At 50.6% G+C, this 143,306-nt stretch overlaps 1 protein-coding gene and 2 non-coding genes across 3 annotated transcripts; 2 read left to right on the forward strand and 1 right to left on the reverse strand.

Annotated features, from left to right (window-relative positions):
* Positions 1–18,317: 18,317 nt before the first annotated feature.
* Positions 18,318–18,421, forward strand: LOC123933288. The gene has a single exon (XR_006816539.1). It is a non-coding gene; the product is annotated as a U6 spliceosomal RNA (small nuclear RNA).
* A 10,115-nt stretch (positions 18,422–28,536) lies between these two features.
* Positions 28,537–88,978, forward strand: WNT7A (Wnt family member 7A). The gene is made up of 4 exons (XM_045991469.1): positions 28,537–28,818; positions 33,669–33,895; positions 51,384–51,655; positions 86,506–88,978. Exons 1-4 carry the CDS (start codon positions 28,748–28,750, stop codon positions 86,983–86,985), a joined length of 1,050 nt encoding a protein of 349 aa, XP_045847425.1. The 5' UTR covers positions 28,537–28,747; the 3' UTR covers positions 86,986–88,978.
* Positions 88,979–135,626: 46,648 nt separating this feature from the next.
* LOC123933313 lies at positions 135,627–135,817 on the reverse strand. Its single transcript, XR_006816559.1, has one exon. It is a non-coding gene; the product is annotated as a U2 spliceosomal RNA (small nuclear RNA).
* Positions 135,818–143,306: the final 7,489 nt, after the last annotated feature.

Below are 143,306 nucleotides of genomic sequence, written 5' to 3' on the forward strand. Positions count from 1 at the left end.
TGATGGGATGGAGAAGCATCTTTCATGCCAACGATCCTCAAAAGAAAGCTGGATAGCGATTCTCATACCAGGTAAATTAGGTTTTAAACTATAGCCTGTAGTCAGAGATACCAAAGGACACTATATCATTCCTAAAGGGTCTACCCACCAAGAAGATCTAACGACTGTAAATATGTATGCCCCCAATATGGGAGCAGCCAATTACATAAGAAAACCGTTAATCAGGACAAAGAGTCATATTGATATGAAAACATTCATAGCAGGAGATCTTAACAAGCCAGTAACAGTAATAGATCATCCAAGAAGAAAATCAATAAAGAAACAAGAGCATTGAATGACACATTGGACCAGATGGACCTCATAGATGCACACAGGACATTCCACCATATAACAACAGACTACTCATTCTTCTCGAGTGCACCTGGAACCTTCTCCAGAATAGACCACACACTGGGTCACTGATTAGGGCTCAAACGATATCAAAAGACTGAGATTATTCCCTGCATATTCTCAGATTACAATGCTTTGAAAATGGAGCTCAACCACAAGACAAAGTTTGGAAGGAATTGAAACACCTGGAGCTAAAGACCACCTTGCTTAAGAATGTTTGGAGCAACCAGGAAATAAAAGAAGAACTGCAGCAATTCATGGAAAACAAGGAGAATGAAGACACTTTGGTCCAAAACCTATGGGATACAACAAAGGTGGTCCTAAGGGGGAAACACATAGCCATCCAAGCCTCCCTCCAAAGAAATGGAAAAATCCAGAATACACCAGCTGTCTTTACACTGTAAAGAACTGGAGAATCAGCAACAAATTAAGCCAACTCCACACACAAGAGAAGTAATCCAGACTAGAGCAGAGATCAATGAGATAGAAACTAGAGATACAGTAGTACGCATCAATGAAACTAGAAGCTGGTTCTATGAAAGAATCACTAAGATCCATAAACCATAGGCCAAACTAATCCAAAAGAAAAGAGAGAAGGCCCAAATGAGTAAAATTATGAATGAAAAGGGAAGGACCACAACTAACACCAAGTAAATAGAAACAATCATCAGAAATTATTATCAACAGTTTTATGCCAATAAGTTAAGCAACCTAGACGAAATGAATGCATTCCTGGGAACCTATAAACCTCCAGAACTGAATCGGGAAGAAATTGACAACCTGAATAGACCAATATCTAGTAACGGGAGTGAAGCATTTATAAAAGGCCTCCCATAAAAAAAGAGCTCACGACCTGAAGGAATCCCAGGGGAATTCTACCAAAGATTCAAAGAAGAAATAATACCTATTCTCCTGAAGCTGTTTTAAAAACTGAAGCAGAAGGAAAACGTCCAGACTTTGCCTTTATTCATTTATTTATTTTCAGCATAACAGTATTCATTGTTTTTACACCACACCCAGTGCTCCATGCAATACATGCCCTCCCTATGAAGACCGCATTACCCTGATCCCCAAAGTGGGGAAAGATCCCACTAAAAAGAATTTCAGACCAATATCACTGATGAATATGGATGCTAAGATTCTCAACAAGATCCTAGCTAATAGGATCCCACAGCACATCAAAAAGATTATCCACCATGACCAGGTGGGATTCATCCGTGGGCTGCAAGCGTGGTTGAACATTCACACATCAATCAATGTGATAGAGCGAATCAGTAAGCGAAGAGAGAAGAAGCACATGGTCCTCTCAATTGATGCAGAAAAAGCACTTGACAAAACCCAGCATCCATTCCTGATTAAAACGCTTCAAAATATAGGGATAGTGGGAACATTCCTCAACTTCATCAAATCTATCTATGAAAAACGCATAGCAAATATCATCCTCAATGGGAAAAAGCTGACAGCCTTCCCTTTGAGATCAGGAACACAACAAGGATGCCCACTCTCACCACTCTTGTTCAACATAATATTAGAAGTCCTAGCAACAGCAATCAGACAAAAAAGAGAAATAAAAGAAATCAAATGGACAATGAAGAAGTCAAACTCTCTCTCTTCGCAGATGACATGATACTTTACATGGAAAACCCAAAAGACTCCACCCCAAAACTACTAGAACTCAGACAGCAATTCAGTAATGTGGCAGGACACAAAGTCAATGTACAGAAATCAGTTGCTTTCTTATACACTAACAATGAATATACAGAAAGGGAAATTAGAGAATCGATTCCATTTACTATAGCACCAAGAACCATAAGATACCTGGGAATAAACCTTACCAAAGAGGTAAAGGATACATGCTTGAGGAACTACAGAACGCTCATGAAAGGAATGGAAGAAGGCACAAAAAGATGGAAGACCATTCCATGCTTATGGATCAGAAAAATAAATATTCTTAAAATGTCTATACTGCCTAGAGCAATCTATACTTTCATGGACATTCTGATCAAAATTCCAATGACATTTTTCAAAGAGCTGGAGCAAACAATCCTAAAACTTGTATGGAATCAGAAGGGACCCTGAATGGCTAAGGAAATGTTGGAAAAGAAAAACAAAACTGGGAGCATCACATTGCCTGATTTCAAGCTTTACTGCAAAGGTGTGATCACCAAGATAGCATGGTACTGGCATAAAAACAGACACATAGACCCATGGAACACAGTAGACAGCCCAGATTTGGACCCTCAGTGCTATGGTCAAATAATCTTAGACAAAGCAGGAAAAAATATACAGTGGAAAAAAGACAGTCTCTTCAATAAATGGTGCTGGGAAAATTGGACAGCGATGCATAGAAGAATGAACCTCGACCATTCTCTTACACAAAGATAAACTCGAAATGGATAAAAGACCTCAACGGGAGGCAGGAATCCATCAGAATCCTAGAGGAGAACATTGGCAGTAACCTCTTTGACATCGGCCACAGCAACTTCTTTCAAGATATGTCTCCAAAGGCAAAGGAAACAAAAGCGAAAATGAATTTTGGGGACTTCATCAAGATCAAAACCTTCTGCATAGCAAAGGAAACAGTCAACAAAACAAAGAGGCAACCCACGGAACGGGAGAAGATATTTGCAAATGACAGTACAGACAAAATGCTGATATCCAGGATCTCTAAAGAACTCCTCAAGCTCAACACACACGAAACAGATGATCATGTAAAAAAAAAAATGGGCAGAAGACATGAACAGACACTTATCCAATGAAGACATACAAATGGCTAACAGACACATGAAAAAATGTTCATCATCACTAGCCATCAGGGAGATTCAAATCAAAAGCACATTGAGATACCACCTTACACCAGGTAGAGTGGCCAAAATTAACAAGACAGTAAACAATGTGTGTTGGAGAGGATGTGGAGAAAGGGGAACCCTCTTACACTGTTGGTGGGAATGCAAGTTGGTGTAACCACTTTGGAGAACAGTGTGGAGATTCCTTGAGAAATTAAAAATAGAGCTTCCCTATGACCCTGCAATTGCACTACTGGGTATTTGCCCCAAGGATACAGATGTAGTGAAAAGAAGGGCCATGTGTACCCCAATGTTCATAGCAGCAATGGCCACGGTCGCCAAACTCTGGACAGAACCTAGATGCCCTTCAATGGACGAATGGATGAGGAAGATGTGATCTATATACGCTATGGAGTATTATGCCTCCATCAGAAAGGATGAATACCCAACTTTTGTATCAATGTGGATGGGACCAGAAGAGATTATGCTGACTGAAATAAGTCAAGCAGAGAGTCAATTATCATATGGTTTCCCTTTTTTGTGGAGCATTAGAAATAACACGGAGGACATGGGGAGATGGAGAGGAGAAGGGAGTTGGGGGGCATGGGAAGAGGAGACAAAGCATGAGAGACTGTGGACTCTGAGAAACAAACTGAGGGTTTTAGAGGGGAGGTGGGTAGGAGGTTGGGTAAGCCTAGTGGTATTATGGAGGACACCTCTTGCATGGAGCACTGGGTGAGGTGCATAAAAAATGAATTCTGGAACACTAAAAAGAAATTTAAAAAATAATAAAATAAAAATTTTTTAAAAAATAAAATAAATGGGGCGCCTGGGTGGCTCAGTGGGTTAAGCCGCTGCCTTCGGCTCAGGTCATGATCTCAGGGTCCTGGGATCGAGTCCCGCATCGGGCTCTCTGCTCAGCAGGGGGCCTGCTTCCGGCTCTCTCTCTGCCTGCCTCTCTGCCTACTTGTGATCTCTCTCTGTCAAATAAATAAATAAAATCTTTTAAAAAAATAAATAATGAATTCCGGAACACTGAAAAGAAATTTTAAAAAAATAATAAATAATTTTTGCAAAGCAGTTTCCCATTTCTTTTTTATAATGCATTTTTCTTCTTCATGAAATGTCATGGAGGAGGTGATAGAAGTCATGTCCTTCTGACAAAAGAAACAAGGAAAGGAGACCTTGGAGGATAGATAGTGTGAAATGGAAAGCCAGAGATGAGAAGGGGTTCTCCAGTTCTGTACCTGTCCCTCCGAGGCTCTCATCCTATACCCTGAACGTGTTTGGGGAAGACTCAAACCAACAGAGCAGAGATTTAGCCACTGGGCACAGAAGACAAGACAGAAATAACAGACTGAAACTGACCAGGCTGATTGTCTTCTAAAAGAAAAACATCAGCGTTCTCCATTGCAGGACTGAGAACACAGCAGGATATTCAGAAAGTCCAAGATACAATGCAAAATTACCCACCATACAAAGAATGAGACTATGTGAGCGACTTTAAGAGACAGATACATTCAACAGAGGCTATACCCGTGTTCACACGGATGTTTAAAAGGTTAGTATAAAATACATAACATAAAATTTAAATCCTAGCCACGGTTAAGTATGTAATTCAGTGGCATTATTAGCACATTCCCACTGTTGTGTAACCATCCCAGCCGTCCATCTCCATCTTTTCATCTTGTGTAGATGAAACCCTGTCTCCATGAAATGTAAGTACCCGCTGTCCCTCCCCCAGCCCCTGGCAACCACCAGCCTACTTTCTGTCTCTGAGTCTGACGACTCCAGGAACCTCATGTAAGTGGAATCACTCAGTATTTGTCCTTTTGTTACTGGCTCATTTCACTGAGCACCATGACCTCAAGGTTCATTCAAGTTGTAGCCTGTGTCACAGTTTCCTCCTAACCCTCAAAGTCTCCTTCCCCTGTTTCCTCTGGCTAGAACGACATGGTTTCTATTAGTACTTCATGAGAGAAAAGAAATGGGGACCTCACCCTCAACCAAGACCCATCTCCCACGTTTCGGCTTGCTCCATAATTGGCCAGCTTTCATTCACTTTTCGGAGTTCTCAGATGGTTGTCTTTTAGGTTTTTCCCAAAGATTTGAGCTGGAATTAGAAAGAGCAACAGGTGTCACCACAGCAAAACTGTAGCTTTTCCAGAAATTTCGATTTAAAATGTTTTCATTTTATTTTTATAATTTTCAAACGGACAGGACGGTAATGGAAGTTTTCCTTCATATTAGTTTGGACTTCAAATTGTACAAATGTGTGTGATTCAGAATATACATCTCTCATTATTTCTCAAGAACAAGAAGGAAGGAAATAGTCACTCGCTCATAAAATAGTTCTGAGAGTAAGATCAGCGATATATGAATGAAAAAATCTCAACTTTCATAACATTCATAAACCCAACTCCTGTTGAAATTAAGAATTCAGATGTTGTAATGACCAACGGTGTAGATATTGTAATAATCACATATGTCATACAAGCATGAAATTATTGAAGACTTGAATATGAGACTTACACCATGAGCAAAGATCAAAAGTACTTGAAAGAGAAATGAGATTATATATGCATGGGGGTGAGTTTCCCATTTCTTGGCGCTCATGGATTTTTTTCTCCTGAACTGGCCTGGCAGTAGTAATAGAAACCATATCGCTCTGGCCAGTGGGTATAGGAAAAGAGCCGTTGAGGACCAGAGAGTGTGGGAGGGAATTCCAGAGGAGAGAACCAGAAAAGGGATCCTAATTCTGTGTAGGTCTCTGCAGGCTGTCCCAGCCTAATTCCCGAGCACATAGGGCACACATACAAAACGACAGAGCTACTCGATCTAATACACAGAATCTCAACTCGACATATAGGCTGACTGACCCAACCCAAGTCAATTGCCTTCTACAGCAAAGCAACATCTCAAGAGGCATGTACCAGGACGGAGAACACAACAAAACATTCACAATGTGTAAATATAATTCAAAATGACTCAATATACAAAGTATCAGGAAAATGTGACCCCTTCTACAGGACGAACACAACCAACAGATGCCAAACTTCTATCCTATGGATGTTGAAAATATGTTGTTATGCAGCCACTCGGTTTGTGGCCGTCTGTTATGGCATCCCCAGAAATCTCCCAGGGTTTTCTTCTAAAGTGTGATAAAGTGTGACTCACTGAAGAAAGCTTTAACACATTCATTGCACTTAAAAGGATTATGACCTCTGCAGAATTTTGGTGGCTAAGGAGTTTTAACTCCTGGCACTATAGATTCTCACTTTCATTAAAACCAGAGGAGGTCGGGGCGCCTGGGTGGCTCAGTGGGTTAAAGCCTCTGCCTTCAGTTCAGGTCATAATCCCAGGATCCTGGGATCGAGCCCCGCATCCGTCTCTCTGCTTGGCAGAGAGCCTGCTTCCTCCTCTCTCTCTGTCTGCCTCTCTGCCTGCTTGTGATCTCTATCAAATAAATAAATTAAAAATCTTTAAAAAAAACTCAGAGGAAGTCTTTACAGTATGACTGTCTGCTCTCTTCCCTAGTGACAGCCTTGCTACATCTATTACACTTATGGGAATCTCTCCACTATTAATCCCTTGAGATCTTATGAGGTTTGGTATGACTAAAGGTTTTCCCATACTGATTACATTTTAAAAGTTTTACTCCTGCCTGGGTTGTGCTATACAGAATAAGTTCCCACATTCATTATGTTTATAAGAATTTATGCTAGCAGCTTCTCTTGACTTTGTCTATACTACTTTTGAAATGCCTCCAATAATGGTGCGGAATTTTTCTTAGAGGAATAATCTCTGAGCTCAGGTGAAATTGGCTTTTCACTTTTACCACATTCATGTCTTTCCTCCACAGTCAATGCTTTATTGAAAATGAACACAACTGGCTTGAAATACCCTTTTCTGTAAGTTGTATAAATAACTATTCTTTGTGAATATTTTTGTAATCTACTGAGGCGTATTCTTGGTCTAAGGTGTTCTGTTGTATGTCGGATACTATAGTTTCAGGTGTACTCCTTGAGAACTAGAAAGAGCTCAAGTGCAAATAATCCCTTCCCTGCCTGAAAAAGTCCCGGTTGTATGCCAGTTGGTACAAAAGTGGATAATCTGGAAGAGAGAACGTGTGAATTGTTTCAGATACGATCTTACGTATACAGAAAATCCATAAAGCACACATGTAAGCAAGCAGAGGCGAATGAAAGATAGAGTACACAGACTGGAGAGTTACTAAAGACTAATGGTCTTCAGGAGATGTCAGGAGAATGACAGAATAAGGACTTCCAATACCCTGCTTCCTAAAAGCCATGAGGACACTGGCCAAAACAACCCAAACCAACCCTTTCAGACTCTTGAATTTAACTAAAGGCTTAGAGTAAGAGAGCATTTATTCAAGGAAGGTGGCTGAATGTGGGTAAGCCCAGCAGGCTCTGTGCATTGAGATTGCTCTATCCATACCCTCTTCTCTTTGTCTGTGGGTATCTTTGAAAATCAAGAGCCAGTAGTCATGCTGAAAACCTACAGCCAAGCATCCAGGGAGGAGAAAGAATTGGGTTGGAACACTCCATGAGAACTGCCACTATTTCACCGATCTGGAAATTGCAGAGATAACCCCATTTAAATGCCTTCTCTTCATTTTCCTTACTCAGAATTACCCACTGTGAAAAGCCTTGTCAACAGGCCATCTGTCAAAAACTCTCAGCAGCAGCTGGGCTACGTGAGGTGGTCACCACAGGTAGGGTAAAAATCAAGCTAACTAAAACCTTTCAGAAAGTAAAATCTGGAGAACGACTGTCAGGGGTGGTGGGGAGAGCTCTGAATTCCAGGAGTCTAAAAACCGTATGCATAAATGGGTTCTTGTGCACACTCGGGGATTCGGGTGTGCTAGGAAAGATGTGACAAGGCCCTGAGCTCTCACCTGGGGCAGGACCAGGATGCCCTGACCAAGCAGGAAGCCAAGGCTAAGACAAGGTTATTAAGTATCCTGTGGTGTCAAAGTCATGCCCCAATGCACACAATGTCCCTCAGTCCCCAAAGGAGCAATGTTAACATCCTTTTCCTCATTTTCTTTAGCCAGAGAAACATTACCTACAGTTGTGGCCTCTACTGCCTCTGCTCCCATTCTCCCACGGACTCACCCAACTGGCTTCTCTTTGTACCACCTGAAAGCCACCAAGGGCATCAGTAATCTCCACATGCCAAATCTAATCATCCCCTCTGGGTCGGTCTGGTCACTGTCTCAGTGGGTTTTCAGCACAGGGTGGCCTCACCTTTGTTGAAACCATCTCTTCTCTGAAATCCATGTCATTGCATTTACCTGCTTCGCCATCAGCCTGACTGAACACCCCTTCCTCCGTCTCCTCCATGTGCTTCTCTTCTCTCTCTCGCAACGTTAGTGGGCCCAGGACTCAGGGTAAGGTCTCTATGCTTCTGTCTGCACCCTCGGTGCTGTGGTATTAAATATTATCCAATTCCCATGACTTCCCGTCTCCCTCCTACCTGGAGTGCTCTCCCCATGGATATCTAACAACGTGAACACAGAAGTTCCCCAACCCCCATCCCGCTCTGGGGGTGGTGGGGAGGGGGGAACTGTCCCTATTTTTCCTGCCCCAAGTCTCTTTTCCTCTCTGTCCAGTATCAGGCAACATAAACTCTCTGTGTTGCTGTCACGAGCACGCTATGAAGGCACACACAGGAGCTGTACCTCTCCACGTCAGCTTTATTCGGTCACGAAGCGAGGTTAACATAATTATAAAGCAGCTTCAGGATTCCAAACTCAATGACATTTCAGCCCGTGATTAACTTGGCTTCTGAAATGGCACACAAAGCAGACAAGACAAGGCTTGCAACGAACAACACAGAGAGCAAGAAGTTAAGGAGCCAAACGCTGAGTAAGTCTATGGAGGCGCAGTGCAGATAAGAGCTCGTCCAGTCCAGGTCAGCTCTCGGCACTTGCTGCTTCTGATGTTCAGTGAAGGCTCTCAGTTCTGTGTGGAGATCAGTCAGGCAGAGAGCCCTCGGTGGTAGATGCCCTTTTGAAGTGGTCAGACGGAGGGCTCCTCGTTTGAGGCATCTAAGATTTTGCTGCTGAAAAAAATCCTCCTGTTTTGAAGCAATTTAATCAGTCTTGGGCGCCTAGAGGCTTCCTCTGCTGCTGCTTGCTGTCAGGTCTGGGGTGTCATCAGCTGGTGCTGGTCACGGCAATATCTGGTAACTGCAGTCCACTTAGCTGCTCGTTGGCATGGGCCCCCGCGTGACATGAGTGACTCCATCTTGCAGCCGACTGTTGTCCAAGCCAAAAGTTCAGGAATCATCCTGAGATTCTTCTGTATCTCCTGTATCTGTCACGTCTCTGCTATCAGCAAACCCTGCCTCCACTAGAGCCAAAATAATATACACCGCCAATCCAACCACTTTATTCCATCACCTAGTCACACGGCCCGACACAGTACAATATGCACTCTATTGATACGCATCTCTGCGCTGGCGAGAACCGCTAGGTGTTACAAGTCCTCTTCACGCAAGACCCATTTCCCAGTCTCCCTGCAGTGACTTCAGACCAGATGATGGGGTTCGTGCGGCTGGAATATGGAAACAAGTAACACATCCTGCCTCCAGCCTACAATGTCCCCCTCAATCATCCTCTCAGGGCTAGAGGCAGGGGTCAACTTGGCGGTCATAAGTCATTCCAGGCCAGACCCCAAAACACCTTCTTGGGTTGCCATCCAGACTTGCCCGGCAACCACATCACACTATGCAGTATGACAAAGCAACTTTTCCATGGTAAACAACTGAGATTTGGAGCTTTTTGGGAACTGCAGCCAGCATGTGCCCAGACGGACACATATAAACACCCCAGGTAGAGAGTGACCCACTTGGACCAGTAGATATCCTTGTGAGAGTGCTTGAACTGGGTGCAGCAGACAAGGGGAACCTCAGCCTAATTTACAGTGTCTTCGTTTTCACAAGGATAATGAATATATAGATTTTGGGTGTGGGTAACAAATTGAAAAGACAATCCCCACATGCCCCTCCTCTTGCTCCTGGAAAACTCTATCCCCCGAACGTCCTTCCCTCGCTCACCTCCTTGGTTACCTGGGCTCCACGGCCCTGGCTCAGGGCTAGGGCAGCAAAGGAACTCTGAGACACAGTGGGTGAATCGGTGAACAGACATTTCCCTGGACCCTGGGCCTGCTGCAAACCAGGAACCAGGAGATAAACGAGTCAGGTTCCTTGGTCCTAGACAGCTCCCATAGCCTGGCAATTTCTCTTCAGTTGGCCACTCTGTGCCACAGTAACAAGGTCATATGCTGAAGATGGGACTTGTCCAGGATACAAGGGAGCTTACTCTTTGGGTCTGTGTCTTCATCACTGTCCAAAGCTAGCAGAGAGGCAGAACAGAAGAGATCATTGCGTCAGGGCTGAGAGTAGTGTGTGCATGGATCAAGTGGAAATCCCACAAAGGCAGAAGTGATCAAATCAGGAGCACCTAAAGAATATTTGCCCACAGTGGGTCTTCATGGCTGAACAGGAGCTCAATGAGACAGCAAGAGTAAGCAAAGGAGCACGCAAGGAAGCAGGCGCCCCGTGTATAAGGCAGAGAGGGGTGAAATGATCCTTTACTTTCAAGGCACTGATGGCCTCAAGTTGGGTAGCAACACAGGCTGTGCGCAAGGGAAAGGTGCTCTGGGCAGACGCCCCCGTATGAATTTGGATTTCACCCACAGGGCTGCCATAACCATTGTACAGACTGTGTCCTTGGGTGCCTGGCTACAAGCGCAAACAGGGCTGAATTCCAGTTAAGTTCAACCCAAACCGTGCACCCTGGCACAAGTTTGGGTCTACCAAGAGAAAGCAATGCCTTTTTCTCAGCTTCCCAAATGTGCTGTGTAGTCTATCAGCAGCCTTGTTCATCCTGCCCCCAACACCACAGCTCTCAAAGCCTTTGGAAAGGCTTGTAGGATCTTACTGCATTTTCACAACTCCGTGGAATAGGGCTTATGAGCACAGTTTCATAGATGAAGAAATTAGGTTGAGAGGTGGAAAAAGACAAAACTCTCCAAGAAGGGCCACTCAAGTTCCAGGGATCCTACCTGGGCCAAAAGATCCTGGGACAAACCAATGAGACTCTTGGCCATTTGCCCTCTGAAAAACACAGGCTTGATGAATACAACTAAGCTTTCTTATGCACATGATATGACATGACCAGAAATAGAAATATGAACAAAGCAAAGCAAATTTATAGCTCTTGAAATCATTCCAGTATTTCCTTCCACTCTGTTGGACTGTTTTTGATGAAAACCCATCTATAAAAACATAGCATGTTCCCTCATGACCTGGCAGCAGAAACTGGTCAATGCCACACTTCAAGGAAAATCCACTTTGTGGCCCTTCCTAAGATGGGGAGGGGCCTACAATTTCACACATTTGAAATGCTAGACATTCCACTGAGAAACCAGCGCAAGTAATACTATTTGATTTTTATTTAATACTACGTGGGTGAAAAATAAAAGGGATTTCGGAGCGGGAGTGGGTCCTGCTGATTGAATTCTGTTTCCTGGCTTATGAAAAGCAGAGCCTGACAAAGAGAAGGGGATGACCCCCTAACCCTGGCCACGGTCCCTGAAGCAACCAACCCTTCTGTCTCCTTCCATTGCCCTAATTTTACAAATGGGGAAACTGAGGCCACAAAGCATCCTTTGGGCCTGAGGACAACGAAGGTTGTAGGAAGATGCTGCGTGTGAATTCAGACCCTGAACTAGCTTCTGAGTGCAACTGTGTGGCTTGCTGTCCAAGGATGGATGACGGCATTGAAACACTGGCTAGATAAGTTTCATTACTCCCATTCCGGTTTATATCTGGAACTTTCATTAGATACATAAAATTCGTCAAGAGTTGTACTAAAAATACATAAGATGTTTATCAAGCAGGTTGTTAAGGAACTTTCTAAAAGTTCCAAAAACCAAGCCTGTTTACAGGTCGCCAGTACTGGGTGGCTACTAGAGAAAGCTTTGAGTACCGTTTTGGCGCCATCTCGTGTCTAGTACTGAGATCGGCATCAAATACACAGAGCAGAGGTTTGGAGACTTGAACTACTGGGGGAGGGGTGAGGAGCCAGGTGTCCCTGAAAACTTAGGGACGGGAGGGAGATGCAACTGGAGGGGCTGGCCGGAAGCCTTATCTCACAGGCACTGAAGGCAGGGCAGTGAGCACCTCAGTAATGTCATCAGATGTGCGTTTGAGAACAATTCGGCTGTAGGCATATAAGCAGGGGTTTCGAGAAGGCGTCAGGCACTGATGGGGTCAGCACGTGCAAGACTATGCTTGCAGCCTCAATTCTTCCGCCAGATCACAGGAATGAATATCTGCCTTCTACCAGAATATAAGCGGGGATTACTGGCTGTATTGCTCACATCTCTATCCACACTGCCTGGAACCATGCCTGGTACAAGATCGTTTTTATCAAAAAATAAAAGGGGCCATTTGTATGTCTTCATTGGGGAAGTGTCTGTTCATATCTTCTGCCCATTTTTTGTTATGATTATCTGCTTTGTGTGTGTTGAGTTTGAGGAGTTCTTTATAGATCCTGGATATCAACCTTCTGTCTGTACTGTCATTTGCAAATATCTTCTCCCATTCCGTGGGTTGCCTCTTTGTTTTGTTGACTGTTTCCTTTGCTGTGCAGAAGCTTTTGATCTTGATGAAGTCCCAAAAGTTCATTTTCGCTTTTGTTTCCTTTGCTTTTGGAGACATATCTTGAAAGAAGTTGCTGTGGCTGATATCAAAGAGGTTACTGCCTATGTTCTCCTCTAGGATTCTGATGGATTCCTGTCTCATGTTGAGGTCTTTTATCCATTTCAAGTTTATCTTTGTGTACGGTGTAAGAGAATGGTCGAGTTTCATTCTTCTACATATCGCTGTCCAGTTTTCCCAGCACCATTTATTGAAGAGACTGTCTTTTTTCCACTGTATATTTTTTCCTGTTTTGTCGAAGATTATTTGACCATAGAGTTGAGGGTCCATATCTGGGCTCCCTACTCTGTTCCATTGGTCTATGTTTCTGTTTTTATGCCAGTACCATGCTGTCTTGGTGATCATAGCTTTGTAGAACAGTTGAAATCAGGTAACGTGATGCTGCCAGTTTTATTTTTGTTTTTCAACATTTCCTTAGCAATTCAGGGACTCTTCTGATTCTGTACAAAGTTTAGGATTATTTGCTCCAGCTCTTTGAAAAATACCGGTGGAATTTTGATCGGAATGGATCTCTGAAAAACAACATGAGAGTTTTGAAGGGGCGGGGGGTGGGAGGTTGAGGGAACCAGGTGGTGGGTAATAGGGAGGGCATGTATTGCATGGAGCACTGGATGTGGGGCAAAAAACATTGAACACTGTTACCTGAAAAAATTTTTTAAAAAGTGGAAAAAAAAAGATTGTTTTTCTGTGCCCTCATCTTGAGGGTAAACTTATTATGGATAATTCAGTCAATGCATCCATTGGCTAGGAGCTGATTACTGATTGAATTTGATGCTTTCTATTTTTATGATAATTAAAAGCATTCACAAGTTAAAAAAAAGAAAGAAAAATAAATAAATAAATTTTTTAAAATGTTTAAAAAATAATAAAAATTAACAAATAAAAGGGGCATATTTTACAATATAAAGGCGACATGATAATACTGTCAAAATGCGGATCCCCTACCCCATCCATCCCTAAAGCATCTTTTTAGACAATAAGGGACACGCCCCAACTTCTCACCAGCTCTAGGGGCAGACATCATTCTCCTTTAACCTCACAGATGAAACAAGGAGGGTCAGTGAGGTGGCCCCGCTAAGGGACAAGGCGCTCTTCCCATCTGTGACTCTTTTCACTACTCGGGCCCCAGAAATCTCCTTCCTGCCTGTTTCATGAAAATACTTTGGGACCAGGCAAGGCTTAAGGGTGTGTCAGCGGGGTCACACACATCCCTGCTGGACCACCAGATTACAGCATCCCCCGCACGCCAGGGAATTGTTCTCTATACAGCCTGAGGGACCAGTACAGCTCCAGAAAAACACTCCTCCACGTGACCTTGCCCAGGACGAACCCCAACGACAGAGGCAACATTCGGTGCCACTAGAAAACAGGAAAAGCCAGTATCACCCCCTGAGGGGGAGGCCTTAAGAAAGGCTGCACACACCGGGGTCTACTGCTTCCTTCCATTGCCCTAAGTTTATAAATGGGGAAACTGAGGCCACCAAAGGAAGAGAGTCTCTCTGAAAGCTATTTCACAGGCTCAGGAAAACAGAGGGTGCTGCTTTCCCGCTGGTCCTAGAAAGGAGGGGTCCAGCGGTGACGCACGACAGGACTCGAGGAACAGCCTCACCTCTGCACACACCTACCGCCTCCAGTAGCCACAGACACACTCGGCCCCAGTCCTGTCTCCCGGCCGCTTGGCTCCAGTGGAATCCCCGTCGCCCCGCCACTTGGCTCGGCCTGGCCCGGCTGGCTTGGTCCACCAGCTTGGCTTCACTCGGGGCCACTCAGTCCAATTCGACTCCCTCGGCTCTGCTCAACTTGCTCCATCCATAAGGTCGGCTACACTGGGCCTCGCTCGGCCCCCTGTGTCCACAAGCTCGGCTCCACTTGGCCCTGCTCTGACTGGTTCTGCTCACTGAGCCCCATGTGGCCCACGTGCTTGGCCTCTTCCAGCCGGGAGGACAGGGTCTTTTCTCACCTGTGCCCCATCTGGCCCCAGGGCCACGTGCTGGGCACAGCAGGGCTCACACGCTCCTTGTCCCTGTCTTCAGTCACATGTGAAGTGCGCCCCACCTCACCCCGGTACACCTGCCAACTCCTTTCCTACTAGGCATTCTGGGGGACTTGGTCATTCTTGGGGGGTTAGACATTCTTCACATTGACCTGAGCAGGCTTGGAAGGATGAATAGAAAGTTGCCAAAGGAAAAGGAAAAAGGACCTTCCAGGCAGGAGCTGCATGTCCAGGGCACGTCCAGCATAGAGCAGGAATCTTGGGGCAACTCAGCATGCTGCTTGCCACACTGTGCCACGTGGGTTCCTGGTCTTCTTATTCAATGCTCACAAAAACCCTACAAAAATAGGTATTACTAAGTTTTTGTAAAATTTTCTTGTAAAGCTGCAAATTGCTTTTAAGAAGAATTTAGACTATAGAGCAAAAAAGTGCAAAAATGAGGGGTAGCATAGCACACGTACTCTAATACCCCAGACATCCAGGGTTCATATTAGGCCACATCATTCCAGATATCCTTCTAGGCATACAGATTGCAGGAAGCAAGGAGAATAAGGAGGAAGTTTGGGTGGATGGAAGGTAGGGAGGATAGAAGGAAGGAAGGAAAAGAAAGAAGTATAAATTGGGATAACACTCTGCCTGATAATTTTTGTTTATTTCCATCTGGAATATTTATTTTAATAATTATGCAAACATAACTTTAAGTCCTGAATTTTCATTTAACACTGTGTCATGAAAAATTTCCAAGATTGTAAATATGCTTCAGAACACAGCCTTATAAAGGTTGTATAATATTCTGTCAGATTCATGAATTATAAATCATAATTTATTTTACTATTTACCTCCAGCTGGACATTTCATTTATAGCTATTTTTCAGTATTATAAATAACACTGCAGGAAACATCTTTGTATGTACATCTGTGAACCTATCTCTGATCATTTCCTTAGACGTAGCATTATGGACTTAAAGACTTAGCAAAGCAGGGAGGAATCAAGATGGCAGAGGTGTAGCAGACTGAGATGACATGAGGTCGCAGGAGTCCAGTCAGGTAGTTAGCAAACCGTTCCGAACATCTGCAAATCCAACAGGAGATCGAAGAGAAGGGCAGCAATTCTAGAAACAGAAAATCGACCATTTTCTGAAAGGTAGGATTTGGGGAAAATTGATTCCGGGTATTTCCCCTAAAGATACAAATGCAGTGATCTAAAGGGGCACTTGTCCCCAAATGTTTAGAGCAGCAACGTCCACAATAGCCAAACTATGGAAAGAACCTAGATGTCCATCAACACATGAATGGATAAAGAAGATGTGGTATATAGTATTCCATTGTGTATATATACATATATATATGTGTGTGTGTATACATATACGTGTATATATACGTATATATACATACAATGGAATACTATGCGGCCATCAAAGGAAATAAAATCTTGCCCTTTGCAATGACATGGATGGAACTAGAGGGTATGATGCTGAGTGAAATAAGTCAATCAGAGAAAGACAATTATCATATGATCTCCCTGATATGAAGAATTTGAGAGGCAATGTGTGGGGCTTGGGGGTAGGGAAGGAAAAAAATGAAACGAGATGAGATCGGGTGGGACACAAACCATAAGAGATTCTTAATCTCACAAAATAAACTGAGTGTTGCCGGGGGGAGTGGGGTAGGGAGAGGGTGGTGGGGTTATGGACATTGGGGAGGGTATGTGCTATGGTGAGTGCTGTGAAGTGTGTAAACCTGGAGATTCACAGACCTGTACCCCTGGGGATAAAAATACGTTATATGTTAATAAAAAATAAAAAACTAAAAAAATTTAAATTTTGGTAACTTGTAAAAAGAATATAAAGACTATGAATAGTTTTGAGATAATTCTCAGTGTGCTTTCCCTAAGTTAGTATTAATTTATAACCTCACAAATATTGCATGAGTGCCTGTTTTAATACTGAGAATTGAGAATATAGATTATAAATAGTATTTTATTGCGGTTCTATTGCATATTTCTCTATCAATGAGTTTTGTAATTTTTTATGTATTTTTGAAATTAATCTTTTTCAATCCATAACTGTCTATTCATGTTCTTCTTTATTAGAGTAATTAATGATTTTTAGAGCCTTTTATTATGTCTTAAGGATAGTTACCTCTTGTCGAAATTATTTTTACCCAACTAAGTATTTATTTTTATGTTATGTCTTGTGCTTGTTTTTTATGACGGACAGAAATTTGAACTTTAGAATTTTACTTTATTACATCATTTCTTCCTTTGTGATCTCTTTCACTGCCTTTTTCTTAGAAAATTCCTTTTGACCTTCACACCATTTAAAAAGACACGTATGTTTTCATCTAGTATTTGAGAGTTTCATTGTTTACACTAAAATATGAACGAGCCCTTTAGTATGCCGTAAGTTCCTTGCTTATTTGTTCTCCGATTGGTACAGTCCAAAAGTCGTTCCCGAATAAACCATCCATCTCTTTTGCATTTGTTTATGATGCTTCTTCACAATATACCTATTTCTTCTGTGTGCTAAGTTTTAAAAGTAAAATACGGAGCTGATTTATACTTGAATTTAACGAAAGAAAAAGAATTTAATTGAAATAAAAGCAGCTAACTTTACTCATTGTTTTGGTACTGTATCGGATATTGTTTCCTACAAGACCCCCTAAGATTATAAAAAACATTAAGAAACTGGAGGTCCTGTATTTGTTTAAATTACATGTTTCACTCTCAGCTCTGTTTTTCCCTGCTGTGAAGGATGAGAAAAGTTAAGTCCCTCACACTCTCTTCCCTGCCCACACCCAACACTCTGGCACAGGGTTATTGTTTTATAATGCCAAGGTCTGTGATAATCACATTTACTCTGCCACCTCCCTTCCCTTGGATGTTTAGACCTCGTTCTGGGTTTATTTGGAAGCACTGATTACCTCTGGTCCTGTTACTTTGCCTTTTCTCTCTTTGAGCTCCCGGTCTAAATTTATCTCTGTGCAAGACTTTGATTTCTCATAGCAGCACTGGGAAGCTTGTAAGTGTGAAATCAGGCTTGTTCAAAGACACTTTGCCCCTGGCAAATCAGTGCAGGAGTTGAAGATTCTCATCTATACTCACCAGACTCCAGAGACCATGCTCAGGAGAGCAATGGGAGCCATGAGCTTTTAGTGTTGGGGGTGGGGGGACGGAGGACAGTACCCTCTTCTGGAACCTTCTAGGGAGGCCAGAGGAGCCTGGATAAGATTGCGGCTAACTCTGATCTGGCGGGTGAGATTTGGGGCTGGGCAGCCTTTCTGTGGTGCCTCTGAAAGGGCTGAGGAGGGAATTGATGAAACAGGCTGCTGGTCGTCGTGGCTTAGATTTATCTGGAGTCTGACGACTATGGACAGAAAGCAGAAGACTGAGTGTGCTCGCTCTGGGGGCACATATACAAAGATTTGAACGGTACAGAAATTAACATGCCCCCTGTGCAAGGGTGATACACAAATTTGTGAAACATTCCATATTAAAAGGGGGGGAAAAGACAGTAGAACAGTGAGGAAGCCCAAAGGGTCTGTTTCCCTTCTATTAGAAACAAAATTCCTCAACCAGGAATCTAAACAAAAAGAGATCTATTTTCCTTTCACTTGGGGGAAAAAATGAAATGCCAGAGGGGCAGTCTGGCCTACAATGGCAGCTCATTCATGCTACAAACCCCAGAGTCCTTCTTGGTTTCCATTCTGCCCTTCTCAAGATGGCAGCCAGAGGACCACCAAGAAGGAGGACCTCAAGAGACTAAGAACTTGTGACTTCCACCTACATCTCTGGCCACAACAGAGTCCTGGCCACTCCTAACAGCCTCAAATGCTGGGATCTATCATTTTGTGAGTCTGTCAAAAGACAAGAGCTTTGTCTCATGATAATCTCATGTGCTTTTCAAGCTATGGTAGTAACCGCTACACTTACTCATTTACAGATATTTGTAGGAAGTTCCAGATGTGGGTCAGGCACAGCACTCACTGTCGTGGGCACGGTGGGGAAGTGACGAGGGTCTGTTCACATGCGTCACTTGGGGTGCTCACTATGTGCGAAACTTTCATTTCCCGTCTTGTGGACAAGTAAAGAGAGGCTGTGAGAGGTTAATAATCAATTCAAGTGTCCATAATTATGTAACAGAGTCAGAATCTGAACCTACGTTGGTCTCCTCCAAAGATTCGGCTCTTAATAATTTTTCTACACTCGTGCTTTCCATCCCTGGCGCATCCAGTGCTTGGGACCTAGCCCTCAGATTCTGATTTAATTGGTTGAGGGGGAAGCCCAGGTATCAGTAAGCTTGTATTATCTTATTTAATTCCCACAACAACTGGAGATGGAGGTATTTTTCTCTCTATTTAAAATTAGGTAAACTCTGATCCAGAGAGGTAGACTCACTTGTCCAAGGTCACACAGCGAGTCCACAGTGGAGCTGGGATGTGTGTCCACAACTCTACCATCTCCAAAGGGCTGTCCTTGGCTCCAGAAAAAGGTGACTTCCATTAAGTTGTGGGGTACACTAGCCAACCCCTCTGCTCTAGCCAGCCCAGAAGCCTCCCTGGGAATGTGTGTGCCTGAGAGGCAGGGCATCACGTGGAAGCTGGGTGATCATCAGGCCGGGTTGTGCCAGGATGTGGGGCGGAAGCCCAGCCTGCTGAAGGCAGGGGTGTGGCTGGGCCAGGGTGGTGGCCGGACACGGGGATGCACTTTTTCCCCAGCACAACAAGCTGTGGGCTTCCTCCTCCCTCACTGAGCCCTGCCTGATATGTCCGGCCAGAACAGGTCACTAACCAGGGACTGGAGGGCTGGCAGGCAAGCAGGGGCCCAGGGCCAATCCCCAGAGGACGTCACATGGCAGGGGTCACAGGACTGACCCAGGAATGGTGAAGGGAGGGAGATATTTCAAGCTTGGGAGGAAGGGCCCCACCCACGAATGAATCAGCCGGGACAGATTATCCTGAGGAAGACCTTGGGGTGGAATTGTGATAAGCACCATCCTCCCAAGGTGACCAGGAGCCCGCGGTCAGCTGGCCAGTGATCAGCCAGGCCACGTGGGACGGGAGCACTCAGATGTATCTAAGAAGCCCATGATGCATTGTCGAAGTGACTTCTCAGAGACCTTACACATGAGAATGAGCAACTCCACTCTTCAGGATGAGAAAACGAAGTTCTGGAGCTAAGTCGCTCACTCAAGGTCACATGGCTGAGGCGGGGTTTGAAATGGGAGCCTGGCTTTCTCTTGCAGGCCCCCTGGCTTCCCCAAAGCAGGAAGCTGAGACCACAATAGCCCTCCCTCTCCACTCGCTCCCTGTGAGGACCCACAGTTTCACAGACAAAATGACCAGGTTCTACTCGTAACGGCAAGCCTGGCCGCAGGTCTCATGCTTGCTTCTGGATGAGGCGCTAGACTCGTCCAAACTCCTCAAGGTATGAATGGGAACGATGGATCTCAGAGAGGGCAAAGCACTTACCCAGAATTCCAGGCAAGACAGAGGCCGACTCTGTCCGATTCCTGCCTCCCAGCCCACGGGTCTGTGCACTGCACTCGTATTTGGGTCCTCAACAGCCTCTGCTCCAAGGAAGCCAGACATGGCTGGTACCCAGGGAGCTGCTGAGAAGCAGCAAAGCGACTCCCACCGCTGCCAGGAAGTCCTGCTTGATCTGGAGGGGACCTGGGCATCTGTATTTGTAACCAAGTCGTTCTGATAGACTAAGAAGTTTGAGAAACACTGGCATAGATGATCTTTTTTTTTTTTTTTTAAGATTTTATTTATTTATTTGACAGAGAGAGATCACAAGTAGGCAGAGAGGCAGGCAGAGAGAGTGAGAGGGAAGCAGGCTCCCTGCCGAGCAGAGAGGGCATAGATGATCTTAATTTAAGATTCCTTCTGGTCCTGAAGGCTGGGTTCCAGTATATGTCACTACCGCTAACATCACCATTGTCGTCATCAAATACCAACATACGTTGAGTGTGTGATATATACGAGACACGCTTCTAGATGCTTTACATATATGACTGTGTGTAACTCAGAGGTAGCATTATTCTCATCCCCGTTTTACAGAGGAGGAAACGGAGGCTGAGGGAGGTTAATCATTTTCCTAAGATAGCACAAGCCAATGGCTGAGCCAGGACTCAAGGCTGGGTCTGCAGCTCTGGTGACCTCGGCAGCCTTTCCTATGTGACTTTCCCCCAAGCCGGCCATGTTTGGGGGCCCTCTAGTACCTGCTTTGGGGTTCAGTGTTCCCATTTATGGGATGGACAGTGTCCTTGCACCCTTCACACCCTGCCCCAAATTTGCAAACAGCCCTTTGTGTTCGCTGCCCAGCCGGGCAGTTAACAGGACTTTGGCAGCAAGAGGAGTGAGACGCTGCTTTTCCAGCCCCGATGCCCATGTTCCAACTCCTCCCAGTCAGGATGCTTTGGCCCTAGTCATCCTGGCCCTGCTGTGTTGCGCACTGAATCACTGACCTGGAGGAAGCAGAAACTCATGCATAGCAATGGGAGGGCTGGGATGGAGATGAAACCAGGGGAGAGCACCCCCACCTGTTGTTGGCGGGGGTGGGGAGATGCAGGGGCAAAACAGACAGGGAACTGATAGTTAATTTTTATTAAGCACTCACTGTGGGCCAGACAGCTTGTTGCCAGACAAGCACCTGAATCTCAACACCTCAGTTCTGTCTTCTGGAAAATGAGGTGGTGATGAGGAGTCAGTGAGACCCATTCTACGACTCGGTTATCCAACTCTCATCCACTGAGGGCTGATTGTGTCACGGCAGCTGTCGTTCTAGGAAATGCAGCAGCCAGGTGACAAGTATCCGTCCCTCACAGGGCTAACGGCGCAGCCGGGAAAGCAGACTTATAAAAGTAAGTCAGCAAAGAAACACATCATGTAAAGTGGGACCAAGTAGCAATAAATGCTCGGAAGTGAAAGAAAGCCAGGGTAAGGTGTGTGTGGGGTGCCGTGAAGGGACAGGATGGATGGTCAGGGACTGCTTGAATGAAGTAAGGAAGCATTGATAAAACTACCTGGGAGGAGTGTTTCCAGGGAGAAAAGAGATGAAGAGTCCGTCTGGGAGGCTGGTACACAGTAGGTGCTCCAGAAATGCTGAATGCCATCATAGCTCAGAAGGAGGGACCATTTCCCTATTTTGCTAGGTGGGAGGTCTCCACGCTGCTGCTGCTTCCTAGCTGTAGAAGGCTATGGAACGTGCAGTCTCCCTCTTCTCATCCCACTTGCCTCCACCCCAGGACAGAGGGCCCGGAGGTCGACAGCACCAAGCAGGAGGGGGAGGAAGAGCTTCTGTGGAAAGGCTGCACACAACGCCAACCAGCCTGACACATAGTACGAGCTTTCCTGAGTGGAGACTGCGGTGCCAGTCACACAGGGGCTTGACACTGAACAGCCACAAGAGAAGAGAGGCTCCCTCTCTTGTGAAAACCTCCACAGGACTGGGTCACTGCTCTGCTCAGACACAGGGGATATTGGAGGCTTCCCACACCTACAGAATGAAGCCTACAGGCTCTCAATTCCTCTCTCAATTCCTGATCAGCTTTAGCAGCCTTCTTTCCAGCTCCTCCCCGTCTCCTCCCAACTCGTGGCTCTCGACAGGCGGGATATCTGGAGGAGGGGAACTGCGTCTCGAAGTGTGTTTTTTGTCACTCAGTTCTCAGTGGAGAGGTCTCTTCTGGCCACACTGACCGAGGGACCCCGCCAAGCCACTCTCTCTCATGGTCCTTATTAAGACTGCCCTGTGATGGTGAGTGGACCACGGACTGGCCCCTGACCTCTTGGAGATCCCCCTTCAGCCCAGGGAGGCAGACGAGAAGGAGATAGGGCACAAGAAAAGCAGGGTCCCCGCAGTAGCCAGTGCTGTGAAGGGAGTAGCTGGGGGAAGGGAGAGAAGGTGGCTGGAGGTGAGGCTACTTTAGACTGAGTGGCCTGGGAAGGTGTCTCCGAGGGGTGACATTTCAGGGACTTTCTCAAAGCCACACAGGGTCGTGACAAAGTGGAGAGGAGAACCTCATTCTCTTGGCTTCCTTAGAAGAGCTTCTGCTCCATGTCCCGTGGTCCCAGAGCTCCCTCTGCTGAAAAACCCACACTTTTCCAACAGCCTTCCCCAGACACCCATCACCAGGGACCTGGCTCATGGGAATCTCTGCTCCTCCCAGTCACTCCCAGCAGCTCTAAATACTTGAGTTATAGAAACTTTCTCTCTGGCTTGTGTTGCTACTGTTATAAGCACAAATGAAGGAACAAAAGAAGCGAATACACATGGGAAGATTCTATGACCAGAACCCCATGAATCCGACAACGAAGACTGCTTTAACACCGACATCCTGTCCTGATTGGTGGTGGCGCCAAGTGGTGGCTGGGATCCTCCCATTAATTTAACGCTATAGTAGCGTACGCAGCATTGTAAACACCTTACATAGGGCATCTCAAACCTCACAACAACCCTAGGAGGTAGAAACTGTTATAATCCCCAGCTACAGATGAGGGAACTGAAGCAAAGAGAATTTAAGTAACTTTCCCAAGGTCACAGAGATAACAGAACGAAGCCAGAATTTGAACCACCCTAGAGCCTTTATTTACAACAGGGTCTGGTAACCAGCAGAGCTCAGGGCATATCCCTAACAATGCTAACAAAGCCTCTCCTTCTGTATCCAGCAGGGGGAGCCAAAGGCCAGGCTCCTAGGCTCCCCTGCCCCAGGCATGCTTGGCATGATGGCTGCACCTGCTAAAGAGACACCCTTCTCCCTTGATCCAGGCAGAAAGGGACAAATGGTGAGAAAGCCTCTTGCTTAGCATAGCTCTGTTAAAGAAGATCTTTCTGCAGTAGATCCCACTGAGTCATGAAGCCTCTAGTTAGCTGGTTCAGGGTCTTGCAATGAATCAGATACAGCTCCCGCTGGGGGAGCTCTGTCAAGTGATTTTCAGCCCCAAAACCCAACAACTCTTAAAAAACAAAACAAAACGAACAAACAAACAAAACTGACCTGGATTCTGCAGCTATTAAGTGGCAGAATTGGTATTCAGACCCAAGCCTTTTTAACCCCAAGGTCTATGCTCTTTATCAAGCCATAGTGGTCCTCCGTTGATGCTGGCTGTTGGGGATACAGAGAGGCAGGAGAGAGGGTCCTGTCTGCAGGGATCTCAAGTTCTAATGGAAAAGGGAGGCACGTGAGCTCAGATATCCTTCCAGGATCAGCTAAAGGGCCATGGAGCACAAAGGGGGAAAATGCATTATGATGTTCTCTCCTCAAAGGAGGGAGTCATGTCCGCTATGTTTACTGCTGGATCCCATATCCAGCACACTTTAATCTTTAGTGAATGTTTGATGCATGGATGGATGAATGAAAGAGGAAGAGGCCAAGTTCCTTGGAAGAGGCAAGGTTAATCAGGGAAGGCTTTTCAGATGAGTTCCCATTTGGGAGGACCTTGAAGGATAAGAGGCATTGGCCAGGTGAAAATGAGGGGAAAGGCATCCCAGACATATGAAAAGGAATAACAGGATGGAGGAACAGTCTCAAGTTTGTTTGTTTTTTATTAGCACTCACAGTACACACACACAGTTGAAGGCTTATTATATAAAATATCCAGTTATTTTTTAGAATATTAGTGGATATTAGTGGAAATCCACTAATTTTTTGTGATATGGGTACAGGGGATTTGGGGAAAGTGGAGGCTGGAAAGCCAGACCATAAAGATCTCTGGATACTTGAGCTGATGAGTTTGGACCCTTTCCAATCCTTGCTTCCTCTGTGAGGTCTGACCCTGCAAACTCTTTTCTCCTTCTTTAGCTCTTCGAGAAATTTCCAGCCCGCTCTACCTTCTTCCTCCCCACTTGGTCTTTTCAATCGTGCTGAGCTGGGACTCTGTGCTGGCTGTCCCCACTCGGCCTTCTCTACCTCTCCAACATCTCACCCAGGCCTTGCGGAGACCGTCACTCTAGAAAGCCCACACCCGCCTGCCTGAGAGCCTGGCACATTTATCATTGGCCCTTTCAGGGACCACGGACACATCAGCCTCAGACCTGCTTCTCCCGGTATCATCTCTGTGTTGCCCTCACCAGCCACAGTACCTCCAGGACGGAATCTTGTCCTTGGGCATGTCATGCTGTCTATTCTTCTCTCAAACCAGATCTCCCTTCCGTCCACTTTTCTCCTTGCCACCTGGCACCACCCTTGTGTGCACTGGCCTTCCTGCCCCACCTATCTGTCGACAAACCCCTGCCTCTGCGTGTTGCCCCCTTCTCTCAATTCCCCGTAACAGCTGCCATGAGCCTTCTGAAGCATGAATCTGATTGTGTGACACCCTGCTTCCCTTTATGATAAAGCGCAAATTCATTAATATGCCCTGTGCCCCCAGATTCCCTGTTGGGTCTTATCTCTGCAGCCCTCCCTAACCCCATTCCCTCTGAGGCTCCATTCACCAGGCTCCTCAGACTTTCAGGGGCCCTGCTTCCTTGGGCTTTGAAAGCACTGCCTGGTGAACCCCAACTCATTCCTTCTGGATCCCAGATTAGGAACATCTCCTCCAGGAAGGCTTCCATGACCCACCTGTTTGGGAGCCCTCCTTTCTGTGTTCCCACAGCCCTCTGGGCATCACCCTCCTTGATGCCTAATACCTTCTTCACTATCCCAGTGGCCCCCGCCTCTCTTTTCCACTAGACAGGAAGCACAATTGAAGGAGTCAGAGCAGATGCTGAAGTCAGAACTCCATAGGTTCAAATCCCAATTCTGCCATGTGACAGCTGTGGGAGTTTGGGATTTTATTTAATCCCTCCATGATTCGCCTTCTCCATTCTATAAGATGATGATAATTATGCTGATACCAATATTAACAAAAAGAATGGCACCTACCTCAGAGTATTGTTAAAGGATTAAATGAGTCAAGATGCTGATGACAGGGTCTGGCACATAGGAAGTTCCACCTGTGTGACGGATCATCAAATCAGTCCACAGACTAGGTACTCCCGGAGGGCAGACACGGGATTTACTTGACCCACTGTTACATCCCAGCACTTTGCCCCGATGTCCCAGGCGTGAGTGTCCCCCAACATCTGTAACGCAAATGAAACTTTGGTCCAAGAGGAGGACAATGCATACAGGAAAGAGAGGACACATTTGAGTGATGCCTTGAAGTAAAACTGCTCAGAGCTCGTCTCAGAGTGGAAGAGGAGGGGAGGAATACAGGAGCAAGAGCATGGCTAGGACACACTTTGTGACTGGTCCCCCCAGTCCCTTGGCTGCTCCGTTCTCCCTCCCCCACTGTCATTCATTGCTACCTTCATCGGTGGGAAGGATCCCACCAGCCTAGGGGTCACTGTTCATTCCTCTCTTTCCCTCCCCCTTCTCAGTTGGGCCCTTCCAAGTCCTATCAGAGCTGCCTGTGACCCAGGCCCAGCATCCCCCTTCTCCCCACACCTCACTTCCACCTTCGTTGTTACGATTACTAGGTAACAGGCACCATCCCCAAAAATAGTGGCATAAAGCAATCATTTCGTTATATTCACAAGTTATGGGGCTTGGAAATTTACACAGGGCACACTGGGATGACTGCAGAAGTCCCTGTCCACAGTGCCTCAACGGGAGGACTCAAAACAAGGGGATTCCAGGTGTTGGAATCATCTGGAGTTTCCTTCACCCACATGTCTGATGCCTGGGCCGGGATAATCCCAGGGCTGAACTGGGACTGTGGACTGGGCTTCCTCACATCATGGCAGCCTCTGCACTCCTTCCAGGGTAGCTCAGGGCTCCGGCAAGAACGTTCCAGCCAACAAGGCGGAAGCTGCATTGTCTCTTATGACCTAGCCCGAAAGCCTTGCAGCATCGCTCCCACCACACAAAAGCCCACCCGGAATCAAGCAGGGAGAGCACAGAAAGCCCACCTCTCAAGGGGAGGCACGTGGAATAATTGTGTGGCTGTGTTTTAAAACCACCAATGTCTCATGCCAGGACCCATGGGGTAGTCTCCTTTCTGGTCTTCCTGGCTCCACTTTGCCCAGCCTTACTCTTCACCCCCCAGCTGCCTGGAGTCTCCACAGGGAGCTTTTAAACACACACATCAGATGAGTCACCTCTCCCCCTATCCCTCCAATGTCTTCCCGCTGAACTTCCCCTGTGAAATCTAAGCTCCCTGGCATGCTTACACAGCTCTGTGGGATCTGTGAGCCCCCTTCTCCTCCCATCTACCCCACCAGCCTTCTTTCTCGTTCTTGAGAACAGCCCCACATCCCCTCCTGGGGTTCATGTGCACCTCCAAGCTTCTACATGGTTGTCCTTCCTCTTGAAATGCTGGGACCCCAGATCCTGTGTCCTTCAGGTCTCAACTCGAATGCCACCTACTCAGATCTCAGATAAATCCCCGCGAGTCCAATGTGTGTCTCTCTCGTCCCTCTGCCTTATTATCTTCACCTCTCCCTGTGATGTCTGAAATTATGTTTATGTTTACCACTGTCTGTCTCCCTTACTGGCTGCAAGAGAGAAGGTCCTGTGTCCTTTTTTCCTTGTATCCCTGGTGCCCACCATGATGCGTGGCACACACACTTGTGTGATGCGAATGAAGGCATGAACACGGGTTTTCAGGGAAGATTTAGAAAAGCAATTCTAAAGGACAGGCAAGCCCTGCGAGGTGGTGTGTTAATGTGTGGGGGGCTATTTCCAATCTGGCTCTCCTACTTACTAGCTGGTGACTTTGGGGAAACACCTTAGCGTCTCTGAGCCTCAATTTCTTCAGCTGAAACGTGAGCCCAAGGGCTCTGCTAGCTCACTGGACTGGGGTGTACGTCCTAGGAAGGGATCTGCATCTGGTTGGCTAGCAAGCTCGGAGCACCTGGTTTGGGGAGCTAGGTGAAGCTACAACACCCGCGGCGCCCACGAGGTGTCGCCGCGAGCGCGCAATGACCTGCAGCCGCCCCAGGCGCCCTCGGGCTGCTCGGGAGGCCTACGTCTGGGTCCCGTGCGGGGCATCCTGGCCTCAGCCCGATTCCGACGGTCCGCTAGGAGGGGCATTCCAGATGTGGCCGCCCTACCAGGGCACCCACCTGCCGCACCTCCTAGAATAGACAGGGGTGAGGGAGGAATATACTGAGCAGGTTATCCCCACTCCGCGGAAGGGGGCGCCCACCTCGGAAGCTGGGCAAGGAAGCCTGGGGAAAGGGGGAACCCGGGTACCACCTAACACCACCCAGCTCTGAGCGCCCGGCCGGGCGGGGAGGACAACGAGGCAAGCCAGGGCGCGGGGATTCTCGAATGAGCCTTGATCCTCTCAATCCCACAGGGGGCCAGCTGGACGGCAACTTGCGAGTTAGCGAGCCGTGGGGGTCAAGAGAACTCCCACCGCCCCCTGCCCGGCTCCGCGCCCGGGAGCCGGGAGGGGGCGCCGCGGGAGCGCGTGGGGCAAGGCGTGAGCGCGCGCTTAGAGCTGGCGGCCCCGTCCCGCGGTCGCGGGGGTGCGGGGCGGGCGCTCCCCGGAGGCGGGAGGGGGAGAGGGCGGGGGAGGGACGGGGGAAAGGAGGGAGGGAGGGGCGGGGGCGGGCGGCAGCAGCGCCCCCGCACTCCCCGCGCCTCACACACTTGCACCCGCCGCTAGCGCACAGCCCGGCGTCGCCCCGCGCCGCGCTCGCTCCTCCCTCCCTCCTCCGTGGCTCCCGCGCTCCCGGCGAGGTTCAGGCGCCGAGCGAGCGGACGGGTGCACGGACAGACGGCACCTGGGACGCCTCGGCCCGCGCCTCCCGGGCAGGCTATGTTGATAGCCCCGCCGGGGCCGGCCCGCGGGATCAGCACAGCCCGGCCCGCGGCCCCGGCGGCCAGCGGGGACTATGAACCGGAAAGCGCGGCGCTGCCTGGGCCACCTCTTTCTCAGCCTGGGCATGGTCTACCTCCGGATCGGGTAAGGGCCGCTCGCATCCCCTGCATGCGTGTCCCGGCAAAGTTGGCCTGGCCCGGGGAGGGGGTCGGCCGCTGGCCACCGACTTCTTAGGCCCCTCAGAGAGGCTGGGTGGGCGCACAAAGACACCCCCCACCCGCCCGCAGGCGGGCGCCCTAGGGGCGCGCAGAGCTCTGGAGATTGGGCAGAGGTCCGGCCCTCCTGAAGATGTCTGAGTCCGGTACCCCTCAGAACCAGAGACAACCGGTAAGACGGTGCAGCCTGGGGGACTCCGAACTAGCTGCTGCAAAGGCCAGACTCTCCTAGGGTCACTTCTGACCCGGGCTTAGGAACAGCAGGTTCCCCCAGGAACACCGGAGCCAGGAGTCAGGACGACAGCCGCTCCCAAGGAGCTCAGACCCCAGAGCCTGAGAGGACCTCTGTACACAGAGGCGCGGACACAGCCTCTCCTGGAGACAGGGCAGTCCCCGGGTAGCAGGCGGGGCCGGTCCTCGCAACGGGGAACAGGTACCTAGAGGGAGGGACCTTCGCTGGCACAAACACAGACCGCTGCTCAGATCCCTGACACCACCCAATTTCCAAGAACCCTCAATACTCCTAGAGCCCATTCCCAGGCCAAGGGGACAGCGCCTCCCATCTCCAACAACACACACAAAGGTGGGACGAGAGATGGCCCTAGACACCCAGAGAAGCAACCTCCAAGAGCCAGCGCCAGAGAGAGGCGGGCCACCCCGCCCCTTAAAACCGGGCACCGGAGTCCTCTGGCGCGCGGAGCAGCCCTCCCTGCTGCACTCCAGCATTTCCACGGAGGTGGGGCCCGGGGCGGCGCTCTGGCTGAAAAGTGGGAGGAGGTGGCTCGCGACGCGTCTTGGAGCCGCATTTACAGGGCCAGTCACCCTTTGTACTTAGGAGATAATGCGTGTGAAGCACGGAGGGGTAGGAGTGGGGGGCTTTAGGGTTTGATAGAGGTTCTGGCGCTAAAGGGCCACCTTGGCTGGTTTCACAAAACCTGCTTTCCCACCGCCGGGAGTGGGGGTGGGGGGGACCTCCCCACCGCCCGGCTTTGGGGAGGCAGCCGGCTGCGGGGGCTGCAGCGAGAGCGTGTGTGTGTCTGTGTGTGGCAGAGCCTTTGTGTTTTGCAACTATCACTCCTCCCCTTTTCCCACCCCGCGTCTCGATAGCGGGCATTTCGCAAGTTGAACGGCCGCGGCTGCAAGCAGGTGCGCGCAGAGCGGACAAGGCGGCCGCCGGCCGCGACCGCGGACGAGAGGCGACCGCAGGCGGAGAGGCGGCTGCGGGGCTCGCGCGCTGTCTGCCTGCGGGTGTGTTTTAAGTGTTATTGATTCGTCCGCGTCTGGGTGGCTTTTTTCTCCCTGCTTTAATCTTCATCTTGGCCCGCGCCCCGCCGCCCCGCGCGCGTCCAGCATCCAGGAAGCTGGTCGGGCTGATTGGCGCTGGCCGCGTGAGGCTTTATCTTCTTTTTAATTAGAATCGGGGCGGAGGGACCAGGGAAGGGACAGAGAAAGGGAAAACAACAGAAAATAACCTAGCCTGGCTGCCCCGCCCGCGGGACCTCCCGCCGGCTCGGAGAGACCTAGTTGGCCCTGCGGGGGGGCGGGGAGGTGCGCTGCCCTGGAGGGAGGGAGGGAGCTACGAAGGGCGCGGGCCTTCAGCCCCGCAGCCGCCCTTTGGGGCTGGGAGAGATCCAAGTCAGGAAAAGGAATTGCAGGGTGAATTTGGCCCTGGGCCCTGCTGCTCCCTGAGCCTCCGGTTATCCATCTGTAAAATGGGCATGTGTGTAAAGTCCCAACGTCCTCAAGAAGCCTTCTGGCTCCCCAGATGTGCCTAGTTCCTCCCCTCCAGGGGCTGATGGCAGGGCATCTGTGGTATTCTATTTAATGTGGCTCGTTCCAGCGACTCAAGCACTGTCCCCCTGTAATAATCAAATCCCATAATAACAAAAACCACAACAGCAGCACATTAATTGAGTACATACTAGGTGCCTGGCACCTTTTGAACACTTTCCGTGTTTTAACACATTGAATGTTCACAGCAACACTGTGAAATGAGGACTAAAAATCAATATCCTCCTTTTAGAGATGGAAAAGCTGAAGTACAGAGAGGGGTGCAACTTGCCCAAGGCCGTACAGCTAGAAGACCAAGGAAGCATCGATGGCACTCTAGGCCCGAACTTTTAGCTGCTAGATAACTGTTCCTACGATTTTTTTACTCCAATACAACATTATACCCTGTTGGGGTGGGAATTCCCTGGTCTCAGCTAGGGCTTGACAGGTTCTCGCTGACTTGTGGCCCAAACATCTCTGCTTGACGATCTTTCCACGCTGCCTCTTCTTCAAACATTTCAAACATTCTAGCTCTAGCCGTGTTAGACTCTCTTTCAGTGGCTGAGATGAATGAATGAGAGCTCTAGCAAGGCTTCTGTTTCAGATCGGTGACCCACTAGCCTCCAGATCTCAATCTCTGTGAGCCTCAATTTTCAGATATGTGAGAGGGTGAATCCTGCCCACCAGGCTGTTTAGAAAAGTCACATGTATCCCATGTTTGCAGCAACACTTACGCTCCTGCCTTGGCATGGTAGGGATGCTGATGCATTCGGGGCGTATTTGGGCAGGCACACCTGCTGTGTCATAGCTACTTACCTTGAGCGATATTTTGGAAACTCCATAGTTCACCCATTCATCATCCATTCATTCAGAAGCCATTTAGTTAACCAACAGACATCATCCCTGCCCCAGAGAGCTCATAGTCTAATGAGAAGGACAAGTGATAAACAAAGTGGGCACACAGAACCAACCATGGCGGAAGACCATAAGTAATCCAGAGAATGACATAAACAAGTTATGAGGGGTGAGAGGGGAGGCAGATTCCTGTAGCTGGGGTGGTCAAAGAAGGTGTCCCTTGAAGTCCCAGGATTGATGGCAAGAAGCCAAGCCTATGAAGCTCAGGGGGAGGAGAGAGATTCCAGGGAAGGGGACCAGTAAGGACAAAGGGCAGGAGGCAGGAAGAGGGCTGGTGTAAGGCAGGATTGAGGGAAATAGGGTAGGGACCAGTCAGTAATGTGCTTGGAGAGGAGTGGGGATCACCTCGTCCCCTGTACTCTGGGTACACAGATCCTCGCTTTAAGAAATTCCAATTCCAGAACAACTTCCTGTAGCTGAGTCCCAGGATGGAAAGTGTGAGGCACTTTGCCCAGGGCTGGCTGTGACCTTCGATAAATGGAAGTTCTCTCTTATTATTATGTCCAGAATAAGGCATCAGGGGTGAGGTCTTCTCTTTAAAAGCTCCAGACATGTGGACCATCTTTGTGCAAAGGAAGGGCTACCTGCATCATCAGGGTCATCACTGGAGCTTGTCTGGGGCTATCTTGATATTAGGAAATGGCCCCACCCCTCGCCAGATACCCAGGAGTCACACTGACGCCTGTCTTTCCCTCATACCCTTCCCCATTCCTCCGCTCAGCTCCACCCTTCAATCAGCCCATCAGCAAGTTTGGTCAGCTCCATCTGCTGCCACCCCAGCTACTGCCAAGGCCAAGCCACCACCCCCTCTTCCTTGTCCCTTCTCCATATTCCTGCTCTGGCGCCCTGCATTCCCACATTCCTCTCCCCTGTGGGGCTGGAGGGATGGGATCCCGTCAGTTTCCTGCATACAGCCTTTCAGTGCTCCCTGATGCACCTGAGAAAATTCTAGCCCTTTCTACCAGATTGTCTCTTCAGACTCTCTCCGTCCCTGAGCCCTGCACCAGATTCTGTGGGATCTTTCTGCTTGCTGCCCCTGCCACCCCCTGCCGAGAAATTGGCATTTGCTCTTCCCTCTGCCCAGATTACTCTGCCGCAGTCCTTCCTATGACTGGTTCTTGACCATTCAGGCCGTGCTGCACTGCACCTCCCCAGGAAGGCCATCCTTGACCACCCCAGCTAAAGTGTCCCCTCTCTCTTCCCTCCCAAGCCCACCCTCCTCATTTATGGCCTCCTCGTTTACTTTCCTCATAGTGCCTACCATGGTCTGAAATGGTCTGTTTTATTGATTTGCGAAATGGGTGTGGTCTCCCTCCAGAACTCCTGGAGGGTAGGCCCTTGCCTCTCTCCCAGCATAGTGCTTGGCACCTGCGAGATACCCAGTATCTACCTGCACAGAAGATGAATAAAGAAGACAAGAACTGTATGAAGAGTCATAGGCTTCCTTTAGACGGATCATGCCTGGAGTGGGGTACACATGCTCCATGGGCTCACAGAAAGAAAACACCAGACCTCCCATTTACAATTACTTTTTGAAGACATAGATCATACATACTGGAGAGTATATATAACATCTACAAGCAGTTGCAGTTTTTTTTTAACGTGTCCCCACAACCTTTCAGGGCCACTGCTGCAGGAAACTTTGTGATTATTGTCCCCTTGCTTGCCTTTGCAGTTTGATCACACAGACATGATTCCTAAACAATAGTGGGTTTTAGTTTGCATGATTTTAAATTTCATCTCAGTTGAACCCTACCATAAATCCGAAGGCAACTTGCTTTGTGCACAATGTCATATTTGCAGCACATGTCGTCTTTTTTGTGTGTATCGTAAAAGGAAATCAGGACTCACTCATATTGACTATACATTCTATGCAAGTACCGATATGGATTACAAAATGAGTAATTGTGGGTTTGGGGTGCAATATCAAAAAGTTGGGAGACCCCTGCTGGGAGTTGGGGGTTGGGGGGAGTATGGTCGGTATGGGTATGAGAAGAGTGGGGACAACAGCCTCAGATACCCCTGGAGGGCGTGGAGTCCGTGCCCCCACCTTGCTGGCCTAACACTCCATTTCTCTGTGTCCCCTTGCTCCAGTGGCTTCTCCTCGGTGGTAGCTCTGGGCGCGAGCATCATCTGTAACAAGATCCCGGGCCTAGCTCCCAGACAGCGGGCAATCTGCCAGAGCCGACCCGACGCCATCATCGTCATAGGAGAAGGCTCGCAAATGGGTCTCGACGAGTGTCAGTTTCAGTTCCGCAATGGCCGCTGGAACTGCTCAGCACTAGGGGAGCGCACCGTCTTCGGGAAGGAGCTCAAAGTGGGTATGTGCTCACCCAGACAACTTATGCAAGGTCTTAGAGGCTGCGGGAGACCAGAATAGCCTCAGGAGCCCTCTGTGAACCTCTCACCTGCCCCATGCTGCGAAGTGTGGGATCTGCAGGTGTCAGGACTTGAGTCAGGTCTCCTGGGGAGGGTCGGCTCTCTAATTCGACTCCAGACCACTCCAACCTATGGCAAAGTTGAAAACCAGCAACCAGTGGCCTAAAGGCTAATCGGCTGATAAAGCACTGATGTTTCTTAAATTGAAGTCCAATTTTTAAAAAATAACTTTTCTACCTCAAAGTATGAATTTCTGGCTTTTTTTTTTTTTTTTTTTTTTAACGGGGCAGATCTACTGATAAGTTACGTCTGTGCCTGCACAGTTATCAGGGGGTCAGGCTGAGAACGAAGATTCCCTTAAATGGAACCCCTGCCACAGTCCTCACCACTCCCTATTATCACACAGTCTCCTTTCATGACTCACCAGGCTACTGTGGACATTTGAATTTGCAAACCCTGTTCTGTGGGAACTGTGTGTTGCTGAGGCATGCATACATGGGCGTGCGTCTGTGTGTGTACACACAAACGATTCACACACTGAGACACGTGTCAGGTCACACTTTTGGTTTTCAAAGCAGTTACAAGGAAAACCTGGTGGAAAGGCGGGCGGTCGTTGGGAGGCCTCCATATTTGTGGAAAAGGCCATGTTTTGTGTTCTGCTTGTGTGTGTCTGTACTATGGGGCTGGGAAGTCCACAGGCTTGCTGCCAAGCTGTGAACTTCCCTGGAAATAAGTCCGCCTCAGGTCTCTTTGGGCTGGAGTGATTCACCGGGCCTACTGGATGGCTCTAACCAGTAGAACGCCCCCGCCGCGTTCTCTCTCTCCCCTTCAGCCCCAGCATCAGTAAAGTCAGTGGATATTGAAAAGATTCACCCTAAATCCAGCCGTTTCTCTGTGTCCTTTCTTCCTTCCCTTCCGGTCACACAGCTGGCGCCTCTGGACTCCCCAGCACCGCAAACCCCCCCCCACCCCACCCCCTGGCACCCCGCTGCCCCCTGGCTATTCTGGAGACCTTCCTGCAGGCAGGGTCCTCCTTTGTAAATGAAAACGAGATCAGGTCATTTTCCCTGCTTAAAACTCCATGGAGTCTTCCTCTCATTTTAAAGCACTGCTGACCTCTGCCCCCTTCTGCTCCCATCTTCCCCTCCCCCCGCCCCCCCAGGCACACCACACTGTGTCCAGCCCTGGGTCCCCAGCACCACACACTCCTTCTGCCTCAGATCCTTTCTCACAGCCAGCACCCCAGAACACCCCTCGTTCTCTGTGCGGATCCCTCTCTCACGGCCTCCGGGCCTCCCTTGATCACTGGGGTCTAAAGTCCCCTCACACCACAAAGCTTCAGCTCATGGGCACTGTGACTTGTTCCTCACCCCTCGGGAATGCTAGCTCCATGAGAGCTGGGCTCCCCGTCGCACTCACCACTGGGTGTTTCCTTCCTCCTTCTTGGTCCTCTCAGTCCTGAGCGGGTCTTGTTTGGTCACCATCTTCTGTAGGCACCTGCTTATTCGCTCCTGAAGGGGACAGACCCCAGCTTCACGGTGAGGCTGGCAGGGAGCACTGTGGCCTCCTCTTCTAGAACTTCTCTTCACACCGTGTGCCCGTTCCAACATCTTCGTGGTTAGAATTTTGGCTTGTCCCACCTGCCCTTCCTTCTCCCTCTTCCAGCCTCAGGGCTGACTTTTCAGTGGAGAACGGGGGCCCAGAGAGTGGGCGGGGCTGCTCTGGCTCACACCAGGAGGTGGCATCCACACTGGGAGTCCAGTTTGGGTCCCTGAAATCCCTGTCTTGGGAGCCTTCTGTGGGCACCCATGGTTTTTCTGCCTTCTCTTGCTCACATTCCTCAGTTCCCTGTCCCTGGGACCCAGGCCTGGGCTCTGGCCTTATTTTAAACTTGTGTGTTGCTGACATATGAGATGTTCCAGATGAGGAAACAGGCTCAGAAGGGACTTGTCCAAGGTCATTGAAAGCGAGTGACAGGGTGTCCCGGGACTGGGATGATGGCACCCTGGAACAGCCTGCGGTCTTGGAAGAACCAGCCTATAGCCTGGCATTATCACCATGCATTTTGGGGGTACAAGGTGGGGGCTACGGTGCCAGGAGCCCTGCTGTCCGGCAGCCCTCCCAGCTGACCAGAGATGTAGAATTGAAGACGTCCATTGCGCGTTGAGTGGCCTCAGGGAACCAAGGCAAAGAGAGGAGCCTAAGAAAACCCAGGGCGTAACAGTGGTAGGGCGACAGGCCCTCAGGCCTGGAAGTGACTGGGAGCCAGGCCCAAGAGGCAAGTGGTATCAGTCTGACCAGTCTGAACTCAAACTAGGTGGTGGGAGCTGTTGGAGAATTGGAGCAAAGGCATAGCTGCCAAAGTAAAGTCATTCTGTATGAAATAGCCTCTATTCAATGATTTTTGACCACAAAAATGGCAACATCACATGATTCAGCTTAATAGTCAGTCATTCTGGAAGGCTCATTAAAGAGTCGCTATAAAATTCTTTCGCTTGTTTAAATCATACGTTCACCAAATATTTACTGAGTGCCCACCATGGCTGGAGGCTGCTGTTCCAGCCTGTTTGGTCAAGGAAGGCCTCTGGATTCATGAGGGAGGTGAGCCATGGACATGTCTGGGGAAGGGCATGCTGGGCAAAGAGGATAGATGTGCAAAGACCCCCAGGCAGGAACATATTTGACTGTTTGAGGACCAGTGAGAGGGCTGGTATAGCTGGAGTACAGTGATCGGGGGAAGAGGAAGTCTCAGAGGTCAGAGAAGAAGCCAGGAGCTGGACAGTGTGACATCTGTCGGGCCAAGTCAGAGCTTTGGGTTTTCCTCCAGTGAATGGAGAGCAAGGGAATGACAGGGTCTGACTTTGCATCTAGCAGCCTGCTCTAGCGGCTGGAAATAGAGTGAACTATGCAGGCGTCAGGATGGGAGTTAGGAGTCTGGTCCACTTTTCCTGGCAAGAGGTGACACTGTGCCCTGAGTGAAGTTCTGCTTTGACAGTGAGGCTGAGGATAGGGGTAGGATTGGTGACCTGAAGGCCAGTTAGGAAGGAGTTACCCTGGCCTGGAACCTGAAAGGCGGTGGCGGTGGCGCAGAGGATGAGGAGGCCCACGTAAGACCCCCAGGGGTCTGAGAAGTCACTTCTCCTCTGAGTCTTGGTTTCCTCATGTGGAAACATACCCTGCTTGAGGACACCAAGAAGCAAGCCTCAGACTTTGGCTCCTGGGCTCTTCCTCAGTGCCTTCAGGGCTCTTGCCCTCATAGGATTGCCTCTTCCTGGCAATGACCAGCCAACAAGCCTGCCGTGAGGCATCAAGAGTAAGGTCTTTGACTTTGGGAAGAGGTCTGGCCATCAAGGTCACACTCTGGATGGCAGGAAACATGGCCTCGCCCTGCAACCCCACAGTTCTACTTACACCTCATTGGCCACAATTCAGTCACATAACCACATCTACCTGCAAGGGAAGCTGGGAAGTGTAGTCTTTTATTCAGAGTAGCTCTGAGACCAGATCAGGGTCTGTGACTGAGGAGGAAGAAGGGGAAAATTGACATGGTGGGGGGCTGCCCCTTGGCATAGTTATTCATCATCTCATGCTGAGACCCAAAGCCTCACCTTCTACCACTTCCTCAGCCTCCACTCTGGTCTCTGGCTCTGTGTTTCATGGCTCTGTCTCCCCTCATGAATGTTCTAAATTTTACTGTCTGTATCTCAGGAGAAGGCCATGGGCATGTACCCAGCAAAGCCTTCTTGCATGCTAGAAACGAAAACCCAGTTCAAGCCCTCTCATCAGGCCAAGAGGGGAATTTATGTCTGCTTAAGTCATTGCAAAGTCAGGGATGGTGCTGACCTTTGGAATGGCTTCTACCAACCCCAGAGCAGCCTCTTGGGGCAGCCAGATGGCTCTAAAAATGCCAGAACCACAAATTCCAGGTTCTAAATTTAAAAAAAAAAAAAAAAAAAAAAAGCATTAGCCTTTCTCTGGGGGCACCTACAGAAGTCCTAAGGTCCATCCCAACTGGATCAGCTAACAGGACTTGACTTTGGGTCATGTGTCCCATCACATGCCCAAGGGCAGCAGTGCTTTTGTTGGCCAGACCTGGGAGCCCCACCAAGACCACCTCTCAGGGGAGAGGGCCTACTCATGAGTCCATTAGCCAGCTCGGGCTTCTGTAAAAAGAACCACAGACTGGGCAGCTTAGACAAAGATGCTCCTTTTCTCACAGTTCTGGAGGCCAGAAGTCCAAGATCAAGGTGTCAGCAGGTTTGATTTCTTCCAAGGTCTCTCTCCTTGGCCTGCAGATGGCCATCTTCTCCCAGTGTCACATGGTCTTTCCCCTGCGCATGCCCTTGATGTCTCTGTGTCCTAATCTCCTCTGTGACGAGTGAGCTAGACAGTGGAGATGGCCTTTGATCTGGGTCTTAAAAGGTAGGAAGAATTTCACCAGTGAATAGGTTCCCTGGCTGAGGGACAACGACATGGAAGTTGGATTGCTAAAAGGATCTTGAACAGGGGTCTGCAGCCTCTGGAGGTAGGGGGGGTCAGTAGTCTCAGATGAGATTGTGGGCCAGCTCTTCATGGGTCTTAAATGCCAAGGATTATTAAAATGCTGTATGCGGCCCCACATCAGCTTTATCTCCTACTACCTAGTGTGGCCCTTGACAGCTTGAGAAGGCATTCACCCTCTTCAGCCTTTTCCTTTCCTGAAATAACACAATAAACCCCCCTCCTTGAATCTGCCACACAACACAACAACTAGAACAAGAATGGGTAATTTACAACCCCTCCTCTGACCATCCCCTGTGCACCCCCTGCCTCTCCCTCCCGAGCCATGCTTTCTCCATCCTGAATCTTGGGCTTCCCATTCCTTGCTTGTTTATGTCTGTTTTATCATATTGATATAGTTCACAGAAAGAAATTATTTGGTTTTAGTTGTATTTAATCTTATAAAGAAAAGACGTCACTCTATATCCAGTCTTTTGGATTTACTTTTGTCCCTCGATAGCAATAAAACCCATCCACGGTTCCTTCGGCTGTTGTGGATCCCTTTTGGCTGCAGTAGTAGACTCTGGTCTATGCTCCCACGCTTTTGGTTGTGGGTCATCTGGGCCACCTCTAAGCATTGGCTTGTCACATTGCCACCACGGGTCCCTTTGTGCACGTTTCCTGGTGCTTGTGTATGCACATTTCCCTTGGGTGTATACGGAGGAATGGAATGGATGGTCACAAGGTATGAATGTCAACCTGATTTCCACAGTGACTGTGCCAAGTGCCACTCCTGCCAGCCAGTGGTGTTGATTCACAGCTTCTCCAGCACTTCGCATTATCCAAGACTTCATTTTTGCCTAGGGAACAGGCATACAATGCTTTCCCACTGCTGTCTTGATTTGCATTCCCCTGAGAAGTAATTCGGGTGAAGCCTCTTCCTGTATTTATTGGCTGTACACATTTCACTCTTCTGTGAGTTGCCTGTTCATGCTTTTTGCCCATTTTTCCATCCAGTTGTGTGTTCTTTCCTCGGGTTTGGCCATCGTGATTGTAGTATTGAGTCATAGTGTAGGGGAGCGAGGCTGGATCGGGCAGCACCCCAGGTGTGGTGGCTCATGTGGGGCTTCACTCTCCTGTCTTTTGTCTTTTCGTTGAGGATCCATGGGGCCAGGCCCTGTGACAGCCCTGCCTCATGCATAGCCTCATCTGTCCCCAGGAAAGGAGGTCTGTCTACCTCCATCTTGGGCTCTGAGCAAGGTGGAGGCTGACCAAAGTCACATGGCTGTTTTGTGGCAGAGCTGAGATGGGTAGTTAATTCCCTTATTCTGGAAGATTCTTCTATTTTTATGAGCCTGCTTGACTTCAGATTGTCCAAGCTGACAAGTTTTTGAGAACCTCGTCTTGTGGCTGGGCCATGTGGCAGCCAAGTGAGCACTGGCATCAAAGTCACACAGCTGGGTTTCCATCCCAACCCCATCCCAGGACTCTGAGAGAGTACCTCACTTTCCTATCTCAGTCTGCCCATCTACAGAATGAGGGAGTTGCATGACCCACCTTGCCAGGTGCCAGCCTTGTGCAGGATTTAAGACCCTGGCACCTGTAGATTAGGGCCATCAGAAAGCACCCCTTCGCCCCTCCCAAGAGACTCACATGATGTCTTTACAGCACTTACCACTCTCAGAAGTGACATTGCTTACTTTTGCAAGGATGTGTCCAATATCAGTCATCTCCCTGACCATGGGGGTTTCCATGGAACCAGGCCTGTCAATCGTCTTCTCCTGGAGCACCCCCAGCGCCTGGCACACAGTAGGTGCTCAGGAAACTCATGAAAAGATGAACCACCCTGAAGCTGCTCTCTACCCTGTGTGCCAGCAGTAGCTCTGAGCTCCTGAGGACAAGGCCTGGGTTCTTCTTTCTCTTCTGCCTCCCAGGTCTGGGTTGTAGCTCCCTCATGGGAATCACTCTGTTCCCTCCATTGTGAGTGAATGCTTTTCATTCTGATCCCAATCCAAAACTGAACATGCATTCCTGGTCTGTTGGGCAGAATGGTAGGGTCTATCCCTTCCTTCCCCTCCTTCCTCCCTCCCTCCACCAGCTTCTCTGGAGAAACACAGGAGAGTTGGTTGGATGATAAATTGGGGAGCTCAGAATGCTGTGCTCCCTGCTCGAGGTCAGCTACAATGGCCACCCACATATTAAAGGCTCTGAAAAGTCTTACAGACAGGAGAGCAGCTTGAACAGGCTTCCCCTGGAGAGTCCATTCATTTCTGACCTTGGACTAATAGACCATCTGGTGGAGCTGCTCTTCAGAGGCCCCAACACACCCACTCTGGGGATTCTCACAGACTGACCATGCTCCTAGTATGGGTTTGGACCTAACCAGGAATTGACCTAGGTGTATTCACTCACCAAGTCCTCTGTCTTTCCCCAATGGCTAGCTTCTGACATTGGCATGTGCAGTGAAACCTATCCGAGTCAGCATTACCCTTGAAAGTCCCTTGAATCAACCACAAAATTTCAGAATATCTGGTTTTCTACCATAAAACATTCATATGAATGTATAATATATGGGTAGTAATGCCCTCTATAGAAGAGTATGCATCTAAAATATAAGTACATACATTGGAGTTCTTTTCTTTTTGATTCCACATATAAGTGAGATCATATAATATTTGTCTTTCTCTGTCTGGCTTAGTTCACTGAGCATAATGTCCTCAAAGTCCGTCTGTGTCATCACAAATGGCAAGAGTTCCTTCTTTTTATATGGTTGGATAATATCCCATTATCTGTCTATCTGTCTGTCCATCTCACATTTTCTTTATCCATTAATACACTTAATGTACAACATACCCATTGATGTCCACTTAAGTTGTTTCCACTTCTTGGGTTTTTTTAAATAATGGTACAGTGAACACAGTGTGCAGGTATCTTTCCAAGAGAGCTATTTCACTTTTGAGGGGTATATATCTGGAAGTGGGATCGCCGGGTCATATGGTCATCCTGTTTTTAACTTTTTGAGGAAACTCCATACTCTCCTCCATAGTGGCTATGCAAATTTACATTCCCATGCATATAGTATTTTCATTTCTTTTCCCCTAGGTGCTTTTGGTTGAATTCATATAATTTAAATTCTCCTGGGGTCACACACCACAAACGTTCCCTGCCCCACTGTGTGTCTACCTATTCATTCACTTACCTGTCCCACAGATATTCTCTAGAATCTTCTGCGTGGTAGACTGATGAATCGGCCACAGGCTCCTCCCTCAGGGTGCTCATGGTTTGGTGGGGACAGACAGCGAGGCCAGGGCTGGAAATGGGCTCTGGAATCTGATAAGAGAGGAGAGGGCACTGGGCAGAGGTCCAGGTGGACTGTAGGTGGGCTGGTCCACAACTGAGGGAGGGAAGGCTGTGGCAGAGGAGAAGCAGTCAAGACAGGCTTGCAGGTGTGACCCAGCACGAAGCCAGTGTATCCAGAGTGACCCAGGTTCCCTGGACTCTAGGGTGTACAGTAAGGAGGGCAGAAAGGGGCTTCAGAGAGAGTAGGACATGAATCAGTCCGGCAGGGCTTTGCCTGGGAGTGGAGCTGTTGGAAGAATTTCTTTCCCCTGTGTCAGGGGAGAGACAGGACGTGGGAAGATAATCACATTCTTAGCACATAGAGAAATTTGCAATGTCCCCAGCATCATTGTCAACAAAGAAACGGTGATTTCCCGATGTGGGCTCCTGGGGACGGCTGCATTCTTTTCCAGATAGTCACGGCCTCCTGTTTGATACTCCCCCGCTGGAGGTTTTCCAGGGATGGGCACCAGTGACCTAGGATTCAGGCCCCGGGGGGGGGGCACCCGGGGGTACCACCCTCCTGTGTCTGCAAACCAGGTGACTCGGAAGCATTTCTGGACTCCTGCTCTGGTGGCATTTGTCACCACTTCTAGAGAACAGTCACTTGAGCAGCTCTCCCTCTCTCCCTGGAGTGACCTGCTGGGCCTCGGGTCCCTCCTCTGGGAATCCGCCCTCACACAAATGGCTCCATCTTTTTTTGCCCATTTTGGGCAGTGAAAGAGACTAGAGCACATGTCTGGTGAGCTACTGGCTGCGTGGAGGGATGGATTCGAAGGCCTTTCCAGTGAAGGAAAGAGACAGAAGCAAGGGGCGGGCCCGCTCCACTTTCTCGGTGCCATTTCTTAACAATACGCCATCTTGCCCCAGCGAAAGACCTATTCTTTCCCTATTCTTGCTTAGAAGCAGTGAACAAAGGACTTTTTGTCTCGTTTGCATTTTTTTTGCAAGCCTCAGTTCATCCTGGGTTTTAGCCCTCCTGACGCTATTCTTTGAGATGAGTCTTTTGTTCTAATGTTCTCTTTCCAGCTCTCATATGGTGGACAGGCAGACACACACACACACACACACTCACACGCTTACACGCTTTTACACGCACTGTCATTCATTCATCGACTGTGGACGCTTCTCAGAGAAACAATCCTGCTCTCCACAACCTACTGGGAAGGGACAGAATTCAATTCAGCACAAAGTGAGGAAAGCGAAGGCCCTGGGCCACAATCAGAGGGAGGGACAATCAGGAAGTTCCCTCAGGGAGGGGACACTGCAGCTGCATCCTGAGAATTGGGGTAACCAAGCATGCATCTTGTCAAAGCTACCGAGCATTGATCCCTTACCTGGTGTGGGCCGAGTCTGTCATGTGCTTCCGTTTTTTTCACCATCCAAACCACCTTAGAAGGTCCCCGTATTCCCAATTTACAAAGGAGGAAACGTAGACCCTTGAGAAGTCAATTAACTCACTCGAGGTCCTGCCACTCGAACCCAGATTTATTGGCGTCCGGAACCCTGCTTCTAAGCCCCGGCTACATTTGCCCCCCATCAGGCAGATGGGAAGAAGGGCATGTCCAGGCTGAGGAAACAGCACACACAAAGGCTCGGAAGCAGGAGGGGAAGACGTTGACACTTTGTGTGTGCCTCAGTGGGAGGAGAGACCCTTGGTTGGATCCGACACAGTTGGATCCAACGGCACATGCCGTTTCCAACGGCACATGCCAGTTTCCAGCTCTACTGACCTATTACCTCAACCAGCCTCAGCCCAAACAGGTACTCCCTACACCCCTGATTCTTCAGTTGTTCATCAAGAGGCTCTGTGCTTCCTCTGGCTGGAGACAGCCAGCTGTGTGGCATTCCGATCCCAGAAGGGCTGTGAGCCGCCGTGCCACGGGACTGGCAAAAGCAACCTTTTTCCATCTGTATATTTTCCAAATCATCATATATTTCAGCTCGTGTCACGGCAGATTGCTCACTCTCTGACCCACTGGCTTTAAATAGCAAAAGAAAAAAAAAATACAATGCACTTTGTGGTTTCCAGTAAGATACCGTAAATACACCCAGATAATATTCCGGTGCAGGCCATTTACAGCGATTGCACAGGGCGGTGGAATGGAATCTTTTGGGCAGACTGGCTCATCAGTTTATTTCCTCTGTACCCGCTGGGATCATTATGGAGCTGGGCTGTGTGGAGGGCATTAGCCAAACTCCCCGTTTTCCCTCAGTGTTAACACAGTGCTTTGCTGAGCACCTTCTCTTTACCAGAGGCTGCATTGACCCTTCATGGCAACTTGCCAGTGTCGTCCTGGTGTTCCTATTTCACAGATGGGCAAGCTGAGACTCAAGGAGGCAGAGTCCTTGCTCAGGGTCACCCAGCTGAATAAAGAGTAGAGAGGAGGGACAGACAAGCCCCGTCTTATCCAAGCTTTGAGCTGAAGCCAGCCACGGGGGCTTCCGGATGGAAAATTGACCTGCACCGAGAGTTAAGGAGGATGGGGTGGAGGTGGGGGGAGAGTTAAGGAGGATGGGGTGAAGGCGGGGACCCCATGCAGGAGCCAGGAGAGCCTGGGTCTAGTGCCCCTGGTCTCACTGAGTCACTGGTGACCTTGGGCAAGACTCCTGGTCTCCATGAACCTATCATTCCAGGAGGAACCCGTGGGCTATCTGTGGCTCTAGGAATCTATTCTCTGAATCTGGGGACATGGGGAGCCTCTGTGCAGGGCAGGATGGTGGACCTAGCTTCAGCTCCCCTGTGTTCCTGGTTTACCTGCTTCTGCCATTAGCTAGACCACGCCAGGGTCATCCCATGGGCCTGGAGCCCTCTGACCCACAGAGAGAGCTGCATGACTGGCCCCTCCGAGCCACCCCAGTTGCCCCCTGCTCCCAGCACTGCTCTGTTGTATGTTCTTCAGAATCCTCAGCTGCCACTGAGTGATGTGATTTTGTTGTCTGTCCCCCTACGGAGGTAAGGCTGTGTCTGAATCTCTCCTCTCGGTGTCCCCAGGCCCCAGTGCTTGGCAGCTAGAGGTGCTCAAGAAATATCTGTGGAGTGAAGGAACATGGCACATGGCTTGGTCAAGGAGATTTGGTGGAGGTTCTTCCTCGGCTCATGGGTAGTAGGGACGGATGGATGGTCCAAGCAGAGAAGGGTAGGTCGGTTCTTGGAGGGCACGTGGTCAGCAATGGCCAAGCCCAGTGTGTGCTGCTCACTGGCTTTGTGCAGAAGACCCGGAGCTGGGGTCAGTAGGCCTGAGTAGGTATCATGGCCTTGGGGCAGGAGAGTGGGTTGGACTCTGCAGCCCAGCCAACCGGGTTTAAATCCTTGCAGGTTGCATCACCTCTCTGGGCCTTAGATTCCCCATTTGTAAAATGATGACCATAATGGTCCACACCTCATTGGATAGTTGCCAGGATCGAGTTGATCTATAATGAGTGCTTAGGGAAGAGCCTTGAAATTAGTAAGCACTTTTTTTACTTTGCTATGGTTAGTAAGAACTGTGCCATTGGGCATCGTTTCTGCAGCAGTAAAACAGACATCCTAGACACACTCTTGCAGATGTCTCCTAAGAGACACCCAAGGTGGCATTCAGGATGTCACCCAGCTGAAGGAGCTTCCTCGGGCAGCTAGGACAGAAGCTGTGCTGGGAGTCCCGAGCACGGTCAGGGCAGTCCCCTGGAGTGGCTGGAGACAGCAGGTGACCTCCAAGTTTGCATCCTGGCTCTGCCTTGGGAAATCCCTTTTCTGAGCCTCAGTTTCCCCATTGATAAAATAAGTTGTTGTTACTCATTTGGGATGGGTGCAGGAGGCACGAACGGATAGGCTGTTACATAGCCTCTCACCCTGGGAGTGAGGTTTAAAGATTTGGGGACGCTTGGAGCACCTGGGTGGCTCAGTCAGTTAAGTGTCTGCCTTTGGCTCAGGTCATGATCCCAGGGTCCTGGAATCGAGCCCCACATCAGGCTCCCTGTTCAGTGGGGAGTCTGCTTCCCCTGTCCCTCTGCCCCCCCCCAACTCATTCTCGTTCTCTCTCTCTAGTGCTGTCTCTCTCTCAAATTTTTTTTTAAATCTTGAAAAAAATTTAAGGGTCCTTTTCTACGTTCTTCCTGCCATCAAAACCTGTTTTTAGCTTAGCAAGCCATCTGATTTCAGTGGTCTTATAAATTATTTGTTGATACATTTTAACTGATAACGAATGGCATTTTGATAAGCATCCATGCCTTAAACCAAAGGAATCTCTGTTACCCATGGGCTTTCAGATGCTTCAAGAAGCCAGGAAAGGAGGCTGGTGGGACTGAGAAAGGACACTTGGGCCTGGAGTCCTGGTTCTGGCCAGTTTGTAGGTGTGGGGCCTCAGTGAATCACGTCTACCTCTTAGTCTCAGTCTCCTCCTCCATAACACTGTGAGGAACGGTGTCTACCAATGGGGCTTTTGGGAGATACCACACAGAGAGCCAAGTGTGGGTCTGGCCCATAGTAGGTGCTCAGCCCCCTTCTTCCCCCACGGCAAAACTCCACAATCCCCCCCACCCCAGCCTCTGGCTAATTCTGTGCAGATATTCTGGGGAAGTGGGCTGTCAGACCCTCTCTGAACTTCACCTGGGGTGGTTTTCCTAAGGACTAGGTGAACATAATTTTCTGAAGTGCCTAGCAGGGCACCTGGCAAATAAGCCCTTAAAAAGGTCACGTGGTTGTTGGCCACTGTTTGGAGTCTTCATCCATCCATCCATCCATCCATCCATCCATCCATCCACCCACTCACGCACCCATTCATGCAACAGAATGTACCACGTACCTCCTATGTGTCCTTCTTGGGACCCAGTGGGGAATATGACAGAGTGCTTGCCTTCAAGGAAATTATACTCCAGTGGGACAGTGGGAGTAGGAATGGTGTATGAGGAACAAATGATCAACACATAAATCTAAGATGGCAGGAAGAGCCATGGAGAAAACTAGATTAGGAGTGGAGGGAGTTTCTGTACCTCCCTCCCAACAGTGTGCCTGTAAGTTCATCAGTTATCATCACTGTAACACTCACTAGCATTTAAATACCAGCTATGTGCCAGGTGGTATATATTTCCTCCTACAGAAATAGGTGACCAACAGACATGGACATGAAGGGGCAGAGAGGTTAAGTGACTTACCCAAGGTCATCCAGCGTCTGGCAGGGTGGCAGCTGGAATGCAGGCCTGCTCATTCATTCATCCCTCACATCTTGTGGTGGGAGCTAAAAAAAAGGGAGTGGGGGAGTGAGCCAGACATTGTCCTTGTCCCCTTGGGAACCCAGAGCGTGGCTGAGCAGAAGGACAGACTAGGCCGGATCAGCCCCATGCACTTGCCTCTGCGTGAGGCTGTCTGACCTCCAGGGCATCACAGAGCAAAATGGGGCTCGGAAGTAATAATAACAAGAACAACCACGATGTCTGGCATTTCCTGAACACTTGCTACATGCGAGGCTCTGTGCTCAGCACCCCCCTTGTTCTCTGATTCAGTCTACTTACATAGCCATGATGCACAGATGCCGTCATTATGCCCATTTCACAGAGCAAGCAACAGAGGCTTCAGGAAGTTAATAGACCTGATGTGAGTTATGCAGCCTGCCTGATGCCCAGGCCAGTATTCTCAGTGTTCAGGTGGGTGGTAGGAAGAAAGGGAGGTGGGACTGGGCAGTGCCAGTCTGATGTTGGCTGGCAAACCCAATGTCAAGGTCAATGGCAAGGGTTCAGAGTGACCCTATAGCATCCAGAGGCATTGGACTTGAGCAGTCAATACCTGGGTTCCTGAGAACTCTGAAGCCTCAGAGTTGGCTTCTCTGGGGCAGTGGATGCTGAGGTGAGGGCCAGCTTGGCAGGGAGGGGAAGGCCTTGGCCCATGTTGGGACTTCACTCTGGTGTGGGGGTTCCACCTTGAACTCAGGGGAGTTAAATGTGTCAAGGTACAACTCCCCTTCCCCAACCTTAAGAGAGGTGCCTGGGAACAGAAGCCATGTTTAGGTAGCTTTCAGGCGGTCGCCATCTGCATCGCTGTGTGCTGTTCAGGGGGCCCAGAGAGACCAGGGGACCATCAAGCACAGGGTTTAGAGCAGCCCTGCACAAAATTACCAGGAAGGGTGCTGGTCCTGCCCCTCCTCACCATACCCCTGACCCCACCCCCAGGAAGGAGTCTGGAAGAAGGGCAAGGCTCCGATGACAAGCCTGACTCCCCGCCCCCTCTTCAATTTGCATGCTCCATTCTTGGTCTGATAAAGCGGACCCAGTCTCCTTTCAGCTTCTGGAGCCAGCCAGCTGTGCCCACTGCACCGCTCAAGTCATTTAATCCCTGCAGATTGTTCTTGATCTCTATGAGGTGTCTAGAGGCCGTGTCTGCAGCTCACCTCTGCTGCCTACTGGATGGGTGGCCTGGACAAGCTGGACTTTTCTCTTGGCCCCTGTTCCTCCAACCATAAATGAAGATCAAGTAGCCTGGACTCTTCACCTCCCCAGCCTCTCACAGAGAACAGTTACTACCATCATCGATAGAAATTGTAATACATCTAATATTGGGGGCTCCTTCTTCATACCAGGCTGTGTTAATGCTTAACCTTTGTTAGTTTTTCTCATCCTCTCAGCTACCTAAGAAAGTGGGTGGTTACCATCCCTATTTTATGGCAGAGGAGCACAGAGAGTTTAGGTGACTCACCTGAGGTCACACAGCTGGCAAGTGGTGGAACGGGGAAGACCCCAGGCCCCTCATCCTGTTCTCTGTATACGCTCCATCTGATGATTCTTTTCTTTGATGTCACTGAGGGTCTAATCGCACTGTTGGCCGTCTCCAGTATATTATTTTCTTGTGTGTCTGATAGTCTGTGCTGGGAGCTGGTGCCTGGGGGCTTTGTCTTTGCTTCTCCAGGGGTCTTAGGGAATCACCAGCCTGGGGCCAGTCTTTGCCCTTAACTGGCAGCCTCTGAGCATGCGGAGGGACAATTCAGGGCCAATTCTCAAAGTCAAGGGCAAGACTCCCAAGTCCCAGGAGGTTCTGGTTTCCTCATCCCTCACTCTCCCACCTCCTGTTCTGGCTATGTCAGACCTGCTTGCTTGTTGTCTAGCTTTGCTGGGTGCACGTATGTGTTGGGGAAGGGGGTGATTTTTCCAATATACCCTCTTTCTGGGAGTCTGTCCATCAAGTACTAGCGCCTTTCCAATGTCCTGCCCTGGTGGGACTCAAGGCCCGATCACTGGTCCTTGAGGCCTTAATTCATCAGCTCCCTGTTCTACAGAGCCCAGCAACACGAGATGGCCACCTTCTGTTCCTGCGTGCCTTACTGGTGGTCAGTTCTCTCTCCTACACATGGCCCCCACGGGTTCCCTTTCCTTCCCGGGAAGCTCTACCATGCATCGGAAGATCTTACGCAGCATTTCTGAATTTCACATAAACATTGTCAGGCACCCAGGCTGCCCGGAGGTTGAGTCTGCGCACGTGTCTGCTGTCGATGCCACTTTGTGCCCAGCCCTCTGCAGGGCACTTGTGACACACATATGGTTTCTAATTCTGATATGATCGATGATGTGCTTAGAGCCGGGAACCTGGGAGGTGCTCAACTCATGTCCTTCTCCATGCCCCAGAGGTTGAGATGCAGTTAAAAAGAGAGTGCCCGCGCCTGGGTGGCTCAGTGGGTTGAGCCGCTGCCTTCAGCTCAGGTCATGATCTCAGGGTCCTGGGATCGAGTCCCGCATCGGGCTCTCTGCTCGGCAGCGAGCCTGCTTCCCTCTCTCTCTCTCACTCTCTCTGCCTGCCTCTCTGTCTGCTTGTGATCTCTCTGTCAAATAAATAAATAAAATCTAAAAAAAAAAGAGAGTGCCCGGGGTAGGGGTGTCTGTTGACCCAGGCACCGGGCTAAGATGGTCACACACACTACCGGAACTTCACAGCTCCTCCTCTCAGGTCGACACTGGCATCACTTGCATTTCCCAAGCAGGGAGACTGAGGCTCAGAGAGGAGGACGAACTTGCCTAAGGCATAGGCAGGAAGTGGTGGACCTGGGATTGGATGCCCTGTGGGAACAGGGGTACCAGGGATGGGCTGGCGTGGAACATCAGAGCCAAGGGCTCTGGTGTAGTAAACCCATCCCACAGGTGGACAGGCATCTGTGTCTGTAGAGCGTGAGGGTGGTGGCTGGGGAGGGGGTGTGGAGGCAGGTTGTTTGTGTCTTAGCAGCCTGGGAGAGGGAGGCCTGGAGGTGGATGAGGGCTGGATGGGGAAATCATCTACCTGAGCGTGGGTCAGCGTGATCTGAGGCCGGAAGCAGCTTGGAGGCTGCCTCACCCACTCATCACCCATTCCCCCCACCCCACCCCCCTGAGGTCATCTACATCACAACACCCTGGAACCCTTCTCCCTGCCCCTTCCTGAATGGTGGACCCTGCTTCATCTGTGTGGAGCCTCTTCCTCCAGGGAGCCCTCCCTAACCTTCACTCTATCCCACTGCAAGAGCTAACTTGCTGAGCGCTCACCTGGGGCTTCCCATGCCTGGGTTCATCTCCGTCCTATACAGCAGACACTGCTCTTGAACATTTTGCAGATGGAGAGACTGAGGCTCAGAGAGGTTAAGAGACAGGGGGGCATCACTGCTGTGCCCAGCTACTCAGGACCCTTCCACTACCACTTAAAACCTTGGCACCCTCCTGCAGAGCTTTTGTAAATCCCTACTGACCACTCCCAGACTCCTGGCAGGGCCATCTCCAGATAGCCAGGAAGACCTGTGGGAAAGCACAGCCTCAGTGCTCCCCAGACCCCCTCCCCACATTGCACCTTCCTGTCCAGGTTCCTTCCTGCCCCTTTCCACCCTGACTGTGGGCAGTCCCTCTCCCCTTCCCCAGCCCTTGCCTTCTGTATCAGACTGATGCCCGAGGACACAGACGTGAACGGGGGCCAGCCTTCCCTGGAGAGGCTCACAGTCTAGTGAGTAGGCCATGGTGAAGAGGAGGGGCTGGACCTATAAATGTCAGGTGACCCACAGCAATAATAATAGGGACCATGAGCCTAAGACCTGCTGGGTCGGGCAGGTGCTGTGAGCCAGGCATGGAGCTGACAGCTTGACGTGGACAAATTCTTAATGCTCTCCGTCATTGCTCTGAGAAAGTACACTTTCACAGCTGAGGAGACTGAGGCACAGGGAGGGGTCATGGCTGGCTGAAAGACACAGAGGCAGGGATTCCCGTTCCTGGGATTTAAGCCCAGGCCTCTGTGCATACTGTAGGTGTTTAAGAAATGCTGCTATGGTGTGTCGCCAGATACTATGAGTGTGCGCGGGTGCACAGCTTACACAGCTACGTCAAGGGTGGTGGGGAGTGGGGGGACATCGACAGAGGGGTCCCCTAATCCGATCTTCCAAAGGCTGGACAACTGGCCAGTGTGCTTTTGTCGTGCATTGCCCGGTTGACGCCCAGGGGCCTTAGTGATGGGACTGGGTGGGTGTGTGCATGGGGGAGTGGGGTGTCATCAGGCAGGGCCATCAGCCCATGATGGAGATTTCTGGAAGGTCAGGAATGGTGCTCGGTGAGCCCAGCTCCCCTTCTGACCCAAGTCTGGCCTTTTCCCGGGGTGCCCTGGACTTGACCCCCATCTTCCTACTCTTCCCCTCACAGGGAGCCGGGAGGCTGCCTTCACGTACGCCATCATCGCCGCCGGCGTGGCCCATGCCATCACAGCTGCCTGTACCCAAGGCAACCTGAGTGACTGTGGCTGCGACAAGGAGAAGCAAGGCCAGTACCACCGGGACGAGGGCTGGAAGTGGGGTGGCTGCTCTGCCGACATCCGCTACGGCATCGGCTTCGCCAAGGTCTTTGTGGATGCCCGGGAGATCAAGCAGAATGCCCGGACTCTCATGAACTTACACAATAACGAGGCAGGCCGAAAGGTAGGCAGCCAGGGAGGGGAGCCGGGCAGCTCTCGCAGACGTTCGGGAAAACAGCTGATCCCTAATGGCTGCTGTTGGGTCTCTGGTGGTGAACCACAGGGCTCTGCCCTCAGCCTCGTTCTGCTTGATGCTGTTGTCCATTTGCTGCTGGTCAGGACCTGGGTACGGCATAAAGCATGTCGGTTACTAGTGGGACTGAATAAGAGAATCTCTGTTAAAATCCATTGGATGTAACTCGGCAGGATGGAAAGAGGGAGGGACGGATGTGAAATCCTTGGGTCCGCAAAAATCAGCTATGCAAAACTCTGATGATGGGGACGGGTTGCGGTGAGTTCGGCCAGGGCCGCTAAAATGTCCTTGGTCAACTTAACCAAGATCTGGAGCACAAAATAAGGGAGGCAACTGTTCCGTCTTTATTGTCTCCTCAGATCCTCCTGGATTCTGGGCTCTTTATAGAAGAGAGTCAGGGATGTTTCAGGGTATTTCTAGCAGAGGTGGCTGGAATAGAAAGGGGTCTGGACACCCTGTCCCATGAGGAGCTGGCTGTCCCAAGGCAAGGGAGTACAAGGGTCTGCAGGCCCAGAGTATGGATTGAGGGCCCGTGGGAACTGAGGTCACAGAGAGGCAGGTCCTGCCAGTGTTAGGACAAGCCAGGGCCATGGAGAAACAGATTGAGATATCAAGAAAGTGAGCTCCCCGTCCCAAGAAGTATTCAAGCACAGGTATCTTGACCTGGTGACTCGGGGCACCCAGGTTGGTGCTGCCTGGTCAGTGGGCAGTGTTCCAGGACAGAGGCCGGGACTGGGAGTGGGTTCTGGGAGTGCCTGTGAAGGCCAAGGTACTCGGAGCCCACCCTGGAGCTCCCAGGCCCCGGAGGTGCTGGGAGAGGAAAGTCTCTGGGGACTGGTTGGAGCTCCATAGCAAAGTGCCTGAGAACCAGGGCAGACAGGGAGGGGGGCTCCATGCCACCCGGGTGGGGGACAGACCACCGCAGGGACAGGACATGTATGAGCACCACCATAGGCCACGGGGGCCAGGCAGGAGCAGGAGTGATGAGAGTGAGGGAGACCATGCATAAGACTATGGTGAACCAGGGAACCCAGGCCCCTTTTACCAGTCTCCAGCTTGGTTCCCACCTGCTGGGGCCCTGCAGGAATGCCCGCCCTCTGTGGCCGGACTCAGACTTGACGTGTAATTGCTTCATTTTTAAGTGTTGGCATTGAGAACTGGTAGTCACCAGCAGACTCTTAAAAACTACAGAGATGAAAAAAAAAATCGCCAGAGGCTCAGACACCTCCATCTCCCAGCCGAGTGTGGGCCTCGAGCTGCTCATTCGGGGGACAGGTGATGACGTGGCCCAAGTCTTGTTCTGCAAGAGCACGTCCGTGGAACGGGCTGCCTTCTGGCTCCAGATGTGTATCAGCTCCCTTAGTCCTTAAGGTGTCCCTGCGGATGGCCTTGTCCTTGTCCCTGTTTCACAGGTGAAGACATGGAGGCACAGAGCCGTGAAGTAACATGCAGAGGTTCTCCGGCTAAGGAGCCAAGTCAGAATCCGAACCCAGCACGTCTGGCTGTCCAACCGGCCTTCTTGGCTCGCCGCGTGGGTTCCCACTCTGGCTCTGTCACTCCTTCCTTCACGGCAAGGAAGCAGAGCTGGCCGGAGTGTCCTTGGGGCTGAGGTGGAGAGCTCTTACCCCAGGACCTGGCACATATTTAGTCCTCTGCCCAGGTTGGGTGGGATTCCAGATGGTGCAAACGTGTGTCATGTTCGGGGGAGTGTGTCTGGCAAGTGGTGTTGGGGGTAGCCCGCACACCTGCAGGGAAGCAGCCCCCCTGGCATGCGGAGGAAGGAGACAGGCCTGCTGGCCCTTCCTGCTGTCTTCAGGTCCCTCGCCCTCCTCCACCTCTCCGGCCTCCTGCCACATCCTGTGTGTCAGAGCCGCCCGGGCTGCGGCGGTGAGTCACCCATGCAGAGCTGCTCACCTGGCCCGCCCCAGGACGGTGTTCTGAAGTAAAGTGTGAGGTCCTGCCTATTCAGTCCCACGGCCGGCCGCCTGCCTGGGGCCAGCACACCCCTCCAGGGTTCGCAGTTATTCATTCTTTCCTGTTTCTGTGGTCACATCACTCCTTAGGGCTGAGGTCACAGCTCCCAGGCTCCCTCCTGCCCTAGCAGCTCTTACTCCCTGAAGGAGGATGGAAGGAAGGCAAGTGGCTTCCCTCTCTCCCTGTGCCTACCTGGTTGGGCCCCTGGGAGAACTAAAGGAGAGAGTTCTTAGCCTGGGATAAAAAAGGCTCTGTGCCGTCACAGGGGAGAGGGGTCTAGAAGCCACACCACTGCAACAGGCGTGATGGCCGTGATTGCTGTTCCAGGCAGCTCTGGCGTGATGCCGATCCTGGGAGCTGTGAGAGTTCATGAAACCAACCTCAGTGGGCTTCCTGGAGGAGGGGACCCCCAAAATGAGTGAGGTTGGGCGAGGCAGAAAAGAGAGGTGAAGATAACCCAAGTCTGGTGTGGGAATCTAGGGGCCAAAGGCCCAGAGGTGGGGACTTAGGGCCACTTCAAGGGCCCAGGGAGGCTAGTCTGTGGGTCCCTGAAGGGGTCACAGCAGCCGAGGAGCCTCAAGGTCACTTGCCAAGCTAAGGAGTAAGAGCCTTGCATTCTGCCCTCAGATTTTTCCTGTGGCTGCTTTCTTTTTGCTGTTCACGTTTCAGCTCAGATGTCCTCTCCCCAGAGAAACTTCCCTTTCAATTCCTTCCTAGCCTTTTCTCAGATGTCGCCTTGTTCTGGGGCTTTCTCCTCTCCCTAGACCATAAGCCTGATGTGGACAGAGACCCTGTGTGTCTCGTGCACGGCTACACACCAGAGCCTGGCATACAGAGGCATTCCACATATATACGGAGTGAATAGTTGCGTACCTGATGGTCACTGGTGAGCCACGGAAGGTTCTGGAGCAGAGGAGGAGCAGAAGTCCTAGGCACAGACTCCCGGGGAGGCAGAGCGAGGCCTTGGACAGGATGAGGAACAGGGTCTGGGAAGAGAGCGAGCTGGGTCCTACTTGATGTTTTTGAGCAGGTGTAACTGTCCCAGCTCAGGAAAACAGAGCTGAAGGGATGCTCACCATACCTACTAACTCTGGTTCGGGAGAACCCTTGAGCCGCCTTCCTGGAACAGCCGTTCACCTAGGCACTAAGTATTTTCCGGAGCACAGAGGTGGAATTCGGAACTTCCCAGCATACATAGGGAAAGGCCTGAACTACTACCAGTCTGGCCCCTTTGTGGGGTACAAATGGAGGCCACCCAGGGCAGTGGCCATACCATTCAGGCAGAGCACAATGGGAAGGCAGCTTCCGAGCCTAGCCCTGCAGGTTCCAGACCCACACCCTGCTCCAGGGCACCCTGGAGGCCCAGGCACATATCCAAGGGGTCAGAAGTAAGGACAGCAACTTAGCTGGGGGTTAGGAAGGCTCAGTGTGTCTATCAGCTCTGGGTCCCCTCCCTATCTGAGGCCTCCATTGAGCCATCTAATCCCCAGGTGCTGGGCAGGGCCAGGTAAGGGCACCAGGGGTAGATGGCCACAGGGTCCGGCGGTGTGCAATCTATCAATTCAAAGGCGTGGGGTCTCACCACGGGGCCTTCCCTGCAATAGGCTTCCATGGGCCCCACGCACAGCAGAGGTAGGGAGCCGACAGGAGAAAGCGGGCCAGCCCACAGCCGCTCCTGGCTGAGCACCTTGGAAAGGATCACAGATGTGTTTATCACTGGCTCCCTTGCTCCTACGGTGAGAAGACAAGACTCAACCCGACTGCGGGCTCTGGGCTTGTTGGCAGCGGTGAGAGAGAGAGGGAGGAGGAAGTCGGGGAAAGGGTATGTGTCCTAAGGGGCAGAGGCGGTGGCAGGCCCCATGAGGGGGACCCGGGACAGCCCACTGCCTCACCTGGCAGATGAGGGAGGGTAAAGGCTATGGAGCACCCCTTACAGATTTCCAGCTTGGGTGTGAGCCCGGGAGGAGCCAGGCGCTCCCCCTGCAGATGCGGGGCCCTGGGCCTGAGAGGAGGGAGCAGTGCTGCAGGCCAGCAAGGCTTTCCCTCCCCACTCCTGCAGCTGTGTGGTCCACGAGGTCCAGTGAGCGGGCCAGGTGGAAGATCGGGGGGGCGGGGGGGGGTTCCCGACAGCTCTTTCGGGAAGGGGATTTTAGAATTGCAGTCTCTGTCTACTGGCATATTAGGGCCATAACATTTCGGGGTTGAAATCCCAGACTGTTCAGGTTGGGGGTGTAGAATATTAGGTCCACATCCTCACAGGTGGAGTTGGGAATCATAGGATCTTTGGCTGGGAGGGAGAGAGGTGTTGGAGGCATGGGGCTGAAATCTTTGGGTGGTGGATTCTTCCCAGCCTTTTGGGGAGATGAGCGAGTCTGGAGACCTCTAGGAAGAAGAAGGGGCTCCTGAGCAGGGCTTTGAAGGCTAAGTAGGAGTCCTACAAACAAGGCAGGTGGGAAGGAGGAGGCTAGTTTAGGCAGTGCGGGCAGCTGGTGGGGTGCTCGGTGTGTCTGGGAGAGAGGGGTAATAGGTGATGAGACTGTACAGGGAGCTAGGACCAAATGCAGGGCCTTGAATGCCCGTTCAAGGAGTGAGACATTCCCCTTCCCCCTGCAGGACGTTCCCGAAGGGGCTTTGGTCGGGGAGTGTCTGGGCAGATTTCTGGCCCTCTCTGGAACACAGTGGAGAACAGAGTGAAGGGGGCAGGGCACCAAGATCTGCCCAAACCCAGTGCGAGGCCTCAGGGGAGTGGGGAGGGACAGCCATTTAGGAAGCAGAATAGACAAGACACACTTTGAGTTGTGTTTGGGATGGATGGGTGGGTGCCACTTCTCACTGGGGTCAGGACCTGGATCAGGGGGAGACCAGTCTCAGGGGTTATTGATTAGGGTTCCTTTGGGACTAGGAGACCCTGTGGGCTGCAAATGGGGGCACCCAGGGGCATCCTGGATGCCTGGACCTTAATTCTGGGGTATTGGTCTTGGCTGGAACCACTTCCGGGAAGCCACCAGCAGGAGGCAGTAACAGAAGCCCTGGAGTTTGGTAGGTTTGCCCAGAGGGAGGATTCAAGTGGGAAAGCAGGAGAGCTGGGCGCAGCCCTAGGGAAATGAGCACTGGGCAGGTGCCCTATGGGGAGCAAAAGAGCAGTCATGGAGGTGGAAACAGAGCCAGGGGTGGGCCTTTCTAGATGCATTCCCCTGCATGGGTAGAATGCCCCCCCATGGGGGTGCAGAGAAGCCCAGCCTCTGCCAGATTCCAACTCTGGAACCCCAGCCAGGAGGCTAGAGGCCCCGCCTCTCAGAGCCTCCACGACAATATTGCACCTGGCAGGGCAGGCTGTCAGAGGTCTTGCTGTGCAAAGGGGGGCCTTGAGGGAGGGAGGGGGCCCCGGCAATCCCTTCCTGGGAGCCTGGTGACTGAGCCCCAGAGAGGCAGCCCTGGGGACGGGGGCCCAGCTGGGACGGGGCTGGCCCTGCTGGAATGTGCTGCTTGCTCCAAGGGAGGTGAGCTCAGGGGGATGGAATTCCACTGGAGTGAGAAGTCACCTTCCAGTCCCTGCCCAGGCTCTTGCTCATGGGAGGGAGGGAGGGGGTCGGTCTTGTCCCTTCCTGCCCTGCCCCGTCTGGTCTGGGTGCTCCTGGGAGCTGGATTCCCACCCTGCCCTGACTGCAGGCGGGCCTATGAGTCAGGGGACACTGGGGACTTGGCCCCTGGTAGCTGGGGCGGGTCCCAGATAAGGTTTACTCAGCTATGTCCTCTCCACGTCCGGAGGGCCACTTGCATATTTGACCAGATAGAATGGTCCGCGGTGGCACGCTGAGAGCCAGAGGAGCCAGGTCCTGCCTGGTCTGAAGCCAGCGGACCAGGTGAGGCTGTGAGGAGACCTCCTTGGGCCTCCCTGGCCTCCATTTCTGTCCCAGATCCAAATGCGGATGTGGGTTTTCACCTTCCCAGATGGAAAGGCTTCAAGCCAAAATTGAGGGGCATGGGCCAATGGTGGCCTTAGACAAATCTTGACCTCCTAGGCTTTGGTTTCTAGATCTGATGTGGGGAAGGGGAAGACACAGGGTTCTTAGGACCAGTGGACACCAACTCTGTCTGAAACTACACACTCCTGGAGTTTGCCAGTCTTATTCCTGCCCCAGGGCCTTTGCACATGCTCTTTCTGCTCTCTGGAATGCTCTTCCCTCAATCTTTGCATAACTAGCTCCTTCTTTTCTTCAGGTCTCTGCTCAGATGTCCCCTTCTCAGGGACCCCCTCTCCCTAACTTTCCTCCCCTACATCAGCCTCAGCTCTCTTTGTACACTCCCCTGCTTTATTTTCTATGTCACACCACCATATGAGATGATCTCATTTACACAGCTCATTATGTGTTTACTGCCTGTCTTCTACCACCCCAGTGTCAGTCCCCGGGTAGGGATGATGTAGGTTTACAGGTGCATTCCCTGGGCCTAGAACAGTGCCCGGCATAGAGTAAGAGCTCAGAAATATTTGTTGAGGAAATGAGTAAAATGACAAGTATCTGCTCTTACCTTGGGGGAATTTCCCAGGAGTAAGATTGCCAGACAAAATACAGGACACCCAGGGAAATTAGAATTCGAGATGACAAATTATTTTTTACTATGAGTATGTCCCAAATATTGTGTGGGACATACTTACACTGAAAAGCTCTTTGTTGTTTACCTCAAATTCAAATCTTTCTGGGTTTCTTGTATTTTTTAAATTAAATTTCAGATGTCAACATATTATAAATACACACGTAGGGGTCAGAACTCAGAAAGGTCCAGTGTCCCTTTGCCTGGCTTTCTCCAACAGCTTGCAAAACCACAGTACAATATCACAGCCCGGATACTGATATTGGTACAGTCAGGACACATAATGTTTTGACTGCGGGAATTCCTGTGCTACCCTTTTTGAGGTATATCTACTTCCCTCCCTCCCATAACGCTGTCCTCATCCCTAACAATCTCTCTTCTGTTCTCCGTTCCTGCAATTTTATCATTTCAAGAATGTCGTATAAATGGAATCCTCTGGTATCTAACCTGTCGGGGTCGGCTTTTTTCGCTCAACATTATTCCCTCCACGTCTATCCGAGATGTTGTGTTTATCCACGGTACATTCCTTTCTATTACCGATTCCATGGTGTGTGTGCCGCAGTCTCTTTATAACCATCCACCTATCGAAAGACGTCTGGGTGGCTTCCAGTTCAGGTCTATCACAAACAAAACCACATTGAACATCTGGGTATCCGTTTTGGGGGAACACGAGGTTCCCTTTCTCTGAGATAAATGCACCAGGGTGCAATTGAGCTTTGTAAGAAAGTGCGTTCCCACCAGCAATGCACAAGGGATCCAGTTTCCCCTCATCTTCACCAGCACTGAGTGTTGTCACTGGTTTTTGCTTTTGCCATTGTGGTAGGTGTACGCAATATCACACTGCGGTCTTCATGAACATTTCCCTAATGGCCGATGATGCGGAATGGCCTTCCATGGGCTTATTTCCTGTCCGTAGATCCTCTTCGGTGGGGTGGCTGTCCATGTCTTCTGCCCATTTTCTAATTGCATTGTTTATGTCTCTATTGTGGGATTTGGAGATTTCTTTATATATTCCAGATGCTAGGCTTCTGTCAGATACATAGTTTGCAATTTATTTTTTTTTCTTCAGCGTATAGCTTATCTATCCATCCTCATCCCAGGGTCTTTTCCAGGCAAGTACGTCTTAAGGTTTGATCAGGCCCAGCTGATCAGTTTTCCCTTTTCTGCATGCTGCTTTTGATAGTGGCCAAGAACCTGCTGACTCCTGGCCCCCAAAGGTTTTCCCCATGTTTTCTTCTAAAAGCTTTTATAGATTTCCATCTTCCATCAAAGCCTGTGATTAGTTTTTTAAATTTAGTTATTTTTAAATCAACAAAGGCTTATTTCTTTTTTTAACTTGTGTTTTAAGATTTTATTTATTTATTTAGTTGCAAGAACATAAGCAGAGGGAGGTGCAGAGGGAGAGGGAGGGAAGCAGGCTCTGTGCCAGACACAGGGCTTGATCTCAGGACTCTGAGATCATGACCTGAACCAAAATCAGGAGCGGATGCTCAACTGACTGAGCCACACAGGTGCTGCATAAAATTTATTTATTTTTAATTGCAGTAAAATAGATCTAACACTTAACATCATAATCATTCTGAGATGTACATTTCGTGGTATAAATACATTGTCTTGTTGCTCCACCATCCACACTCCGCCCATCTCCAGAACTTTCTCATCTTCATAAAAACTGAAACGCTGTCCCCATGAAACACTAACTCCCCGTTCCTCCTTCCCTGCACCCACCATCCTGCTTTCTGTCTCTATGCATTTGTGACTGCATGCGTGAAATCATGCAGTATTTGTCCTTTTGTGCCGGACGTATTTCACTGAGCAAAGTGTCCTCAAGGTTCTCTGGTCCCTTTTGAGTTAACTTTGGTTTAAGGTGTGGGTTTGAGGTCAAGGCTTACTTTTTTGGCTGTATCGATGCGCTCAGCCTCGCCACCTGGCAACCCTACCCAGCCCCTACTGCTCTCTGCAGGACGGTGGCTTCAGGACAGTGGAAGAGAATTCTAGAACCATTTTAGAACTGAGACTCTTCCTTGGGCCCATTTAATAGAAGAGAGACTGACACCAGATGTAGAGAGCCCTTGCCAAGACCATACACATGCCAGGAGAGTGGAGGGTGTAAGAGGTGTCCCTGGGGCCTGGCTTCCAGCTCTGTCTCACTCCTGGTCCCCACCACCAGCCCAGCAGGGAGCTGGGCTGGCTGAGGTCTGATGTGGGAGCTGGGTGGTCCATTGGGGACAACTCCCTGGAATGACCAGGCTAGGGTGTACAGGCCCAGAAGGAAGGAGCTAGAATAGGTCCGGAGTAGAAGCTGCTAAGGGTGGGTGAGAGGACACCAGCCCAGGCCCTGGGTGGAGGATACCCTTGAGGCCTGAATTTTTTCCAGTTTTCTCTGATGACACAGCAAGGGCAGGTCCCAGCTGGGCCTAGTCACTGATTCCTTGGTGATAGCTGTGGTGGTGCTGGGAAAGGGAGGGGAGGAGATCAGGAGGCTACAGGATGGGGAGCAGGGCCAGAGCCCAAAGAGGGCGAACATCTCTGGGTCCCCAGCTCCACAGAGGTGGTGCTCAGTAGCCCCCTTTGTTCCAGGTGAGCTGCGGAGACCGCCTTCCAACCCTGACCTGGGAATAGGTCACAGGGAGCCACAGGGAGCCCAGGATATGCCCAGAGGAGGTGGCTGGACACTCTGGCCTGGGTGATTTCCCAACCCCCAACCCCCACAACCATGAAAGATGGGCTAGGGGTGAGGGTGGTAGGGTAGCAGGCAAGACCAGGACTCGTGAAAATGGTGAAGGAACAAGGGAAGATGTCAGTTTCAGCTCTGGTGAGAAAGAACTAGCTACCAAAAAAAGAGATAGGTTAGTGGGCAGGTGTTGTGTTTGCGGGGAGAATAAAGGCATAATGCTAATATCAGCTCTTGAAACGCATGTACTCATTTACTCCCGCAACAGTTTTAGGAGGTTAGCATTCTCTGTTGTTGTCTCCATTTGTCAAAGGGAAAAACTGAGAAACAGAGAGGTTAAGAAACTTGCCCAGGGCCACACAGCTGGCAGGAGCTCCCCCTCAGATTTGAACCCAAGCCATGTGGCTTCAGACTCCGTTCCTGACCACTGAACTCTCTAACCAGCCTCTGGGGTTCTTGGGCTTGGATGGATTTATCCCCACACCCTGTTCTGACACCCCATGATTCTAAGATTCTCCGATCCCCTCGCAGTCCTCGCTTAGCCCCTAAAGGACCCCAGTGTCTGGTAGTTTGGGAGCTGTGGATGACTCAGGCACTGTGTATCCTCACCCACTCTGGGCACCGGGTCCTGGGCCAGTCCTGGGCCACCATCCTCTGCCTGGGAGAGGACACTTGCGACCAGGAGGGAAGTTGGCTGTGTGAAGAGAATTCTTCACATTGTTCCTCCGCAGTGGGAAGGAGATCTGGGCTGTCATAGTGGGGGGCTCAGGGTGCCACTGGACGAGACGTCCAGACCTGGCCTTGCCCAGGAATGCCCACACCTGCTCAGAGACCTGGGGTTCCTTCTGCTTTAACAGGGTTTCTGGGCTTGCTCAGCCTGTGAAGGCAGGCTCGGGGGGCGCACATCGTCTCCCCCTGCCAAATCCCCACATCCCCCACAGACAGTTGTGGGGGTCATCTTGGCATCTCCCAGAGCCCAGCATGGGGTCTGGCATACAGTAAGTGCTCTCAGTGACACGGGATGCTTAAAACTGCTGTCCGCTACAGTTGCCAAAGGCCAACTTTCTTTTTTTTTTTTTTTAAGATTTTATTTATTTATTTGACAGAGAGAGATCACAAGTAGACAGAGAGGCAGGCAGAGAGAGAGAGAGAGGGAAGCAGGCTCCCTGCTGAGCAAAGAGCCCGATGCGGGACTCGATCCCAGGACCCCGAGATCATGACCTGAGCTGAAGGCAGCGGCTTAACCCACTGAGCCACCCAGGCGCCCCCCAGGTGGGGCTATTTCTATTGAAACTAATGACAAACAAATAAAAAGAGACACTCAGTCCTGCAATCTGCACTTCAAGGGCTGGGACCCGTGTGGGGCTCGTGGCTTCCATGTAGACGGTTCGTCATTGTGGGGAGGGGCGTTGGACAGCACCCGGGGGTGGCAGTGGTCACAGACACTGGCGTTGTTATTAAGGGGACTCAGGAAGGTCTTGGCAGCAGAGGCAAGGAATCCTTTCACCTCCTGGCCCCTAGCCAGCCCAAGGGGTTCTCGAATAGTGGCCATCTGATTTCTCTTGGAAGGAATTCCCAGTGTGGCCGCTGGCCCTTCAGCCAGGGGGCTCATTTGAAACCGACCTGAGGTGAGAAGGGGGCCCTTACAGGCCTCCCAAGTGAGGTGAAGTCGTGGGGGCTCGATTTCACCGTGGTGAGACCTAGTCAAAAGGCGCCCACCAGGGACAATTGCTGCCTTTGTCCTCAGGAGGGGGAACTGGGACTCCTGGGCGTTATCAAATCTGCTGGGATGAGAGGTGGGGGAGCCAAGTGGTGGTGGGGGGGGAGATGGGGAGGGGAAGGGCAGGAATGGTCCTAGAGGGAGAGAAGAGGAGGGGGACTAGGGATGTGGGGGAGCATGTAGGTCACTTTCCGTAGTCCTAAATACTTGCATGTCCTTTGAGGAGAAATCCAGGTGCTAGTGTGTCCTGCAAAGGGGCTCCTTGCCTGACAGAGGAACTTCTTTAAATCTTGGCCTTGCAGGGTGTCTTTGAGATGCAGGTAACAAACACCGCTCACAGAACTCTACCCGCTCACAGAACTCTACCCGTTTCACTGGCCTAACAACCCTGGGCAATGGGGTTGGAGGAGAGTCGTTGTGAACTCCATTCCACAGATGGACAGCTGTGCTCCAGGCAGGAGCCTGAACAGCTAATGCTCCTGGGTCATCCCAGGGGTCAGAATGAGTGACCTCATCTCAGGCCCTCCCCCAGGAAATGGGGGGTGGGGCCAGGCTCTGGGCCAGGAGAGTGCAGGCTGTTGGAGAACAGCACTCAGCTGCTCTGTGCGCCTCCTTCAAGGCTAACATGTGCTGGTTCAGTCCAAGTGACCTTGTAGGGTAGGACCTATGTGATCACTCCCATTTTACAGATGAGGAAGATTGAAGCACAGAATGGTTATGCGGTACACTGAGGTTGCTCAGGTGGAAAGCATCAGAGTCAGGATTCCCTCCCAGCCCTCTGCTTTTGTAGCTTGCATTCCATGAAGCCTCTGCTCAGCCCACAATAGTGCATATTGTGTGTGTGTGTATAGTATGTATTTATACGTATGTATGTGTGGTGATATATATATGTATGAAATATGTGTGCTGAGCAGGGAGCCCGACTCAGGGCTCAATCACAGGACCCTGAGAGCAAGACCTGAATGGAAGGCAGATGCTTAAATGACTGAGGCACCCAGGTGTCCTTAACAATAACATTTGTAACGTACTTTGTAATTCACAAAACCTTTCTTTAACCCATTGATGGCTAAGGCTCAGAACGCGCCACCAAGGGAGAGGTGAAATCATGCCCGTTTTGCAGATGAGGCAACTGAGAGTCTGGCTGGGTGCCACTCAGTCTGCTGTGAGGGTGGAGAGTTGTTCTTTTCTGGGCTTTGAGGGTCCTGGGCAGGGGGCCGGGCAGGGGGCCGGGCCGGGGGGCCTCCTAGCCGCACTGTGCTCTTGACTCATGAAGGGATTTTGGCCTTTTGTTCTGAGCTGAGAGATGGGAGTGACACGCTGTGGAAAGAGCTGCAGGAAAAGCCCAGCTCTGCAACTTGTTTGTGGCATGACCTTGGGCAGTCCTCCCCCTCTAAGCCTTGGTTTCTTTGCCAGGAGAAAGGCAATGATTGGTACTTCCCAGACCCATTGTGCAGACTGAAGGTTCTCATGCCTGCAGAGTGCTGGGTCCCATGCTGTCCTGCATGATGAGGGCTGGGAAAACAGTAGCTACTATTATGAACGTTGTTATTATTAGTAGCCATAGTGGTCATTTTAAAGCTACAGTAAGGTTTTAATCCCTATATTCTATTTCTAAGGATCTTTCTAACGGTCAAGCTCTATTTTTCCTACATGGCAGACAAGTAGCATGCTACAAGGACTGGGGAGAAGGAGATGTCTGGGGGGTCATCAGGATTTGTCACTTTACCGAACAGAAAAGGTCACAAGGGGACCAAGCCATTGCCATGCCACACTGGTCCTGGACTCTCCAAGACGGGTGCGGTCCGTCTGTGTCTGTCAGTCACGTCTAAGCAGCCACCTCCAGAGAGGGCCCTGCTCCTGTCCTTTCTGGACCCATGACACAGGTACCCAAGGTCTTGCCACATTCTGGGACCTGCAGAGTTGCCCAATCCTGTCTCCTGTCCAGACTCCCCGTCCCAGCTCCAGCCTCAACACATCCAGCTGCCTCCCACTCCCCACTCCAGGATGTCTGCGGGAAGCCCCGCCTGTCCCAAACCTCCCCGCTCATCCTGCTCCCATAAATAGGCTCCTGTTCTCTCACCCTCCAGGTCAGGAAAAATGGCAGCTCCATCCTTCCAATTGCTCAGGCCAAAAAGCGTGGCTTTGTCCTTGACTCTTTTATTCACACCCCACATCCAGAGGTTGGCTCTGCCTACAACATCTATCCAGAATCTTCCCCCTTCTAACAAACCATATCCCTGATCCTCTGGTCTAAGCCATCACCACCTCTTCCCTGAAATAGTACCACAGCCTCCCAGCTTGTCTCCCTGCTCCTCAGCTCGGTCCCCTGCAGTCTATCGAAGCATAAGTGAAATCATGCTTCCTCTGCTCATAACTTCACAGCGGCTCCCAACACACTCTCAGGTCTTCACAATGTCTGACAAGGCCCTTCATGACCTGGGCCCCTGTGACCCTCTGACCTCACCTCCCTCTCCTTCCTCTTCACTCACTGTGTTCCACCTACACTGTTCCTTAGATATACTGGGCATATTTATCCCTACCTCAGGGCCTTTGCATTTGCTGTCTCTTCTGCCTGGAATGCTCCCCATCCAGACATTCACTTCTTTATCTTCTCAAGTCTTTGCTCAGATATTACTTTCCTAAGGAGCCCTCTCCTGACCACTCTATTTGAAACTGCTGTCCCATCGGCCTCACTGTTTCCTGTCCCCTTCCATGTGTTCTTTTTCTATATAGCCCCTATGACCACCTGACATAATATTGGTAGTTTGCAAAATGATCCAAGTGTGGCTGGGAAAAAAAGTGTTTGCTGTAGCAGGCCTCCTGTGGGAACAGCGCAGGCTCAGACAGACACTTCCTTCCCACCTTTTAAACTCAAGACTCTGTGCCATTGATATTTGTTCCTATAGGCCAGCTTTAAATGGTGATTTCATTTTTAAACACCTAGGTAGCCCTTGCCTTACTCTGGACACTATTCTAAGGACCTCATATCTATTAACTCATAAAAATCTCATAAGAACCCAGTGAGGTGAGGAGTACTATTATCTGCCTCATTCATAGAATGAGGACACTGAAGCACAAAGAAGTTCATTGACTCACCCAAGGTCACACAGCTAATACAGAGAGAGTCAGGATCTGGACCCAGACAGTCTGGCTCCAGAGTCTATACTCTTGCTTTATTCCTCTCTTCTGCACATTCACTCATTCACTCATTTGTTAAACATTTACAGTGTGTCTTTTTTGTGTCAAGTGCAAGATTTTAGAGACCCTCAAATGGCTAGAAAAGTGGTGCTTGCCGTCAGGGAGCTCACCGGCTGTTAGGGAATGCAGAACAAGTAAATAAGGGGAAAGGGAAAAAATACTCATTTGGGAAACCTTCACTAACACTAAGTGGTAGGCATTGAAATCAGAAATAAATGAGACACACAATTTCTGCTTTTAAGGTTCTTCCACAGTAATAACAGAGGGAAATGATGAACCTGCTGCATGTGTTCGTGATGGCATGAGCTGGCTTTGGTAAAGGGAAATGTAGGGGATTGTGGAACACCAGGACAAGAGGTCTAATCATCTGGGAGTTGGTTGGGATGGGTGGGTGAATGGTCATGTGGATGGATGGATAGATGATTAGGTGGATAGATACTACAGGATGGATGGATGGATGGATGGATATTTAGAAGGATAGATGGATGGATGGATAGTATTTGGAAGGGTCGTTGGATGAATGGTTATATGGTTGGACAGGTCAATGAATGGATGGATGGATGAATGGATAGTTATTGGGAAGGATGGCTGGGTGAATGGATGGGTGAAAAGCTGAGCTCACTGCTGGCAAGTTGGACATTTGCCCAGTGAGATCACCAGACCAGCTAAAAGAAAGGGATGGAAATCCATGCATTCATTAATTCAACAAATGTTTATTAAGCACCTATTTGTGTCGCTGGTACTGTTTTAGGCTCTGGGATTAGATGGTGTTTGCCTTTATGAAGCTGACATTCCACAGGGAAAATAGAGGACAAACAAATAATCAAATATAGAATCTACTGGCAGAGAATAATAAATGCTATAATGAGAAAATCGAGCATGGTGAGAAGACAGGGAGGACAGGAGAGGACGCATTTTATCTTGGGTAGTCTGAGGAGGTGAGTTCTGAGCAGGAAGTGAGAAGTGAGCCATGTGGGGAACAGCATTTGAGACCCAGGGAACAGTGGGCACAGAGCCTGAGGTCAAGGCCTCTCCCTGAGCAAGAGGGGTTGGGGGAGGAGATGAAGTCATGTGGTGTGTCTGGGAGTGGGGCTGGGAAGAGAGAGGGCACATCACCTCCAGCCCAGGGTGAGGTGAGGAATGTGGGTTTGGTTGTGTTCTGGAAAGCCAATGGTGGACTTTGAACCTGGGCTGATGTGTCTTTGGAGAGGCATCTGCTCCCTGCTCCCCTCCGTGGGTTCCAGCCTGCTCCCTCCTGGCCTGCTGGCAGTTGGGAGGCTGTCAGCATTTTAATTACAGCTCTCAGCTCTCAATGGTTTACAACTCAACCGTAAAACCGGCCCTGGGCAAACCTGTGGCACCTCTGACTGATTTACTTGCTTACCATTTCTATATTTAGTGCCATTTAGTGCCTGTGGGCCAAGTTTTCAGAAAGAAAAAGAGGGAGGAATTTAGGGGGAGCTGGTTACTTTGGGGTTTTCTTTTTTTTTGTTTTGTTTTGTTTTGTTTTTTGACATATAACATTTCAGTTATTTTCTGAGATTATTGTCCCAACCTTTAAAAAGTTAGGATGCCAACCAATGGTGTAGTTCCTGATCCATTCATTTCTAAGAGAGACTAGTCCCTCATGCAGCTGCCCTTCTCTATTAAAAGGATGTTTTCTTCCTGGCGTGAGAAAGCGGGGTTTAAAGGACATGATGGACCAAGTATATGACTCAGGGACAAAGGCATCAATTAATATTTCACATAGTACAGGCTGGACTTCAGGTCACTGACTCCAACTCCCTACCTGAAGGGGGGATCCCCCAGGCCCCCAAGCGAGGCGTCTCAAATTTAAACACGCAGATCGCCTGGGGGCATGTGGAAAGGCATACTCTGAGTCGAGTCTGTAGGTTCTGGGATGGGGCCTGAGAATCTGTCTCTCCAACAAGCTCCCACGACACCACGCTCTTGGTCCTGGGGCCACTCTTCCTCCCCACCCCGGGGGCACATTTTGAGCAGCAAGGATCCTGACTAGCCGTCCCAAAGAAATTCATATGAGCCGTGCATTTAATTTAAATTTTCTAGTAGCCCCATCAGAAAGGTTAAAAGGGGGACACAAAGCTTAACATATTCACTTAATCTAATACACTATTGTCATTTCAGTATGTAATTGACCTGAACATACTGAGATACTTTACGTTATTTTCCCCCCCATAGTAAGTCTTGGAAACCTTGGCATTTGCTTTATGCTTAGAGCATGTCTCAGTTCAGACTAGTCACAGTTCAAGCATTCCTGTGGCGGTGGGGGGCTCCCTTTTCGGTTGGTGCAGATTTAAGTCTGGCTTGCATACCTCTGGTGAGAGGGAGCCCTCTCCCTCCATGTCCATTCCCAACGTGCAGGCTCACATTTGGGAGCCGCCCCTCCCAAACAACTAGGAAGAGCCACCTTTTCTCCCCAGGTCATCAGGCTCATTGGCCTCCTCTGCAGAAATTTGGCGGCCCCCACCAGCTCCCCTTGAAGCCCTGTCCTCCAGCTCCCTCCTGCGAGGCAGGCACTACACCTACTCTGCGTCAGTTAGCAGCCTTGAAATGGCATCTCTTGTTGTTCTTAACCCCCAGTTTCCTTGTTGAAGAACCTGGCTCAGAGAGGTCAAGTGATATTCCCGTAGTCGCCCAGCCAGGTGGCAGCTGAGTTAGGGCTCCCAGTCAGGACTTTGAAGACTCCTCTCTCTGCAGTACGATGCTTCAGTTCCTTTGGTGTGACACAGTTTCCGAGGATGGCTCGCACTCTTCCAAACACAGGGCTGGCCCACAGGGTACAGACAGAGCCTCAGAGATGGCCAGGAGAACGGGGCCCAGAAGCACCACAGCTCTTGGTGGCAGGACTGGCACCAAACCCCAGGTCCCTCTGAGCCCTTGGGTCTCAGCTCCAGGGGGCAGCTCCTTGTAGTTTCAGAACAGTTTACTCCTCGACCATGGCCCCCCTCCCCCTGGGGGTAGGCCCCACCCTACCTCTCTGGAAACCGCCGGAGCACAGAGATAACCCAGGGTGTTTTTCCTAGTTGCCCGGCTGGAAAAAAACCTGACTCCATCAGGGGCAGGAAAAAGCCTATCTCAGGGGGAGGTGTCCCTGTGCCCCTGTCCTCTGGGATGTGTGGGGCAACATGGAACCTCAGGCCAGGCTCGTCCACCCTCGCAGATACCAGCTCCTGTACCCGGACAGCAGCACAAAGGGAACTTCTGTTCCGGGATGAGGGTTCAAAGGGCTTCATTGGTACCTGGTCACCCAAGCAGGGCCTCGCTGGAGTCAGGGCGGGTCGTGTGGGGGGTGTCCAGGGGCAGACAGGGTGTGTAGCCGGCATGACCTCATTCCTGGGTCTTTCCTCTGTGTCCCAGAGCACCCATCCCTTACGTCCCCTGTCACAAAGCCCCTCCCTGGGGTGTCAGCCTGAGTCAGGACCTCTTCGGCGAGATCCCGCCATGAAGGAAATGGCTGGCAGGGCCCCTGATCCAGGATGAACTTGCTCTTACGCTCACTCTGTCCCTCCTGAATTGCATTCAAATGCTGCTGAGCTTCAGTGGAGCCCGTTTGCTGGCCTCCCCCACGGGGTTCCCTCACGTCTGTGTAAGCTGCGTGTGAGCGTGTGTGAGAAGTGTGTGTGTGCATCTTCTAGATGCTTCCTGAACAGGCCAGAGAAAGCCATGCTTTTCTGGAGCTTAGGCGGGGAGGGGAAAGGCAGAGCGGTCATCTTCAAGGGCCCCAAGGGCTTGGGAGGATGTTAACGGGATTCTATGACCGGGGGTTACCCCGGGGAGAATGCACGGGGCACTATGGAGAGGCTGTCGAGCGAGGCTTGCTTTGAGGAGCAGAGCTGGAGCTGAGGAACCGGAGGAAGTGTGTCACAGGCAGGCAGAGGGAAGAGCAGCCTCCAAGGCTCTGAGGTGGCCCGGCCACCGTGGGGTTCAGAAAGATCTGGCATTAAGTGCGCACAGAAGTGCGCACAACATTTACCGTAACGATTTTAGGGTATTTTCCTCATCCCCCCCCACAAAGAAACCGCATACCTGTTAACAATGAACAGTTAGTCCCCACTCCTGGTTCCCCCAGACCGAGGCAACTGTTAATCTGTTTTTTTCTTTCTCTGTGGATTTGCCAACTCGTATAATGGAATCATACACGAGGTGATCCTTTGTGCCTGGCTTCTTTCACTTAGGACCGTGTTTTCAGGGACCATCTGTGTTGAGCCTCTCTCAGTACCCCATTCCTTTTTATGGCCGAATAATATTCCTTTGTACAAATATGCCCCTTTCTACGTATCCAGTCAGCAGAGGGACACGTGGCTTGTTTCACGTGGGGGCTCCGGTGACTAGTGCTGGTTTTGTGTGGATGCCCGTTTCTGGTGTGGCTGTTGCACCGTCCTTGTGGTTCGATAACACAGGTCTTTGAAGCTCGCCATCTCCAGGGTTGTCCCTGCAGGAGCCTGCATCCTGGGGTGAAGAGAGGGGGGTCTGGACAGGCAGAGGCACCAGGCTGCTGGGCTGTGTGGACGGGCCGTGCCCTGGGAGCATGGGTTCTTCGTCCTCCTAGGGCTGGCCAGGGCCGGGAAGGGCTGCAGGTGCTATGGCTGAGTCACCACCAAAGCAAGTTCACAGGAGCCCTCTTCTGGAAAACGGCCAAGCAGTCCTCTAGCTTCTGTGGGCTTCCTTGCCTTTCATCTGTGGTTCTGCCTGGCTGAGCCTCCATCTTACTTCTTTCCGCACCGGCTCAGACCTCCAGGCTCTCATCCACAGGATGACCTGAAGGGGCTTCTCAAACAACAAGCTTCCCCACCACCTCTGCCCCAGTCCCATCAGGAGGCCAGGCTGGCTCTCTCCCCGTGTCTTGACTGCTCTCTGCTCCCTTCTGTTCCAGGGCCTTTGCCTGTGCTGAGGCCTGTGCTGTTCTCTCTGTCCAGCCTCATCCTCCTCAATGTCAGTTCTCAGCGGAGGAAGATTTCCTCACCTCACTCTAGTCAGCCTCCACCAGTATGGCTCTCGCTGGGCAGAGAGTCAGGGCAGGTCATCTGAGGGGTGTCTGGGGGCAGAAAGGGTACGCAGCTGGCATTACCTCATTCCTGGGTCTTTCCTCAGTCATTCATTCGGCAAGTATTGTCGGAGCACCGGCCATGGTCGTGGCACCAATCTAGACCAAGTCCCTGTCCTTGAGCAGTTTAGGTTCCAGTGGGAGACAAGAGAAACCAAACAAAGCAAATGTGTGCCATGTCAGTTACTAACCCAAGGGAACAGAGTGAATCAGGGCAGGGGTCAGGGAAAGTGTTCTTGGAAAGGAGAGATTTGAGCAAAAGTCAGGGGAGGGAGGGAGCCATCTAGAGAGGGTGGGGAAGAGTGTTCCAGGCAGAGGGACAGCAAGTGCAAGGGGCCTGAGGCAGGAGCATCCCTGGTGTACTAGAGAAATAGCAAGGAAGGCTTTATAACTGGAGTTCAGTGGACAGAGGCATAGAAGGTGAGGTAGGAGTTAGCAGGGGAGGATGGGGTTAGATGGACGGAGAACAGTATAATGAACCCCACATACCCACCCCCCAGCCACAATAACCCCAATTTGGCCAACAGCCATCAACATTACTGTAGTGTCCACCACACCTCCCCTCAGGAGGACTAACCCCAGACATCATGTTATTTCACTAATAAATAAGGATTTTTAAAAAACATAACAACGGTACATAACCCAGAGCAATACGAACAGTTCCTCAAGGCTATATGCTACCCCAGTTGATTCAGATTCCCCCGTTGCCTCCAAAACATTTCCCCATCGATTCATGGGAGGAGAATGGCTGGGGTCTGGGGCCACAGGAGGGGCAGGTGTGGGCTTTCCTTCAGCGCCACCGTTGGTGGGAGCTGGCCTCGGCCTCTGGGACCACTAGAAGTCCGGTTCCCTTCCCCACAGAGTGGAAGCTTCCAGGGAGCAGGAGGCTTGCGTCTTTCTGCCCAGCTGGCCTTCCAACGCAGGGCCTGGCCCAGAACGGGATTAAATGAACACGTATGTAGTGGAAGGATGGATTAGTAAGAGAACTAGTGCATGAATGAATGAACGAATGAACGAATGAACGAATGCCAAGGCCAATTCACGGATGCTCCAGAAGTTGGGAGGAACGTATGGATAAGGGGCTCCCGCGCTCTCCTGCTGGCTTCCTGCCCCTCAGGCTATAGTTGGGGCCACTTGACTAAGCTCACTCCTGGCCACAGTCCACATCACCCACCTGTGGGAGGTGGCCCCTGCCTTCGGGTCAACCCTGCTCCCTCTGGGTGAGTCAGCTCAGGAGAAAGAAGCAAACAAGAGTGTGCCTGGGAGGGGTGGGCTGGGGTGAGGAGGGGGCACCGTGAGCAGCCTTTGCCCCAGCTGGGGCTTGTCTGTTCCGCCTCCGAAATGGAGTTTCTACCTTAAATGCCCACAACAGCCCTCCGAAGGGGTTGAGGGAGTCTTAGTGTACAGGGAAGCAAAGCTGAGGTCTGGCCCAGGGCCCCTGGCTAGGAAGCACAGTGGAGCCCATTTGCTGGCCTCCCCCATGGGGTTCCCTCACGTCTGTGTAAGCTGTGTGTGAGCGTGTGTGAGAAGAAGTGTGTGTGTGTGTACAAGCATGTGCGTGAGGACGTCTAGATGTGTACAACGTGTGCGAGAGTGTGGGGGGAGGTTGTATGCGTGCGAGCATGTGGGGGGCTCTGCGTGTGTGTGTGTGTGTTTGAGCACAGGAGGGTGTGCGGTGTGTGCAGGTAGGCGAGAGACTATATGAGCGTGTGCTGTGCAGGGGTGACGTGAGGTGGTGTATGTAAGCATGTGTGTGCGTGTGACTGGGAGGGAGGATGTGCGTGTGAACATGCGTGTGATAGTGTGTGACAGAGGGTGTGAACAGCATGGGGGTCGTTGGGGGCCGTGCATATGGGGAGGACACGTGCATGTAAGGCATGGGGTGTGTTTGAGGGAGTGTGACTCTGTGCAGGGGCATGCAGGTGTACTGGGAGGGTGTGGGAGCCTAGAAGGAGACAAGTCTAGGGGAGAGGGGGTGTTTGTCCCCGAGACGTGGCTTCCTTCAAGTCCCCAGAGTTGGGCAGAGGCCAAGTTTGTGGGAGCCCAGAGAGCCAGGCAAAAGACTGGGTTTTAACCCCAACAATAAGGAGCCATAGATGGTTGTTGAAAGGGTTGTAACCTAGCCAGCTCTGACTTTCAGAAGGTCCCAATCTAGACTGGGAAACTCCTCTCTCCAGTTTAGGTTGACAGTCCTTGTCCCGAGGCCCTGGCCGGATGCTGTGCCCCCCAGCAGTCAGGGGCTAACCTGCTTGCATTCCAGGGCCTCTGTTCTGTGGAACGCTTGGCTTTCCCCCTGCCGTCCCCACCTGAGGCAGACGGGAATATTTGCTTGAAGTCGGTGCGTCCAATATGACTTGAAGAATGTGGCTGAGAAGAAAATACTCCAAATGTTTACCCAAAAAAAGCTGCCTTTTCCTCTTTCATCTGAGTTGCCCAGAGGAATACAGCTGCAGCTCAATGACATGGAGCTTTCTGCTCATGATGGATTGACATGCAAGAGGAGGGGAGCTAGGGGTGGCAGCGGAGGAGCAGAGAGATAAGAGGGGGAGGAAGAAAAGCAAGAGAGGGAGGAGCTGGGGGAGGGATGAGGAGCAGGAGAAGGAGGAGGAAGAGGGAGAGGGAGGAGCAGGAGAAGGAGGAGGAACAAGGGAGGAGGAGCAGCAGCAGGAAGGGGGGAGGCAGTGAGGATTCTGGGCTGGCAGCCTGCAGGCTTTCCTCCTGGGGCAGTGCTCCTACCTGTGCTCCGGGTGGCATGGTCCACAGCCAGCTGCCCACTGAGTACACACGACCTCAGATCAGAGCCACCAGAAAGAGCTCCCGACGTGGAAATTCATAAGCAGAGCATTTCCAGGAAGGGCTCTGGGGAGATACATCTGTTGGGAAACAAGGGAGAGAAGGTGGGCTGTGTTGTAGCCCCAACAGAGACTTCAGTGGGTCCCGTGAGATGCTCTGGGGCTGGAATGGCCCTTTGGAGTCATCCCCAGCTGAGGCACAGAGACAGGTCTTTGGGGCCAGCATCAACCAGTCACTGGCTAGAGTTGCCCTAAGAAGGGGCATGACCCTGGGTGAGGTGGCTTCCATGCTGGGAGAGCAGCTCCTAGGAGGAGCCTGCCCTCTGGGATTAGCAGCTACACCCCGGGGTGGTGGGGCGGTGAGTGTGCATCCTGGAAGAGGACCCCAGTGTGGACACCCCAGTGTCTGTAGCCTAAGGGAACAAGGCCATCCTGGGTCTCAGCCTTCCTTCTGTTCCACTGCCCTGCAGATCTCCGGAGGCAGACTGCTTGCGGGAGAAGACCAGTTCCCCCACTTCCTAACTCCCTGGTGCCTTGGCTTTCTCACCTGTAGAATGGGGATGAGGATGAGAAATCTGCCTCGGCGGCTTGCTGTATGGGTTCCCTGAGCTGCTTTATGTGAAGCGTTTAGAACAGTAGCTGAAGAAAGTGAGTGGCTGTTCTTGGGGTTGAACGTGGTTTCCTGCCCTTGTGGGGCTCACAGTCTTGGGGGGAGGAACAGGTGAAGCTTGGGTGGGAAGCCAGCCTGGAGCTCCTCCTGAGAAATTGTCCCTACTCTTATCCAAGGCCAACACGACAATGTCACATGGCACTGTGAATAATTTAATGGTCAGAATAAGAGCAGCCGCATGTCCGGAGAGCCTCCTTTGGCCTGGTACCTATTCCTTTGTTCTTTCGGTCCCGGCCTCGCCCACCAGGCAGCGAGTTCCACTGAACAAGGAAACGAAAACCAAGGCTCATAGAGGTGGTGTATCTTACCCGCCCCTGTCCCAGCCGGGGTCTGGTAGATGACACAGTTGTGGGAACAGAAGAGAGTGTAATGAAGGGGTTACTTCAAAGGGTGTGGGCAGCATTCGGGGACTCCTGTGAGGGCTGTTGCAGCAGCTGGTACCGGTGACACCCGGGAGCTCTTATTACCTGGAGGCCTGAAGGGGCAGGTAAGGGAACACTGAGCAGAAGAGCCAGGCTGGCCCACAGTGGAGGGATCAAAGGAAAGGGAGCAGCAGATACTCAGCTAACCTCAATCTCCAGCCCGCAAGGTCTTGGCCTCCCCAAGGCCCTTTCAAGCAAACCAGTCTACCCCCACATCCCCCAGATCTTTCCATACTGTGACTTAAAACCCATGGGCTGGCTATCAGCTTTACAAAAAGTATCTCTCCTACACAGATAAAGGGAGCTGTGTATCAGTTAGGGTATTTCAAGATATAGGAGACAGAAACTCCACTCAAGCCAGCTTTAAAACAAAGGAAATTCATCAGTTCATGGAACTGAATGGTCCTGGGGTAATGCATTCAGGTCCAGCTTGATCCAGGTTGCAGATGATATTCCTAGGAGCCAGCTGCACATACCCATCACCCTCTCTTTTTTTCTCACCTTTGCTTTCCTAGTTAGTTTCATCCTCACACCCATATGATTGCAGGATGCCTATCCATAACTCTGGTCCCTGCATTCCTTCTTCACATCTAGTGGGAAATGACCAGAAAAGTTCTTATCTTTTCTTCACACTGAATCCCCAGGACTTGTTCATATTGGCCCTGACTGGCCTGAGTCAAGATCCTATCCTTGGCCATGACCAGTGGGACCTGGGAGCAATGAGCAATATGAACCACGAGCAATGAGCTGTGGGGTCCGAGAACAATGAGCAATGGGACCTGGGAGTAATGACTGGTGGGAACTGCGAGGTGAGCAGTGGGAACTGGGAGTAATGACTGGTGGGAACAGAGAGGGATGAGCAGTGAGACTGGGAGTAATGAGTCGTTGCAACTAGGAGGGATGAGCAGTGGGATCTGGGGAGGATAAGCAGTGGGATCTGGGAGGGGTGAGTAGTGGGAACTGGGAGGGATGAGCAGTAGGAACTGGGAGGGATGAGCAGTGGGATCTGGGAAGGGTGAGCAGTGGGATCTGGGAGTAATGACGGGTGGGAACTGGGAGGGATGAGCTGTGGGACTGGGAGTAATGAGTAATGAGTAGTAGCAACTAGGAGGGATGAGCAGTGGGAACTGGGAGGAATGAGCAGTGGGAACTGGGAGGGATGACTGGCAGGTGCTGGGAGCCATCGCTGACAGGATGACCGTAGTCGGGGTGGCTGGGAAAGCCTCACTGAGGAGGCAGTGTTTGCAGAGCTCTGAAGGTCACAGCAGCCTTGTGAAACCAGGCACAAAGAGAAGGGCTGGAAGCAGGAGAGATCCATTCTTGCTGAGTCCTGCTGGCGTTGGTGGGCAGGGCAGGATGCTCTGAGGAAGAAGACCATTTTCTGCCGGCTCCTGAAGGTTTGGGGGGCAGGTCAGACAATGGGGGGAGGAATGGAGCTGTACACCCAGAGGAGGGTGTGGCAGGAGTCACGGACCACCCTGAGGTGGGATATCCTCCTGGACTGTGTGGGGGCGTCACGATCTTCCCAGTGGCCTCAGTGTGGGAGGGTCTGTGAGATGGAGCAGTGGAATTCAATGCTGAGAAACAGCTTTGGGTTTTTTCCAATTTAGATGCCTTCAGAATGCTTCGGAGGGTGATGGAGGTTCCCAGTCACAGGAGTGCCACACAGCATGGACTGGGTAGGAGTCCGAGGTCACCATCTGACCTCCCTCCCCTCAGAACCTCTTCTGCCTCCCAGAATTTCACCCCCAGATCCTCTGGGCAGCCCCAAGAGTCTGCCATGGCCCAGGAGGCCAGCTTCAATAGTATCTATTTGGTGTTATGAATCAAGGAATTTTCTGGAGCCAAGTTTCTCCCAAGGCCCCTCCCAGGCCTAAGAATCCTGTCCTGGGTAATTCTGGGCTCTTGGGCAGCACCTGGTACATTGCTGGCACTTCCTGGGGGACCAGTCAGAAAGAGATTGATTTTTTTCTCCCTCCAGCGGTGCAGAAAATCCTTCCTGCTCTCCAGATAGGTTTGGGGCTGAGTTGGGGGATAGAGAAGCAGATTGAGAGCAGCCCCACCCTACCCTCTGCAGGTATCCCCACTGCAAACCCCAACTGCTGCTACCACACTCTCCAGGACGGGGAGCTCATCACCTCCACAGCAACCCCCATCCAGGTCTGGTCAGCTTGGTGGGGAGGGCTGGCATCTCAGTGACCAGGGATCTACTATCCCGTGACTCCTCTCCAGCTGGAGTCCCCATTCTGCCCTCTGGATGGACACACAGTCCCTCCCACTCACCCTGCCCCAGGACAGATCTGCAGAGCAGGTGGGGCAATGACCAGAACATCCAGAAACTGCCTTCTCTAGGCTGAACAGCTCCATCTACTTCAGTATGGGGTCTCCAGCCCTTTTTCCTATACATACTCTGTCTCTGTCCATCTGCCAAGGCATAGCTCAGTTCTGAAAATCACATAGCAATCTCCTCCCTTACTGTGGGCACCAGACATCAGTTAATATGACCTCGGGCTTTTTAGCAGCTTATAAGCTCGTATTGAACTTGTGGTCATGTAAAGCTTTCAGTTTTTCTCAGAATATCTTATCCTGTGCTTTTGTAATTTTTTTTTTAATACCAAAGATTATAGGTGTTTACCCCACTTCTGGCTGGTTTCAGCCACATGTTTTAGTCTGTGAGAGAGACTGAATTCTGACTGGGACTCCAGTCACATTCTTTCCTGTGGGCACCCATGCTGACTAGGGACAGATTTCAGTAGCACCAAAAGCCTCCCCAGACACCCCTCTTATGGGTTACTCACTATGCCAGAAATTTCCCCATCATATCTTCAATACATGCTCTTCCTCTAGCCTGGTCCTTCTTTGGGTTCCTTGTTTCAGTGCATAGTGTCCGTAGCCATGAGAGGCTGTGAGTTGCCCTGGGCCCCCAACAATCTCCCCATGGGTCATTCACCAAGTATTGCTGATGTTTCCCTCCCATCCCCTCCGTCTCTGTCAGAGCCACTGTCCTCTCTGGCTTGTGTGATGGGGACGGTTTCTTTCCATATCACTATCCTGCCACTCTGACCTTCTCTGACTTGATGTGTGCTCTGTCTGGAATGATCTCTAAAGGTGTCATTCGGACCTCGCTACTCCCCTGCCTGAAAGGCCCCTAGTGGCACCCCTTGGCTGGAGGGTGATCCAGGCTCCTCCCTGCCCTGAGTGGCCGGCCCCCTGCCCCTTCCCATTTCTCTCATGGACAGGCCACATCCCTCCTACCTCAGGGCCTTGGCATGTGCTGTTTCCTGGTTTGAAATGCCCTTTCCCCATCCTGCTAAATTTGGCTAAGTTTGAGCCTTCCTGTTTTCTGGCTGCCAGCTCGGCCTTTGCCTTCTTGGGGGAGGCTTCCTGGAGCTGCACCCAAGAGCAGCTACTCTTGGGTCAAAACTTGTCTTTGCATTCTGTTCCACTCCTTCATGGAACACACCAGTTTATAATTAGATTCAGGAGGGCTATTATGGCTGCTCCCAGCTGGGATCTGCAGGCCCAGAGAAGGCAGGGATGGTATCTTCCTGCTTCAGGGTCCTCCCAGGTCCCCGGTAGTGGCGGTGATACCAAATGGACCGAATGGCACACAGTTCGTGCTCAATGCAAAATGAGTCAGTGAATGAACAAGGATAGACATGCACTAGGTCCTTCTTTCTGCTTCCTACTGGTCAGTACCGTCTCCACGCCAGGATTTCTCTGCCAGAGGCCAGGGAGGTGGAGATGAATGTCCTGGCCCCCGTCTCCGAGGAATATCACAGGTGGAGTTCTCGAGAAGCAGAGGCTGAGATGGTGTTGTAGGTCCCAGGTACTCAGTAGGGCTCAGCCGAGGGAAAGGGGAGGAGCAGGACTGGGCCGAGGTGCTCGTGCTGCAATGTTGGCCAGACAAAGCTGTGGGAAGAACTCTGGAGCAGGTACTGCCCATCAGCGTGGCCAGACCTGTTACCCCTCCCTCTCTTGGCCTCTGGCTGCAACCCACCCAACAAGGCTGCAGTTCTGCAACCGGGGCAGGCCCTGGAGTTATCTGACCACTGGGAGCTGCATGCGGATTGCACTCCTGGCCCCATAATGCACTGGGGCTCGCTCGTGTGGGCTCACAGGCACCGTGTTCAAGATCCAGGGATTTGTGAGCCAATTGCTAAATCATTCGTAGCTTAAAAATCAGCCATGATAGGAACATTGCTCCCGAAGAAATTAGCGAATACTACACAAGGTACAAAAGGGCTTATTTTCCTGCCCCCCGCCCCCGAGCCAATTTACTAGCACCTTACTAGCTTTGTTGCAAGACTTCCCTTGAAGGGGCATCTGAATGGTATAGTTCCACATCCACAGAGACCCACTGGCCTGATGGGAGATGCTGACAGATAGATAGTCTCACAGGGCCGAGTTGACGGGTATCAATAGCCCAGACAGCCAAGAAGAACCTGAGGGAGTCACTGACAATCAAGGCAGGCTTCGTGGAGGAGGTGACTTTTTTCTGACATGACAGCACATTCAAAAGGCACAAAAGACAACCCCATGAGAAGGAAGGCTCCTGTCTCCCCAAATCCCCAGCACTGGGTGCCCTCTCTGGAAGTCGCCACTCTTACCAATTTCTCATGCATTCTTCCAGAGAGATTATTCTGTGTTCTTACTAACACCCGTGCATGCGGTTTTTTTTCTTTCTCACACCAGTGAACTCGTGGTCTGCATACTTTTCCGCACCTTGCTTTGTTCTCTTCCCCATGTCTCTTGCCAATCAACCTTCATTAGTAAGTACAGAACTGCCTTGTTCTCTTTAACAGCTGCAGGACATTCCAGTTTAGAGAATCGTCAGAATTTATGTAACCAGTCCCCACTGGTGGAACTTTTGATTCTCTCGGGCTTTCGATATTTCAGATAACCCCTCTGTGAGGTACTCTGTCATTTGGCACATGCGTGAGTCTCTCCCAGAGGGCACAGACCTGGTGGCAGACTTGTTGAGTTGAACCTCTGAGACGGCAGTAAAGATTAGCCGCGTAAGGAACAGGAGGCCAGAGCCAAGAGGTGGACAAGGACAGGCCTGGCAGTCAAGAGGAAGGGGCTTGTTCTCAGCTCACCTCAGAGGAGCTGCGTCTCGCCGCTGGCGTCACAGTCACGGCCAGTCCACTGGGTGCACGCAGACCAGGAAATTACGGAGTGTTTAGGAAGGGGCTGCTGTCCAACAACTGAGGGACGGGGGACAGCACGTAGCATAGCCACACAACGGGATATTACTCAGTCATGACAAGGAAAGACGTATTGGTACAAGCTACACCATGCTACACGGAGGGACCTTAAAAACACTGTGCTGCATTAAGGAAACTAGACCCACAAAAGGCCATCTTATTATAAGGTGCCATTTATGCGAAATGTCTCAAATGGGCAAATCATAAAGACAGAATACTATTTAGTGGCTGCCTGAGACGGAGGGGAAGGAAGAAATAGGGAGCGACCCCTGGCAGGTATGGAGTGTCTTTCTAGGGAGATGAAAATGAGGGGCCCAGTGGGGAGCAAGCAGGAGGAGTTCCCTCCTGCCCTCTATCTCCCAGCAGGGCTTCCGCAGGTCAGGCCTAACTGGAGGTAGCAGCTGCATTCATACTGGCCCGTGACTGATACCCACCAGGCCCAACCAGCCAGTTACCAGTAGCAATGGTCAGGTGCCCTATAATATCTCTTGCGGCACGAAGCAAGGGGCGGGAGCACGGGGAGTGGTCTGGAAAGACGTACAGATGCACACTCCGATCTTGCTTAAATCCCTCCCTTTTTCTGAGCCTCACTTGCTTCACCTGTGAAATGGGATGATAATGTCCACCTCCAAGGGAATGTCAGGAAAATCAGGGCTTTTACCTGATGAGGGGAATATGTTTCCTTCTCTTCTCTACCTGTGGCTGCGTGTTGGCTACGAGGTGGGATTTTATTGTGAGTGGGCAGGGAAGCCAGTGGAGGCCAGGAACAGGAGTGAGGATTTATAAGGTAAAATGTGAACCCTGTTGCAGCCGCTTCTTGTCTCCCCCAAAGAGCCACCCCCTCCCCACCGCACCACCAGCCCACTAATCTAAGGCCCCTTGCTGTGTTCAGATCCCAGGCCATCCGTGGGGTGAGAAGCGGGAGACCTCCATGTTCTCCAGAGACACTCTGAGACACCAGACCCTGAACCTCACAGATTTGTTTTCTCCTTTCCTGTCCTGCTGCATCGAGGCATCTCTCCATCTCAGGATGGTCAAACGGCAGACCCCAAGCAGGCTTCTGTGGCTGCCCTGTAAGCTGGGACCCACCAGTGCAATCAGGGACATAACATATTGACATGAGTCCATTGCAGCTGCTCCAAGCCCTCTGACCGCCCCTCCCTGCATCTTAGTGGCTCCCAGGATCCTCTGGACTTCCCCTCCGTCCAGCCCAGCAGGGCCTCCCAGACCCTGAACATTTGGAGGAGTTTGCTCTGTCTCACCGCCTGCTGGTCATGGAATAGTTTGGATGCATCTTGTTGGTGAATTTCCCTTTGGGCATTTCCTGGGGACCTTCTGTGTGCCAAGCACTAGGAAGGTGCAAGAGGTTGTATCATCTTAGAGCCTGCAGACCCTTCAAACCCTTAGAGCCTATGTGTCCCTGGATCACAATCCAGACTGTCCTAATGGAAAGGGAGCCCTGAAGTCCCTCTAGACAGCCAAGAAGCTGGTAGCCAGCCTGGTCTCCGGGGGTGTGGGGTGGGGTCAGAGGGTGCAAAGAATGTGGCTTTGTCCTGCACTTGTTTCCTCTGCTCTTGTCCCCTGCCTCAGGCAGAGGGCTGGGTGCCCATCCGGATGCCCGTCTGGGTGGCCAGTTCTGGCCAGGGCGGCTGTGATTATGCCCAGCTTAGCACGGATATAATGCAATCACCGGGCTCTGAAAATGCAAAGTTTGCTGGGTTCACAGGCTGGACATCATCTGATGAGGGCCCCACACAAATACTGCGATGGCCTCAGGCCAGCTGTGGCCTCACAGGAAGAGAGAGGCAGCGTGCGGGAGGCTCCATGAAGTGGGAGTGGCAGCCGTACCCAGCCTGACCCCAGAGCCTGACCTTCGGCACTGGGGATCCTGGCCCAGCATCCGCCGAACGAAAACAGTCGGTGTCACAGCCTCAAAAATACAACCTATTGCTTTTTCACTAAAACGTTCAGGGATTTTTTTAGAGAACCCACTCTATTAAGGTATAATTCACATACCATCCAGGGCACTCATATAAAGCGTACAGTTCCGTGCTTTTTTTTCCTTTAACATATTCTCAGATGTGTTCCACCATCATAATTTTCGAGTATTTTCATTATCTCGGAGAGAAACCTGTAACCCCCAGCAGACACTCATTTCCCCCAGGCTCTTCCCAAACCACTAATCTATCCTCTGTCTCGATAGATGTGCCTCTTCCGGACATCGCATGTAAATGCAGCCATACAGTTTGTGTCTGGTTTCTGTCACTGAGCGCGATGCTTCGGAGGTCCATCCATGTTGTAGTGTGTGTCCGCGCTCCCTTCCTTTTCGTGGCCGAACAATGTTCCATTGTGTGGGCCTGTGCCATGTTTTCTGTATCCGTTCATCAGATGATGGACAGTCGGGTTGTTCCCACTCTCCGGCGATTATGAAGAATGCTGCTGTTCACATTGGCTTACAAGTTTTTGTATGGGCATATGTTTTCATTTCTCCTGAGTATATACCTAGGAGCGGAATTGCTGGCTGGGTGTCTTAGTCTTTTTAGGAGGCTATGACAAAGTCCCACAGACTAGGTGACGTATAAACGACAGACATTTATGTCTCACAGTTCTGGACGCTGGAAGTTCCAGATGAAGGCGCCAGCGTCTCGCCTTCTGGGGAGCGCCCTCTTTCCGGTTCAAAGCCAGTGCTATCTTCCCATGATCTCACATGGTGGAAGGGGTTAGGGGTCTCTCTGGAGCCTCTTTTATAAGGCATTCATCCCATTCACGACAGCTCCATCCTCGTGACTTAAGAACCTCCCAGAGGCTCCACCTACTAAGATTTCAACACATGAATTTAGGGGTGGACTCAAACATTCAGGTTATAGCATTAGGCCGTATGATAACCCTATGTTTCACATGTTGGGGAACCACAGGGCTGCTCCATTTCACATTCCTACTGATGGTGTGTCAAGGTTTCCATTTCTCCACACGCTTGCTAACTCTGGCTATATCTGTATTTCTTCTGTCAGCCATCCTAGAGGGTGGGAAGTGGCTATTCTGATTTGCATTTGCCTGATGCAAATGATGTTGAGCTTAGTGCTTGGTGGCTTTTGGACCCACTGCATTTTTATAAATTGTGACATATAGCTTCTATGCAAAAAAGCTCATGGGACATTTGTGCTGATTTAAAAGAAAGATTATAAAGCATCAGTGCCCCAGGTGACCTTTGTCAACCACAGCCCCTCACGCCCCACCCCAGAAACAGCCACTGTCTTGGTATTTGTGACCCTCATTTCTTGACTTCTTATTATACTTTCCCCCTCTGTAGGTGGCCTTGAACCATACAATCCACTTTTGCCTACCTTTGAACTTGATATACATGAATTCACCCCGGGGACATCTTTTCCAACTGTTTTTTGCCCTCCCCACTGTATTTCTGAGTTCGACCTCTGTTGGTGTGCTTTGCTGTAGCTGTTCATTGTCACTGTCCTGTAGGGTCCCGATGAGCGCACCTCTCAGCTTATCCATCCCACCAGGCTGGACATACAGAGAGCGCCCAGTGAAAAGATGCCATGAATCCACACTGGGCCGTCTCCACACATCTATCAATGCCGCTGCTATGAACATCCTTGAACCTATTTCCTGTGCACATGAGCATTTCATTCTCTCAAGCATATGCCTTGGAAGGGAGATTTCTGAGCCGTAGGTCAGCGCATGTTATGAGACGCCACGCCGTGTGTGCACACCCCCTGGCCCCGCATCCTCAGGAGCGTCAATCCATTCTGATCATCCCCCAGCATGTCCGTGTTGAAATGTCTGACGACACTGCAATCTCAGTCAGCCGGAACCTGCTGCCTAACCCTGCCCCCCAAGCGTATCGCCACACCCCTGAGCTGTGCTCTTTTCCCACGCTTCTCAAACCGAGGCAGGAAGGAAGGCTGGACTCTTAGGAACTATATCCTCACTGACACCCAGAAGGGACATCTGTGTTATTTGACGGGGCCGCTCACCCAGGAGGTGCTCTGTCCCACTAGGTGTCCTGGAATCAGAGCATTCAGCCAGCTGGAAGCTCTGTCCCTGAACATTCTGGATGCTTGTGGCATTGCTGGCTCATCGGATTACAGATACCGTGGCTTAAACAGGGTGGTGCTCCCTTCCCGGTGAGACCACTGACCCAAGCACTGGTCCCCTCCTCCTGGAAGCAGAGCTCTTAGGACAGGGAGGACCCCGAACACAAGCCCATTATTGGAGACAGGAACCAGATCTTGCCACCTCTGTATCCCAGCACCGGCATTGGCCCAGGCCCAGAGGCAGAGCTAATGACTATTTTTTGAATGTCTGATTCTGTTCCAGCACCCTGACTTTTGCCAGAAAAGATGGAATTGCCTTCATTCCATGTTTCAGTGAAGGCAGCTAAGGCCCAGAGAGGGGGTGTGACAATTCCAAGGTCACAAAGCAAGAGAGCAGCAGTTGGTTCAAGCAGTTGGTTCACAGCCCTCAGCAGTAAAATCCTTGCCTCTGCATGCCCACAGACCAGCTCCAGGACTTAGCTGAGCCTCAGGTTTTACCCCTGTAAAATGGAATCATGCTAACCTCATGGAGTTCAACGATGCCACTTACAGAAGCATGGGCCCAGTGCGTGTACAGGTGATTAATAAATGTTTAGGTATTTACTCATTAATCCACTTTTTTTTCACTATATAACAAGCAAAGTAAATTTGACAGTCCAGATGGAGACCATGAAAATGCTCATACACTGTATCTTCCCACCCTAGTGTCTGGTACACAGTAGGACCTTCATAAATGTCTACTGGGATAAAATCAGACTGAAGATGATGAGAAGGGAAGAGAAGCTTTAGTTCCAAAGAGACTTCCTTCTATAATATAGTTTTTAAAAAGAAAGAAGAAAGAAGGGAAGGAGTGAAAAGATTTTAAAAAGAACAAATCCCAAAGCCTAATAACAACCTAAATACCAAGTACCATGGGGGTTTGGTAAATGTTGCCTCCTTTGCTTGCATGGATATTCCAAGGCAGGGGTCAGCAAAAGATGGCTCACAGGTCATCTGTGGCCCACTGTCCGAGTATGTATAGAAGAATGAAACCCAGGCATTAGCTTTGCCTCTCCTTCAACTTCATATCTGTTTAATCACATAGTATGTTCTTTTCGGCATCCAACTTCTTTCTCTCGGCATTACGTCTTAGAGATCTGTTCTTCCTGTGTGTATGAGTTCATTCTTTTCTGTTGCTATCAAGTGTTTTATTATATGATTACAATTAATATCAATGTCACCCCCATTTTGCACAAGGGGAAACTGCAGCACAGAGGACTCAAGGAAGTTGCCCGAGGGCACACAGCAGCTTCATGTTAGATCTGGGATTTGAACCCAGGGTCCAGCATCTGTACTTTTCATTCCTCGTACAATGCTACGTCTCAGTGCTAGGGCAATGGGAGCCTGAGGGGAATTGGAACTCAGAAGAAGAGGTACCCCACGTAGCCTGGAGGTCAGAGAAAGCTTCCAGGGATATCCGGGACAATGGGACATAGCCCGGGAAGGCTAAATCAGAGCCAGGGTTCCCATCTTTGGGTGTTCTCCGTGCCTGGCAGATGTCTTAAGTGGTCAAGCAGATGACCTCTGAAAATACATGCTCGAGGTCAGGGAGGCAATATGGAGAGGTGGGGACTATGGCAAATTGACGGATGCCAGCCAGTGAAGGAGGCAGCTGCTGGGACAGCTCCAGGTGTTGCTGCCGTGTGACCGTGCGGACAAAGACTGTGGTGAGCAAGGCTGCCGTGCTGCCATGTGTGGTCAGCTTTCTGCCCAGCAGGTCCGCCCTCGGCCGTACCAGTTAGTAAATGCTTTGAATCTCATCCTAGAGTTGCCAGGTGCCCTTTCTATTGGTCAAAACACAGAAACCAACCAACCAACTGACTGACCCTGGAATTCTATCTGCTGGTTTTTAAATGTTGGTTCAAAAATGATTTTAAACCTGTGCAGGCCAAGGGCACCTGGTGCGGGGCTCAGTTGGTTCAGCGTCTGCCTTCAGCTCAGGTCCTGGGATCTGGTCCCTCCTGGTGCTCCCTGCTCAGCCAGGACTCTGCTTCCCCCACCTCCTCTGCCCCTCCCCTGCTTGTACTTGCTCACTCATTCCCTCCCTCTCTTACATAAATAAATAAACAGAATAAAATAAACCTGCCCAGGTCAAAAAGAACCCTCTGTGTGCCCTGGACTGGCCTGAACTCATTTAGCACCAATCTAATCACCAGATAGGAGTTGGGAGGGGCCGGGAGAGCAAGTGGGCTCCAGGTAGAAGCACCGGTGAGAGGGATTTGAATCCAGGTCTGGGTTCCCCCACCACAAAGAACCACAAAAGCAGGAGCCAGCTAGGCTGGCCATAGCAGGGCAGGGCAGGGCTGGGCTGGGGGCCACCCCAGGCCAATGTGTGCAGTGACGGGTGCTGTGCTCTTCCCCACCCACCCCTGCAGATCCTGGAGGAGAACATGAAGCTGGAGTGTAAGTGCCACGGCGTGTCCGGCTCGTGCACCACCAAGACGTGCTGGACGACGCTGCCGCAGTTCCGGGAGCTGGGCTACGTGCTCAAGGACAAGTACAACGAGGCGGTCCACGTGGAGCCCGTGCGTGCCAGCCGCAACAAGCGGCCCACCTTCCTGAAGATCAAGAAGCCGCTGTCGTACCGCAAGCCCATGGACACAGACCTGGTGTACATCGAGAAGTCACCCAACTACTGCGAGGAGGACCCGGTGACGGGCAGCGTGGGCACGCAGGGCCGCGCCTGCAACAAGACAGCCCCGCAGGCCAGCGGCTGCGACCTCATGTGCTGCGGCCGCGGCTACAACACGCACCAGTACGCCCGCGTGTGGCAGTGCAACTGCAAGTTCCACTGGTGCTGCTACGTCAAGTGCAACACCTGCAGCGAGCGCACCGAGGTGCACACGTGCAAGTGAGCCGGGGACTCAGCGGCGCCGCCCCTGGGGCCGGCTGGGCACCTCCAGCTGCAAGTCAGACCGCAGGGGGGACCGGACAGCTTCCCAGCTGCAGTCACCCCAGCGGGTCTCTTCCGGGATCTCCGTGGGGGTAATGCTGAGCTTGTCTTTTCTGCTGTGGGGACACCTCTCCCAGGTTTCCCGCAGGCACCCGCTGGAAAGATCTCCCCAGAGCCCTGGACTGTTCTCTTCCACATCCACGGCTGCTCCACCCCACCCCACACGCCGCCAGGGGAGGGGGCCCTCCTCTGCTGGAGCAGAGCCTTTTGCACCAGGAGCTCTGGACCCAGGGGCCTCAACATAGCAATATTTAACAATTTATTCTGATAAAAAAATAATATTAATTTATTTAATTAAAAAGAATCCTTCCACCTCGTCGGGATCCGTTTTCTGCAATCAAAGTGGACCGCTTGCTTTCTTTGCGGGATAATTTTGTCACTAGGACAAGGAGCCAAGTAGAACTGTAAATAACTATCCTTTACGCAGATATTTCTACTAGTTGATTTCGCGAGTACCCCCCTCCCCCCCAGCACTAGATGTTTAAAAGCAGACGTCCTTTATACATATATAGATATATATACATACACGTTTATATTTTTTTGCTGTTTGCTGCTACTTATCCAGAAATTTAAGCTGGTCCAGATTGGGAGACATCTCCCAGATTACGATTCCCATCCTTTAGTCCTCCCCAGCTCAAACTTAAACCAGTAGAAGAATCCAGTTTGGAATACAGAGAGAGAGGAAAGGTAATAATAAAACTCCCAACAGTTTCCATCTTTTGGAAAGTGAGCCACTGGATAAGAGAGAATATTTTGTAAGAGACTATTTTTATATGAATATTTTATTTATATCGAGTCTGCCTGTATCATTCCATGGCCTGTGCTTCTTCTTAATTCTGGTACTTGCTTTGGGGTAAGGAGGAGCGAGGCCTGGTTCCCATGGGGGCCCTCACATAGCTGGGTTCTCGAGTTCCATTGGCCAACCAGGCAGAAGTGGCCCCTGGATGCCTGGCTTGGGGTGTCATTGTTATTACCTGGGACAGGAATCAGATCCCCAGCCTAGGCCTTTTGAGCAAGGTCACTGAGCAGTGAGCTCGTAGTGAGCCATGTGGCGGGCAGGCCTGTGCCCTTGGCATTGGGTGACCATCAGAGGGCTTGATGAGTCACCACACGGCATAAACCAGTTCAGGGAGCCCGCTCCCCAGCTGGATGCCCCGCCATTGCCGTGTGTCCTGAGAGGTGAGGCACAGTCCTCAGTTATGGGGCAGAAAAGCTGGAGTGAGGGGTCCCATGAGCAGCAGGGCTCAGCAGGGCTTCCTGGATGTCAGGGTCCTAGGGCAGACCGGCAGAGAGGTGTGGACAAGGCCTCTCTGCTCCTACATCCAGTGCCTGCCAACCTGCAGAGCTCTCCTCTGAGAGGCTGTGGGTATTCTAATATGTGTCTGGTTGCATTTCTGTGCACGTGCAGATGCGCACGCGTGCACATGTATGTGTGTGTGTGTGTGTGTGTGTGTGTGTCCCTCGGGAGTCTTGGGGTAGTCACGGACTTTGCGCCTTCAAGCACCTCTGGGGTGCTGGGGTGCCTACATTGTGTGTGCTCCTGCAGCTACCCAACTCTCTGTGTCTCTCTCCAAATGCCTGAGAGATTCAGGGGTGTGTGTGCATGTGGTGTGTTTCTGTGCATCTGCTGGTCCCCAGGTGTCTCTGCTTGCGGGTGAGGTGTGGTGTGAGGCCGACCACAGGACCTTTGGCGATTGTGTTGAGCCACCAAGAGATGGCACCTCTGAACTCTGTGCCCACAGACACTGGTGAAACTCAGATACCTCTGAGACCACAGCCTGATGGCCCCACACCCTGGGAGCCCCTTGGTGTCTAGGCTGTGTTGGAACTCCCCAATGTTAGCACTGGGCCTGGATCACAGCGTGGACAAATAAAATGGCTGGATGGTTGGTTGATTTCTTCCATTGGACCATTTATTTTTTCTTTACGTGGGTGTCAGGGTGGGTAGGGATGTGAAGCAATGAGTGGATGGATGGATGAGTGGATGGATGGATGGATGGATGGATGGATGGGGGAGTAAGTAGGTGGGTAGGTAAGTGGATGGGTGGACATCTGGTTGGGGGAGTGGATGGGTGGGTGGGTGGGTAGGTAGGTGGGTGGCTAGGTAAGGGAGGAGAAAATATACAGAAGCTTCTTACAGGTCCCATGTCACAGTTTATCTCTGCCTTGGAAAACCAGAGTCTACCATGAGCAAAGAGAGTTTCCAAGCTGTAGTCCCTCTCTTCCTGGCCTCATGGTGTCTGAGAATTGGGAATGTTCTGAGCTGCCTCCCCAAATACCAGAAATTACCCCCATGTCCTTCCTTAGTATCCAGATGAAAAGTGTGTCTGGCATGAGGGCAGCGAGGCCCACTAGAAGAATTGCCAGGTTAGCTGGCGGCCTGTCACCTGGCCCCTCAGCCCACTTTTAGTTCCCTACCCTGGGCCTGCTCCCTCTCAGAGGTCCCCAGCTCAGTGGAGCTCTGAGCCTCAGCTTCTCCATCTGTAAAATAGAATAATAATATTTATACCATAGGGTCCTCCTAGTGATGATTGTATGGTACATTGAATTGCAGAGCAATGGATGAATGATAAGTATTATTATTATTAAGTATTATTATCCTTTCCATAGCGGTAAGATTTTTCAAACACAGCTTGTGGTAAGAAATATTGGGCTCTGTGTTGGGCAAAAGTATTTTTTGCTCTTTGGTTTATTCCTAAAGTGGCTTTTCAATAAAATGGACATTAAAAAGGCCCAAATCTCAAGAGACTGAATCAAAATTTTAAGTAAATCTCCCACCTTTTATGGCATTTTGCAAACACCGTAAGGATGGAGCAGGCTGCAAGCTGAACTCGACCTTTGGACCACCAGCTTGCAGCCTCTGGTTCGGACCAACTGAGGCCCAGAAAGGGTCAGGGCTTTATAGAAGGGCTCCCAGCAAGTCTAGCAGAAACAAAACAAAGGCCAGGACTCGTGCCTCCTGGGAAGGTCTTTCATCAACACCGCGCACCCTAGCAGCAGCAAAATCACTTGGAGGGGTTTGGGGAGGATAAAGTTCCTATTTGTCGTTTAGACATACACACGCTTGCGTACACGTGTGCGCGCACACACTCACACATCCTCTGGACTTAAATTTCAAGCTCGTTCAAGGCTCCACAGGGCAGGATCTGGGCCTTCCCAAAGGCCCTAAAGGAATAGGCCTACAGGGGGTACCCTGGCAGCTGGGCAAGTGAACCCCCAGTTCTCCCATTCTCCCCTACCCAGAGCCTCACCTTCTCTACCTGTCAGCTGTCCGGCCCTGGAGTCAGTCTTGGATCCTGTCCTCTTCCACCTCCCCGCCCCATCCATCAGCAAATCCCATTACTCTATGTAAATATACCCAACTCTAACCACTCAGTGGGCCCACCGCAGCAGCCACTGGTGGCGGAGTCATTGGCACCACGCCTGGGTCCTCCTCTTCCAGGTCACATGGCTGGAGCACGTTTCAGTCTCCCTTGCCCTTGAGCGTGGCCGGGGGACCACGAAGTGGGCATAAAGTGCTCCGCTCCCAGCCCATCGCCCTTCTGCCATGACTAGAGTCCCAGACAGATCTCACTGGCAGGCCCTGAGGGACACACACAGGCCACCCCAAGAGGTACCAGGTCATATCACAAGATGTACACCCAGAGAGGTAGAGGCTGCTCACAGATTGAGCAACCTGGTTACTTGGAAGCTCGCTTGATCTTCACCGTTCACCTATAATCTCAGGCACTGGCCTGGCATTAGGCCTGCCGTGTGTGTGTGTGTGTGTGTGTGTGTGTGTGTGTGTGTGTGTGTGTGTGTATGTGTTGAATGCAGAGGCAGGGCGGGAATCAGGGGGTGCAGGCTGGGGCACCCAGGACACTGGGCTCCACTCGCAGCTCTGGACTCTCTGACCATGGAGGGACTGGGCCGGGGAGGCCCTTCCAGCAGCTGAACCTCAGAGACCTGGCTGGGAAGCACACTCAAGCTGCAGGCCTGCTCCCTGTGGCTCTGGGAGTGGACCAGAACTTGGGCAGTCTGACTTGAGAGTTCTACCTCCCCCAAACCCAGCCATCTCCTGCCCTTCCCTATACCTAGGGCTGTCAGGTGACACACGAGAGGCCCAGTTAGCTCTGGATTTCAGGTAAGCAACAACAAAAAGTTTAGTGCAAGAAGGTACCAGATATTAACACAGGGCTTACTTATGCTAAGAACAATTCATGGTTTATTTGAAATTCAAAATTTAACAGCCTTTATTTTTATTTGCTGAATCTGAGTGACCCAAATAGTGCCCAGGGTCTCTGGGGGCCGAGGGTCCCCACATCCTGACGTCTGCCCCAGGGAGGCATGGCCCCACCACTTTCTGGTTACATACTCAGAGATCATGGCTTCCCTCTTTGGCCTGCATTATGATCCCTCTTCCCAGGGCAGACATGAGGGGTGGAGAGGGGAGCTTAGTTGTGATGATCTTGGGAACTTTTCATCCTGGTGACATTTGCTCTCTAATTCAGAGCCTGGGGAAGTCTCAATATCCACCTAACTGCTCCCTTCACACACACACACACACCACCCCCCCCCACCACTCCCCTGCCCTGCACCCCTTCCCCATCATGGGTGATCAGAGAGGACTCTGTTCTCTGCAGCCTCACACTGACCCTCTCTGGCTTCCAACAAGACATGGCTGGAAGTTGCTACTGGGCAACAGGCTCTTGAACACCACCCTCATCCCAGTGGCACCTACGCTACAGACAAGGAAACCGAGGCTCGGCTCCCAGGGCCCGTCATTTAGCACTTAGTCAAGGAGCCAGGCAGCTCCATCCTGGAGCACCAGGCCCTCCTCTCCACAGGAATGTCTTCTCCCTGCACAGTCGCCAGCCCACCAGGCAGCCCCCACCTGCTAGCCAGCACACCTGGACGGTGGCAGAGACGTGACTTGCAGCAGACACTCTGACACGGTTCTTGCCACTGGAAGGCAGCCAGGGCCGTATATCCATCAGGGACACGGCGGGGCTAAATCCGTGAGCACACCGATGGACTTTTCCACTTAATATATAATTACTTCCTTGAGTTAGATCCTTTCTCTGCCAGCCTGGCCCTCTTTTCCGCTGTTTCATTTTCTTCCCCTTTGGCCTCTGAAAGGATGATTGATGAATGTGGTTAAGCATCAACTCTGGGCAAAAGAGGCACAGGGTGGTGGGAACTCCGGCCGAGGGCACTGAGGAAAGAGCTTAGACGGCAGTTCAGGCAGGCCGGGCGAGTTGTTGGGAGCGTAGGGTTTGGGTTCAGACACTGTGAGTTGTGTGATCCTGGGAAGGCTGCTTCACCTCTCTGGGCCTCAGCTTCCTCACCAATTTCTGAGTATTAGGGCGTGCCAGGCCCTTTCCCAAACACCTTACATGTGCTCTCATGTAATGCTCAAAAGATGAGATGGACACTGAAATCAGCCTTGGTAGAGGAGTTTGCTAGGGCTGCCGAAACACCATCCCACAGACCTGGGGCCTTTGACAACAGAAGCTGACTTCCTGACCATTCTGGAGGCTGGACGTGCACCATCAAGGCGTGGGCCGGATTGGTTCCTACTCAGGGCTGCAGGGGAGAGTCTGTTCCTAGCCTCTCTCCTTGGTTTCTAGAGTGCTGCTTTCTCCCTGAGCCTCTCTGCATTGTCTTCCCTCCATATTCTCCGGGCCCGAATGTCCCCTTTTGATAAGAACACCAGTCATACCGGATTAGAGCCATCCAGATGGCCTCCTTTCCACTCGATCACCTCTTTAAAGACACTATCTCCAAATAAGGTCACGTTTTGAGGTCCTGGATATTAGGACTCCAACATAAGAATTTGGGTGGGTGGGAGACACAATTTGACCTATAACATCGGGTTATAGGTCAGGACACTGAGGCGAAGAGTTCAAGTAAGGGGTTCAAGGTCACATATGCTTCAAAAAGCTAGAAGTGGGGTTCGGACCTCAGTTCCAGAGCCCACTACTCTGAAACCCTCAGCAGCATTGCCTATTGGAAACTGAGCCAGGCGTTCTAGCCTGATGGGGCTGTGTCAGGGATTGCATAGCAGAGCATGGAAAGTGTTTAGAACAGTTCCTGGCACAGAAAAAGTACCCAACAAATGTTCCCTATTCATATCAAAGTCTGCCAGGCCTGGGTTCAAGTCCTGCTCTGACCTCTTGTGCCGTGTGATTTTGGAAGGGGCTTTGCCTCTCTGGGCCTCAGTTTTGTCAGCCGTGGGGAGCATGACAGTCCTTCCCTGGACAGCACAGCGAGCTTCCTCTGGCTCCCGGATGCCTTCTGAGTACATGCTGCCAGGTGTGTGGACGGCACTACAGGGAAAACCTCTCCATCTTCTCCCCAGGTTCTGGGCCCCTCCGGCTCCAAGGCCCTCTGACCTGCTCCTGGCCTTCAGGGCATGGTGGACAATCTGACCCAGGCCACACATCAGTCTGAGTTAGCAGAAGGAGAGGCGATGGAGGAGAGAAGAATTTAATTCAAGTGAGGAGGGGACAGAATTGTTGGGGGTGTCTCCTTCTGGCCAAGATGCAGCCACAGCCACCAAGTTACCCACCTGCCTAAAACCAACAAAACAGACAGGACCCATGAAGCGGTGATTGTCAAAGCACAGATTTCAGGCCACACAGGACAATGATCCCTGTGAAATGGGGAACAAATGAAGTCAGTTCAATCGTTGCTCAGCTTCCTGCCTTAAGGGTTTCCAGGCTAGGGCATGGGGATAGGAAGCTGCAGCACCCAGAGTTCCTGGGGTCCATGGAGACCGAGGAGCCATGGTTCACAGGGCAGGGAAGCGGAGGAGAGAGTCTCCTAGATCTGCAGAGGGGCCCAAGGACCCAGTAATCAGTTCAGGCACAGGAGGACACACCTTGAGGCCAGGGGAAGAATTTTATGAAAGGTTAGAGACAAGGTCACCCAGTGTCACGAAATACTGGGAAGAGTACTTGCTCCACTGACCACAATTCACAAAGTGGCAGATGGAGCATTCTGGAAGGTTTTGCCTCCGTCGTGGGGAATGATTAGCTCTACACTGAGCACTGCTCCAGAGAAGATCTGAAGGAAATAAACTTTCCAAGTGACATGACCGCATCTCTGAATACAGATAGAGAAGATTCACAGGAACACAAAAATACCCAGCACCCAACAAGGTAACATTGATGATGTCTGGCCTCTGATCAAAAATCACCCCCACTGTTGCTCCCTACTCAGGCATCAGGACTGTGGCCGTGGCCTCCCAGTTCTTCCTGGGCTCCTCTGACCGCTGTGCCTCTCCCTTCACACTGGAGAGTCGCTGCCTGTTTGTGCTTGCCTCTCCCACCACACAGGGAACAACTCAAAGACAGAGATTGTGTCTCATCCTGCACTGAGGCCCCAGCAGGGCAGGGTGCTCTGAGGGCACTGAATAAATGCTTAGTGGATGGATGGATGGATGGATGGATGGTATTAATGACCAGGACTTTTCTTTCTTCCTTGTTGGATTCTGAAGTCTTCACAGTTAAGGATTATTTCCTTCTGCTCTGTGTGCCAAGGTTTCAGCACCTACCTAGACTGTGTGGGCCCTAATAAATAAATGTTTGTTGATTGAATAACAAAACGAGCTTGGTGCCTGTTGCTTCTGTCCGGAATGTTCTTTTCCAGACATCCCCATGGCTCACCCCTCCACCTCCCTCATGTTGTCACTCATATGTCACCTTCTCGATGTAGCCTGGCCACCGTATTTAACCCACTGAGCCACCCAGGCGCCCCAGGCCACCGTATTTAAGACTGAAGGGTCTTCTTCCTCCCAGGACTCCAAACTTGCTCTTGTTTCCACCTTTTCACATATACTCTATTCACTGATGTATTATGTTGACTCTTTCTCGTCTATGCTTCTGCTATCACCAGAAAAAAAGAAGTTTTACAGAGCCTTCTGACTCTCTTATTTTGCATAGTTTCCCCAATGCCCAAGACAGTGTCTGGTACATAGCAGCTGTTCAGTAAACACTTGTTGAATAAGGGGACGGCTCTTGTTCTGCCAGGACTGCTCTGTGGTCTGGGCTGACTCCTTGATCCCTCTGGTCCCCATATTTAAAACAAATAACAGCAACAGGGGTGCCTGGGTGGCTCAGTGGGTTAAAGCCTTTGCCTTCGGCTCAGGTCATGATCCCAGGGTCCTGGAATCGAGCCCCACATCGGGTTCTCTGCTCAGCAGGGCTCCTGCTTCCTCCCCCTCTCTCTGCTTCTTTGCCTACTTGTAATCTCTGTCTGTCAAATAAATTTTTTAAAATCTTAAAAAATAAAATAAAATAATAATAACAGCAACAATAATAGTCATGAAGATTGTGTCTCTCCATCCTCTGGGCGCCTAGCAGGGTCAGGGTCCTCACCCTTTCAGGGTGAGCCTATGACTGGCATTGGCCAATTCGAAAGGAAGGGGCGGTGATGTGTCTCTCCCAGGCGCACACTGCATCTCCCAGCTCCCTCGTCCCTTCTGCCAGAGGGATGGGCAGTGTTCCCCACAGTGGTTGCTGCTCTTTTAGGCCACAGAACAAAGCCACAGCTGACCCGTTTGGGACATTTTGCATGAGTGAGAAATAAACTTTTGTTGCATTAAGCCGGTGGGATTTGGGGCTTTTGTTATGGCAGCATAACTTACCGTCTCCTGACTGAGGGTCCTGACAAATGGGATTTTGCCACCCCGAGGCTTACCCTGAGGGCTCAGCCCCCTCTGCGCTGGGAGGGGTGGGACTTGTCAGGATAACAAAGGCTGAGGCTTATCAGGGTGGTGTGCTTAATGCCCCTTGATTGCCCCATTGTACGAGCACAACAACCCATGAGTAGGCACTGCTGTTGTCCCCAGGGAGGGACTGGGGCGCAGAGGTGAGACAGAAGCTCAGCCCAGGTTGCTGGGGGGGGGCAGGGCTGGGACTTGAACCCCCAGGGGGCTCTTCCTCTGGCTCCAGCCACCATGGTCCCCACTGCCAGCTGGCCCCACAAAGAGGGCGTACAACTCCATGCCTGCCCTCTCTGGCATATGCGGGTTCAGGCTAATGGTAGGGGAGGCCAGACTGTTAGTGAGGGCTGTTTCGTGGAAGAGGGGCTGCTGGTCAGAGAAGGGAGGGCTCTAGCCGGCAGCAGCACACCGCCTCTGGCTGCTGGGAAGCCCCCCTCCACGTGACCCCAAGTCAGTGTGACTCATCCACACTGCCTCTCCCCTATGCCAGGCCCTTTCACAAACAGCCCCCAGAGCGCCCAGCCCCCCACCAAGTAGCAGTATTTGGGTCACAGCGCCTGCTGCTCACCTGGACTAGCTGGTTTAACAATGGGAGAGGGACAGGCACTGAACGAGGCCCACACAGCTGGAAGAGAATGGGGTTGACCTGGGCTTAACTTTGGCAAAGCCAGTTTCCATGATTAGATATGCCCCCTCTGAGCTTTCCTGTTTTAAACTTGGCATGGTGATGAGAGAGCTCCCCTATGCATCTGGGCAACGGGGAGAAGGGAAGCAAACACTGAGGTGAGAAGCTTCACTAAGGTTTCTGGTATGAGTCTCCCTACGCCCATTTCACAAGCATGAAGCCTGAGGATGCGGAACAAAGGGACGACTGTCTGAAGTCATGGGGCTGTGAAGCAGAAGAGCCAGGACTCCCCCCCAGCCAGGCTCCTGACTATAGCCTGGGTGTGTCCAGCAGGACCAGGTCCTGCCCGGCCTCCGGGCCACTGTCTCTGCAGGGGCTGCCCCTTTAATAGGGAGCTGAGCAAAATCACCCAGGACAGCTGACTTTGGGGAAGGCAAAGTCACACAGACCTTAGCTCCTAACCCTGTGACTTGGGCCAGACTTCCACTAACTGAGGCTCAGCCTCCTCAGCAGTAAACAGGGATAGAAGGGACTCTTTCTGCAATGAATTATTTAGGTCAAGTGCACTGCACTGTGTTTAGCAAATAGGAGCTTGGGACACAGCCGTCCTGAGTGATGGGCATTGTGCTGGCAATGCCCACTGCCCACTGCAGGGTGCCTCCCTACACATCAAATGTCCCCTAAGGCAAAAATGAACTATTGGGACTTCATCAAGATCAAAAGCTTTTGCACAGCAAAGGAGACAGTTAACAAAACCAAAAGACAACTGACAGAATGGGAGAAGATATTTGCAAACGCCATATCCAGTATCCAAAATCTATAAAGAACTTATCAAACTCAACACCCAAAGAACCAATAATCCAATCAAGAAATGGGCAGAGGACATGAACAGACATTTCTGCAAAGAAAACATCCAGATGGCCAATAGACACATGAAAAAATGTTCCACATCACTCGGCATCAGGGAAATACAAATCAAAACCACAATGAGATACCACCTCACACCAGTCAGAATGGCTAAAATTAACAAGTCAGGAAATGACAGATGCTGGTGAGGATGTGGAGAAAGGGGAACCCTCCTACACTGTTGGTGGGAATGCAAGCTGGTGCAACCACTCTGGAAAACAGCATGGAGGTTCCTCAAAAAGTTGAAAATAGAGCTGCCCTACGACCCAGCAATCGCACTACTGGGTATTTCCCCTAAACATACAAATATAGTGATCCGAAGGGACATGTGCACCCGAATGTTTACAGCAGCCATGTCCACAGTGGCCAAACTATGGAAAGAACCTAGATGTCCATCAACAGATGAATGGATAAAGAAGATGTGGTGTATATACACAATGGAATACTATGCAGCCACCAAAAGAAATGAAATCTTGCCATTTGTGTCAACGTGGATGGAACTAGAGGGTACTATGCTTAGCAAAATAAGTCAATCGGAGAAAGACAACTATCATATGATCTCCCTGATATGAGGAAGTCGAGAAGCAACAAGGGGGCTTGAGGGGTAGAAAAAGAATAAATGAAACAAGATGGGATCGGGAGGGAGACAAACCATAAGAGACTCTTAATCTCACAAAACAAACTGAGGGTTGCCGGGGGGAGGGGGGGAGGGAGAGGGCAGTGGGGTTACGGACATTGGGGAGGGTGTGTGCTACGGTGAGTGCTGTGAAGTGTGTAAACCTGGCGATTCACAGACCTGTACCCCTGGGGATAAAAATACATTATATGTTAATTTAAAAAAACAAAACAAAAACAAATGTCCCCTAAGGGATCTGGGTGATACTTACCATCTTGGGTAAGTATCCAGGAGTGGAATTGTCCTGTCCCAGAGGCTGGGGTAGATGTGAGGAGATGGCTCTCTTGAGAGCTGCTATCCCCACACAGGGCACCGGGGATCCTGCCCATGGCCATACCAGCACTGGGCAGTACCCGGCTTTTCAATTCTTGCCAGTCTAATTGTCGCAAAGTGATACCTTGGTCTTCTCTGGTTACTACTAATGAGTTTGCTCATCTTTTCGTAGGCTTCCGGGCGTGTTCTGTCTTCTTGTCTGTGAATGGCCTGTTTAAGTCTTCGGCCCACTATCTGGAACAATATTTCCGAGTGTGCTCCCTGGCCAGCTATCACTGCGTCACAGGCATCTTGTCCTGAGGAAGCCTGCACTGGCCACACGTCCACAGGGCTCCGGGGACACCTTTTGCTCCCTGTACTTGGCTCGTAGAATGCATGGGCTGCATTCTCCCCCCTGGGACTTTCCTGCTTCCTTCATTAATCCATCAGTTTCCCAGCACAACTGCAATAAGATTCAAACACCATGGCCAGCCCAAGGGTCCACACCATCTGTCCCCTGCTAGAACCTTCCTCTGCTAATGTCCTGGCTGGCTCAAGCCAAGACTTCCTGGCTGGTCTGAACTTCCAGGCTCATCCCCGACCTCAGGGATGCCGCAGGGCTCCCTCTCTACAGGCAGGTCCTTGTTCAGAAGTCACTGCCACACGGAGACCATCCCTGATGAACCGCCTGGTCTAAGATACCAGCACATCACTATCTACTGCCCCGTAACCCCGAACCCAGCTTTATATTTCTTCTCGGCACTTACCCCTGCTGGTCACTATGCTGCACGAGATTTTGGTTTCTTTTTTTTTGTTTTAAGATCTTATGTATTTATTTGACAGAGAGAGAGAGAGAGAGAGAAAGAGAGAGCCCGAGCTGGGGGAGCGAAAGGCAGAGGGAGAGGGAGAAGCAGGCTCCCTGATGAGCAGAGAGAGTTCGACCCCTGGGATCATGACCCGAGCCAAAGGCAGAAGCTTAACCGACTGAGCCACCCAGGCGCCTGCCCCCTTTATTTTATATCTTTTGATAACAAAAGTATTACACCTTCCTTGTTTTAAAAATATACAGAAGTGTCTATAGTAAAAGGTGAAAATGGGTTCCAAAATCTTGCTCCCCAGAGAGAGCCACTAGGGTCACACTTGGTATGTTTGAATACGAGCATATACATAAATGTCCCCGAGACATGCCTGTTCCCCAAGGTAATTTCTCGACCATACATTACACATAAGTGGACCTGCATCATCCTTTTTTTTTTTTTAAGATTTTATTTATTTATTTGACAGAGAGAGATCACAAGTAGGCAGAGAGGCAGGCAGAGAGAGAGAAAGGGGGAAGCATGTTCCCTGCTGAGCAGAGAGCCTGATGTGGGGCTCAATCCCAGGACCCTGAGATCATGACCTGAGCCGAAGGCAGAGGCTCAACCTACTGAGCCCCCCAGGCGCCCTTCCTCATCCTTTTTCACAGTCATAGAGGATTTCACAGTACGGAGGTACCCAAATATATTTCCTCAACCTTCTGTAGGTGGATCTGGACAAAGATCTCATTGCTTTCCCACTGTCGCCAACTACGAGGTAACAAAGGTCCTTGAGCATTTATCTTTCAGCACTGGTGTTGAGTCTCGCTGCAAAGTCTTCTTGTCTACTAGAAATTGGGGTTCTAGGTCAAAGAGAACATATTGAGGGATTCCCCGAGAAGGGGGTTGGTCAACCCACAGGATGGCCCTGGATAAACCATGGAAAGCCTGGGAAGTAGGGAGCTTTCCTTTGCTGGAGGAATCCCTGGGGCTTTAGACAAGCCAGCCACCAGGATGCTGCAGAGGGGGTCCTCCATCACCTTCTGGGTTACCCTGGACAACCCTTGTTTGTTCCCACTAGAGTGTTTGATTTCCATGCAAATGTTCTGGGGCTGATCCTGGCCGAGAATCGCATGAGGTTCCTTCATGGCCACTGTCTGAAATTCCCTCTCGCTGGGGCCTGCTGGGGGAGGTGGAGCAACTTCCCGCCAACCCCCAGCTCGAGGGTGCAACTGCCCCTTTGTCCCCTGGGACGACCCTGTTAAATCTGCACAAGAAATGCGCGCAGCCTTGTAATCAGTGCCACTGTTTGTCACCAGATGTTCAGAGGCAAGGGTGCTAATTGATGCAGGCAAAGAGGAGGGAAGGGAGGGGGGATGGAAGCTGCTGGGAGGATGGGTGGGCTAGGGGAGGCAGGAGAGCCCCACACTGGGAGTGTGCAAGAAACTGTGTCTTAGGAGGGACTGAGCGGCAGGAGAGACGTAGAACATCTACGGTCTCCAACAATGAGATGTAATGAGCCTGAGAATAAGGGTCTCTGATTTTATTGCAAGATCCTGTAATACGAATGAGATTTTCTGGTGTCTGCGTTCTATGACTCTGTTTTGAAATGCTCTGATGTCGTGATTCTGAGTCTCTGATTCTGCGTTAAAGCTTCGAAGGGTGCACAGGGCAGGTGGTTTTGGAGCGGGGCTCCTGGAAACCCAACTCAACTCTTAGGAGTGTTGAGAACTTGGGCGCATTGCCTGCTGGCTCCGTGCCTCAGTTTGCTGGCTGATAGATGGAGGTGGCAAGGTATTGGCTCACAGCATCTCAGCGAGGGTTCAAGTAGCTGATGCACGTGGATACTCAGGCTGAGAAGGGAGCCCGGTTCACAGCAGGTGCTCAGCAAGACCAGGCTTGGGTTGTTCTTCCGTTAGTTTCTAGGGCAGGCAGTCCAACAGTTGATTCTGGGAGCTGAGGCCAGGGATTGGGCTATTGTTCTAAGCTGCTTCACCGAGTCTGGAAGTGTCTGGGCCTCCAGGACCTGGGTCCACTGGGCAGCCAGCCCTCCACAGCGGGCAGCTGCTGGAAAGCAAAGCAAACACGCAGAGCGAAGGAAGCTCCTGGGGCTGCAGGAAAGCAAACAAGGGCCACTTCCTCCAGCCGCATGCTGCGGATGGCCAACCTTTCCCAGAGATGTTCCTTGGGAGTCTTCCTCGGGCGCCTGGCCCGTGTTTGGACAGCTTGAGGGGCGTGGGGGGGCAGAGAAAGTGGAGCAACAGAGAGCCAAGCCTGGCCTGGCCGGTCGCAGGCCCCTTCTGCCTCTCCCCCCTGTGGGGCATTGCCATGCAGCCTACCTGACCGCATCCTGGGTTCTGGCCTGTAGGCCTGGCCGTTGGGGGGCCAGGCCTGGGGGACGGTCCTCAGGATGGGGCCCTTGGGCTGGGAATACAATAACATCAATAATTAGTGTTGATTAAATGTTTGCCCGGAGCCAGTTCTCTTCTCAGCGCTGTATGTAGAGTATTTTCGTCATCTTTGGAACACCCCCATTATTATGGTAATTGTACAGGTGAAAAAATGGAGATAGGGTTGAGCAATTTTAGAGCCCAGATGGCCTGCCTCTGGTCGCTACCCTTTCAGTAAACCACACATTGCCTTTCACGAGGTCATGATAATGATACCAGCAGGGAGCACTTTCTGAGTAATCTGCCTTTCCTGATTTCTCTCAAGGCCCTTAGTAACCCCTATTGGGTGGGTCTTATTTTGAGTCTCATTTATCAGTGAAGGTAAACTGGGGCATGGCGAAATGGAGCCACTTCCCCAAGATTATCCAGTCAGAAAAGGTAGTAGCTGGGATTAAAACCTGCTTCAGTCCTGTGCCAAACCCATGATGTTAAGCATGATGCTAGCATGTTCGTTTCCTCTGGCTGCTGGAACAGATCCCCCCACGAACTTGGTGGCTTAAAACAATGCAGATTTACTCCTTTACAGCTCTGGGAGTCAGAAGTCTGGAATCAGTCTCACTGGGCTAACGTCAAGGTGTCGATGGGGCTGGATCTTTCTGGAACCTCTGAGAGGCGAGCCCCTTTCCTGGAATTTTCAGCTTCTAGTGCCACCTGTATTTGTTGGCTCATGGCCCCTTCCTCTGTCTTCAGAGCACATCACTCCACATCACTCCAGTTTCTGCTTCAGTCATCACATCCATGCCTCCTTCCTCATATAACACCATTACGATTACAGTAGGTCCTTCTCCATAATCCAGGATAATCTCCCCATTTCAAGATCCTTCAGTTATTCACACACTCAACATCTTTTTTGCCATAAAGGTTATGTATCGGCAGGTTCCAGGGATTAGGACGTGACCATATTTGGGGGGCATTATCCTGCTTACCACCACTAGCTTAGACTAAATTTTGCTAAAGTGGAGATAAGGAGCTCCCCATCCTTGGATATATGAAAGCACATCTTGGGCCCACTCAGAACCTCGGCAGTGGGAGTCAGGTGTGCTTAACTCAGAATCTGAAGACATCGAAGCTTATCCTCAGACCATCTGGCATGCTTCCAGATGGAGACATGGAAGCTCCTTTGCTAGTGAGGGGTGACTTCACCACGAAGGCCCCCAGCACAGCTCCCAGGGGACTTCCCACACCCCAGGTTTGCGTTACTGGGATGCTCATCCAACCCTTCACTCCCCTGCCCGCTGGGAGCTTGCCCAGGGCAGAGCTTGGATGGCCCCCCGCTCTGGTGCCAGCCCAAGGTCTGAGCCCAATTAATGCGTGTGGAAAGAGCAAGCAATGGAAACGCAGAGGGCGCCTGTGGCTGGCAGGCTGTGGGCGGCCCAGGTGGGGCCTGGCACACTGTAGGGGTTCAGCAAGCGGGTGCTGAATTGAGTCACCCACCAGGCTCTACAGTAGCGCCATCCAAGAGAACATTCAATCAGAGTCCTTCAAATATGGCTTAGCATGACTTCCCTTGGGCTGAATTCTCTCTCCAGATCCCCGGGACCTGGCCTGAAACCAGGCCTCCTTCGCCTCCCCTCCCCACCCTCTGTGCAGGTTCTGTTGTAACATCTCTAGCCCTGTGTCCGCCGCCAAGCCGGGTCCTTCTCCCCATCTCCTGCCTTGTTGCAGCTCTCACAGGCCTGCCACCACCATTCCTGCCAGTATTCCCGAAGGCCCACGGCACACTGTGGACATTTGGTCCTCGCGACAACACAGGGAGGTGGGTCTCATTATTTCCACCTTGGAGATAAGGAAGAGAGGGCTCAGTGAGCGCTAGAGGCTTCTCAGGTTATCCAGGAAGCCGGCAGCACTAGACCACTTGACCAGGCCCCTGTGCGCTGCTGCGGAGAAATGGGGTGAGCAAAGGAACCCAGCGTCTTGGGGCAGGCTGGTGTCCGGCCCACTACCCACAGTCTGCTTCCTGAGCCTGGAGCACCCACCAAGAGAGCGAGCCAGCCTGTCGGGGGCCCGACGGGCTGCCCACAGGCAGATGGCGACCTTGGCAGAGAGGCTGGGCAGCCAGCCCCTTGCTGTGCCAGACCCAGTTTCGACCAGGGCAGAGGAACAAAGGGCTTTCATGGGGTGTAATCCAGGCCGAGGGAGAAGAATGGTCAGGTGTATCGAGAGGCAGGTTCACATGGAGGGAAAGGGCGAGCGGCGCGGTCTCGGCTGGCACAGGGGCCTGAGTTCCGGCCCACACTCCCAGGGCGGCAGACGGTCGCTGGCAGCGAGTGAAGGCCCCATTTGTGCGATATGTCAGCAGGGAGGGCAGGCCTTTTAGGGGGTGAGATCGTGTGGCCCGATAGCACACCAGGGCCTCTCCCTGGGGGGGCCCAGGCCCCCTGTGAGGACTGTCAGCCATTGTTACCTGTGCCTCGAGTGAAGGAAAACGGGACACGGGCGGTCAGCCGATACCTGTGCGATCCGGCGGCCGGGGGGCAGCTCTGCAGGCTGCGGCTCGAGTTACAGAGCCAGGACGGGTGGGGGGGGGGGGGCGCGCAGGCTCCGGGAAGGGCCCGCGGAGCTGCTGGCTTGGCAGACAGGGTGGAGTGATCCACCCAGAGTAAGGACCGGGAGAGCGTAGGGGTGGGTGCTGGGTGTCACTGAGTGCTCTACCCACCCCTGCCCCAACCATGAGATCACTCACTCCATCAGGAGAGGCCATGAACACGCTGTCCAGGACTGCTTGACCACATGGGTCCAACGGTCAACACGGAAAAAGAAGTCCAGGAAAACGTGGCAAAACTAAACTGCATTAGGGGAGCAGAGGAGACTCCCGTGTCTACTGTTTGCCAATGACCGTGGTGTAAATGCCGGTCCCAGACCCACCACAAACATTTAACTCCTAGCCAGCACACATGGGGATTCTATGGCCACTAGCTAGTGGCAGTCACAGCCCTTGGTGTTAGAGTATTTCATGCTGTCAATGTGTTTAGCCCTCGTGTGATAGATATTAGCATTCTACAGAGGAGGCACAGAGAGGCTGACTGATTTGCCCAAGGTCACACAGCTGTGATAGGGTAGAGCTGGGATTTGAGCCCAGACCATCTGACTGCAGATGTGTGACTAAGAACCACTCTATCCTGCCCCAGTCCCTGTCCCCACCCCCCATCATAGCACGGTGAAATTACAGTCATTTCCTATGTGTTAGCAATGAGCTGAGCATGCTCCCAGGTGAGTTCTCTCATTTGACCTGTTCAGCCACACTATCTGGTGACTGCCCCCCACGTCACAGAAACCAAGACTCCAGTCTGGGAAATGACGTGCCTGGAAAATGGGGAACAGGCGGCAGTCAAGTGGGTAATTAACAAAGGGGCTGGTTACAAAGAAACCAGCCAGGGACGGTGAGGCACACAGGGGCTGCCAGCAGTGGGGGCTGCTCCCTCCTGGGGCAGAACAGCCCTTCCTGACTTCTGCTGCAGGCAGCTGCCCCTGGAGGGTGGCTGCCAGACAGGAGCCCTAGGCACTGGGGGACAGGAGGGGCCAGGGAGCCTCACTCACCCTCTGAACCCCTTTCAGGCCAGGGGAAGCCAGTGGGCTGGGAGACCATAGACACAGAACCAGCGCTGAGAGTGGATCGGGAGGGGCTTATGGAGAACAGCCAGGCTGCTATCTCCCCAAAGCTGGGGGATGACAGAGCCTGGGCTCCCACAGGGCACACACATCTACCCAGGTCTCCCATCGGTCCACTAGCTTGCCGTACCGCCGGGGGCCCAGGCCCAGCACTCAGACCCAGCACTGGCCACAGAAATGGCACAAAGTCCCCAGGATATCCTGTCTCCCTCTAGCAAGGGCCTGTTCATCCACCTACCGACCATCTCTTCATGCTGCGTGTGCAGGAGGCCCTGTGCTAGGTGTGCTGCTGGACAGACTAAACCACAGAAGCTGTGGGGGCTGCAGAAAGCGTTCTCACCTCCCGGCACCCAGCTGGCATCTGTGGGGCGCGGAGCTGCCAGAGTCGGACACTTACATGGCATTTTTAAATGGTCTTACAAATTGAACATGTCCTTGATGACATTTTATATATGCACGTGCACACGCATATATATGCGTGTGTATGTGAGTGTGTATATGTATCTGTGTTTGGGTGTGAACATGCATGTGCAGGTGCGTGTGTGCACTAGGTGTGTGTCTCTGCATATATGTACCGCACACACAACATACATACACATACGTGTATCCGTCTTGGCTTGCAACTTTGTGGATACCCTGTATTACTTCATTTACTCAGCCATTGAACAAAATGTCCTGGGGTCACCTGCAGGCCAGGCCCCGGGATAAAGGAGATGGGGAAAGAACTGGATGCAGAGCTATGTCTCCAGAAGCCCCTGGGCTGGGTCGAGGACCCTGTCACTGAGCAATAAGGAGCTACAGGCCCTGAGTGAGACCCAGCAAGGAGGCCAAGACTCACAGGAGCGGACAACGCTGCAGAACGTGCGATGAAGCAGATGTAGAGGGGCGGCTGCAGGGCCAGTGAGGGTGAGACGGGGCTGCCAGAGCTGGACTGCACCAGGAGCCAGAGCCAGGGGGCCAGCAGGTTTGGGCTCGACACAGGTATCCCCTCAGCACGGTGCCTGAAGAGCCCCCAGACTAGTTACAGGGCTTGAACAGGACTCAGGGAGCCCCTGGGGTCAGAGCAGCGCCCAGGACTGGGCCCAGGGGAGTGTCATCCCCACCCTGGACCTGGGTACAGGGCAGGGACTGGTCCCTGGGAAAAGGGTGGAGCCACAGGAGGGGGCCTCAGGCCGCAGTGAAATCTAGAGACGAAGGCAGCCCTGGTGACCCAGGACAGAGAAAGATGGGGACTGAGTACACCCACACCCCTCCTCTGCCTTTCCATTGGCTAAGCCCAGCTGGGAGCAGGAGGGCAGCAAAGCCTGGATGATGGTGTCCTCAGATGGCAGCCTCTGGGTGCCGAGCAGGGGAGAGGAGGGCAGGGAGTGTATGGGTTTAGGGTAAGAAGGACAGCCAGCCCGGTGGGTAGCAGTCAGGGTGTTGAAGAGCAACATCTTTGGAGCCATTTAGACTGAGTCTGGGTGGCCGCCTCCCCTCCCCTGGGGTGGGTGGTGGCCCTCCTGCTCCCTCCATATCCTACAGACCCATGGCTTCAGAAATGCTGGACCAAGCACACTCGTAGGCCAGGCTGTTGTACAAGATTCAGTGGAGCTGTGTGGGGGTGGGGCCAGGTCAGCTCTGTGTAACCTGTGGACAGAATGGCAGGGGGCATGGGAAGGTGAGGTCCACCTGGATGAAGCTGGAGTTTTGGGGTGATGCGCTGAGAGGGGGGCATAAAGGCTTGGGGATGAACCCCTCAGGGCCTACCATGACCCGACACATCGGATGCCCGAATGGCATCTGGCCATTGCCAGCAACCTGAATGCCCGCCACGAGGTGCTGTGTTCCCCATCCCGGCTGCGAAATCTCCCGCCTCTGCCTCAATCGACACGCCTGTCAGCTTGATTTCCTCGAGACTCTGGCCGAGACTGGGTGGGGAGGGGGGAGGGCTGCTCCGCCAAGACCACCCGAGCAAGCCGTGCGCCTTTCCCGCCCCCCCCCGCCCCCGTCCAACAGGAATACTAAATAGGAAAACAAACAGAATGTCTCAGGGTTCTGTCAGGATGAGGATGAGATGAGTCACCGAGCTCCGTCCACAGCAGCTGCTCTTTGCACCGCGACTCCGCATTCAAAAACGTCCACTTAACGCTTCCGATTGAAACAGAATGCGAGCCACGTAGGTCATTACAAGCTTTTCTAAAAAATAAAAATAAATTGGTGCCATGAATTTTACTGTCATTTAGCCCAATACATCTCAAACATTTGAGTGTGTGGAACAGAACTGGCCACATTTTGAGGGCTCAGCAGTCACTCGTGGCCGGTGGCGAAGGCACTGGCCGGTGCAGGCTGATGAATTCATACAAACATGCTTCTGGGTTGGGCAGGGGCGGAAATCAAGAGTCTTCCTGCCAGAGGTAGTATTAGCCCTGGACGTCCACACGTGAGCTGAATTATACGTGGGCATAGGTAAGTGTCATCCAGGCTCATGTCCTCCCTGTCCCAAAGATGGGGAAACCAAGGCCCAGAGAAGTTGTGAGCAAGAAGCCTGGGCACGAGTTACAAGAAGGCACAGTCCTTAGAAAGTGAGTAGGGAACAGGTATGATCCCCAACGCCACTTACAGGGCAGATGGGGGGAGAGTGAAGAAGACAGGAGGGCAAGGGGAAGGGGAAGATGAGGAAGTAGAGAAAGTGAGCCCCAAAGGAAACTCGTCTATGGCTTTAAAAGAGCCGGCTGCCTCTTGCTGCCGCTTACGAGGCTCACCCTGCTGTTGCCCTGGTAACGAGAGAAAAATCACAGAGCAATTTGTAATCAGTAGCGGTTCCTGCTGCTCCCTGGGAACATTGTTCCCCTTTGGAGGTCGCATCGCCAAATGGGAGGGGCCCTGTGGATCCCACAGTCCAACCCCCACCCGAGGCGAGAGACCTTCTGCATCACCCTCCATGCGAGGCTGCCCATCCCCAGCTCACGTAGTTCCCTGAATGCAGGGCTCCTTCCTGTTGGTCAGCCTGCCCCAGACCTAAGGAGCCTCTCTGGGAGGAGACTCCCTCATACCACACTGGAGCCTGCTTCTCTGTATTCTGGCCCCTGGAGCCATAAGCCCCACCTTCTCCCCCTGCCTGGGGCAGCCTGCAGAGACTCAAGTTGGAGCACGGCATCTCCCCAGTCCCACTGCAGACTCTTCCCAGTCCTGGTTGGTTCCTCTCAACCAGTCCCAGGCACAGGGTCCAGGAAGAGTCTGAGCAGCGTTAAGCACAAACCACAAACGTCACTTGCCTCATTCTAGGTATAGACCTTGATTAATTGGACCTAAGCTCAAGCTGACCGGGCCATGGGCCCGACCTCCCTGCTGTCTCTGTCTCCAGGTGACCATGCATTGGTATGAAAGACCCACCCCAGCGAAATCAGGCCTCCCACTACCTGTGTCCTCAACATTCTAAGGTCTCACAGGCAATTCCATGAGGCCAATATAGAACTCCTGATTATCCCCTGCCCCGATCTGCCTGCTCACACCATAAGCTTCAGCATCATTCCTGTTTCTCCATTCCACTTTCCTTGTCCGATCCTTGAGCTGACTGTTCCCTACTCTTAAATAGCTCTGGCACCCATCGACGGCCCCGCTTTTCCTCCACTCATCCCCCTGGACTTGCCACCATCAGCTTTTATCCAGGTGGCTAGAGGAGCCTCCAGGCGAGTTTCCAGGCTTCTCTTCCCACCAAGCAATCAGAGGTGTCGTTACTTTGCTTAGAACAGCCCAGAGCTCCCCATCCCAGTGGGAAGAAAGCCTGACTCCTCACCTGGGCCTCACTAGAGTCACTCCTGTCCTTCCTCTCCTGCCTTCATGGGCCCTTCCTGTTCCCAGGCTCCCCACCTCCCCCACCCCAATCTCAGTGGTTTTCGACCTCTGCATGGTTTTTAATTCCTCTCTCACTGATACAGGTTTTCCTTGGCCTTTGTTCCTTTGTCCCTACCTGCTTGATGAGGTCCGCAGGGGGCAGGGTGTTCCTGGGAGCAGGCCTGGGACTGCTTTGCTGGGTCTACCCTAACACGGGGTGCTTGAAACACGGCAAGGGCTCAGTAGTGTGCGTGGCGCCCACATTCTCCCTCTGGGCTGCAGGCCTGTGTGAGACCGTTGGCATCGGGGCCGGGGGTTGCACTCACACTCTGCCTGGGCTGCTCAACTGCCCTGTGACCCCAGGCAGACCACTCTGCCCCTCTTGGGATCAGTTCCCCCATCCCGTCTGAGGCTCCCTTCACAACCCAGTGATGGAGAGGAACAAAGAGGTTCCTGGAGCCTTGTCTCGTGGCTGCTCAGACAGAGGCACCCCAGCAGGGCCTTTCTTGGGGCCAATGGCTCACTGTGCAGCCCCCACCAGGGTCCTCTCCCCTGTGTTGTGGTTGGGACAGCTTTTCCTCCTTCCAGGCACAGAGAGCCCACAAAGTTTCTGTGGTTGGAGGCAACTCCATGATCTGGGCCCCAGAACCACTGGGGGTCAGGGGAGGATGTGGGTTCATCCTCTTCGGGGCTAGCCGAAGATTTATCAGGACCCCTAGTCTGAATCTGGGCTCTGGGATACAGGAGGCCCCAGTGTCAAGGCTCAGACAGGCATGTCCTGAAGGGCCCAGGCCCTAATAATTATTCTCACATTGTTCCCAACTGCTCTGGGAACAGGTGCAAAAGTCCTACTTCCCGTTTTGTGGATGAGGAAATGGAGACTCAGTAAGGAATGGCTTAGTCCGAGTCACATGGCACGTAGCAGACCCAATCCAAGCCACAGAGTGAGTGGACTTGGGGGCCTCAGGGCTGGACCCTGAGACACCAGAGCAGATAGGGAGGACTTGTGGCCCAGGCTGCTCAGAGGGTCCCCAGGCACCTCGGGACCAGGAGAAGAAGGTTCTGGGACTCTAGGGTTCACTTATTATGGCACTGAGGGCAAGCCCCTATTCTTCTCCAGGCCTCAGTCTCCAGTTCTGGAAAATGGAGCTGCCATGCCAAGCAGGGAGGGCTGGAGGGAGGCTCAGAGGAGGATGGGATGTGGGGGAGGAGCCAGTGGGGGAAGGGCAGGACAGGCGGCACCAGGGTCCCAGCAGCATAGAGACCCAGCGGCCCTGTCCTCCGCCACCCCAGCCCCCATTTCCTCCCAGTCTGCTCCCGGAGCTCCATCACTCACTCTGTGGTCCATTACTGCCTGTCCCAACTCCGGCCCTGGAAGTTGTCCAGTCGCAAATGGAAAGGAGCCGGGGGTTGGCAGAGCTGGTGGGCCTGCGGTTCTGAGGACAGGAGCCTTCTCTGATCAATGGGGTCTGGGGAGTGTGGTGTAGAGGGAAAGAAGCTATGTCTATATCCACTCCCTTCGCCCTTCCACCCCTGACCTGGAACCACTTGCATGGGCCCACTTTCCTATCGTTGATGCAGAGAGAGACCCTGGACTCGCCCGGGAGCAAAGCCAGTGGAGGGTAAGTGATTTACCACAAGTTACTCATCACACAGAGCCAGTCGGGACTAAGTTTGGGCAGACCCAGTTCCTGACCACAGACTCTTCCCAGTTGTCTGTCCCTGGGTTTCCCTCTGGGAAGTGGTATTTTCATTTGTAAGTGAAGGGGGTCTCATCAGTCTTGAAAGAAATTTGAGTGGGGAGGGTTCTCCTAGCTAAACTTCTATACGAGGCCAGTGAACACGCAGCTCAGCCGCTGCTTCGCTATGTCTTTGGGTAAGTGGGCCTTTGTCTCCACTTCTGCAAAATGGGTTCAGCATGGCGAGGTTTAGTAGAGGAAGCCAGTCTTGGGACTTCGCCTGACTTAGTGCACCACCTACCTGCCACATCCCACAGCCCCCATCCCAGTACTCCGGAGGGGGGGGGGTGTACAGAAAATGCAAGGGTTCTGCTGGGCCTGAAAGGAGGACTGGTTGCTCCAGCCAGGGTCTGGGAGAAGCGCCCTGCAGGGGGTGGGGGAGGGAGCCGCCCAGTGATCCAGGGTCCCTAAGAGGTCTTGCCAGAGTGTCGACACCCAACTAGCCATGAGTCAGGGAGGGCATCAGGCATCACTTTGCTCTTCTCCATCACCCAGGTTGTGAAGGGAGCTTCAGAGGAGGAAACTGAGCCCCAGGGAAGTGGGGCGCTGGGAGCGTCCACTATTCACCCAATTCTAGAGGCTCAGCTCTAAGAAAAGTAATAGAAAATGTCTTACGAATAGCATTTTCAATATCGATTACATGCTGAAATGATAATATCCTAGGCAGAGGCACATAAATTCTATTATTAAAATTGATGTCACTTCTTTCTTTTTCCATTGTTTAACACAGCTATGGAGAGCTTGAGGTTTTAACACGCGTGGCTGGGTTTCTGCTGGGCAGCGCCGTGTCATGCTTGTGTTCCCCAGTCCGGTGCTCCCGCGCCCTGCCAAATGGTGCTATGTTCCTTCCCTCTCCGGCCGGTTACCTCTCGGGGTGCCTCGGCTGTCAGCTTGGGGTGGTATAAGCTCCGCCCCAAGGTTACTGTGAGAATTAGTAGAGAGAACGCCCATCAAGGGCTTACACAAACACACAATGTCCACCATCGCGTGGTCACTGCTGTCATCGCTGTTGTTACCCGCTGAGACCCAGAGAGGGAAGCACCTGTCCTGCGGTCATGCAACAGGGCAGTGAGACCAGCAGCCTCCCCAAGTCGGGGTCTGGGAGCCCCTCCTCCCACACCCCAGACGTCCAGGCTTCAGTGGCAGAAGGTGGAGGGAGGAAGGCAGCCGGGGGGATGCTTTGAATTGCTCAGGTCCAAGCGCCTGACACAATGGAATTACTGACCAGGCCAAGGCCGGGTGGCCCAAGGCGGGCCTGGCCTCTGTCTGCTTAGCATACTAGGCGGGGGCCCCTGTCCCTTCCCAGAGAGGGTTCCAGGAGCAACCATAATGTCCTGATTGTCGGACAATGCCCATGATGGAGGGCCCTGTCACATTTTTGTCCCCGTTACTGGGGTCCCCATTCATGGCCACTGTCACCACACTCAGAACAAGCCAGGCCTGGCAGCCTCCTTTGCATTAAAATGGGATGAGAAATAAGCCTCCTGCACTGTTCAGCTGGGCAGAAAACGGGATTAGGCCAAGGCACAGGGCTGAAGGACCCCGATGGGGGTCGCTCGGGGAAGGCGGCTGTCAGCTGCTGCCTGCCCCAGCCAGAGCAGGGTCTCACACTCACACAAAGCACCTCTCCCCGGGCCTCAGTTTCCCTGGATCTCAAAACATAGAGGGGGAAGGGGGCTCCTGATTAAACAAATGTCTTTGGACATGGTTTTGTAGCTAAAAAACTCCACATTCATAATAAGAAATCTATAGAAAGTTGGGCAAAGCGAAGTTGTCACAGTTTGGTGGTGGTGACGAGGGATAGGGAACAGCCAGAGAGAGGTCCCTGTTGGTCCATCTTCTCACTCTCGATGCTCTTTCCCAGAAAAACCTCGGAGCTCCTGAACCAGGGCCAGAAGCCATCAGGATAAGGCTATTTCTAAAACTGTCCAGAATTAGCACTCAGCACCCAAAAGACGAGTCAATACCAAAGGACTGAAAGCAACCAAAAGGCCCCATAGTGGGCGGGTGGGTGGGTCTGGTCTAGTCAATTCAGGGGAGCTCGTCACCACTGAACACGTCACCACTCGCAGATACATATGACAAGGTGCGAGCACAAAGATGTCTGTGCAGCCTGGCTTGTACTAGCAAAAAATATCCAAAACTACCCGAGTGCCTCTAAACGGGGGGCAGCTACATAAGTCATCAGGAGCTCAACCCTTGGCACACCATGCACCACTAAAACGAATGGGGGAAGTCTGAGAATTCTAAAACAGAAGGATGTTTAAGAAACAGTAGCACATGAAAAAGAGATGCAGACAAAGGGGTCCATTTGGAGAGAAATATAGACTACAGGGCAGGATGAGAAATGATTCACACTGGCTACCTCTAGGAAGTTTAAGAGGTTGAAAAGGAAAATTGTACTTTTACCCTAGGTGCTTTTTTATTTGGATATATTTATTTTCCCCGTGAACACATATTTCCTTTTCAAAAAAGTTAATTAAAAGGCATCAACCCCGGCACAGAAGTCCTCCAAGGGTCCTCCTGGTTTGCTGATTCAATCGGATCAGTTCAACCAAGCTTTAGCAAGTTCTTCCGAGTGCCGTGCCCAGGGTCATTATGATGACAGACACCCCTGACACTCCCACCTAGAGGCAGAGACAAGCCAATGGCCTCTTAAGCTGGATGCCCCAAGGGCAGCTAGCATCCACCAGACATTCCCCTTGAGAAGGGGAAGCCAGCTGGGGTTTGAAGGATGAATAAGAGTTCTCCAGACAGATCAGCCAGGGGGAGTTTTCAAGGCAAGGGAAAGGAGAGAGGATGGCGTGTATCATGTGCGTGGATGTGCGCTCATGGGTGTACATGTGCAGGAATTTGGGCTATATTGCCCGCCACTCTATCCACAGTTCCTCAGTATGTGGTATAAAATTATGGCTGCCATTTCCTGAGTGCTCACTCTGCGCTAGACGCTATTCTCAGGACTTCGTATTCATGCACTCATGGGATAAACTCTAGGAGGTAGGTGACACTCTTTGCAATTACCCCCACTATACAGATGAAGAAGCAAGGACTTTAAGTGGTAAAGTAGCGTAGGGAAGTTCAGGCAGCTCACAGGTCCCAGGGCTAGGCTGGAACCTGAGCAGTGGGCACCAGAGCCCACTCTCTTCATCAGTGCCCTGTACTGTCTCTTGCAGCGAGAAAATATGTGGGTCAAACCCAGGCATTTAATATTTGTGACTAGTCTCTCTGGGCCACGGAGAGGCTCAGAGAGATCCTTTCCCTGGCCCACGGCCATGCAGATAGCAGCCTTTGGGTGTCGGCTCCAAAGCCCACATTGCTCTTTCCACGGGCACCTGCTTCTGGAAAGAGGCAACTCAAGGCCAAGAGCACCCAGGTGGTAAAGGTACAAGGGAAAGTGAAAGCAAGTGGGCTTCAGGGGAGGTGATAAGGGAGAGTGGGGAAAGTGGGTACAGGAGGGCATGGGCCCCATCTGAGGCTCTCAGAGGCATTCTTCCAGAGCCCTGTGCAGCCCAGAGAAGACACAGCAAGGGCCATTGGTACCTGACCTCTAATTGGGTCCAATCGTTGCCTGCAGACAGGAAGCCAAACCAGCCATTCCCCTCTCTGGGCTTCCCACCTGCCCCCAGCCAACCAGGAGGCCGATCTTCCCCTTCCAGACTCACTAACCTCAATTCCTCTTGTTAGGGTTCAAACTGGGGCTTAGGAGGCAGCCGCTGTTCATGGGTGGGTTGCAGGGGGGTAGAACTCATGGCAGCCAGCATTTGCCGCCCAGCTTCATGCGATTCATCTTGTTGTGGCATTTCAAGCCCAAGGGAGGATGTCCCCAGAACCCTGCCCTTGTCTGAGCCCCAGAGACGCTGGCTGGGGAGCTCCACGTTAGATTAAATGGCATTTACAGCAGCTGTGAGCAGGTTTGAGTTGATTACCCTATAATTTGTATGCAGTTGCAGATCATTACCTAAATGACAATTAAACACGTGCACCCTGTAATTAGATGTTTTTATGAATTAGGTCCTGAGGTATTAATGTCGAATGTCTAAGTTCAGCCCTTCCCCCAGATCTGATGCCCTTCTCCTGCCAGCCTCGGGCCCAAGGCCCACTTGGGCTTTTCGGGGTCCCTGGGCTGGCTTCGGCCAGAGGATCTGCCCGTTCACAAATGGTGGTCATCAGTGTGGGCATCTGCCATCACCCACAGAAACGTCAGATCCCTGAGAACAGAGATGGCTTCCTATAGAGGTACTCCGAGCACACAGGGTGTCTCCATTCCGAACATGTTTATGGAGAAACTTCTATGTGCAAGGCACTCCCTAGGTACTGAGCTTACAGTAGTGAATGTATCAGACAAAAATCCCCATGCCGGCGGAGCTGATAGTCAAAAAACAGTAAGCATAAAAATGAGTAATGTACCTTTGCACCACAAAAGTTAGAGGGACATGGAGCTGGGATGGGAGACACGACACGTTGCGTGGAAGAGGGTGTTGAAATTTTAGAGACTGTAGTCTCTATGTAGAGGTCTCCATGAGAAATGAAAGGTCTTTGGAAATGAGGTAGTGAGCAAGGGGCATCTGGAGCTTTCCAGGAGCGAGAGCAGCCAGTGTAAATACCCTGGGGCACGAGTATGTGAGGAAAGGCCAAGGAGCAGCCAGGCAGACGATGTGGCCTTTAGTGCAGGGGATGAGGCTAGAGAAGTCACAGTTTCCAGATCACAGGGGCTTGGAGGCCCCAGGGAGACTTTGGCAGGCATTTGAAAAATATTGGTTGAAGGTATGAATGGAACTGGAAGGAACGCGGGAGGCAGTCTAACTCCAAAAAGGCCTTTAAACACTTTTTCTTTTTCTTTCATTGTAAACTCTCTCTCCCCGAGTGCTCAGCTCTGCATTGAGAGGTCAGCCGGCACCATGTGGATATTGCCCCATGCCCCAAGGGGAATATACTGTTGTCCCCAAATCACAGTGCAGAAAGCGTGCCTTGGAGGGCACCAGCCTGGCCCAGTGTCATTTTTGGAGCAAAACCTGGCGCCTTACAACCTTAGGAGGCAGAGCCCGTTGTGGAGTGGAGAACATGCACCCAAACCAGCCTGCTCAGGTTCAAATCCCAGCTTAGCCACACGCTGGCTATGAAGCTCAGGCAGATTGCTAAGGCACTCTTTGCCTCAAGTTTTCTCACCTGTGAAAAGGGGGCAAACCAGCACTTACCTTAGCAGATGGCTATTAAAGAGACACTCAGCCCTGGGGTGACTGGGTGGCTCAGTCGGTTAAGCATCTGACTTTGGCTCTTGTTATGATCCCAGGATCCTGGGATCGAGCCCTGCAAGGCTCTAGCCCGGCTCAGCAGGGAGCCTGCTTCTTTCCCTCCCTCTACCTGCCCCTCCCAGAGGCACTGTGCTCTTTCACTTGCTCTCTCTCTTTCTCTCTCAAATAAATAAATAAAATCTTTTAAAAAAAAAGGTGAGTTTTACCATTTGCTCTGCCCCTCTCTGGCCATGGGACCGACCTTGGTGAGTCCCTCCATGTCTCTGAGCCTTAGATTCCCAATGTAATGGTGTGGGGTGTTTGTGAGATATGGGTAGGAAAAGCAGGTGTTGGTGCCGGTTATCATGGTGGTGAGGTCAGTAGAGCCAGCCCCCACCCTCAGATGCCCTCCTAATGCCCTTGAGTGTGATGGGGCTGAAAAGAGGCAAAAGTAAAATTCTCAACACTTAGAAGTCATAGTTATGTCAAGTGAAAAGTATTTTAAGGCCTTCTTGAGAACTAATTGAAATCACTGGTAGGACTGTGCCATAAAGAAGGAAGTGCCTAGGGGCACCTGGGTGGCTCAGTGGGTTAAAGCCTCTGCCTTCGGCTCAGGTCATGATCCCAGGGTGCTGGGATAGAGCACCGCATCAGGCTCTCTGCTCAGCAGGGAGCCTGCTTCCTCCTCTCTCTCTCTGCCTGCCTCTCTGCCTACTTGTGATCTTGGTCTGTCAAATAAATAAATAAAAATCTTTTTAAAAATAAAAAAATAATAAAAAATTTTTTAAAAAGAAGGAAGTGCCTAGTTGAGGTCATATTAACCAAGATCTATACCCAGCATAAGGGAGGTGATTATTCAATTCTGTTTAATACTATGCGGAGTCTTCCTGGAAGGAACTGAGTCCGCCCATGAAGGTGAAGCAAGAATATCCTAAAGTATGGTCAGAAAAGGGGAGGATATGGGCTGGAGACCCCAGCTTGGGAAGAGCCAGAACTATAAGGAAAGTTATGGGGAGTCAGACTCTAGCTCCTTATAAGAAAGCACATCCTCAGTGTTAGAGCTATATAGGGGTTAAATGGGCTGCCTAAGGTATGTGGGTCAGTGGTGGAGTGGAATGCAAGCAGGAGTAGAGGAAAGCCTGCAAGCATGCTAGGGAGCAAATCCCAGCCCAGGACTGGAGTTCTGGCCCTTGATCCATGAGTATTCACCTCTCCATGAGATCCAGATTTATGGAGGCAGCACAGCAAGTGGGTTTGAATCCTGGCTTCTCTGGGCCTCAGTTTCCCCATTTCTAGCAGTTCCCAGGTCACAGGGTGTTGGGAAGATTCAGTGGCTAAGCACAGGTGAGGTGTTGAGAGCAGTGCCTAGCATTGCCGTTCGGGGCAGGGGCTTAGGCTGCGGGCTCTGGGTGTGACTGTCTTGGAGGGGAGGTCCCATGAGACTCACCCCACCCGAGATGTCATGCCACACGGGCACAGAGCTGTTTCCCGGGAGCTGGCTTCCCCGCACCCCCAGGCTGCTGAAGGATTCCCCTGCGAGTCGCCACTGCCCCGGGAGACGGTGAATGGGTGCTTTGTGTCTCCACCACGGCCTGTTGCCACATGCCCGGACCCTGCACTCCTCGCAGCCTGTGCTTGCGCCTGGCTCCTTCCCGGCTCCTTTCCGACCTCATGCGCATGCCTTCTTCATCCCCAAGACAGGGCACCTCCCCATACACCGGGCCAGAACTGGCCCAGCTTCCTGAGGGGCACTCAGGCAGGATAGGGTGGGATAAAAGAGGCCCAAGTAAGTCCCCAGAGACTCCCCCCATCCATTTGCTCCAGCCCCTGGAGCAGTGGGGCTCCAACACGGCACTGATGGGGTCTGCTGGGCCACTGATCAGCACCCACCAGAAAATTCCCCATCTTTGGCTCCCCATACGACCCCTTCCAAGCCAAGCTGGTCCCTCCCCTATGGGCCAAGGGGGACAGCCCCTTGGGATCCCTAAAGCAGAGGTTTCTGAGGGCCTCCTGGTGTGTTGACAGCAGAATCACAGTGTGGGACCCTGGAGATCAGGGGTTCTCTGGGCTGCCCCCCTTGCCTCCCCGGGGTAACACAGTGTCCGGTGGTGAACAGAAAACTTTAGCAGTCCATATAGGTAGAACTGCTAACGGCATAGCCCCTTCAACCACCAGGCCAAAAACCAAGCTCAGGCAGGCACCAAGGGGAAAGAGGCTCAGGAGGGGAAGAACGCATCATAAATGCAGCTGAGGCCACGTGACTAATCGAAGACTGGAGAACTTGTGTATTTCCCTCTGCTTTCATATGAATATACTTGTACATGGTAAGTCATTATTTTTCTCCTCCTCCTCTCCCATCTCCACCCTGTCAAGACATAAGGTACATGGACAGTGATAACCCTGTATCTCAGCATGTAAGTCACAGACATCAAAGAGGCATATGGCTCAGCTGGAAGGGACCGGGGATGTTGCTTCCCCCTTGGGGAACAGGCGCAGTGTGCCTTCTGTGGGCAGAAAGGCAGTTGCACTGAGGTAAGTACAAATGCGGTGTTGTCGCAGTCTTATTCAGAAGGTAATATGGTCCAGCTGTGTCGTTAGAAAGTGGAGTGGACACAACATGGCTGGGCTGGGTTGTCTGCAACTCGCCTGGGCACACCACAAAGTCTGGGACCAGTGCTTCCCAGGATCCCTTCCCTGCTGGGCACCATGAAGAGCTTCGGACCAGCGGAATTCCTGCAGGACGGGGAGCAGAAGAGACATGGCTGGGGCATGGCAGGGGCCTGGGCTGATATGGGGGCTCCCATGCTGTGCCCTTTTGAAAGCCTGACCCCATAACTTCCCAGACTTCTGTGCTTTCCCCATATGGAGGATCCCGTATCAGCTGACACGTGATCAATACCTCTGCAGGATGCTGACGGGACAGGGCTACTGCTTTTCTTTTTCTTTTTCGTTTGGTTTTTTTTTTTTTAAGATTTTGTTTATTTATTTGACAGAGAGAGAGGGAACACAAGCAGGGGGAGTGGGAAAGGGAGAAGCAGTCTTCCCGCTGAGCAGAGAGCCCCATACGGGCCTCGATCCCAGGACCCTGGGACCATGACCCGAGCCAAAGGCAGACATACAACAACAGAGCCAGCCAGGCACCCTAAGAAATCTGCAATTTTAACAAGCCACAGCCCCCCAAGGCAATCGGGAAGCTGAGGAAGCCAAGTTGGAAAGCAGAGATGGAAGGATGGAACTCGGACCTTATTTGCCAAAAATCTCAATGGACTGGATCAACAGGCAAAGAGTTCTGATGGTTCTGATGACTCTTTGCAGACAACAATAAACCAAATCAGCATTGCATGGTTCCAAGGATCCTACATAATCTAAAGGCAACATTTGTCAAAAATGGTACACAAAGCCCTGGAGGTCATCAAGATGATTTTAGGTTATTTTCCATTTTTATAGCTATAGTGTCAAACCTATCACAACTGGGGGATATTGTTTCTTACAGTTGGATAAAATTAGGTAGTATGCTAATAAAAAAAAAATGGGGACATCGGCTTAAATAAAAACGACAGACGACAGGAGCAGGGGAGAGTAAGAAGACACCTGTGTTCCCCTGATATGATGGCCCGAGGAGCACTCACGTGGCATTCTCACCCCAAATGTATAATCTCTTTCCAATCATGAGAAAAAACAAATGCCAGACAGACTGAAACTAAAGGGCATTTGGCAAAATAACTGCTCAGCATTGTTTCAAAGCCTGAAACAAACCAGAAATGAGACAAGACTGAAGACTCCCAAATTGCTAGAGAGGAAGGAGACAGGACCACTAAAGGCAGTAGGGGATTCTAGACCAGATTCCAGACCAGACAAGGGACACGGTGCAGGGCGGCGGGTGGTGGTGGTGAAAATAGCAAAGATTCACTTAAGGTCCTCAGAATGGTAAGTGGCATTTTTACCCATGTTCATTTCCTGGTTTTAACAATTGCACTCATGCTCAAGATTGTCAACATCAGCAGAAGCTGGGTGAAGGCTCCGTAGGAACTCTACATACTCTTTCTGAAGGTCTAAAGTTACTCCAAAACAAATTAAAAATAAAAAAGATAAATGGTACCTGACTGAACAAAAAAGAAAAAGTATATATAACAGGCATGGCTGTGGGGAAGACAGAAGTGTTGAAGAGACAGAGAAGCATTTGACATCTGCAAAACCCTTGCTCTAAGGCATCTGAACATTCTAGACTTTGAATGGTTCTTCAAAAATGAAAACACTTGGAAGTTGTAATAATTCTAAACATTCTCCCTTCCCCCTGAGATACGAATATGCCAGACTTCTAAAGATTTTCACAGCCCAAAGAATCTGACCATTGTAAAGTTCCCAAACTGCCAAAGGTTCTACAAGGCTAGAATCAGGCACTCATTTTTAAAATTCAGGATGAATACGAGTCGTTGGGTCCCTTCTCTAAGGAAGTTACAAAATTAGGATTGCCAAAAATGGAGCCTCATGAACTTTGTCCCCTGGGGATTTGGATCGGGTCTGTTGGGGAGGGATAGGGCCCAGGAATCTGCATTGTGATTTTGCTATCAGCACTCCAAGAAATGCTATACCTCCTCCAAGACACACTCAGACTCACGCACACACACACGTGCACACACACTCTCCCGTTTGGGGTCTTGTTTGCCTTTGGCCAGGTTCCCACCTTCCCCAGGGGGCTGCAGGCCCCAGAGCAGAGGACATCCTCTTGCAGTGGCCAGGCGAGCCTCAGTGCTGGGCACCCTGACTGGGGGACCGTGAGGGGCAGTAACCTCCTGGTAACCCAAGAGCTCCCCGCTGCCCCTTCCCTCAGCTTTGCCAGTCCCTCTCTCGTTTTATTTGGAACCAAATAAAAGATTAAGATAAAAATAATTCCCAGAAGGCGGATCATTTAGTAATTATGTGCAGGTGTTAAATCACTCCTGGCTCCTGGGCTGCCCCCCTTCTACCTCCCCGCACCCCCCCCCCCCCACAGCAGGGGTGTGATCATTCCAGAGCCAGCCAACCCTAACCACCCCACCACCACCCCTGTGGTGGGCCCAGCCTGCCTGCCTGTCTGGCCTGCCCACCTGCCAGCTCATCCTCAGAAGCCAGCCCCTGGGAAAGAGGGGAGCCCAGAGAGTCTCCCCTGGGGCCAGGCCTCACCATCACCTTGCAAGATGAGCTCTGTGATCCATACCCACTTTCCACAGGAGGAAAGGCTGGAGAGAGGAGAGAGGAGACAGAGGCTGAGAGAAGGGTTGTCACACGCTCAAGGTCACAGACAAGTCCGGGGAGACGCACCCTCCGGCTCTGCAGGGCAGGCTGGAGACGGGGCCGTGAAGAGCTGCACAGAATTCAGGTGGTCCAGCCTGGAGAGGAGCAGCCTCCCCCCCGGGGCCCTGTCACCACCCCCAGGCTCTGCAGGGCCCTCCAGGACACTCAGAGCAGGAGCATTTGTGTCCCTGAACCCAGACTTGGGGGAGGGGACAGTGGTCACGGGGGTTGGGGGCAAACGCAGCTTTGTCCCAGGAGAGCATCGATGGGTCTTCAGCTTCCTGGAAGGAGAGGGGACCTCATGCAGGGCAGTGTGCCCGTGGTGGCTGCGGGATACCGGACATGAACTCACGGCTGCTGACTTCTCAGCATCCTTTCAGAAGGGACGCCCCAAGTGCTCTGGTCCCATTCTGAGCAGACTCGAGCAACAGCCACCACTCCACCGTGAGCACAACAGAGCCCCCAGGGCGGGCTGGGGTCTGACAGCCTCCCCCCTAACCCCCCAACTCCACCCAGCTCTCACTACCACCAGGAGCTCCATGGCTCCAGCCTCACTGCCTCTTGGCCCAACCCAAGACCCTCCAGGTCCTAGTCTTCCCTCCCAAACCGGATGCCGGATGCAGGATGCCGGATGCCACTCCCTCTGGGAAGCCTTCCCACCCCGCCTTACCTCTACCTCTGGAATCCTACACCCCCCTCTGACCAGCTCTGCCATTTTACCTCACTTCCTTGGAATTCTCCGAGATCCCTATCACCAAGGACCAAGGACCATGGCCAAGGACCACCCCATGCCTACCCGGGCAGCCCAGATCCCTCGGACTCCCGCCCCCTCCCCAAAATGCACTGAGACCCCCTGCCCAAGCCAGCCCCAGCTCCTCCATTTCCACCGCTTCCCATGGGGCCACTGTGAAGGTGGAGTCTCCTTCAAGGGCACGGTTCTTTGGCTGTCTGGCTCTGGTGTGGGTCAGCCACAGCAGCAGCTTCCATGGCTTCTCCCACCTGCTGGGGCCCACGGAACCACCCCCAGAAGCCCCTCAGAGCCTCTGGGCAGAGACTGAGATCCTCATAGGTTGGGCAGTAAAATGTATGAGGCAAAGTGGGCCGGAGGGTGTTTGGACCCAAATCCAAAGCTCACTTATTCTATAGTGCTCTGGCCCCACCACTGTGGACCCCCAAACTCTTCCCCTCACTCCCACCCCCATTCCAAGTTCCGATGCTCAGGAACAAAGCCCAGCGCAAAGGCGGACACAAAGGAGCACTTGGCTCCTCCTACTTGGCTACCTGGAGGGCTACCACTGTGTGTGCTGGGTACAGTGGTGGGAACGGGGATTCCTGTCCTGCTGGGGAGGCCCAGATGACAGATGCACAGATAAGCAAACCTGTGACGCGCCAGAGAGGGTAAGTGCTGGGAAGAAAGAGATGGGGCTGAAAGGGCCACCCACGTAATTCTAAATTTTCTCCTAAATTTTCTCTTAATATTAAGAATTATGTTTTGTCCAATAGATCCAAAATATTATCTTGGCAACATGTAATCAATACAAATAATTCTTGAGATGTTTTACTTTTTTTTTTTAATACCAGGTCTTGGAAATCCGGTGTGTATTTGACACCCAGAGTGTGTCTCAGTTCTGACTTGCCGCATTTCAAGTACCCGGGAGTCATACATGACTGGTGGCTGCTGTACGAGCCAGAGCCTGTCTAGAGGGTACAGGTCATACAAGCGTGGTCGGGGAAGGCTCCTTGGAGGAGAGGATTTCTGAGCAGGGACCTGGAGGCCAGGGAGTGAGCCAAGTGTCTAAATCAGGGAAAAGCCTCCCAGGCAGCGGGATCAGTGAGTGCAAAGGCCCTGAGGCAAACATGAGTCTGCAGCTGGAGCAGAGTGAGCAAGGCAAGAGAGGCACTTCTCAGTGGACACTGTGACCACCCTGAGGACTTTGGCTTCTCCTCTGCATAGATAGGAGCTGCCCAGGGCACTGGGCAGAACACAGGGCTCCACCTGGCTTGGGTGCTCACAGGAGCCCTCTACATCAGTTTGCAAGCTCTAGCCCCAGACTGCTGTGTGTGAATCCCAGCTCTGCCTGTCCCCAGCAGTGTGACCTGGCAGGCCGTAACAGCACCTGCTGTTGTGAGGGTCGCGACAGTACTCGGCATGCAGTGGGCACTCCCTAAAAGCCAACATTATCCAATGCTCTGGGAGTGTGGGTCTTCAGGAGACGCTCAATGCCTTCCCAGATGCCAAAGGTCTGGGTTCTCTGCGTCCTGGAGAAAGGAGGGACAGCCCCCCATCCCGGCTCCTCCAAGGTACCTCCCTCCAACTTTGGCCCCTCTGTCTCCGCATTCCTGGAATTGCTACAGGTGATAAATGACTCCAAAGCAAGGCTGCCCCCAGGGTTCAGACAGGGAAGCCTCGACTTCCTGCACCCCAGCTGTGGGCGAGTGGCTGGGTGGGGCCTCCTGACCCTGCCAGGAAGCCCCTCCACCCTATCCTTGCCCCAGGGCTCTCCCTTCCCCCTGACTGGAGGGGACAGTCCAGCCTCTGAATGTCAAGCCTTGGAGGGTGTGCAAGGCCTTCTCTCTGGTCTGTGCCACCTGCCCAGCTCCGCCCCCGGCACTTACTCCCGCAGTCGTTCCACAAGCATGCGCCCCTGCTCTGGGCCAGGCTCTGTGTAGGTGATGGAGATAAAGGAGTGGAGACAGAGATAGATGGAGATAGAGGAGATAGAAGAGAGGAGATAGATGGAGATAGAGGACAGAAGACAGGTACAGGCACCTGCCCCATGGAGCTGGACTTTTGGGTTGCTGGGGTTACTTAACGATCCCTTAGCCTTTGTTTAATGGGGTGCCCAGAACCCCAGACCAGATTCCAGTGAAGACCCTCTTTCTCACCCACCTCTGCAACCCAGGATGGCAGCCTCTTAGGGTTCCATGGCTTCAGGGGGACCTGACTTGCAGTGAACCCCATGAGAGGCATTTAGTCTACATGCAGGACTTACGACCCCCTGGAGAACAGAGCCTGAAATATGAAAGCAAAAGGTGGCTCTTTCTGGTTTAAATAAATGCTTTGAAATCGTGCATAAAAAGAAAAGCCTGCTGGCAGGACCCACAGGCATTCATAACAGCTATCTCCTGGGGAGGGCGGGGTGGTGCAGGATTCTAAGAGCCCTGGTTTGCTCTCTGCTTTTCTATCTTCCGGTCATTCTGCGGTACATACATCTCTACTATACACTCCAGGGTTAAAAAAAAAAAAGAAGAAGAAGAAAAAACAAACGAAAATGTGACAACAATCACGGTATGAAAGCCCTGCCCTTCTCAGAAACTCCTGGAGCAGTGTTGAGTCTGGTTGGCAAGCCCAGGAACTCTCCAGCTTGGGGCAGGACAGAGGTACTGTTCCCTCCAGCCCAGGGAGCCAAGGCAGCGTGGGAGCTGGAGGCCAAGGGCCAGACCTGTGGAAAAGGAGAAAAGGGCAGAGAGCAGGGTGGGGAGTGGGGGGAGAGAAATGTTCAGAAAGATGAGGCTGGCCAGGGAATGACCAGCAGGTGATATGGGCGGTGAAGGGTGACGAGGACACAGGGATTAGGGGATCAGGTCCCTGCATCAGTCCTGCAGGCACTGGGGAGCCACAGATGGTGTGTGAGCCGAAGACGGCTGTAGCTTCAGAAGACCAAGGGGGCATCTTCCAGATTCCTCTTTCCTTCTCCTTTCTGACATTGATCCTGTACTTGTTTGTAGTATAAAGATACTCAACGTTCTTGGAAAAGCAGCACGATTCCACTGTTGAAAGTGGTGGCTTTACAACCTGCTAGCCTGGGTTCACATTGTTGGCCAGCCACTTCTTAGCTGTGTGCTGTGTCCTCAGGCCATGTCCTGGCCCCTCTGGGCTTCTGGTCCTCCTCCCAAAATTGAGAATGGCCACAAAACACCAGCCTCCTGGGATGGCGTGGTGGAGGGCATGCGATGAGCTAAAACAAGTAGAGAGCATTTAAACAGGGGCTGGCACACAGTAGGTGCTCAATAGATGCTGGTCCTCGCTATCATCCTTGTCATCTCTGTCTTATCTCCCATCCTACTTTGCAAGTTCCTTGAGGACAGACTGGCTAGGAGTCTACCAGCAGGTAGACCCCAACAGCAGGGTCCTGTCACCCTTGGGAAATGGCATCCTTAACCTCACTGACACCCCCCGATCCCCTGTGGCTTGCACAAGGTGGAGTCCCATGGCTGCTGTGAACCAACACCTGTGAGCCCCCTGCTTCAGTTATTTCTCTAGCTCATTTATTCCCCTCTGCAACCCTGTGAGGGAGGACATTCTTCTCCCCATCTTACAGAAGAGGAAACATTCTCAGAGGGGATGTACCCGCTCTAGAGCAAGCCTTCTAGCACCTCCATTCTCCCTGCGGGCCTGGCACCTTCTAGCCCAGCAAGGCAGAGGGGACAGTTAGGGAGGGCAGAGGCCCGCATGGGGAGTGGAATAAAGGAGAAGCACTTTGGTTTCCCAGGATGCCCTCTGGTGTCTGAGCTCCAGGTGATAGAGCTGGTTGGGAACCGGGGCCCCAGGTGGGGAGGCATAGAGATGTGGCGGGGTGGGGGGCACTTCTGGCCTTTCATCTGGAGCCTGAGGACCCCTCCCCCAACTCCTCAGTGGGGGGCCCCATGATCACTCACCTGGAGCCATAAATGAGCTGGTTCTGAGGCCCACCTGTTGCCTGGCAGGTATGCCAGGACCCGAGAGGGGGAGGGGTCCTCAAGAAGGAAGCACCGCCCACCTCCAACTGAACCATGCCAAACTTTTGAAGCCCCACAAAAGCTCACAGACCTTCCTTCTGCCAAACCTCACCTGCCTGCCTGTCAGTCACCCCCTCCCCCAGCCCAGCTGGGCTGTGAAGTCAGGAAGCCCAGCCCGGTATCCATTCGCCAGAGATGGACCTCTCTGAGCCTCAGTTTCCTCTTCAGGAAAGAGCAGCGGGAACAGTCCAGGCCATCTCAGGGAGCTGCCACCAGGCTGGGGGGCGTGGCACCAAGGGTCTACTATGTGGCCACCCCTGGCCTGGCATGGCCCTGGGAGGACTTTCTGACAGTGGGGAGGAAGCTGGGATCCTGGCAGCTGTCAGCTGTTTCTGCGGTTCCGAGCTGGAGTCTGCCCCGTAGCGGGCAGGCTGGCTGGGTGGTCCCTGGGGAGGTACCTGGGAAACCAAGCCCAGACAACAGCCCCAGCCTCTACCTGGGGGCTGTGTGGACTCTGTCTGCTTTGTCCCAGGACAGGCAGGAACTCTGTTTACTGAGCACCTGTTGTATGCTCGTTCCCGAGGGAAGCATTACCTGGCCTCATTTTGCTGAAATACAGAGGCTCAGAGAGGGTAGGCCCCAGCCCAGGATCACCAGGCTCAGGATCCGAACCCACATTTTGAAGCCCCAGATCCCAGCAACAACCGGGAACTGGTTTTCAGCAGAGGGGGCCTTGCCCAGAAAGGGCCAAAATGCTCCTTTCCTTGCACAGTGCACCAAATCGCCTGAGTTTCAGAAGTTGGATTTTCTAGAAAAACAGGTATGGAGTGGAATGGGGACATACCCTGCCCTAGCAAAAGGGAGAGGTAAGCCTGAAGGTACTAATCGTCTTGATAAGGGACTAATGCATGTATTTTCTTTTGCTTTCGCTTTTTTAAAAATCTTCAAAGTGATTTGCGAACCCAGGCTAATTAATTTTCCCCAGAGCAGCTAGGACTGTCACCTGTCTCGCTCTCCAGAGTCCCACCCCAGCCCCCAAGCACACCTGAAGGAATGGGGGTGTGGGGCGCTGATCCAGGAGTCCTGGAGATGGCAGAGAGGATAACTCAGCTGGCAGAGGCCTGGGGGAGAAAGAGGGTGGGACTGGCCCCTGGGAGGCTGCCTGCCCAAGATGGAGGGAAAGAAGGAGAGATTAGGGGAAGCAGGAGGGCTGGGAGCAGGCAGGCCTCCACCTGCCCTGTGAGCAGCAGGGCCCCTGGTCTACCTTCGAGGAGAGTCACCTCCAAATCATTGCAACAACCACTGGGCCAGCAGGACCCCTGCACTCTGCCCTGCACCTCTGCTCTCAGTCTGGAGGCTAGGAAAATTCAGTCATTCACTCACTCCCTTGCCCTACTCATTTAGCTAACCAACGAAAATCATTAGCCCCTACTCTGAGCCCTCCAGTCTTTGCATTAGGAATGAGGACCACAAATATAAATGAAAACCCAGTTCCTGGACTCTCCAGTCTTTAGCAGGAGAGACCATTAGCCAAGAGGTGTGAGTGGCAGAGCAGAAGGAAATATGCAAGAGATAGTGGAGCAGAGGCTTGGAGGCTTAGAGAATTTTCATAGAAGATGCAACATTTGATCTCTAACTGGGCTTTGAGGGTTGAATAGGAGTTTCCTAGATAGGGCATTTGGGCAGAGAGAAGAGCAAGTACAAAAGCATGAAGCTAGACAGGGTCTGGGGAGTCTGGGGAACAGTGAAGAATACCCAACCTCTGTCCCAGCCCTCCATATGGTATATACAAAGAGGATGGCATGGGTTGGCTACTGTGGGGAATAGAAGGTCTGCTTGAGGCCAGAGGCTGGAAGTCTGGAAGCTCCAGCCACTCAGCTGGCTCTAGCTGCCTGAGGCTAGGCAAAGTCATAGCTCAGCACCCAGAGAACCACTAATACCTGCTGATAGGAAGTTTTATCTGAAATGTTAGTGTTGACTGAACAAGAAGTTCTAAAGTGAGGACCCTGTGCTTGTTCAATGGTTTACCGATGTCACCGAGGATACAAGGCCCCCACTCTCCACTCATGGCATGCCATCTCTAACTCCTAACATGGTTACAGGAGAGCTGCCACAGCTCCCAACATCACCTCTCCTCGTGAAAGCAGCTCAAGCAAAAAGTAAGAGGAGATATGGCAAAAAAGGGCTTTCTTTCCATATGTCCCTTTCTAGAAAAATCATTCCTAGACGCCTCTGGAAGTCTTTCCCTTCAATACGACTGGCCAAAATGGAGTCACATGCCCATCCCTGGCATGTGACCAGTTCTTGGCAACAGGGAGTGGGACTGCCAAAATCAGCCAAGTCTAATCAAAATTCATCCTCAGAATTGGGCACAAAACTGTCATAGGATCAAAATCTGGATTTTTTTAAGCCAGGAAAGACAAAATGGTATCTAATGATGCTCCAATTTTAAAAATACATATTTAAGAAGACTCCTTCCTTACTCTCTGTACCCTGACCCTGCTGTGTTTTTCTTATCTGTTCTTAACTCCCGACTGTCAGCTCATGGTTTTGGGTTTTCTTGCCTCTCTCCCCACCAAAATGTCAGTTCCATGAGATCAAGAATGTCTCTGTTTGGGTTTTACTAATTGCATAGCCTCTAGAGCAGGATCTGGCATAGAGCAGGTGTTTAAAAACATGTGTTGAATAAAAACATGAATAAACCAGAGAGTTTGGGCAGGAAGTCCCAAAGTAGAGGCTGGAACAACCAGTGGTCCAAGTCACCAAGGATCTAAAAGTTTGGCAAAAGATAGGAGCCATGCAGGGTATAAGCAGAGATGAACAAGGTTACAAGTAAATTGGGGGAAGATGTCCTCTTGGCAGAAGGTGTCAGGGATGGATTGGAGGGGCACAGCTAAAGGCCAGAAGACTGGGGAGGCTTGGGTCCAGTGGTGCAGTCTAGAAGAGACAGGGCCTGATTTAGGCTAGTAATAGGCAGAACAATTTTCTAATTACCTTCCGTGTCCCAGCCTCTCAGAAACTGACACTTCTTCTACCCAGGATGCTCTTATCCTCAGAGCTCAAGTCCAAGATTTCCCTATCCTCAGGGACCTGATCAGGTACCTCCTCCTCCAGGAAGCCTGCCCTGCTGCCTCTAGCACCTAGCTAGCACAGGGCTGGTGCTGAGCCTTGGATATGAGTCCCAGTCTGCCACTCCTCTCACACCCTCACAAGGCTTTTGGTGCACACAGCGGATGCTTAAGCAGTGTTTGAGTGAAGGAATTGCAGACCAATAGGGTTGCAGGTTTCCAGATGGCACAGGCTATAAAAAGGCAAGGGAGCTCAGATGGAATGCAAGGCCAAGCACAGAAGCTTCTGGAAGCAAACAGGGCTAGGCTTGTCTGAACCCTCGTTCCTGGAGTGAGAGGAAATGTGGAGGCTTTGAGACATGACCAAGGACTGCAGAGGATGGAAGGAAAGAGCTCCCATCCATTGAGTACCTGCCATGTGTCACTGAGCCATCTTACCTAATATCAAAAGCCCCCATTTAACAGAGGAGAAAACTGAGCCTCCAGGAGCAATTTACCCACGGCTTTAGTCAACCCTGGTCTCTGAAGCGGCCAGACTCTTTTGTTAACTAGGGTTTCTCAAAGGGTGTTTTATCACTCCAAGGGCATTTGGACTTTTATGAGGTATTTATGTTCATCTCGGTAGTTGCGAGTGGAGTTGCTTTCGTTCACCAGGCAGGATTCCCGGAAACTGGACATCTCACTGCCCCCCCCCCCCACCCTCCCAGCAAGAACTGCTGGCATCCCTCTTTGTGACTGAGCAGAGTCTAGGCTCTCGCTGGATTTTTGCATTTGAACACGTGGTTTGATTATTTTTTGAAAGGTGTTTGTGTACTGGTGAACTTGCCAGGGATGGAACCACTGTGTAGATCAAGGGAAGGATATGTTTTCTATTTTCCAGGACTTTCCCCAGAGTTAAGAGTGGCCCACCCTCTCCTAACAGCACCTGCAGCCCCCACCTGTGTCAGTCTGCAGGTGCATAAATGTGCATTCTACACATGTGTGTGAATTCCGGTTTTAGCCCTTATTTCAGGGTATTAACATTAAAGCCTGTCTTGTTTCTCTTAAGTCTAAACATATTCGTGGTAAATAGGCACAATCATTCGACAACTTTATCCTCTCTTCTGGCATCATTCCCATCCAAGCATTCGTGTAATGAGATATGTATTATTTGTTACAAATTATTTTCCTTTTACTCCTCTGTGATATGGTAACTAGGACATCATATTGATTTGTCTAAATCACAGGTTGCAAGTAGGCAATGTCAGCTAAGAATTTGACTTCGGGAGAGGAAAGGAACCATCGCAATGTAGTTATTGAAAAAGGGGACATTGAGTCTGAGCTCCAAGGCATGAGGTTTCAGCCCAGAAGGCTCACAGAATGTGGATCAGACAGGCCCACAAGCCAAGACCTTGGGGTGTGTTACCTCGACAAATACTTTTAGGGTCCCCTCTCCAACAGACCTTCTGTCAGTGAAGTGGGGGAGAAACGGGTGATTACTCAATCCTCAGAGTGTCACTATCTACGGAACAGGTAGGGGCAGGGGTAGGGTTCAGGAAAGGTGGAGTGAGCACCCCTGAAAATCACAACTCTACCAACATCACTGGCACTTTTAAGCCTTCCCAATCAGAATGAGGAGAGTAGGGCTTCTCTGGGGGCAAGAGATTATAAACGGGTAGAGGAACGGAAGGGACAGAGCCAGAGTTTGGAGGGGGTGATTTCCAGAAGGCACTGGACAAGAAGGGCAACCTGTGTAGGTCTAAGGAAATCGCCTGAACTGAGCTGAGCTTCTTATAACTAAAAAGACATACAACGGAAGGGATGATCCTAATTCTCTCCTGGGACACTGTGCGAAGCGGTGGGAAAACACTGAGTCAGACGTGCTTAGCCGCGGGGTGGACCTGCTGGAGCCACGAAGCTTGGTTGTGGGCTCAGACCGTGTGGAAGACGTGGAGGGAAGCCAGTAAGTAACCTACTGGGTTTTCAAAAGTCTGTGTGAAGCCCGGCATGTGTATGGCCAAGCCGGTCAAAGGCCAAATATCAAGATTTCAGCGCTGACTGCGCTTGTGGAATAAGTTCTTTTTAAAAATGCGATTAGAAATATATGTAAATTTGGAGGTCACACAGTCTTGGAGGAGCTATTGTTTCAGACCCTTTCATATGCGTAACCCAAGCTGGCTCAAGCACACACAGAATTTTTTTCTCCCTGATTAAAAAAAAAAAAAAAAGCAAAGAGTAAATCAGCTTTCAGGCATAGCTTAAAGCAGGGGTTCAGCTGTGTCACCGGCACGGATTTCTCTCTTCCTCTGTGGGATCCACCTACCTGCTTCTGCGCTGCTCTTTTCTCCATCAGGCTCCCCTGTTCGGGTGAAGGGAGGGATGCGGAGGGGAATCAACACTCCGCTTCTCCAGCTGTTGGTTCCAGGGGCCAAAGAACTCGAAGACCTAGGGTTGACTCTTCCTATTTCTGATTGGCCAGGACCGAGTCATGTGATAGCCCTGGAGCCAATCACCGTGGCTGGGGAAGTGATGCACAGATTGGCCTGGACCAGGGTCAGGGAGTTGGGGGGAGCCCTGCAGGACCATGGGGCGTTTACCAGGGGAGGGGGAACGGGGCGTAGAGATGTTAGACAGATGGAGATTCCATTAACTCACAGGCATCTGTTTAGCACCATGGAGAAGGCTTAGAGGGGCTATGATGACGACAGCTCAAAACTAACGTTTACTGGGGGCTTAGCACATGTCTGTTACTGTTCTGTGTTCCATATCTCATGTAAACCTCTCAACCACAGATGGGGTAGGTACTGTCATCCTCATCCCCATTTTACAGATGGGGAAACTGAGGCACAGTTTAAGTAACTTCCCTGATATCCCACAGTTATATGAGTGGTTCAAAGTCAACCCTCCCTCCACCAGATCACGGGGCCACCCTAAGGAGAAGGCATCTTTACTAAGCTTGTTTTGTGTTCAGGGAGACAAAACCAGACACAAATAACTGACACATGAAGGCAGAAAAACAGGCACACCACTAACAGTGGCAGGTGGCTTGGGGCCCTGAGAGAGGTGTCTGGAGGAAGGACAGGAGTCCTAAAGGAAATCCATGAGCCTCGGTTTCCTCATCCATAAATCATTCAGATTGGACTAAGGTAATCTGGCAAAGCTCCCAAATGCTGGTCATCTCGTAACCTGTTTCCTACTGTCAGACCTCAAGTGTCAGGGATCTTCATGCTGCCCAAGACAACCCATCCTGGCAGAAGGGAGTGGAGCGGTGGGGCAGCGACCCGGTTGGCGTCACCCCCTCAGGTTTGAATCTCAGCTCCTCCATAAATGAGCTGTTGAGTGTTGAACAAGATTTCTTGGGACCCTGTTACATCTGATATCCTATCACCCAAGGCCAAATATCCCCTGTACCAGGAAGCTGTGATACTTTCACAGGTCTGCCTCTGGCAAAGTGGGCACTTGGCCCCCTCAAACTACCTGGCTCAGCCTTCTGTGATTTGAGTTCCTACCTCTGTATTTTAACGTTTTCCTGAATCCTTCTACACCGGTATTCTCCCCAGCTGCCTTGTACCTTGTTCATCTCTTTGTGCAAAAAAAAAATCTCCTGGGGTCAGGTCCTGAGGTTATAGAGAGGAGGAGGCATCCTGTGTTCAGGAGCTCACACACTTGTTCTTCCCATCGTGACGTCTCTGAAAAGCAGAGCTTGGTCAATGACTGTTCATTTGTCATCACTCTGTTGAGGTCTGTGTGTTGTTGGAATGACATGTGTTACATTTAATGGCCACTTAAAATGTCTTCAACAAGATCACACCAGACTTGGCAGTGAAGTGAGAAGTTCTTGTGTGTGCAAAAAGACGGGAACAGAGTACAAAGGTGACATTAGTAAAGTATATGTTTGTCCTTGTAGGAATAACCCTATTTTCTTGCAAAGCAACCACCGAATGTCCTAGGGTCCCCGAAAGAGAAGATCCACACAAAAAGATGAAGCTGTCACTCCCTGTGAGCGATACACGCGAGAGGGTTGACCACGGCACACCAAGCAAGAAAACGCCAGGCTCAAAACTCACAGAATGGATGTCAGAGGTTTGGAAGAGAGCCTCAGGGATAACAGCAGAGCACTCTTTCCAGAAATTCTGCCATGGCATTGATGGTACAGACAACAATATTACATGGAAAACCACAGGCATCGGTGACCAAGTCGGAAATTATTCAAAACAGTCAGTCTCGGAACGTGAACATGTTCTAGAACTAACATACGCAGTTAATTTCTCTTCTGTTTTTTTAGACACATGAATAATAAAGGATAAACTCTCTAACGAGCTTCTTTCGATAACAATAAAAATGCCAAGTGATAAGAAAGCATTAGGTCAAAGTTCAGCTGGAAGAATTTTTCTTTCTCAAGTGAACATAAAAAAGGTGCATCTTACAATCAGTGATATTTTAGACTCAGGAGAATACACCAGATCTTGAAAGGGCATTTTCCAGCCAGACAATGTGGCTGGACATTTCTGACAGAGAAAGCAGCCCCATGAGGAGGGGTGGGTGGGGAAGGGCTCAGAGGAGTTCTATCACAAAGGACTTCACACAGATCAGTGTGACAGAGTGGCTGGGAGTGGCACAACCAGGGCAGGAAAGGAGAGGCTGGGCTGGCAGTGCACTAAGCCCCCCATCACTGGGGACATCGAGCAGTGGCTGGAAGACCCTCCTGAAGATGAAGAGGAAGATTCAGGCAATACAGAGTCATACAATATGAGGCCAGGTTTTAGATTTGACTGCGTAAGTTCAGTTCTGCCTCAGTCCCCATTTCCTGTGGCTGATAACCTCAGGCATGGACATAACCCCACTGGGTCTCAATCTCCTCATCTATAAAGTGGAAATCATAATGTACCCATAATGGATCATAGGGTTGTTGTGAGGATTAAGTGGTTGCATTTTAAATACTAGTGATCCCTGAGATGGAGTAATCTTTCAAAAAACTGTGAGCTGGTTTTATCTCTGTAGTCTCCCTGTGAGCATTAGTCATTCATTCTTCCAATAAATACTCCCAGCCTCAACCAGAGGCCAAGCCCTCTGTAGGGCTACAAAGATACAAAGGAATTCCATCCCTGACCTTAAGCTTCCATATAACATCTTGACCAAGGTCATAGAATTCCCTTGGAGAGAGCCTAGGCAAAATCATGATAAATAAATAGTAAATAAATAAATAGTAGAATTTAGAGTGATTTATTGGAAGGACTGATCAGTAAAAGCAGCCAAAACCTGGAAATGCTGAGGGAATCAGAGCAAATTCTCTCTCTTTCTTTTAACTGGAGCACATACAGTTCATGCTCTCTTTTCCGACTGGAAAGGACTAGATGATGTAACAGTTGAGAGCGAAGATCCTGGAATCTGCATCTGCTCTATCACCTATGAACTGGGTGACTTTGACCCTGTTCTTCCATCTCTCCATACCTCAGTTTCTTTACCATACAAAGAGAGATAAGAAGAACATGGTGGGTTGTGGGGAGGATTAAGTAAGAACAGAGCTGGGCAGAGAGCAGGTGTCCAACAAATGCTAATTCTGGAATGCAAAGACGACAGAATGTTCTGGAGTTATGCAGGGCAGTGGCCCTATCCGCTTCCTCCATACAGGCCCTGATGCTAGATTCAGACATTCTGGGGCTTAGCTTGAGGAGCAGAGAATGATGTCCTCATTCAGAATCACCCATGGCTGTGGTCAATGGCCCCTTAAATCTCTGCACCTAAAGACAGGTGTCTTCAAGAGCTATGAAGAGGAGTCTTTTACCACTTATTGCTAACTGAAAATGAATCCCCTAGTGCTTGGTGTCATGACACTTCCTGTTTCACACCATTAACTGTCCCCGTGAAACTTTAACTGGGAGAAACCCAGGGCCACTAATGTTTCACCCCTTCCTGTTCAGCTTCCTGTGGGTGGGGTCCATCTCCAACCATGGTGAAGACAGCCTTTGTCCTTTTGAATTGTATCTAAGCCCATGATCAATATGAGAACCAATAGAGACGAAGGTTTCATAGCACAGACCATATCATTGCATGGCTGACTGTGTCTAAGGTTCAGAGTGATACCATCAGAAAAGAAACAATATTTTACTTAAATTGATATCAGATTTGGCTCCTTTCAGGCCCCAAATGCCTAGAATTAGACTAATATTAATCCTTGACTATTAGGAATGCAAAGAGCTTAGAGAAAAATTAGTAAGCACAATGGAAAAGTTTAGCAAGGAGACTGGCTATAAGATAAACATATGAAAGGCAATTGTAGTTTATGTGCCAACAACAAAAAAAAAAAACACTTCAAAGCATTATTTTTTAAAATATTTTATTTATTTATTTGTCAGAGACCAAGAGTGCACATAAGTAGGGGGAGCAGCAAGGAGAGAGAGAAGCAGCCTACTCACTGAGCAAGGAGCAAGGACCCTGGGATCATGACATGAGCTGAAGGCAGCCAATTTTTTTTAGAGAGAGAGTTTATTTATTTATTTATTTGACAGACAGTTACAATGAACAGATTTACAGGGAACAGAAGCAGGTGGAGTGGGAGAGGGAGACGCAGGCTCCCCACTGAACAGGGAGTCTGATGGGGGGCTTGATCACAGGACCTGAGCCGAAGGCAGACGCTTAACAACTGAGCAACCCAGGTACCTCTCAGACTGATTTTAGAAACTTGGTATTGTCCCCAGAGAGGATGAACCATTCCAGGAAGTACTATAAAACGAGGTAGATGCATGAAGTAGATGGAGTGAGCTCCTATTCTGTCTCCCTGCTCCAAAAATCCATTTACTATATTGTCCTTGGAAATAGGACATATCAAGTATTAAACTAATAAGAACAGATGCTACACTTGATCTTAACCAAAAGGCCAGGAAGTAATTGAAGGCAGAAGTTTAACTGACTGAGCCACCCAGATGCCCCCAAAGCATTATTTTTTTAAAGATACATTTGTAATATCAAGAAAAAAAAAGATACACGGACTACCTAGGAGTAAATCTAAGAACAGTTGTGTAGAACTTGTACACAGAAAATTTAAATTGCACAAAAAAGTATTAAAGATGACCTAAATAAATGGAAAGATTGTGGATAAGAAAATATAAATATTGCAAAGAAAGCTGAATGGAAAGATTTCAGGGAACAAAAGCTTCTGAGAGAAAACTCAAGCAGATTACTTAGCCTGGCCCTGGCAAAGGTGGAGCAATTCCACCTCGGGCAAAGACACTTGAGAATCATAGCAATAGCAAGAACATCAGCAAGAACCATCCAGCCAAGAGCAAGTTCACTGATCAATGAGAATTGCAAAACTCCAGTGCTAGGGAAATATAGCACACAGAATTCAGGACTTTTCCCTCATGATTCTATAATCTTTCATTTCTTTTTTTTAACTTTTCTTCTTTCCTTTTTCAACCAACATCTTATCAATTCCTTTTTAAAAATCTTTTTTAGTTTTCATCTTTACAGTCATATTCCATCCCTTCATCATATTTACCCTTATTTTTGTGTATATATGTAAGTTTTTCTTTCTTTAAAATTTTGGGAGGCAGTTTCTTCTAACAGACCAAAACACACCCAAAATCTAGTGTGGCTCTGTTCTATTCACCAGCCTGATTTTTTTTTCCTTTAGTTTCCCCCTGGTTTTGGGTCTCTTGGATTTGTTTAGTGTATATTTTTCTGGGGTCATGTTAGCCTTTTAGCATTTTGTTCTCTCATTCATCTATTCTTCTCCAGACAAAATGACAAAATGGAAAGCTTTCTTAAAAAAAAAAAAAAAAAAAAAGGCACTACCGACTGCCAGGGACCTAATCAATACAGATGGTAAGATGTCAGAACTAGAGTTCAGAATGGTGATTATAAAGATACTAGCTGGGCTTTAAAAAAGCATTGAAGATACAGGAGAATCCCTTTCTGGACAAATAAAAGAACAAAAATCTAACAAAGTTGAAATTAAAAATGCTATTAACCAAAAATGGAGGCCCTAACTTCCAGGATAAATGAGGCAGAAGAGAGAATTAGTGATATAGAAGACCAAATGATGGAGAATAAAGAAGCTGAGAAAAAGAGAGATAAACAACTACTGGATTACGAGGGGAGAATTTGAGAGGTAACTGATACAATAAGATGAAACGATATTGGAATAATTGGGATCCCAGAAGAAGAAGAAAGAGAGGGACAGAGGTATATTGGAGCAAATTAAAGCAGAGAACTTCCTGAATTTGGGGGAGGAAAGAGGCATAAAAATCTAGGAGGCAGAGAGAACCCCTCTCAAAATCAATAAAAATAGGTCAACACTCTGTCATCTAATAGTAAAACTTATAGGTCTCTGAGACAAAGAGAAAATCCTAAAAGCAGCTCAGGATGAGAGGTCTATACCCTACAATGATAGAAACATTAGATTGGCAGCAGACCTATCCACAGAGACCTGCCATGCCAGAAAGGACTGGCAATTAAATGAGAAAAATATGCATCCAAGAATATTATATCCAGCTAGGCTGTACTGAAAATAGAAGGAGAGATAAAAATCTTCCAGGACAAACAAAAACTTAAAGTTTGTGTAGAACTTGTACACCGGTTTGCAAACACCAAGCAAGCCTGACAGGAAATATTGAAAGTAGTCCTCTAAGCAAAGAGAGAGTCTGAAAGTAACATAGAACAGAAAGGAACAGAGACAACATACAGTAACAGTCACCTTATAGGCAATACAATGGCATGAAATGCAGATCTTTCAATAGTTACTCTGAATGTAAATGGGCTAAGTGCCCCCCCCCCCAGACTGGTGAAAAACAAACAAACAAACAAAAATAAAAACAGGACCCATCGAAATGCTGTCCACAAGAGACTAGACTCAAAGACACCTCCCGATTTAAAGTGAGCGGGTGAAAAGCCATTTCCCATGCTAATGAACATTAAAAGAAAGCCAGGTGGCAATCCTTATATCAGACAAATAAGATTTTAAATCAAAGACTATAATAAGAGATGAGGAAGGACAGTATACCATACTTAAAGGGCCTTATCCAACAAGAAGATCTAACAAATTAAAAGTATCTATGGCCCTGGGGCGCCTGGGTGGTTCAGTGGATTAAGCCACTGCCTTCAGCTCGGGTCATGATCTCAGGGTCCTGGGATCGAGCCCTGCATCGGGCTCTCTGCTCCGCAGGGAGCCTGCTTCCTCCTCTCTCTCTGCCTCTCTCTCTGCCTGCCTCTCTGCCTACTTGTGATCTCTCTCTCTCTGTCAAATAAATAAATAAAATCTTTTAAAAAAAGTATCTATGGCCCTAACATGGGAGCAGCCAATTATAAAGCCAATTAATAACAAAATCAAAGAAACACATTGACAATAAAACAATCATAGTAGGGGACTTCAACACGCCCCTCAGTGAAATGAACAGATCATCCAAGCAAAAGATCAACAAGGAAATAAAAGCTTTGTGGCACACTGGACCAGATGGACATCACAGATACATTCAGAACATTCCATCCCAAAGCAACAGAATACACATTCTTTTCTACTGCATATGGAACATTCGTCAGAATAGATCACTTCCTGGGTCACAAATCAGGTCTCAACCAGTACCAAAAGACTGGGATCATTCCCTGCATGTTTCAGATAACAATGCTTGGAAAGTCGAACTCCATTACAAGAGGAAATTTGAGAAGAACTCAAAAACATGGAGGCTAAAGAGTATCCTACTAAATAATGAATGGGTCAAACAGGAAATTAAAGAAGAATTTTTTTAAATTTGTGGAAGCAAACAAAAACGAAAACACAACTATTCAAAATCTTTGGGATGCAACAAAGGCAGTCCTGAGAGGAAAGTATATAGCAATACAAGCCTTTCTCAAGAAAAAAGAAAGGTCTCAAATACACAACCTAACACTATACCTAAGGAGCTGGAGAAAGAACAGCAAAGAAAGCCTAAACCAAGCAGGAGAAGAGAAATCATCAAGATCAGAGCAGAAGTCAATGAAATAGAAACAAAAAAAAAATAAAAAATAGAACAAATCAATGAAACTAGGAGCTGGTTCTTTGAAAGAATTAATAAGATTGATAAACCCCTGGCCAGACTTATCAAAAAGAAAAGAGAAAGGACCCAAATTAATAAAATCATGAATGAAAGAGGAGAGAGTACAACCAACACCAAAGAAATACAATCATAAGAACATATTATGGGCAAATATGTGCCAGCAAATTGGACAATCTGGAAGAAATGAATGCATTCCTGGAGACATATAAACTACCAAACTGAACCAGGAAGAAATAGAAAACCTGAATAGAACCATAACCTGTGAGGAAATTGAAGCAGTCATCAAAAATCTCCCAACAAACAAGAGCCCAGAGCCAGATGGATTCGCAGAGGAATTCTACCAAACATTTAAAGAATTAATACCTATTTTCCTGAAACCGTTCCAAAATTAGAAATGGAAGGAAAACTTCCAAACTCATTTTATGAGACCAGCATTACCTTGATCCTAAACCAGACAAAAACCCCACCAAAAAGGGAGAATTACAGACCAATATCCCTGATGAACATGGATGCAAAATTTCTCACAAAAATACTAATCAATAGGATCCAACAGTACATTCAAAGGATTATTCACCATGACCAAGTGGGAATTATTCCTGGGCTGCAAGTTTGGTTCAACATCTGCAAACCAAATTAATGTGATATAATACATTAACAAAAGAAAGGACAAGAACCATATGATACTCTCAATAGATGAAGAAAAAGCATTTGACAAAGTACATTATTCTCTCTTGAACAAAACTCTTCACGGTGCAGGGATAGAAGGTCTACACCTCAATATCATAAAAGCTATCTATGAAAAACCCACAGCAAATATCATTCTCAATGGGGAAAAACTGAGAGCTTTTCCCCGAAGGTCAGGAACATGGCAGGGATGTCCACTATCACCACTGCTATTCAACATAGTACTAGAAGTCCTAGCCTCAGCAATCAGAAAACAAAAAGAAATTAAAGGCATCTGAATCAGCAAAGAAGTCAAACTCTCACTCTTTGCTGATGATATGATACATTATGTGGAAAACCTAAAAGATTCCACCCCAAAACTGCTAGAACTCATACAGGAATTCAATAAAGTGTCAGGACATGAAGTTGATGCACAGAAATCAGCTGCATTTCTTTCCATACACCAACAATAAGACAGAAGAAAAAGAAATTAAGGAGTCAATCCCATTTACAACTGCCCCCCAAACCATAGGTTACCTAGGAATAAATCTAACCAAAGAGACAAAGAATCTTTAATCAGAAAACTATAGAATACTCATGAAAGAAATTGAGGGAGATACAAAGAAATGGGAAAACATTTCATGCTCATGGATTGGAAGAACAAATACTGTGAAAATGTCTATCCTACCTAGAGCGATCTACACATTTAATTCAATCACTATCAAAATACCATCAACTTTTTTCGAAGAAATGGAAAAAAATAATGGTAAAATTTGTATGGAACCAAAAAAGACCCTGAATAGCCGGAGGTATGTTGAAAAAGAAAACCAAAGCTGGTGGCAACACAATTCTGGACTCAAGCTCTCTTACAAAGCTGTCATCATCAAGACAGTATGGTACTGGCACAAAAACAAACACATAGATCAATGGAACAGAACAGAACCCAGAAATGGATGCTCAATTTTATGCTCAACTAATCTCCAACAAAGCAGGAAAGAATGTCCAATGGAACAAAGACAGTCTCTTCAACAAATGGTGTTGGAGAAATCGGACAACCACATGCAGAAAAATGAAACTGGACCATTTCCTCACACCACACACAAGAATAGACTCAAAAATGGGTGAAAGATCTCAGTGTGAGACAGGAATCCATCAGAATCCTTGGGGAGAACACAGGCAACAAGATCTTTGACCTCAGCTGCAGCAACTTTTTCCTAAACACATCACCAAAGGCAAGGGAAACAAGAACAAAAATGAACTATTGGGACTTTATCAAGATAAAAGGCTTTTGCACAGCAAAGGAAACAGACAACAAAACCAAAAGACAACTGACAGAATGGGAGAAGATATTTGCAAACGACATATCAGATAAAGGGCTAGTATCTAAAATCTATAAAGAACTACCAGACTCAACACCCAAAGAACAAACAATCCAATTAAGAAAAGGGTAGAAGACCTGAATAGACATTTCTGCAAAGAAAACATCCAAGTGGCCAACAGACACATGAAAAAGTGCTCCACATCACTCGGCATCAGGGAAATACAAATCAAAACCACAATGAGATATCACCTCACACCAGTCAGAATGGCTAAAATTAACAAGTCAGGAAATGACAGATGCTGGTGAGGATGCAGAGAAAGGGGAACCCTCCTACACTGTTGGTGGGAATGCAAGCTGGTGCAGCCACTCTGGAAAACAGCATGGAGGTTCCTCAAAAAGTTGAAGATAGAGCTACTTCTACAACCTGGCAGTCGCACTGCTGGGTATTTCCCATAAAGATACAAACGTAGTGATCTGAAGGGGCACATGCACCCAAATGTTTATAGCAGCAATGTCTACAATAGCCAAACTATGGAAAGAACCTAGATGTCTATCAACAGATGAATGGATAAAGAAGATGTGGTATCTTTAAAATAAAAAAAAAGATGTGAGATATATATATATATATATATACACATATACATATATATAAAATATTATATTATTCCATTGCACTACTGGGTATTTACCCTAAAGATACAAATGCAGTCATCTGAAGGGGCACATGCACCCAATGTTTATAGTAACAATGTCCATAATAAAGATGGAAAGTATGGAAAGATGTTCATCAAAAGAAGAATGGATAAGGAAGATGTGATGTGTGTACACACACACACACACACACACACACACACACAGGAATTTTACCATTTGTAATGACATGGATGGAACTAGAAGGTATTATGTTAAGGGAAATAAGTTGATCAGAGAAATACAATTAAGACAGAGGGTCATAGGGGAAGGGAGGGAAAAATTAAACAAGATGAAAACATAGAGGGAGACAAAAAAATGAATTCAGAGCCCTACCTCATACCATATACAAAAATTAACTCAAAATGAATCCAAGACCTCAGTATGAGACTTGAAACTTAAGACTCTTAGAAGAAAATATAGGTGTAAATCTTCATTACTTTAGATTAGGCAATGGTTCCTTAATGACATGTAAAACATAAACAACCAAAGAAAAAAAATAGATAAATTGGACTTCATCAAAATAAAAACATTTGTGCTTCAAAGGATAACTTTGCAAATCATATATCTGGTAAGGGTCTAATATTCAGAATAAATAAAGGACTCTTTTTTTTTTAAGATTTTATTTATTTATTATTTGACAGACAGAGACCACAAATAGGCAGAGAGGAAGGCAGAAAAACAGAGGGGGAAGCAGTCTCCTGCTGAGCAGAGAACCCAATGTGGGGCTTGATCCGAGGACCGTGAGATCATGATCTGAGCCAAAGGCAGAGGCTTAACCCATTGAGCCACCCAGGCGCCCCTAAATAAAGGACTCTTAAAATAAAAAGACAAGTAACCCAATGAAAAATGTTCAAAGGATTTGACTAGACATTTCTCCAAAGAAAATGTTAAAATGGCTCATGAAAAAATGCTCAACATCATTAGTCATAAGGTAAAGAAATCAAAGCCACAATAAGATTTTACTTCACACCCACGGGGACAACAAGAAGCGTGGGCAAGGATGTGGACCAATTTTACTAGTAGGGATATAAACCAGTGCCCCTGCTGTGGTAAACTCCATAGAGGCCTCAAAAAGTAAACATAAATCCTTATATCATCCAGCAGTTCTACTCCTAGTTATATATGCAAGAAGATTAGAAATACATGTTCACAGAAAAGGTTGTACGTGAATGTGAGTAAAGGTACCATTTGTGGAGCCAGCAGGTGGAAATGACTTTTCATCACCAGATGAATGGATAAACAGAATATGATGTAGCCATATAATAGAATATTATCCAGCCATGAAAAGGAATGGAGCACTAACGCACCCCACAACACAGATGAATCTTGAAAAGATTACGCTACATTAAAGAAGCCAAATACAGAGGCCAAATATGGCACGATTCCATATCTATGGAATTTCCAGAATATGTAAACATAGAGACTGAAAGTAGGACTGAGGGAACGGAAAATGGGAAGTCGCTGCTAAAAGGTACAGGGCTTATTTGGAGGATGGCAACATTCTGGGAGTAGATTGTGGTGGTGGTTCCAGAAGCCTGTGAATAGACTTAAAACCCCTACATTGTATACTTTAAAATGAATTTTACTGAATGTGAATTATATAGCCATTTTTTTTAAAACATAAATAACTCATAAAAAATTACACAGAACTCACGAAGAGCCAGGACATG

This window comes from Meles meles, chromosome 20, assembly GCF_922984935.1.
Source record: "Meles meles chromosome 20, mMelMel3.1 paternal haplotype, whole genome shotgun sequence".
In the NCBI taxonomy this organism is placed as follows: Eukaryota; Metazoa; Chordata; class Mammalia; order Carnivora; family Mustelidae; genus Meles; species Meles meles.

Excerpts from the sequence above, each read along its gene's own strand:
- WNT7A (XM_045991469.1), top strand. The coding sequence starts at position 28,748 with ATGAACCGGAAAGCGCGGCGCTGCCTGGGCCACCTCTTTCTCAGCCTG. Across the intron at positions 28,819-33,668 it reads ATGGTCTACCTCCGGATCGG|TGGCTTCTCCTCGGTGGTAG; the intron begins GTAAGGGCCGCT and ends CCCTTGCTCCAG. Across the intron at positions 33,896-51,383 it reads CGGGAAGGAGCTCAAAGTGG|GGAGCCGGGAGGCTGCCTTC; the intron begins GTATGTGCTCAC and ends TTCCCCTCACAG.